The 144,179-nt window shown below is 48.1% G+C and overlaps 2 protein-coding genes and 1 non-coding gene across 5 annotated transcripts; 1 reads left to right on the top strand and 2 right to left on the bottom strand.

The window, feature by feature from the left end:
* Positions 1–14,477: 14,477 nt before the first annotated feature.
* trnae-uuc (transfer RNA glutamic acid (anticodon UUC)) lies at positions 14,478–14,549 on the bottom strand. Its single transcript has one exon. It is a non-coding gene; the product is annotated as a tRNA-Glu (tRNA).
* A 16,045-nt stretch (positions 14,550–30,594) lies between these two features.
* On the top strand, positions 30,595–127,698 carry gfm1 (G elongation factor, mitochondrial 1). Of its 3 annotated transcripts, XM_072474495.1 has the most exons (19): positions 30,639–30,770; positions 32,642–32,817; positions 36,698–36,850; positions 41,541–41,673; positions 51,291–51,495; positions 57,429–57,545; positions 71,613–71,763; positions 72,050–72,204; positions 74,851–74,935; positions 76,636–76,773; positions 77,797–77,898; positions 91,897–91,953; positions 93,035–93,172; positions 109,662–109,744; positions 121,620–121,782; positions 122,896–123,040; positions 123,986–124,146; positions 125,038–125,091; positions 125,392–127,698. In XM_072474495.1, the coding sequence occupies exons 2-19, from the start codon at positions 32,797–32,799 to the stop codon at positions 125,521–125,523; spliced, it is 2,193 nt and encodes a 730-aa protein (XP_072330596.1). In that variant the 5' UTR covers positions 30,639–30,770; positions 32,642–32,796; the 3' UTR covers positions 125,524–127,698. The 3 variants fall into 3 exon arrangements, with proteins under 3 accessions (XP_072330595.1, XP_072330597.1, XP_072330596.1); XM_072474494.1 differs by lacking the exon at positions 32,642–32,817 and having other exon boundaries at positions 30,595–30,770; XM_072474496.1 differs by lacking the exons at positions 32,642–32,817; positions 77,797–77,898 and having other exon boundaries at positions 30,595–30,770.
* Positions 111,168–117,585, bottom strand: lxn (latexin). The gene is made up of 6 exons (XM_072474498.1): positions 117,243–117,585; positions 112,970–113,038; positions 112,598–112,766; positions 112,316–112,452; positions 112,160–112,222; positions 111,168–112,052 (listed from the first exon to the last, which is right to left on the bottom strand). Exons 1-6 carry the CDS (start codon positions 117,465–117,467, stop codon positions 111,576–111,578), a joined length of 1,140 nt encoding a protein of 379 aa, XP_072330599.1. The 5' UTR covers positions 117,468–117,585; the 3' UTR covers positions 111,168–111,575.
* Positions 127,699–144,179: the final 16,481 nt, after the last annotated feature.

Genomic DNA, 144,179 nt, shown 5'->3' with positions numbered 1-144,179 from the left:
GAGGCACTAATTATGTATGTAGGTAAATAATTGATTAGCAAGCTTTTACATTTTTTACATCTAAACTAGTACCAGGGAGATATTAGTATTCTGTTAAATGTATAGGTTAACTAGTTAAACCACGTAATATAACTACAAATTATCAGTGAGTAGTATTTCTAAACTTGAAACACTAATTAATGAAACCAACTACGGGAAAGATGACAGGGCATGTGATATGTTGCAGCTGCAGTGTGTGGGTGCTAGTGGATTCTAGTGTGATCCATAGAAACCACGGGCAGGATTCTCTCCCACCCCCCACGCCGGGTGGGAGAATCGCCGGGGCGCCGCGCGAGTCCCGCCACGCCGCCCCGACACCCGCACGCAATTCTCCCACCCCCCTCCCAAATCAGCGCCGCGAGAATCACGCCCGGCCGCTCAGAGAATCGCCGCTCGGCGTTTGCAAAAGGCGAGCGGTGATTCTCCGGCCCGGATGGGCCAAGCTGCCGCCCACACCTGGTCGCTGCCGGCGGGAACTGCGTGGGAACGCTGGGGCGGCAGCCTGTGGGGGCGGGGTTCCTGCACCGGGGGGAGCGTCCGATGGGGTCTGGCCCGCGATCGGTGGGCCGGCCTCTCTAAAGGAGGACCTCCTTTCCTCCGCTGCCCCGCAAGATCCATCCGCCATCTTCTTGCAGGGCTGCTTTTTACGCGGCGCCAAGGCCCAGCGCACGTAAAATACGCGACACCACTCCTAGCCCCCCCCCCCCGGGGGCGGGAGAATAGGGGGCTGGGAGCGGGCTCCGACGCCGGAGTGAAACACTCCGGTTTTCACTTTAGGTTACATACTTCAGATCTGGTCGGTGGTCAGTGACACAGTGGTGTGTTAAATGAGGCAGTTATAGGGATCCAGAATATAGTACAGAAGGAGCCTCAACCTTTACTATTATCTAACAGATTTGAAGTTCTTGTAGCTTGTGTCGTCCAGATTCCTCGGCGCCAGCAGGAGCCAAGATAAAGGAAGGCCAACAGACACTTAGGGACCGCCCAGCGATCAGGGAACAGCTCCAGTATTGGAGAAATCGATCCAAGTGATCAGAACGTAGTCCAATCACTTGGAACCAGGTACGGGGTCCGCCCAAAGGGCGCGAAGCCCCTGGGGACTATAAAGTAGAGCCCCCAAGTTCAATTTGTCCTTCTTGGCAGGGTCTCTCAGCAGCTCGAAACAACCCTTGACCGTGACCTGCCTAGTAGCTGCATCAACCAAGTAAGTCTCCAGTCAACGCACGCTACGAGATCGGCGCCGGCGGGACAGGCATTCTAGCAGCGGGACTTCGGCCCATCCGGGCCGGAGAATTGCGGGGGTGGGGGGGGGGGCCAACCGGCGCGGCGCGTTTCCCGCCCCCGCTGAATCTCCGGTGCTGGAGAATTCGGCAACCGGCGGGGGCGGGATTCACGCCAGTCCCCGGCGATTCTCCGACCCGGCCGGGGGGATTTATCCCACTTTTCCTGGGGATGAATGAACACTGTACTTGTCCCTATAGCATTTTTTTTGTTTTGGTTTGCTGTGACACATCTGGAACTTTACATTTCAACAATGGAACCTTTGTTCCCTCTTGCTTCACACTTTTGGCCACTTTCTTTTGACGACTTTCTTCTTTTCCAGTTGTATTTTGAGCTCAGCATCTAATCTGGCAAGTTAAGTTGTTTTTGTGTCAGAGTTATCTGCAGAACTTGTGTGTAAGTTTATCTTTGCCTGGGCATTCAGTTCTTTCCAGAATTCTTCTTCCATGGTCACTGACTAGTCGTTAGACTGTTTCAGTCATTTGGTAGATCTTGAATCTGTTGCATAGAATTTACTCTTTCTGCTTTCAAAGTCTAAATTTTCTCTTCCATATCATGGGCGAAATTCTCCGTTATCGGCGCAAAGTCCGCCGATCGGCGCAAAAAACGGCGCAAATCTGACTTGCGTCACGCCGGAAAAATTGTTGCAAAGTCTCCGGCCCGAAATGGGCTAGCAGCGACGTGACGGGATCCGCGCTTGCGCACGGATCACGCCGTGCAGCGTCATACATGCTCCCCCCCACCCGACCGGAACACCCGACCGGAACACCCGACTGGATGGCTGGCCGCCGCTCAGCCCCGAGGTTCCAGTCACGGGATGTGGAGGCGCTCCTGGACGCAGTGGAGCAGAGGAGGGAGGCCATGTATCCTGGGCACGGCCGCAGAGTTGCCCCACGCCACAGCCGGCGTCTGTGGAGGGAGGTGGCAGAGGCCGTCACCGCTGCGGCCCTGACACCACGGACAGGCACCCAGTGAACGACCTCGTCAGAGCAGGCAGGGTGAGCCTCCCCCCCCCGCCCGATATCAATATCCCCCCACCCCCATATCCCCCCTCCCCCATATCCCCCCTCCCCATATCCCCCCTCCCCCATATCCCCCCTACTCCAGATCCCCCATATCCCCCCTCCCCATATCCCCCCTCCCCATATCCCCCTCCCCATATCCCCCCTCCCCCATATCCCCCCTCCCCATATCCCCCCTCCCCCATATCCCCCCTCCCCCATATCCCCCCTCCCCCATATCCCCCTCCCCATATCCCCCCTCCCCATAACATCCCTCCCCCATATCCCCCTCCCCCCATATCCTCCTCCCCCATATCCGCCCTCCCCATATCCCCCCTCCCCCATATCCCCCTCCCCATATCCCCCCTCCCCCATATCCATATCCCCCCTCCCCCATATCCCCCTCCCCATATCCCCCTCTCCCATATCCCCCCATATCCCCCTCCCCCATATCCCCCCTCCCCCATATCCCCCCTCCCCCATATCCCCCATATCCCTCCTCCCCATATCCCACCATATACCCCCTCCCCATATCCCCCATATCCCCCATAACCCCCCTCCCCCATATCCCCCTTCCCCATATCCCCAAGTGAATCCAGCCCTAACCTTAACCTCTGCAATACACGCGCAACCGATGGCGTGCATTCATATACCTGCCTAACACTGTTGCCTTTTACCCCTGCCACCCCCCCACCCCCCGCCACAGGAGAAACGCGCACACAACACCAGGGAGCATGTGAGGACTGGAGGAGGCCCCGCTGATGAGAGGCCACTGACCGAACACGAGGAAAGGGCCCTGGAACTGGCTGGCGGACCTGAGGACCGGGAGGTTGCTGATGCAGATGTCGGGGGCTTACTAGCAAGTGAGCCACCGACAGCCCGTCCCCATATCCCCCCCTCCCCTATATCCCCCTCCCCCATATCACCTGATCACTGCCTGCGTGTCTAACCATGCATGCTTCATTGTGTATCGCAGGAGCAAACGTCGAGGCACCCATCCCCGCAGATGCAGAACGCCCGCAGGATGCCCCTCGGAGGCCATGGGAGACGGAGAGACCCGGACCCTCCGGCATGCGACGCCCGCAGGATGCCCCTCGCACACCACGGGAGACGGAGAGACCCGGACTCTCCGGCATGTGACGCCCGCAGGATGCCCCTCGCACACCACGGGAGACAGAGAGACCCTGACCCTCCGGCATGCGACACCCGCAGGATGTCCCTTGGAGACCACGGGAGACGGAGAGACCTGGAGCAACAGGGAGACGACGCCCCCGTCACGTGCGGGTGCGACGACGCAGGCGTGTGCCACCCAGCGACGAGAGGGGCAGCCACAGGCCCCCATCACAGCTGAGCCAGGACACCACTACCCAGGACACCACTACCCAGGTCACCACTACCCAGGACACCACTACTCAGGACACCCCTACCCGGGACACCCCTACCTAGGACAGCACTCCCCAGGAAGACAAAATACCGGACAGTGACTCAGAGTGGATGGGTGGAGACGAACCCCCACCCCAAAGTGTCATGGACTCAGAGTGGGACGAAGAGCACGACACAACGCCACTGCTGTCACCAACACCCTCCACCATCGCAGAAACACTCACCTCGGTTGGGCACTTTAGTGATGAGGCGTCTGGTACACTCACTGGTGCGCACAACACAGCCGTCCCGGTACAGCAGGTGGAGGTAGGAGCAGCAGAGGGGCCGGGCGGTCGGAGGGCAGCCCAACCCAAGCGAACATCTGCCGCCCAGATGGATCCCGGGTTCCTGGAGTTACCACACCCACCCATAGATCCGATGCAACAGCGAATCGGAGACGAGCGAAGAGGGTGACGGCCGGCTTGCGGCGGCTGCAGTCGCAGGTGGAGGAGTCCACCTGCGTCCAGGAGCTGGGAGTGGTGCCAGTCATGCGTGCCACCCAGGCCGACACCGCACGGGTGGCGTCCGCGGTGGAGGTAATGGGTGCGACGGTGTCAGACATGGGGAACGGTTTGCGAGGCCTGGAGCTTTCCGTGCAGGCGGCGTCTGTGGCCCAGGACATGGCTTCCCTCTCACAGGAGGCCATGAGCCAGCGCCAGATGGCAGAGGCGCTCAACGCCATGGCCCAGTCTCAGCAGGCCATAGCCCAGTCTCAGCAGGCCATAGCCCAGTCTCTGCAGGCCATGGCCCAGTCTCTGCAGGCCATGGCCCAGTCTCAACAGGCCATCGCTGAGAGCATCGGCGCCAGTGGCCATGTGCGAGCCGGCGTCGCACAGTCACAGACAGGGTTTGCCAACCCCCTGGGCTCCATGGCTGCAAACCTGCAGACCCCTGTCGATATCAGCACGGGCCTCCAGGACTGGCAGCGCCAGATGTCGGGGGGGTGTCGGATGGCCAGTCCGTTCGCATCCCCCACCCATGTAGAGGCCTGGGGGCCATCGGGCACCCCGAAGGAGGAGGAGGTGGTGTGGTCCGTCCCGGCTCCCCCTGTAGGGGAGGTCCCGGAACACCGCGACACCTCGGACTCCCCCCCCCTTCTGTCCCAGGTGCATCGGGTGGGCAACGGGCAGGACAGGCTGGCAGCTCGCCATTCCAGTCGCCCGGGCCGCAGCCTGGCCCATCTAGGCCAGGACACCCCAGGAAACGGCCGCCAAAGGGATCCTGTGTCAGAGGGCAGGAATCACAGGAGTCCACCTCCAGTTCTGCTGTACCATCTGGGGAACTACGTAGACGTAGTCAAAGGGCCCGTAAGGCCAAACAATTAGACACTGAGTAAGTTGGCATGGGTGCAGGGCACAGATGAGTTTTAGGGGCTAGGGCACGTGTATGAACTCCTTTGGTTATTAAAGTCAATGTTACACCTACAGAAGCTGCCTTTGTGCTCTGTCCAAAGTGTGCGGGGGTGTGATGTACGTTGAGCGCAAGTGTGTGTGTGAGGGGTGGTCTTACCTCAGCCCCAGGTGAGTCTGCCCCCTTCCCCCTGGGCCGCCATCAACATCCCCCTGGGTAGAGGACGGGACCGTGCGCTGCAGTGTCACAGCCGCATGCAGGGATGGTCCGGGTGGATGGTGGTACTGTGGCCATGGGTCAGACATAGTCCAACGATGTGGAGCCAGGACCTCATCGCAGGGCGGGTTGTCATCATCCTCCATGGCCTGCAATAGACACGCGTCCACCCGCAACTGTGTGAGCCCGGCCATTGTGCCGCAGGTGGATCGGCAATGGGGGGGTGGTGTGCATGCGGGTGGGGTGGGTGGGGTTGGGGAGGGGGGTAAGGGTGCTGGGTGGGTGGATGGGTGGGGGGTGTGGGTGGTCTGCTGTTGCCATGGTGTGTGGTCTGTGGCCACACTACCCGATTCCCACGCCCATCTAGTCAGTGAAGCGGGCGGCTATCAGTCTGTCCCGTGCCCGCTGGGCCAGCCGGTAACGGTGGACAGCCACCTGCCTGTGTCTAGCCCGTCTGCCCTGACCACTGCCCCCATCCCCCTCATCTGGGGAGGACTGCGCCTCTTCCTGCTGCTCCTCCACTCCGCCCCCCTCTGCCTGCGGCACAATGCCCCTCTGTTGGGCTATGTTGTGCAGGACGCAGCACACCACAATGACGCGGCCGACCCTATCTGACCGATACAGGAGGGCGCCCCCAGAGAGGTCCAGACACCTGAAACGGATCTTCAGCACGCCAAAGCACCTCTCGATCACTCCCCTACATGGGCATCATTGTGGCGGTTCTCCGCCTCATTGCGTGGCCTCCGTATAGGCATCATCAGCCACGATCGCAATGGGTAGCCCCTGTCGCCCAGCAACCAGCCCCTCAGCCGGGGATGGCGTCCCTCGTACATGCCGGGGATGGATGACCGCGACAACACGTATGAGTCGTGTACACTGCCTGGGTAACGGGCGCAGACGTGCAGGATCATCATGCGGTTGTCGCAGACCACCTGTATGTTCATTGAATAGGTCCCCTTCCTATTGGTGAACACGGCCCTGTTATCTGCAGGTGGCCGCACGGCGACGTGCATCCCATCGATCGCGCCCTGGACCATGGGGAACCCGGCCACCACAGAGAAGCCCACGGCCCGGGCATCTTGGCTGGCCCGGTCCACAGGGAAGCGGATGTAGCGGTGCGCCATGGCATATAGGGCATCTGTCACTGCCCGGATGCACCGATGTCTGCGATATGCCGGACAGGTCCCCACTCGGTGCCTGGAATGACCCCGTTGCATAAAAGTTCAGGGCCACCGTAACCTTGACGGACACGGGGAGAGGGTGTCCCCCGCCAGTGCCACGCGGTGACAGGTGTGCCAGCAGGTGGCAGATGTGTGCCACGGTTTCCCGCCTCATCCGGAGTCTCCTCCTGCATTCCCGGTCCGTGAGGTCCTGGTATGACTGCCGGGGCCGGTACACACGGGGCGCCCTCGGGTGCCTCCGTTGCCGTGGGGCCGCGACGTCCTCCTCCCCCTCCTCGTCCTGTCGGTCAGGTGTCCGTCCAGCCTGGGCGGCTGCCGCCTGCCCCTCTGCGGCAGCCTGCGCCGCCTCTCTGGCACGCTCCTCCTCCTCCTCCTCCTCATCCAGGTCAACATAGACATTAGCGGCTGCCGCCACGGCGGCCGACATCGCTGGATGATCGGAAAACATGACGGCCTGGTGGGGGGGGGGGAGGGGGGGGGGGGGGGGGGGGGGGGAACGAACGACATGTCATCATTGCCCATATCCCCTCCTTCCCCCCAGCCAGGTGGCATGGACCGCATGGGTCCAACTGTTGGAGGCTGGTACCTGGCCAGGTGGACCAACTCACTTGCCCTTGCATCCCCCTCCCCGGCACGGCCCCGCCCCGTCCCCCTCCCTGGCACGGACCCCCCTCCCCCCATCCTCCTCCCCGGTACGGAGCCCCCCCCCCCCCATCCTCCTCCCCGGCACGGACCCCCCCCCCATCCCCCTCCCCGGTACGGAGCGCCCCCCCCCCCCATCCTCCTCCCCGGCACGGACCCCCCCCCCCCATCCCCCTCCCCGGCACGGATCCCCCTCCCCGGCACGGACCACCCCCCCATCCTCCTTCCCGGCACGGACCCCCCCCCATCCTCCTCCCTGGCACGGACCCCCCCCCCCGTCCCCCTCCCCAGCACGGACCCCCCCCATTCCCCTCCCCGGCACGGACCCTCCCCCATCCTCCTCCCCGGCACGGACCCCCCCCCCCCCCCCCATCCTCCTCCCCGGCACGGACCCCCCCATCCCCCTCCCCGGAACGGACCCCCCCCCCCCCATCCTCCTCCCCGGCACGGACCCCTCCCCCATCCTCCTCCCTGGCACGGAACCACCCCCCCCATCCTCCTCCCCGGCACGGACCCCCCCTCATCCCCCTCCCCGGCACGGACCCACCCCATCCCCCTCCCCGGCCCGGACCCCCCCATCCTCCTCCCCGGCATGGACCCCCCCCCCCATCCTCCTCCCCGGCATGGACACCCCCCATCCCCCTCGCCGGCACGGACCCCCCATCCCCCTCCCCGGCACGGACCCCCCCCCCCATCCTCCTCCCCGGCATGGACCCCCCCCCCATCCTCCTCCCCGGCACGGACCCCCCCCCCCCCCCCCCATCCTCCTCCCCGGCACGGACCCCCCCATCCCCCCTCCCCGGAACGGACACCCCCCCCCCATCCTCCTCCCCGGCACGGACCCCTCCCCCATCCTCCTCCCTGGCACGGAACCCCCCCCCCCCCCATCCTCCTCCCCGGCACGGACCTCACCCCATCCCCCCTCCCCGGCACGGACCCCCCCATCCCCCTCCCCGGCACAGACCCCCCCCATCCTCCTCCCCGGCACGGACCCCCCCCCCATCCTCCTCCTCCCCAGCACGGACACCCCCCCCCCCCCCCCATCCTCCTCCCCGGCACGGACCCCACCCCCCCCCCATCCTCCTCCCCGGCACGTACCCATCCTCCTCCCCGGCACGGACCCCCCCCATCCCCCTCCCCGGCACGGACCCCCTCATCCCCCTCCCTGGCACGGACCCCCCCCCATCCTCCTCCCCGGCACGGACCCCCCCCCCCATCCTCCCCGGCACGGACCCCCCTCCCGGCACTCCCCTTGGAACCCAGCCCACTCTAACCACCCCCCCCCCCTCCCCGCCGCACACACACACACAAAACCCTACACACACCTCTCCCCCACACGTTCAGACTGCGGCCACGCCATCGCCTGCCCAGCAGCCAACCCCCCAGGCCGTCACTCACCTCCACGCTGGTCGGCGTGAACCTGGAGCACAGGTTCACTCCGATGAAAAGGAGGTTTGATTTACGTCGACGTGACTGGTCATCACGTCGACAGGACTTCGGCCCATCCGAAAGGGAGAATATCGGCAGGCCCAAAATCGGCTGCCTTGCGCACACCCGTGCCATTCTCCGACGTCTGCGGCGCCATTAACGCCCCGCCGACTTTTCTCCCTTCGGAGACTTCGGCAACCGGCGGGGGCTGGATTCACGGCGGCCAACGGCCATTCTCCGACCCGCTGGGGGTCGGAGAATGACGCCCCTTATTTTTCATATTCAGGTGGGACCAAACTTCAAGAAGGTCATCGGTTTTTGGTTGTTAATTTAGCTTTCAAGTAACTGTTCTGATTCATCAGCAATTTATTCTCTTGTTCAGAATGATAACGAGAGATTTCCAATGTTTGATGTTAATTTGTCTTAAGTTTAAAATCCATTTTTGTTGAATTTGTTTCTCCAAGTTAATCATTTAAACATTTCAAGTACTCTTTCAAGTGTTTTACTTCTTATGAGCAACATTCCAATGTTCTTAATAGTTCTTGTTTATCCTTATCTTTTGTACATGAAAGTTGATTCTCTGCATGGATCAGTTTTTCCTTGGCTGAGTATAATTCCTCTGTGCTATTGTGTAAGCTCAATTCTGTAATCGTGCTTCTGCTAATTGCCCATTAAATGCCTCACACTCTTTTGTCAGAACTTCTAATTTCTCTTGCCATTCTAGTTTCTTGGTTTTCATCTCTTCATATATCTCCTTGGAAATGTAATATTTTCCAAGTTTTGTTTCAAACGTCCAACCATTTCCTTCAGCTCTATGGACTCTTTCTTTTATCTCTGTGGCATCTCAAAAATGTGTTTGTTCAGATCTTGGAACAGTTTGGTACACTGACGACTTTATTGTCTCAAGGGTATATGCCCAGCATGAATTTGAGTTGCCAATCTTCAGTTATGATATGAATATTGTTCAACAGCAAATTCACCAAACCAATAAAAAAATATATTAATCTGGACATTTTCTGACTTCTGTTACGCCACCCTGGGCTAGTGCGCAGGCAGTTCCAGCTCCAATTGACCCAGAGTCGCAATACAATTGAAATTAATAAACAACTCTTTAAAAATATCCTAAGTCTTTGGTCTATCGCTGCCCAATAACTACAGTCACCAGGGTTGTAAATAAAACCATTTTTATTAATAACAATAAATATAATTAAATATGCAGCACGTCAAATTGGCTGACTATTATCTAATTCCTACCCTCCCCTTTTAACTTGCCCCACCCTCTACACACACGTGAGACAGACAAATACAGCGAGGAATGAGGGGTACAAAATAATAATGCAAGTAAAAGGATACGAGTCTGTGTTTCAAATGGGCATCTTCCAGGACACCTTTCTTAAATCTAGGCTTTCAGTTGGAGATTTTTGTTTTCAGTCTTTAATGGTTTTCCCTGTAGATTCATCAGGTATCAAGACTTCTCTGCACGTTTAGAAAACAACAGATAGACAAGGGGTGAGATTCTCCACTCCAGCGCCGTTGGGAGAATCGCCTGGCCGCCAAAATTTCCCAGGACGCCGGTCTGACGCCCTCCCGCGATTCTCCCAAGCGGCGCGAACGGCCCGGTCGAGTTCCGCGGGCCGCAGGCCGGAGAATCGCCGGAGACACCCAAAATGGCGATTCTCCGGCACCCCTGCTATTCTCAGGCCGGATGGGCCCGAGCGGCCAGGCCAAAACGGCGGGTTCCCCCCGGCGCCGTCCACACCTGGTCGCTGCCGTCGGGAACAGTGCGCGAACGCTGGGGAGGGGGCGGCCTGCAGGGGGGGGATCCTGCACCGGGGGGTACCTCTGAAGGAGGACCTCCTTCCTTCCCCGCAAGATCCGTCTGCCATCTTCTTGCGGGGCGGACTTAGAGAGGACGGCAACCACGCATGCCACGCATGTAGATGACGCGGCCCCGATTCTAGCCCATTGTCGGCCTGAATCGGTCAGGATCGGGGCCGTTTCGTGCCGCCGTGAACCTCGACAGCGTTCACAACGGCGCGGCCACTTTGGCGCGGGAGTGGAGAATCCCACCCAGTATTTCTGGAGGGAGAGAGAGAGAGAGAGACAGGCAGACAGACACTCACAGCTGCCACTCTCAACATCCAGGATCTGATTGGCACTTACTGCCTCCTCTGAAAACCATCACACTCGGGTTGGGCACAATCACCACCTGCCGCCGAGCAGAAATAGGGCCTTTGGCCAATTAATTGGCCACCAGCCAGCCAATCGAACCCAACCCCTCCGATCCCTCGGTGCCAAAACGTCTGAGTTCTGCTCGGCGGCAGGTGGTGATTGCAATAGCACAGTGTACTCTCTGCACCTTTTCTGTTCCTCATTTCCTCTGCTCAATTTAAAGGTATATGTCCATAAAAATGATCACCATGAAGTAAAAGAAATCGGAAATAAGGGAATCAACAAGGAAGGCCCTTACACTTTTTACATGGATCAGAGATACTCCGATAGTTGAAAAATTCAATTGTTCAGGAAGGTCAATTTTCTCTTAGATGTGTCCAAACTGATCTGATAAGTTGGATTTTTGGTCCATGGATACAAATTAAGTGTAGGTTCAGCTTCAAGAAGTTGGCCGAAATTCAAGATAACACTATTGTTTGTTTGACAACAAAGGGTTTTCACGCATTTATCTGTTTTGGGGGGCTCCTGCTACAATGGGTCTCAGTCTTGAGAAACATTTGAACAATGGCTGCTTGAATAGATTAGCTGCAGCCTTCTCTGTTTCAGTGCTGTGCCCAGTGGCAGACCTACATTTTGGGGGCCTTGAAGTTTGAACTGTTATGGGGGCCCTTCGCAACCAGCAATGAGGTCTGGGTAACCACTGTTATCTTCTTCAATGGGGCTGTTCCACGACAGATCACCACAATTTTTTTTTTAATTTCACCACGTCTCAGATTTGATTAAAATTGCTGTACTGGATTATCTCACACGTCAAAGTCACTGGTGTGAATAAAAATTTCCTATGCCTTATAGTTTTCGAGTAATGGGGGATGAAAATTAGGGAAATGTTATGTACATGCATGATGCATCATAGAATGGTGAAATAAAACATAGAAAAGACCACATGCAATATAATCTTCTATTTTAGACACCTATGAGAATACATACTACATGAAGCACATTTACAAAATACTCTTTTTTCTGTTTTATCTGGCAACATATTCACGTAGTTTTGTCATATGAGAACTTCCTTGCAATGTCATTTTCTAGAGACAATATGCATAAAGAATTTAAGCGCTCTTCAGTCACGGTAGACTGAAATTTGTTCTTTATAAAGGATAGCTTTGAAAAATTCCTTTCTGCTTCACAGCTCGTGATAGGCTTGTCAAGTACAGCTTAAGCGCAGTAGTAATATTGGGGAACACTTCAATTAGGTGTTGTCACAAATAAGCTGAAGAACTTCTGCGCATTGCATTTTAGATGGCGTGTTTTCTTCTGTGTTCTGGGATTTCCTAAGGTGCAAATATTCTTTGAACTGATAACACTCGTTTACTAATTTGTGGTCAATATCATCTTTGTAATACGATATTATAAGTTTAATACTGTCCTCATCAATTTCAGAATTGTTCACCAATTCTGAAAGGAACTGAACCTTTTCGCAATCTGCTCATATGGGTCAATCCTCTTGTGTGACTGGATTATCAAGCAGTCATCGAGTTGATATAGAACTTCTATCCTCAATTTGTCAGCTCCTCTCAAAGAGCAATACCACTTGTTCCATCTGAAAATTTCCTTGTAACAATGCGTTTGGAAGCATCAGAATAACTTGAGGTGATATCTTCACACAAACCTTTTGCTTCTGATTCATAGTGTGCAATCCTATTGGCTGAATTTTCTCTGAGTTCTTTAACAAACGAAAGTAAAGATGATAGCAGAAGGTAACCTTCAAATACATGTCTATAATGAACATTGGTGCTGTGAGACCTGTATCACTGACTCTATAATGAACACTGGTACAGTGAGAACTGTATCTCTGACTCTATGATGAACATTGGTACAGTAAGACCTGTATCTTTGACTCTATAATGAACATTGGTACAGTGAGACCTGTATCTTTGACTCTATAATGAACATTGGTACAGTGAGACCTGTATCTCTGACTCTATAATGAGCACTGGTACAGTCAGACCTGTATCTCTGACTCTATAATGAGCACTGGTACAGTGAGACCTGTATCTCTGACTCGATAATGAACACTGGTACAGTCAGACCTGTATCTCTGACTCTATAATGAGCACTGGTACAGTAAGACCTGTATCTCTGACTCGATAATGAACACTGGTACAGTGAGATCTGTATCTCTGACTCTATAATGAACATTGGTACAGTGAGACATGTATCTTTGACTCTATAATGAACATTGGTACAGTGAGACCTTTATCTCTGACTCTATAATGAGCACTGGTACAGTGAGACCTGTATCTCTGACTCGATAATGAGCACTGGCACAATGAGACCTGTATCTCTGACTCTATAATGAACATTGGCACAGTGAGACCTGTATCTCTGACTCGATAATGAGCACTGGCACAGTGAGACCTGTATGTTTGACTATATTATAAACACTGATACAGTGAGACCTGAATCTCTGACTCTGTAATGAACTCTGGCACAGTGAGACCTGTATCTCTGACTGTATAATGAACATTGGTACAGCGAGACCTGTCTGTATAATGTTTCACCGGATACATTGTGGTTTGGTCTCACGCACAGGACTGCAAAGGTTTTTTTTCTTTTGTCTGTTTATCATTGATTGTCAAGTGCAGCAATCACAATATGTTCCGGCAAACCTGAGAACTCATGAAACAAAAGCAGAGGCTGCATGGGCCACCGTTCACACTCACAACATCCCAAGTGTCGGAGAACAAAATGAAATATGTGCATTGAAAAACATATCTAGGCATATTGGGGCTGACAGCACAGGACCAGGGTGTTAACACAGCACATCGCACTTGTGTACAAATTACACAGCAACAGATCGAGTTCTGCTGGTATAAACTGAGATGAAGGCTGGGATAGTGGAATAGCAAAGGGGGACAAATGAATTCACACCGCGAGTTCCCAGGCTAAGTGAGCTTTGCGTTTCAAAGAAGGCAGAGAAAGGGCCTTGGGACAGAATGTATCAACACTATGGCTAAAGACAAAACTAGCAAAGCAGGGCCCCAGTGTTTGTGCTGAGGTTTGGAGCCAGCTCTTTCTCATTCCTCCGATACAGCTGCAAAATATGTGACCCGAGTGAAACTGACCAAGTGAACAGTGCGTGAGGGCAGAGCAGTCCCGTGAGCCAGGCCACATCAGCATTCTTTGAATACCCAATCACACACACACTGGCATTAACACAAACACTTACGCGGGGTGATACTCTTCATCGAGACACATCTACATTAGGAAAAGGAGGTGAATTTTGATCCTCAGCATTTCCTGATCGCATTTTTGCAGCAGAATAATTTTAACACAGACATAGAATTTACAGTGCAGAAGGAGGCCATTTGGCCCATCGATACTGCACCACCTCTTGGAAAGAGCACCCTACCCAAGGTCAACACCTCCACCCGATCCCCATAACCCAGTAACCCCACCCAACACTAAGAGCAATTTTGGACACTAAGGGCAATTTATCATGGCCAATCCACCTAACCTGAACATCTTTGGACTGCGGGAGGAAACCGGAGCACCCGGCGGAAACCCACGCACATGGGGAGGATGTGCCGACTCCGCACAGACAGTGACCCAAGCCGGAATCGAACCTGGGACCCTGGAGCTGTGAAGCAATTGTGCTATCCACAATGCTACCCTGCTGCCCCAAAAATAATTCTCCAACGCCAGTTGTGATCTGAGTGATTACCTTTTTAAGAGAAACAGTTTCTTCCCTGACCGGGAATCGAACCCGGGCCGCGGCGGTGAAAGCGCCGAATCCTAACCACTAGACCACCAGGGAGAACATTTATTTTAATCACTTTCCTTTTAACCTGGGACCCAGCACTGACTTATCTGTTGTCAGTGAAGTCCTGCCAATTAATTTATGACTGCCTTGTAAAGTCGCTTCTGGGGCCCTCCGGGATTAGGGGCCCTGAAGCTTAAGCTTCATTAGTTTCACGGTAGATCCGCCCTGGCTGTACCCGAGGGTCAGGAAAGCTTCCGATCTTAACCTTCACTGGCTTTTAAAGCTGATTCTTTGTTAGCAAATAATTTTTTTCCTCTTCACAGAACAAGCTCAGGTGCCGACTGAGGAATTTGGTTTCAACAACTGAGCATTTTCTAAACACCAATTTGTGACCACTGATATTTAAAAGATTTTCAGAACTTGTTGTATCCTGAAATTTGAAAGTTTGAGCTCACCCTTGCTAGGTCTGATGACTTTGCACTCTGGGAATTGAAACTGGCCTTCCAAGAGGTTCAGTGAGGTTTTTTGCTGTCATAACAAATTTTAAATTCCTGCTTTCAGCTTCCAACCCTTTCTTTGGAGCTTTTCCCCAGCAACCACAGCATAGGAAACAGACAATTTTTCTCCATTTAATCCTGTGTTGAGGCAAACTCCCCAGTTGTTGCCACATATGGCCCTCAGCTTTCATCTCCTTTTCTTTGTTTCCTGCCTCCATGTGTTTCTTGGTGTGCCTTGCTTTCTATTTCCTTCCGGGTTCTATAGAACATTACAGCACAGTACAGGCCCTTCGGCCCTCGATGTTGCGCCGACCTGTGAAACCAATCTAAAGCCCATCTACACTATTCCATTATCATCCATATGTTTATCCAATGACCATTTAAATGCCCTTAATGTTGGTGAGTCTACTACTGTTGCAGGCAGGGCATTCCACGCCCTTACTACTCTCTGAGTAAAGAACCTACCTCTGAATCTGTCCTATATCTATCTCCCCTCAATTTAAAGCTATTTCCCCTCATGCTAGACATCACCATCCGAGGAAAAAGGCTCTCACTGTCCACCCTATCTAATCCTCTGATCATCTTGTATGCCTCTATTAAGTCACATCTTAACCTTCTCTCTAACGAAAACAGCCTCAAGTCCCTTAGCCTTTCCTCATAAGATCTTCCCTCCGTACCAGGCAACATCCTGGTAAATCTCCTCTGCACCCTTTCCAATACTTCCACATCCTTCCTATAATGCAGCGACCAGAACTGCACACAATACTCCAAATGCGGCCGCACCAGACTTTTGTACAGCTGCAACATGACCTCATGGCTCCGAAACTCAATTCCTCTATCAATAAATGCTAACACACCATACGCCTTCTTAACAACCCTACAAACCTGGGTGGCAACTTTCAGGGATCTATGGACATGGACACCGAGATCTCTGCTCATCCACACTACCAAGAATCTTACCATCAGCCCAGTAATCTGTATTCCTGTTACTCCTTCCAAAATGAATCACCTCACACTTTTCTGCATTATACTCCATTTGCCACTTCTCAGCCCAGCTCTGCAGCTTATCTATGTCTCTCTGTAACCTGCAACATCCTTCCGCACTGTCCACAACTCCACCGACTTTAATGTCATCTGCAAATTTACTCGTCCATCCTACGCCCTCCTCCAGGCCATTTATTAAAAATAACAAACAGCAGTGGCCCCAAAACAGATCCTTGTGGTACACCACTAGTAACTGAACTCCAGGCTGAACATTTCCCATCAACCATCACCCTCTGTCTTCTTACAGCTAGCCAATTTCTGATCCAAACCGCTAAATCACTCTCAATCCCATGCCACCATATTTTCTGCAATAGCCTACCGTGTGGAACTTTATCAAACGCTACTGAAATCCATATACACCACATCAACTGCTTTACCCTCGTCCACCTGTTTGGTCACCATCACAAAGAACTCAATAAGGTTTGTGAGGCACGACCTACCCTTCACAAAACTGTGTTGATTATCCCGAATCAAATTATTCCTTTCTAGATGATTAGAAATCCTGGGCGAGATTCTCCGACCCCCCGCCGGGTCGGAGAATCGCCGGAGGCTGACGTGAATCCCGCCCCCGCCGGTTGCCGAATTCTCCGGCACCGGAGATTCGGCGGGCGCAGGAATCGCGCCGTGCCGGTTGGCCTTCCGCCTTCGCCACGGTCTCCATCATGGCGGAGGCAGAAGAGACTCCCTCCACAGCGCATGCGCGGGGATGCCGTGAGCGGCCACTAATGCTCCCGCGCATGCGCCGCCCGGCAATGTCATTTCCGCGCCAGCTGGCGGGGCACCAAAGGCCTTTTCCGCCAACTGGCGGGGCGGAAATCAGTCCGGCGCGGGCCTAGCCCTGCAAGGTTAGGGCTCGGCCCCCCAAGATGCGGAGGATTCCGCACCTTTGGGGCGGCGCGATGCCGGACTGATTTGCGCCGTTTTTGGCGCCGGTCGGCGGACATCGCGCCAATACCGGTGAATTTCACCCCCAATCTCTTATAATCCTTTCCAAGACTTTGCCCACAACAGAGGTAAGGCTCACTGGTCTATAGTTACCGGGGTTGTCTCTACTCCCCTTCTTGAACAAGGGGACAACATTTGCGATCCTCCAGTCTTCTGGCACTATTCCTGTAGACAATGACGACATAAAGATTAAAGCCAAAGGCTCTGCAATCTCCTCCCTAGCTTCCCAGAGAATCCTAGGATAAATGCCATCCGGCCTAGGGGACTTATCTATTTTCACACTTTCCAGAATTGCTAACACCTCCTCCCTATGAACCTCAATCCCGTCAAGTCTAGTAGCCTGCATCTCCTCGACAACATTGTCTTTTTCCTGTGTGAATACTGACGAAAAATATTAATTTAACGCCTCTCCTAACTTCTCGGACTCGACGCACAACTTCCCACTGTGGTCCTTGACTGGCCCTACTCTTACCCTAGTCATTCTTTTATTCCTGACATACCTATACCTTTAGGGTTTTCCTTGATCCTACCTGCCACGGACATCTCATGTCCCCTCCTGGCTCTTCTTAGCTCTCTCTTTAGGTCCTTCCTGGCTAACTTGTAACTCTCAAGCGCCCTAACTGAACCTTCACGTCTCATCTTTACATAAGCCTTCTTCTTCCTCTTGACAAGTGATTCAACTACTTTAGTAAACCACGGTTCCCTCGCTCGACCACTTCCTTCCGGCCTGACAGGCACATACCTATCAAGGACACGCAGTAGCTGTTCCTTGAACAAGCTCCACATTTCAATTGTGCCCATCCCCTGCAGTTTCCTTCCCCATCCTATGCATCCTAAGTCTTGCCTAATCACATCATAATTGCCTTTCCCCCAGCTATAACTCTTGCCCTGCGGAATATACCTATCCCTTTCCATCGCTAAGGTAAACGTAACCGAATTGTGGTCACTATCACCAAAGTGCTCATCTACCTCCAAATCTAACACCTGGCCTGGTTCATTACCCAGTATCAAATCCAATGTGGCCTCGCCTCTTGTTGGCCTATCTACACACTGCGTCAGGAAACCCTCCTGCACACATTGGACAAAAACGGACCCATCTAAAGTACTCGAACTATAGCGTTTCCAGTCAATATTTGGAAAGTTAAAGTCCCCCATAACAATTACACTGTTGCTTTCGCTCCTATCCAGAATCATCTTTGCAATCCTTTCCTCTACATCTCTGGAACTTTTCAGAGGCCTATAGAAAACTCCAACAGGGTGACCTCTCCTTTCCTGTTTCTAACCTCAGCCCATACTACCTCAGTAGACGAGTCCTCATCAAATGTCCTTATGTGAGAACTTGATGTGTAATGTTGTTCTGTGGCAACCTCAATGCATGGCCTATCAAATTCCATTTTTGTCATTTGATTTGGAGGACAATTGGGTCTTATTTTGTCTCCTCGCATAGCCTAATATTCTTCTGAGACATCTGTTGAAGGCGTAGATTTTTTTTTCCAACATTGTTTTGGTGGTCCTCGCATGTTTCAGAGCCATAAAGGAGAACAGACTTTGTGTTGGAGTTGAAGATATCTGTGGCCTTGATGTTTTCTCTTGATTTCCAGTTGTTGAAGAGTGTGATGAATCTGGCCTTCCCAATTCTGGGGCGTCATTCTCCGACCCCCCAGAGGGTCGGAGAATGGCCGTTGGCCGCCGTGAATCCCGCCCCCGCAGGTTGCCGAAGTCTCCGAAGGGAGAAAAGTCGGCGGGGCGTTAATGGCGCCGCTGCCGTTGGAGAATGGCACGGGTCTGCGCAAGGCAGCCGATTTTCGGCCTGCCGATATTCTCCCTTCCGGATGGGCCGAAGTCCCGTCGACGTGTTGACCGTTCACGTCGACGTAAATTAAACCTCCTTTTCATCGGCGTGACCCTGTGCTCCAGGTTCACGCCGACCAGCGTGGAGGTGAGTGACGGCCTGGGGGGTTGGCTCTGGGCAGGCGATGGCGTGGCCGCAGTCTGAATGTGTGAGGAGAGGTGTGTCTCGGGTTGTGTGTGTGTGTGTGTGCGGCGGGGGGGGGGGGGGGGGGTGGTTAGAGTGGGCTGGGCTCCGGGGAAGCGCCGGGGAGGGGGGACCGTGCCGTGGAGGGGGATGGGGGGTCCGTGCCGGGGAGGAGGTTGGGGTCCGTGCCGGGGAGGAGGTTGGGGGTCCGTGCCGGGGAGGGGGATGGGGGGGTCCGTGACGGGGAGGAGGTTGGGGTCCGTGCCGGGGAGGAGGTTGGGGGGGGGTCCGTGCCGGGGAGGGGGATGGGGGATGGGGGGTCCGTGCCGGGGAGGAGGTTGGGGTCCGTGCCGGGGAGGAGGATGGGGGGGTCCGTGCCGGGGAGGAGGTTGGGGGGGGGTCCGTGCCAGGGAGGGGGATGGGGGGGGGGGTCCGTGCCGGGGAGGAGGTTGGGGGTCCGTGCCGGGGAGGAGGTTGGGGGGGGTCCGTGCCGGGGAGGGGGATGGGGGGTCCGTGCCGGGGAGGGGGATGCGAGGGCAAGTGAGTTTGTCCACCTGGCCAGGTGCCAGCCTCCAACAGTTGGACCCATGCGGTCCATGCCACCTGGCTGGGGGGAGGAGGGGATATGGGCAATGATGACATGTCGTCGTTCCCCCCCCCCCCACCAGGCCGTCATGTTTTCCGATCATCCAGCGATGTTGGCCGCCGTGGCGGCAGCCGCTAATGTCTATGTTGCCCTGGATGAGGAGAAGGAGGAGGAGCGTGCCAGAGAGGCGGCGCAGGCTGCCGCAGAGGGACAGGCGGCAGCCGCCCAGGCTGAAGGGACACATGACCGACAGGACGAGGAGGGGGAGGAGGACGTCGCGGCCCCACGGCAACGGAGGCACCCGAGGGCGCCCCGTGTGTACCGGCCCCGGCAGTCATACCAGGACCTCACGGACCGGGAATGCAGGAGGAGACTCCGGATGAGGCGGGAAACCGTGGCACACATCTGCCACCTGCTGGCACACCTGTCACCGCGTGGCACTGGCGGGGGACACCCTCTCCCCGTGTCCGTCAAGGTTACGGTGGCCCTGAACTTTTATGCAATGGGGTCATTCCAGACAACAAGTGGGGACCTGTCCGGCATATCGCAGACATCGGTGCATCCGGGCAGTGACAGATGCCCTATATGCCATGGTGCACCGCTACATCCGCTTCCCTGTGGACCGGGCCAGCCAAGATGCCCGGGCCGTGGGCTTCTCTGCCGTGGCCGGGTTCCCCATGGTCCAGGGCGCGATCGATGGGATGCACGTCGCCGTGCGGCCACCTGCAGATAACACGGCCGTGTTCACCAATAGGAAGGGGACCTATTCAATGAACATACAGGTGGTCTGCGACCACCGCATGATGATCCTGCACGTCTGCGCCCGTTACCCAGGCAGTGTACACGACTCATACGTGTTGTCGCGGTCATCCATCCCCGGCATGTACGAGGGACGCCATCCCCGGCTGAGGGGCTGTTTGCTGGGCGACAGGGGCTACCCATTGCGATCGTGGCTGATGACGCCTATACGGAGGCCACGCAATGAGGCGGAGAACCGCTACAATGATGCCCATATAGCGACAAGGGGAATGATAGAGAGGTGCTTTGGCGTGCTGAAGATGCGTTTCAGGTGCCTGGACCTCTCTGGGGGCGCCCTCCTGTATCGGTCAGATAGGGTCGGCCGCATCATTGTGGTGTGCTGCGTCCTGCACAACATAGCCCAGCAGAGGGGCGATGTGCCGCAGGCAGAGGAGGGCGGAGTGGAGGAGCAGCAGGAAGAGGCGCAGTCCTCCCCAAGTGAGGGGGATGGGGGTAATGGTCAGGGCAGACGGGGTAGACACAGGCGGGTGGCTGTCCCACCGTTACCGGCTGGCCCAGCGGGCACGGGACAGACTGATAGCCGCCCGCTTCGCTGACTAGATGGGCGTGGGAATCGGGTAGTATGGCCACAGACCGCACACCATGGCAACAGCCGACCACCCACACCCCCCACCCATCCACCCACCCAGCACCCTCACCCCGCTCCCCAACCCCACCCACCCCACCCGCATGCACACCACCCCCCCCCCCCATTGCCGATCCACCTGCGGCACAACGGGCCGGGCTCACACAGTTGCGGGTCGACGCGTGTCTATTGCAGGCCATGGAGGATGATGACAACCCGCCCTGCGGTGAGCTCCTGGCTCCACATCGTTGGACTATGTCTGACCCATGGCCACAGTACCACCATCCACCCGGACCATCCCTGCATGCAGCTGTGACACTGCAGCGCACGGTCCCGTCCTCTGCCCGGGGGGATGTTGATGGCGGCCCAGGGGGAAGGGGCAGACTCACCTGGGGCTGAGGTAAGACCACCCCTCACACACACACTTGCGCTCAACGTACATGACACCCCCACACGCTTTGGACAGAGCACAAAGGCAGCTTCTGTAGGTGTAACATTGACTTTAATAACCAAACGAGTTCATGCACGTGCCCTAGCCCCTAAAACTCATCTGTGCCCTGCACCCGTGCCAACTTACTCAGTGTCTAATTGTTTGGCCTTACGGGCCCTTTGACTACGTCTACATGGTTCCCCAGACGGTACAGCAGAACTGTAAGTGGACTCCTGTGATTCCTGCCCTCTGACACTGGATCCCTTTGGCGGCCGTTTCCTGGGGCGTCCTTGCCTAGATGGGCCAGGCTGCGGCCCGGGCGACTGGGATGGCGAGCTGCCAGCCTGTCCTGCCCTTTGCCCACCCGATGCACCTGGGACGGAAGGGGGGGGAGTCCGAGGTGTCGCGGTGTTCCGGGACCTCCCCTACATGGGGAGCCGGGACGGACCACATCACCTCCTCCTCCCTCGGGGTGCCCGATGGCCCCCAGGCCTCTACATGGGTGGGGGATGCGAACGGACTGGCCATCCGACGCCCCCCCGACATCTGGCGCTGCCAGTCCTGGAGGCCCGTGCTGGTATCGACAGGGGTCTGCAGGTTTGCAGCCATGGAGCCCAGGGGGTTGGCAAACCCTGTCTGTGACAGTGCGACGCCGGCTCGCACATGGCCACTGGCGCCGATGCCCTCAGCGATGGCCTGCAAAGACTGGGCCATGGCCTGCAGACACTGGGCCATGGCCTGCTGAGACTGGGCCATGGCCTGCTGAGACTGGGCTATGGCCTGCTGAGACTGGGCTATGGTGTTGAGCGCCTCTGCTATCTTGCGCTGGCACTGGCTCATGGCCTCCTGTGAGATGGCAGCCATGTCCTGGGCCACAGACGCCGCCTGCACGGAAAGCCCCAGGCCTCGCAAACCGTTCCCCATGTCTGACACCGTCGCACCCATTGCCTCCACCGCGGACGCCACCCGTGCGGTGTCGGCCTGGGTGGCACGCATGACTGGCACCACTCCCAGCTCCTGGACGCGGGTGGACTCCTCCACCTGCGACTGCAGCCGCCGCAAGCCGGCCGTCACCCTCTTCGCTCGTCTCCGGGTCGGTGGTTGCATCGGATCTATGTGTGGGTGTGGTAACTCCAGGAACCCGGGATCCATCTGGGCGGCAGGTGTTCGCTTGGGCTGGGCTGCCCTCCGACCGCCCGGCCCCTCTGCTGCTCCTACCTCCACCTGCTGTACCGGGACGGCTGTGTTGTGCGCACTAGTGAGTGTAGCAGACGCCTCATCACTAAAGTGCCCAACCGAGATGAGTGTTTCTGCGATGGTGGAGGGTGTTGGTGACAGCAGTGGCGTTGTGTCGTGCTCTTCGTCCCACTCTGAGTCCATGGCACTTTGGGGTGGGGGTTCGTCTCCACCCATCCACTCTGAGTCACTGTCTGGTATTTTGTCTTCCTGGGTAGTGCTGTCCCGGGTAGGGGTGTCCTGGACAGTGCTGTCCCGGGTAGTGGTGTCCTGGGTAGTGGTGTCCTGGGTAGTGGTGTCCTGGGTAGTGGTGTCCTGGCTCGGATGTGACGGGGGCCTGTGGCTGCCCCCCTCGTCGCTGGGTGGTCGCTCCCGCACGTGACGGGGGTGTCGTCTCCTTGTTGCTCCAGGTCTCTCTGTCTCCCGTGGCCTCCGAGGGGCATCCTGCGGGCGTCGCATGCTGGAGGGTCCGGGTCTCTCTGTCTCCCGTGGCCTCCGAGGGGCATCTTGCGGGCGTCGCATGCTGGAGGGTCCGGGTCTCTCTGTCTCCCGTGGCCTCCGAGGGGCATCCTGCGGGCGGTCTGCATCTGCGGGGATGGGTGCCTGGACGTTTGGTCCTGCGATACACAATGAAGCATGCATGGTTAGACATCAGGCAGTGATCAGGTGATATGGGGGAGGGGGATATAGGGGAGGGGGGATATGGGGACGGGCTGTCGGTGGCTCACTTGCTACTACGCCCCCGACCTCTGCATCAGCAGCCTCCCGGTCCTCAGGTCCGCCAGCCAGTTCCAGGGCCCTTTCCTCGTGTTCGGTCAGTGGCCTCTCATCAGCGGGGCCTCCTCCAGTCCTCACATGCTCCCTATTGTTGTGTGCGCGCTTCTCCTGTGGGGGTGGGGGGGTGGGGTAAAAGGCAACACTGTTAGACAGATATATGAATGCACGCCATCGGTTGCGCGTGCATTGCAGAGGTTAAGGTTAGGGCTGGATTCACTTGGGGATATGGTGGATATGGGGGAGGGGGGGTATGGGGGGAGGGGGGATATTGGGGAGGGGGGATATGGGGGAGGGGGATATTGGGGGAGGGGGGATATGGGGGAGGGGGGATATGGGGGAGGGGGGATATGGGGGAGGGGGGATATGGGGGAGGGGGGATATTGGGGAGGGGGGATATTGGAGAGGGGGGATATGGGGGGAGAGGGGATATGGGGGAGGGGGATATGGGGGAGGGGGGATATGGGGAGGGGGGATATGGGGGAGGGGGGATATGGGGGAGGGGGGATATGGGGAGGCTCACCCTGCCTGCTCTGACGAGGTCGTTCACCTTCTTGTGGCACTGGGTTCCTGTCCGTGGTGTCAGGGCCACAGCAGTGACGGCCTCTGCCACTTCCCTCCACAGACGCCGGCTGTGGCGTGGGGCAACTCTGCGGCCGTGCCCGGGATACAGGGCGTCCCTCCTCTGCTCCACTGCGTCCAGGAGCGCCTCCTCATCCCGTGACTCGAACCTCGGGGCTGAGCGGCGGCCAGCCATCCAGTCGGGTGTTCCGGTCGGGTGGGGGGGGAGCAGCGCGGCCTTATGAGCCGTCACGCCGTGCGGCGCGTATGACACTGCACGGCGTGAACCACGTGCGCAAGCGCGGATCCCGTTCCGTCACTGCTAGCCCATTTCGGGCCGGAGACTTTCGACCCATTTTTCCGACGTGACGCAAGTCGGATTTGCGCCGTTTTTTGCACCGATCGGCGGACTTTCCTCCGATAACGGAGAATTTCACCCCTGATCTTTATATTCTCATCTGTCCCGCTGGTAGTACTTACACCACCCAGATAGTAAAAGACATTACCTCATCCAGCTCAATGTTCTTTATCTTAATGAAGTTGTTAATTATTGTGTTTATTCGCATTATCTTTGTTTTCTCTATATTGATATCAAGGCCTGAGAATCAATCTAGCTCTACCTTAAAAAAATTAAAACTCTGCTTCCACTGCCTTTTGGGGAAGAGTCTGAAAGACACATGACCCTGAGAGAAAAAAAATTCTCTTCATCTCTGTCTTAAATGAGCAGATAATTATTTTTAAACAATGACTCCAAGATCTAGATTCTCCAACAAGAGGCAACAACATTCAATACCCTTCAGGATCTTATATGTTTCAATCTAGTCACCTCTTACTCTTCGAAACTCTAGTGGAAACAGATCAAAGTTCTCCAACCTTTCCTTAAAAGACAACCTGCTCATCCCGGGTATTAGTCTTGTAAGGGCGGCATGGTAACACAGTGGTTAGCAGTGTTGCTTCACAGCGCCAAGGTCCAAGGTTCATTTCCCGCTTGGGTCACTGTTTTTGCAGAGTCTGCACGTTCTCCCCGTGTCTGCTTGGTGTTTTGTTATGTTTCCTTTGTAACATAAGCGGCTTCCTTGTGTTGCATTTGTCAAGGAAGGTCGAGACGTGTAAATAACTTCAACTGATTTATTTACACTATGTACACTTTTATAACTTGAGTTCGACACTACTGCTAATCCTATTGTAGCTACCTAAACTGACTAACCAGCTGCTGTCTTCCACGTGGTGGGTGTGATAATGAATCAGCCCTGTGCCTCTCCTCACTGACTGTCTCCACTGGCCGAAGGGGGCTGATCATGTGTGTGGTGTCCTTTATGTATGGGTTGGTGTAATGCCCCCCCTGTGGTCGTGTCACCTCCTTGTGTATCGTGAATGTCCATTGGTCGCCTCCCATCTAACTTATCTATTGGTTGAGTGTGTGTGTGTGATGTTTCTGGTGCTCCCTCTAGTGTCTGTCTAGCTTACATGTATTTACAGTGATGCACATCACCACACTTGGGTTTTCTCTGGGTGTTCCAGTTTCCTGCCACAAGTCCCGAAAGATGTGCTTGTTAGGTGAATTGGAAATTCTCAATTCACCCTCAAGTGTACTCGAACAGGCGCCGGAGTGTGGCGACTAGGGGGTTTTCACAGTAACTTCATTGCAGTGTTAAGGGAGTGTGGCGACTAGGGGGTTTTCACAGTAACTTCATTGCAGTGTTAATGTAAATCTACTTGTGACAATAATAGATTGTTATTAAATCGTCTCTGAACTGCTTCTAATGCATTTACAACTTTCCTTAAATAAGACGACCAGTACTGCGCACAATACTCCAGCTTTGCTCTCACCAAAGCCTATGCCAATCACCAACAGAAGCATAACCTCCCTACTTTTGTAATCAATTCTCCTCACAGTTCCCCTTTTGAACCACATTTTGAAGTCTGAAAAAGGTAGCATAATCAGAACAGATGCAACTGAGGTGGAAAAACTAGAAGACGGAATTGAGCCTTTACAGGAACCAGCTGTGTGAATAAGTGGGCTAAAAATGTTGGGTGATTAACTATCCCCAGAAATGGAGACAGGAAAGTTAAGGAAAGGAAGTGAAGAATTTGAGATGGACCATGTGAAGATGAGAGAAGTGTCGACATTGGAAACAAAGTTTTTTTTAAAATATGTTTATTCAAAGTTTTTCAATAATTTTTTACAAAACACTCCAAACAGAAAGAAAAATAGAAAGGGCAATACACCAACAAAAAAAGCAACTTAATCCTCTAACCCTTAAACGATTTAACAAATTAAGAACAAAATGGGGCAAACGCCCCTTACATAAACCAAAACAAGAAAGTTGTTGCTGCTGCTATTTGACCTCCACCTAATATTCCGCGAGAAAGTCAAAGAACGGTTGCCACCGCCTGCAGAACCCCTGCACAGACCCTCCCAAGGCAAACTTTATCTTCTCCAACCTGAGAAACCCCACCATGTCATTGATCCAAGCCTCCACGCCTGGGGGCTTCGTGTCCCTCCACATTAACAAGAGCCTTCTCCGGGCTACCAAAGAGGCAAAGGCCAGAACTCCAGCCTCTATCGGCTCCTGCACTCCCGGCTCATCTGACACCCCAAATATTGCTATCCCCCAGCTCGGTTTTACCCGAGTATCCAAGACCTTGGACATAGCATTGGCGAAGCCCCTCCAAAACCCCGCATGCGCTGGACACACCCAGAACATATGGGCGCGATTTGCTGGGCTCCCCGAACACGTCACACACCTGTCCTCCACCCCAAAAGACTTACTCATCTTCGCCCCTGTCATATGCGCCCTGTGCACCACTTTAAACTGGATAAGGCTGAGCCTGGCGCAAACGAGGAGGAATTAACCCTGTCCAGGGCGTCAGCCCACAGGTCCTCATCCAGCTCCTCACCCAGCTCCTCCTCCCACTTGCCCTTCAGCTCCTCCACCAAGGCTTTCTCCGCCTCCTGCAGCTCCTGGTATATCGCCGAGACCTTACCCTCTCCGACCCACACGCCCAAGATCACCCTCTCCTGTATCCTCCGGGCAGGCAGCAGCGGGAATTCCCCTACCTGCCTCCTTACAAACTCCCTAACCTGCATATACCTGAAGGCATTTCCTGGGGGTAACCCAAATATCTCCTCCAGCGCCCTCAGACTGGAAATAGTCCCATCAATGAATAAGTCCCCCATCCTTTTAATTCCCGCCCGATGCCAACTTAGGAATCCGCCATCCATCCTGCCCGGTGCAAACCTATGGTTGTTCCATATCGGGGACCAGATTGAGGCCTCCACCTCCCCCCTGTGCCGTCTCCCACTGCCCCCAGATCCTCAATGTCGCCGCCATCACCGGGTTCGTGGTGTACCACGTCGGCGGTAGCGGCAACGGTGCCGTCACCAGTGCCCCCAGGCTAGTACCTACACATGACGTCGCCTCTAGTCTTTTCCATGCCGCCCCCTCTCCCTCCATTACCCATTTCCGAATCGTTGTCACATTAGCAGCCCAGTAATAGCTACACAAATTCAGCAGCGCCAGCCCCCCCCCCCCCCCCCCCCCCCGACCGCTCCAAGAACAGTCTCTTAACCCTCGGGGTCTTACTTGCCCATACAAACCCCATAATGCTCTTGCTCACTCGCTTGGAAAAGGCCTTTGGGATGAGAATAGGCAGGCACTGGAACACGAACAAGAACCTAGGGAGGACCGTCATCTTAACGGACTGCACCCTGCCCGCCAGGGAGAGTGACAACACGTCCCATCTCCTAAAGTCCTCCTCCATCTGGTCCACCAACCGCGCCAAGTTGAGCTTCTGCAGGATCCCCCAACCTTTGGCCACCTGGATACCCAAATACCGGAAACTCCTCTCCACCCTCTTGAGCGGCAGCTCCTCCAGCCTCTTCTCGTGACAGTGACACCTCGCATACACCACAAAGAGCTCGCTCTTCCCAACATTAAGCTTGTATCCCGAGAAGTCTCCAAACTCCCTAAGAGTCTGCATGACCTCTGCCATCCCCTCCACTGGATCCGCGATATACAAAAGCAGGTCATCCGCAGCTCCTCCCCTCCCCGGACCAACCCCCTCCAGTTTCTAGACTCCCTTAGTGCCATGGCCAGTGGCTCAATTGCCAGGGCAAACAGCAGGGGGGACAGGGGGCACCCCTGTCTCGTCCCACGTTACAGTCTGAAGAACTCTGACCTCAGCCGATTTGTCGATACGCTCGCCACCGGGGCCTGGTACAAAAATTTGACCCACCCTATGAACCCCTCCCCGAATCCAAACCTACCCCGCACTTCCCACAGGTACTCCCACTCCACCCGATCAAAGGCCTTCTCCGCGTCCATTGCCGCCACCACTTCCGCCTCCCCTCCCTCCGAGGGCATCATGATCACATTCAGGAGCCTCCGCACATTTGTATTCAATTGCCTGCCCTTCACAAACCCCGTCTGGTCCTCGTGTATCACTCCCGGGACACAATCCTAGTGGCCAGGACCTTCGCCAGCAACTTGGTATCTACGTTGAGCGAGATCGGCCTATACGAACCGCACTGCAGTGGATCCTTATCCCGCTTTAGAATCAGCGAGATCAGCGCCCAAGACATTGTCGGGGGCAGAGTCCCTTCCTCCCTCGCCTCATTGAAGGTTCTCACCAGCAACGGGCCCAACAGATCCACATACTTCCTATAAAATTCAGCCGGGAACCCATCCGGTCCGGAGCCTTGCCCGCCTGCATGCTCCCCAATCCCTTAACCAGCTCCTCTAGCCCCATCGGGGCCCCCAGGCCAGCAAAATGCTCTTCCTCCACCCTCGGGAACCTCAGTTGATCTAAGAACCGCCGCATCCCCTCTCCGGGGGCTCTGACTTGTACAGGTCCCCAGAGAAATCCCGTAAGTCAGCTGACTCCTGCTGACCCCGGCCACTCCCGCCTCTGCCGACGATCCCCCGACTGAATTCCCCCTCCAAGTCCCCCCCCCCAACCCCCCTTCCCCACTCCCCCTCCAAACCAGTGCGAGCTCCCGTCCGGTACCGCCCCCTGCGTTGGGCCACGCCCCCCCTTTTGCGTGGGAAAAAGCTTGCGTTCCCTGCCTGGGCCAGCCCCACCCACTGTGGCCCAGCTCCTTTCTCTTGCAGCCTCTCCCTGATCCCCAAAGGTCCAGGGCCTCTGGCCCCCACTCCCCCCCTTCAAATGCAGGGAACAGCCCCTCCCAAATCAATACACATACCCAGAAAACACACACATCAAATCAAATCGCCCCTCCCACTCCCCAGCATCCCCATAATCTGCCATTCATTTTGGATGAAGGTCCACTCCTCGTCCGGCGTATCAATATAGTGGTGTCGGTCCTGATGCGTGACCCACAGCCACGCCTGCTGCAACAGCCGAAACTTCACCCCCTTCGATGGAGAACTGCCTTGGCCCGGTTGAATCTTGCCCTCTTCTTGGCCAGCTCTGCACTCCAGTCCTGGTAGATGCGGATTTCAGCGCTCTCCCACCTGCTACTCCGCTCCTTCTTCGCCCACCTCAGGTCACACTCCCTGTCGGTGAAACCTCACCACCACAGCCCTCGGCTGCTCATTCGCCCTCGGCCTCCTTGCCTGGACTCCATCCAGCTCCAGGGGCCTCGGGATGGCTCCCGCAGCCATCAGCGTGTCCAGCATCATAGCCACGTACGCCCCGACATCCGACCCCTCCACGCCTTTGGGGAGACCCAGAATCCGCAGGTTCTTCCTCCTCGACCTGTTTTCCAGGTCCTCGAACTTCTGCCATTTTTTGTGCAGCGCCTCATGCGCCTCCACTTTCACCACCAGGCCCAGGATCTCATCGTTATCAGAGGCTTTCTGCTGCACCTCCTTAATCGTCGTCCCCTGCGCCCTCTGGGTCTCCACCAGCCTCTCGATCGACGCATTCATAGGGGCCAACATCTCCGCCTTCAACTCTGCAAAGCAGCTTTTCAGAAACTCCTGCTGCTCCCGAGACCACTGAGCCCACGCTGCCTGGTCTCCACCCGCTTTTCCCCACCCGCTCTCTTCTCTTTTCCAGTGCCGCTTTTTTGACCGCTCCGCTCCTGGTCCACTCCATACAGTGCTGGGGGAACCTCACTGCCTTCCCACACTGGGAATTGTCATCCAAGTGCCACTGGGTCTCCTTAAAAGGGCCCAACACTCCGTTCACGGCGGGAGCTGCCGAACGTGCGACCTACCCAGGCATAGTCGCAACCAGAAGTGATTGAAAACAAAGTTGATGACATTTTTCAGTTTGGGGGCAAGAACAAAAAAGCACCAAAACGTCATTCATCATTACTGGGAAAGTGGGATGGCACTGTGTGGAGACAGAGATACACCAGCCAGCAGGGGGCGCACTGTGTGGAGGCAGGGAGCTACTCCTGTCGGCAGGGGGCGCACTGTGCCGAGGCAGGGAGGTACTCAGACAGGCAGGGGCGCACTATGTGGAGAGAAAGAGGTACTCCGGGCGGCAGGGGGCGCATTGTGCTGAGACAGAGAGGTACTCGGACCAGCAGGGAGCGCAATGTGTGGACGCAGGGACATACTCCGGCCGGCAGAGGGCGCACTGTGCCGAGGCAGGGAGGTACTCGGGCCAACAGGGGGCGCACTGTGCCGAGGCAGGGAGGCACTCGGGCCAGCAGGTGGCGCACTATGCGGAGGCAGCGAGGTACTCCGGGCGGCAGGGGGCTGACTCTGATGTGGGGATCATCTTTCCGGTGCGGCCGCCAGTCTGACCTTCCCCGGCGCCAGGACCCGGCGAGTGCGGCAGGAAGCGGCCGCCATGTCTCTGCTCAAAGCGGCACGGATACTGGGTCAGAAGCCGGTGCGGGACGCCGGGTCCCGCAGCCTGGGACAGGTGGGATGAGCCGGCAGCTGCGTGCGGGGAAAGGGGCGAGCTCTGAATGATGTCCCGTCCACTCCGCCGGCAGCGGCCGGAGGGCCCCTCAGGGAGGCCTGAGCCCCCAGCTCAGTCCGCGCGGGTTCCCGGCCTCTCTGCCCTCGGGTTCAACCCGCTTTCCTTTCCTACGTTTTCTCGGCCACTTCCCTTCCTCTTCCCGGGGCAGTGGCCTGGACGTGGCCTCACAGGCGGAGCGTGGGAATTGCCCAAGTGGCTGTGATCGGCAGGAACTGAAGTTTCAAAAGACATTTTGGTCTTGGGGCAATTTCAAAGTTCGTGTTGAACATGTGCAGCATTTACACCTGGGGTTTATTCATTACTAACCAGGACAGGAATTACCCCCCCCCCCCCAATCCCCATCACTGGTCCCTGGTATTCAAAACTACAATAAATAATCGCATTTAAATTACATCAGGATGTCCCAAAACAAATGGAGTGATTTGAGGTCCAGTCTCTCTTCAGTGCAACAAGTCAGCACTGATTCACTGGGGACTGAATCTTGGGTTGAGATTGTGGGATGAAACTGGAGCACCCGGAGGAAAGCCACGCAGACACGGAGAGAACACACAACTCTACACAGGCAGTCACCCGAGATTGCGATCGAACCCGGTCCCTGCCGCTGTGAGACAGCCACAGTGCACCGTCCAAACCACTCACCGTCCTGACTATATCGCCATTCCTTCACTGTCACTGGGTCCAAATGCTGGAACTTCCTCCCTAACAGCACTGAGGGTGTAACTACACATGGGCCTGGATTCTCTGCCTCGCCACGCCACTTTTCAGCCTTGACCCGCCGACGGGATTCTCCATTACGCCGGCCGGTCAATGGGATTTCCCATTGTGGGGCAGCCCCACTTCGTCGGGAAACCCCCGGGTGCCGGCAAAACGGAGAATCTCGCCGGCAGAGAATCCCGCCCATGGAGTGCAGGGGTTCAAGAAGGCAGCTCACCACCACCTTAAAGGCAATTGGAGATGGGCAATGAATGCTGGTCTAGCCAGCAAAGTCCACATCCATTGAATGAATTTAAAAAAAATTTCAGATTGCTCTTTATAATTTAAGTTCCTCACTCAGGAACTATTCTTTTGAATCTTTTCTGCACTTCCATCCTTCCTAAATTGTGGTGCCCAGAACCTGATGCAATACTTCACCTGAGGCTGAAATAATGTCATATGCAAGTCCAGCCATAACCTCCTTGCTCTTGTATATTTTATTAACTACGCTCACAACCTGTCCATCTACTTTCATGCTTTATGCCCAAACATTTTCTGGTCTCTACTCTTGCATTTTGTTTTGAGTTATCCCCTCTATTGTTGCCTCTATGTTCTTTCTATCAAAATTAATAATTTCACATTTCTTTGCATTGAATTTCAGCTTCCACCTGTCTGCTCATTCCACCAACATGTCTGGCTTCTTTTGAAGTTTTGCTTTATCCTCCCCTCAGTTTGCACTCGTTCCAAGTTCTGTATCATTCACAGACTTTGAAATTATACCCTGTCCACCAAGATCTAGGTCATTAATATATATTAGAGAAGATGGCTGGTTTGTTACAGGGTTACCTTGTGTTGGAGCGATTGGGAAGCAAGGGATGTTAATATCACTGGCATGGCCAGAATGTGTTGCCCATGCCTAATTGTGCTTTAACTGAGTGGCTTGTTAAGCCGTGTCATGAGGCATTTACGTGTCAATCATGCTGCTGTGTGCCCAGAGTCACATGTAGACTACGTTGGGTAAGGATGACAGATTTCCCTCTGAAAAAGGTTGGAAATGAGATAGGTTTCGATCTATAATCGTTTCACCGTCACTGTTATTTAGCATTTTCATATTCCAGATTCGTTAGAAAAAGCAAATTACTGCGGATGTTGGACTCTGAAACCAAAGAGAAAATGCTGGAAAATCTCAGCAGGTCTGGCAGCATCTGTAGGGAGAGAAAAGAGCTAACTTTTCCAGTCCAGATGACCCTTTGCAAAGCTCAGCTGATTTAAAATGAGAAGTCTGATATCTGAGGTAAATCAGAAGTTTGGTGACATCTTAATACAGACTTTGAAGCAATAGTGTTCTGTTGGCTGGATATTTGAGAGATAGTCTGGAATCTTGAATACCTGTGGCATTCTAAGGCACTCAATCTCTCTGAAAGGCGAGATTGAAATCCTGTAAGTGGATCCTTGGTGAAGGCATCTGCGAGAAAGCGCTTGGGAGAAGATTCTAAGGTGTTTTTTTGAGAATGGAGTTTGGAAACACTTGTGTGGAAGTCAGAGGTCCAGTAAGACCAACTGGTTGACAGTGTGACAAACATTTGAGGGAAATTTGATGAGAAATCCTCACATGTTATATTGGGGGACATCTGCCACTTAGTTTGAGTGTGACCACATTTTGCCTATCGGCTTACATGGATTGTGCACTTGGAACACTAGAGTATAAAACGTAATTTGTAACTTGTGTTATCCTTACAAATCTTTATACATCTGTAAAGATATAGGTGGGGTGAAGGAGTGGTGTATCTTTTCATGTTTCATAAATGTTTTATTTTTTGATTTAAAGTTAATCTGCAGCCCTGCGACTCTTCATCTATGACTCAAAAACAAAAGTTACGGTCTATTGAACCTGCGTTCCATTCTGGGACCTGACTGTCCAGTAGCCGCATCAACTGGGATTGTAACAATATATATTTACATATTTAACATTAACCCTTTGCCACATAGCATGGGTTTCCTCTGGGTGCTCCGGTTTCCTCCCACAAGTCCCGAAAGAAGTGCTTGTTAGGTGAATTGGACATTCTGAATTTAATATAAGCCTACTTGTGACAATAATAAAGATTACTATTATAAGCTTTACAATCCTAACACCTCACTCAGACTTGGAGACTCATTGGTGTATAAAATTATGAGGGGAATAGATAGGGTGGATAGGAAGGCACTTTTTCCATTAGTACAGGGGACCAGTAACTAGGGAGCTTAGATTTAAGAAGGGGTAAAAGGCTAAGAGGGGAGTTGAGGAGAAATCTTTTTCACCCAGAATGTGGTGGAACTCACTGTCTGAAAGGGTGGTTGAGTCAGAAACTTGAGTAACATTTAAGTAATATTTGTATGTTCATTTGCGCTGCCACAACCTCCAGGGCTATGGGCTAAGTGCTGGAGAATGGGATTAGTGTAGTCAGATCAGCGTTGACTGGCATATTCACAATAGGCTGAATGACAGCCTCATGTGCTGTAAAAATCGATGAATCCTTCCTGGCCATACCTTTTAGAGTTTGAGATATGTTAACTGCAACTCAAACTTGGTAAGCACCAGTATTCTTTTTTGGGAATGTTTGAGCAGGCAATGAAACTGGCTTCTGTGACCTAACTCCTCATATGACTGTACCTTTAATTAGGAAAAAATGATCAATCTCTGATCTAAAGTTAACATTTGTCTAGCCTTTTTGTTTGCAGTAGACAGTTCCATATTTCTACCCTTTTCTGCATAGATGTTTCCTAATTTCACTCTGAAAGGTCTGGTTCTATTTTCTTTACTGTGCCTCCCAGTTCTGGATTCCCCAACCAAAGGAAATTGTTTATCACTATCTATTCCCCTTAATATCCTGAAAACTTTGATCAAATCATCCTTTAACTTTCTAATACCCAGGAAATAGAGCCCTAATTTGTGTTTTTTCTGCTCATCATTTAACCCTTGGACTCCAAGCATCATTCTGGTAAATCTGTGTTGCATAACCTCCAACTCCAAGATGGCCTTCCTCATATGTGATGCCCAGAATTACTCATAGTAAATCTGATAAATATAACAGTGGTCCATTGTACTTTATACATGTAAATCTTTACAGAATAACACTTATTGGAAAATTCTGTCATTCCAAAAGTGCTTGATAGCTCGCTCATTGTCCTGGTCTTATCCTGAAGATCGAAGACCCATCTCTGTAGGGACTCTCGGTTAAGGCACTTTAAAAAAAATCTTTATCTGGGGGATCAGATGATGTGAGCGTGGGAGCTGTATTTTCACGAACTCCGGCTCTCCTCATCTTTTAATCCATCTTTTCATGTCAATGGATATTTCTTTTTGTCTTTTTTTGGTGTACACGGTTTGTATTATTTCCGGAGAATTGTTGGCTGATGTTTCTGCATGATAGAGCCGAGACAGAATGTTTGAATCCTCGCTTGTTCATGGCGGCTGGAAGGAATCTAGGTGGGGGCCCTCTCTTTCGTGGTACAGTTGTCTATGAGTGGGCTCCCTCCCTGACAGTGCTGTGTGGACCAATAGATGATGGTTGCCAACGGAGATACTGTTTTTGCTGCAAGTCTTGGCTCCGCAGTACAGGTCATCAGTGCCCAGTTCCAACAGTTGCAGGATGTTTTTATGGAGGTGTACAAGGAGGTTCTTGCAGCGGAGAGAGCACTGTCCATTGTAGGAGCCTGCCTGAAGTCGGCGGAGCACATTTAATCTTGTTTTCAAGGCCTGGATCGGTTTGGCCTTCCGATCACTGATCCGGTATTGTCCTGTTCCGAATGTTATGGTGGAAATAATGATGTCTTGAGCTTCCATCATTGGAATCCTTGAGAGATCCTAAAGGAGGATCATTGATCTTGGTCCTACCTCATCCTTAATTTCTGCTTTCTTCGTATGCCAGTGAAGAAGTCTTTATCCTGAGGACTGCCCTGTATCCCCACTTTGCTCCCTGATGATCATGTTGCTGTCTGCTTGATGTTCTCAATTTTTTCCATTTTGCAAGGAAGTATGTTTAATGTGGATGAGATGGCCGGTCCGCTGATTATCCTGATTTAATGAGTTCAAAGAATAAATGTTGATAGACAGCCTTTATCCTAAATGTATAAAAGGAAGGTGAGCAGAGACGGAGCGAGGTGAGGGGTGGAAGGTTTGGATTGGAAGGGTTAGTTTGTCCTCGCTATGATCGCTGAAGGCCCCATTTAACTTTTAACTTTCTTTTTGAGCATCCGTGCTTGAATCCTTCTTGGGCCAAGGCAGACTGTATTTTATTCTGATGATGACCAGATTTATCTTGTCGGGTTGGACTTTTCTCCTGATATCGGTTTCCCTATTGGCTGTTTTACCCGATGGGTGGAGTCTGGTCATTTGGATCTTTATTTCTCTCACTTCTTGCTCTTTTCCTGATTCTTTATGGGAGACCCTGGGTCCAAAGATTGAGGTCTGAGTTTTACTTGGACGTGGAACCTCTCTATGAGTATTGTAGCCATATGATGGTTGTCTGTTCTGTCCTGGATCATGATAGGGGTTGGACTGCGCTGTGGGGTATCAATTGTAATGTAATTCTTCCTTCCCACTCCCCAGCACTCATGGCTTTTTTTCCTCTCTTGTTTTTCTTTGAAGTGATGGGTATATAGCTCTGTCTTGTTGACAGTATCCTGTCTTGATGCAGAGAGGTCTTGTATCCGTGAAGGGAACATGTTGGGGATGTTTGCAATGACTCCTGTTATGTACTGTACTTGCTTTGATACTAATGCCTTTTTTTTCTTGTTCCTTGTTTTGCTGCCACGCTATAAAAATTTGAAAATTAAAAGCAATATTTTGGGAAAAATCTCCATATCTGTTTGTTGTATTTAGTTGTTATGCCATTAATTGGGTTTTAGTAAAATAATACTTCACATTTCTCTTTGTTTTCCCCATCCTAAAATAGGATTGCATATCCTGCGAACGGCTGTAGCGGATGTATTTTACTCTGAAATCTTATTAACACATCATCAATAATGTTTTAATTTAGAAATTGGGCTTGCATATTTCTTTTTGAATTTCAAGCCATGCTCCCAGCACACAAGGCAACAACAATTGAACAGAGAACCAAAGTAATTCCGAGAAGATGCAAAATCGTCTCTCGCTATTCCGTAACAATCAATATTTCTTCAATCTTTTCTTTCAGATTCTTATCAACATCTGTCGACAATGTTCATCTGAAATCGTGCCCAACAAAATGATTCGGAATATAGGAATCTCTGCACACATTGATTCTGGGAAAACCACACTGACCGAAAGAGTTCTGTACTACACAGGGAGAATAGCAGAAATGCATGAGGTACTGTGAATTTTATTTTGAAGTGTTCCAATACATAAAATATTTTAAATTGATGAATAACCAAGTTCCAGACAGTTCGAAAAGAAAGTTGTAACTATTTTGGCATGACGGTTGAGCACAGAGTACATAAAGGTACCTTTGGCATGGAATTCCACCAGAAAAAGGATTAGATGTTTACTTATTAGATCTTTTACCAGACTAATTCTTGTGAATCAATTAAGTCTGTTTCTTCAATTACAAAGCCGTAAATAAACTCTAACGTTTGCTGCCCTCCCTATCTGTGACCTAATTTTAAAGCCTGGCAGGTATGACAAGTTTTTTGATTTCCAAATAAGTATGAAATAATCCTGGAACCTCACTTTGGGTTGTGAAAATAAATAATTGTATGGAGCATATTTTCTTTTTGATCAAAAGCATCAGGCTGGTGCTAAAGTGATCTCTGAAAAAATGGTATCCTGCAATTTGTTAATTTGTCTTGTAATGAATAATATTCACTCAATTATTACAAAATCAAATGTCTCTATTTTTACCATTGAACTTTATAATAATGCTTGGCATTAATATTTTTGTTAGGCTAACCACTTTCTGTTTGATAGTTTTTAGCTTAAACCCTATTGTCAGATCGGCCTTCATGAAAGTGAACCCTCGGAAAGCAACAGATCCTGACATGGTCCCTGGTCATGAACTTAGATCCTGCGCAGACCAACTGGCGGGTGTGTTCACGGACATCTTCAACCTCTCCCCATTCCGTTCCGAAGTTCCCACCTGCGTCAAGAAGACCACATCATACTGGTGCCAAAGAAGAACCAGGCAATGTGCCCGAACGACTACCATCTGGTGGCTGTGACATCTATCATTATGGAGTGCTTCAAGAGGTTGATCATGAGACACATCATGATCTAACTCCATACTCCAGAATGCCTAGATCCACTGCAATTCACATACTTCCACTACCGGTCCACAGCGGATGCCATCTCCTTGGTCCGACACTCATCCCTGGGGCATCTCGACAACAAGGACTCCTATGTTAGACTCCTATTCAACTATTCAACTCCGCCTTCAACACCATAATCCCAGCCAAGCTCATATCAAAACTCCAAAACCTAGGATTTGGCTCCTCCCTTTGCAACTGGATCCTCGACTTCCTGACCCATAGACCGCAATCAGTAAGGATAAACAACACCTCCTCTACGATAGTCCTCAATACCGGGGCCCTGCAAGGCTGTGTACTTGGCTCTTGGACCTTAGAAGCTATTGGTGTGGTGTAACGACAACAATCTCTCCCTCAACGTCAGCAAAACTAAAGAACTGGTCATTGACTTCAGGAAGCAAAGTATCGTACACACCCATGTCTGCATCAATGATGCCGAGGTGGAGATAGTTGACAGCTTCAATTTCCTAGGTGTGCACATCACCAATAATGTGTCTTCATCTACCCATGTGAACGCTACGACCAAGAAAACACAACAGCGCCTTTACTTCCTCAGGTAACTAAGGAATTTCGGCAGGTCCCACACTGACTCTTAACAATTTTTACAGATCCACCATAGACAGCATCCTATCTGGCTGCATCACTGCCTGGTTTGGGAACTGCCCGGCCCAAGACCGGAAGAAACTGCAGAGTTGTGAACACAGCCCAGTCTATCACTCAAACCCACCTCCCATCCATTGACTCTGTCTACACGTTCCGCTGCCTTGGGCAGGATAATCGAAGACCCCTCCCACCTGGATTATTCTGTCTTCCAACTTCTTCCATCGGGCAGGAGATACAAAAGTCTAAGAACAGGCACTAACAGATTCAAAAACAGCTTCTTCCCTGCTGTTATCAGACTCCTGAATGACCCTCTTATGGACTGAACTGATCGCTTCACACATCTTCTCTACTCAGTAGTACCACACTCCATATGCTCAACCGATGCCTGTACTAATGTATTTTCATTGTGTATTTTTTAAAATTCATTTACGGGATGTGAGCGTCGCTGGCCAGGCCAGCATTTATTGCCCATTCCTAGTTGCCCTTCAGAAGGTGGTGGTGAGTTGCCTTCTTTTTTTTTCTTCTTTTAAACGAAATTTAGAGTACCCAATTCATTTTTTCCAATTAATGGGCAATTTAGTGTGGCCAATCCACCTATCCTGCATATCTTTGAGTTGGGGGGCGAAACCCACGCAAACATGGGGAGAATGTGCAAACTCCACACGAACAGTGACCTAGAGCCGATTCGAACCTGGGACCTCGGTGCCGTGAGGCACCAGTGCTAACCACTGCACCATCATGCTGCCCTGTGAGTTGCCTTCTTGAACCGTTGCAGTCCTTGAGGTGTAGGTCCACCCACTGTGCTGTTAGGGAGGGAGTTCCAGGATTTTGTCCCAGCGACAGCGAAGGAACGACAATATATTTCCAAGTCGGGGTGGTGAGTGATTTGGAGGGGAGCCTCCAGGTGGTGGGGTTCCCAGGTCTCTGCTGTCCTTGTCCTTCTAAATGGTAGTGGTTGTGGGTTTGGAATGTGTTGCCTAAGGAACCTTGGTGAGTTACTGCAGTGCATCTTGTGGATGGTACACTCGGCTGCCACTGTTCGTCAGTGGTGGAGGCTTTGAATGTTTGTGGAAGGGGGGAGCAATCAAGCAGGGGCTGATTTGTTCTGGATGGTGTCGAGCTTTTTGAGTGTTGTTGGAGCTGCACTCATCCAGACAAGTAGAGAATATTCCATTACACTCCTAACTTGTGCCTTGTAGATGGTGGACAGGCTTTGGTGGTCGGGAGGTGAGTTACTTACCGTAGGTTCCCAGCCTTTGACTTGCCCTGGTAGTCATAGTATTAATGTGGCTAATCCAGTTCAGTTTCTGATCAATGGTAACTCCTAGAATGTTGGTTGTGGGGGATTCAGCGATGGTAATGCCATTGAATGTCAAGGGGCGGTGGTTAGATCCTCTCTTGTAGGAGATAGTCATTGCCTGGCACTTGTGTGGCATGAATGTAACTTGCTACTTATCAGGTATGATCTGACCAGAGGAGAGATTTCCCCCCAATTCCCATTGATTCCAGTTTAGCTAGGGCTCCTTGATGCCATACTCTGTCAAATGCTGCCTTGATGTCAAGGGCAGTCACTCACCTGTGGCATTGAGCTCGATTGTCCATGTTTGAACCAAGGCTCTAATGAGGCCAGGGACTGAGTGACACTGGCGGAATACAAACTGAGCATCTGTGAGCAGGTTATTGCCGAGTAAGTGCCACTTGATAGCGCTGTTGACGACTCCTTCCATCACTTTGCTGATGGTGGAGAGTAGACTGATAGGGTGGCAATTGGCTGGGTTGGATTTGTCCTGTTTCTTATGTACAGACACACCTGGGCAATTTTCCACATTGTCGGGTAGATGCCAGTGTTGTAGCTGTACTGGAACTGTAGCATGGCGAGGGGTGCGGAAAGTTCTGGAGCACCCCTCAGTACTATTGCCTGAATATTATCAGGACCCATAGCCTTTGCAATGTCCAGTATATTTATACATGTCCTATGTTTTTTCATGTATGGACAAACACAATTAGCATTTCAGAAATGACCTTTCATCCCTTTTTTTGAATTTGGGAAAAGATCGTCAACCTGAAACTTTAACTGTGTGTGTCTCTTGGCAAATTTTTCCTGCTTGCTGAGTATTTCCCACATTTTCTGTTTGTGTTGATGGTAATTCAAAGTTAACTTTTAAAGAGTTTTTCTTTGTGATAAGGAGGCTTGATCTGGTCACTACTTCTGATTGATAAGTTCAAAAGGTGCTGTGAGAGTCCCACATGCACTGTTCCATTATGACATTTTCCTTTTAATGGCCCGAGGTAGTAATGCTGTTGGATTGGCTTTATTCAGATTTGCTGCTGTTTGCACAACGACAATCACCAGATAATAGTGCCCTTCGTAAATAGCTACGGCAAGAAAACTCTCTGACATAGCATGATCAGTAATGGAGTATTTTCCCACTCACGTGAGCTCCAGCAAGTACCTCACGTAAAGTTGACACAGCAGCACTTTAATTTTCAGTTTTTTGAACTGTTATTTAATTAAATCTGAAAGAAGTCTAACCCTAAGATAGCAAGTTTTGTGAGTAGCTTTATTTTCCTCCTTGGAGTTTTTACTTTCCGACCAATCCTGGGTAATTGCTTTTTAAAAAATTATCAACAGCAGAGAATGACAATTTCTCACAGGCAGCAGTAAAAATACATGTAACTCCATATTTGTCTTCTGGGATGGAAATCTCTACTACCTAACTACTTACTCAATGCCTGGCTGCGCCTGTGACATTCTTGGTCAGGAGAGAACTCTATATATGCTTGCGCATGTGAACAGTTCCCCTGCTCACCGGTAAATTATGATTGCATTGATGATGTGCAAGAGAGCACCTACTTTGAACATTTCATGAGCTGTGCTTCATTTTGGAAAGAATCCTTGAAAAAAAACAATCGATCTTTTCAGTGCTTGATAAACCTTTGCTAAAGTCCAAAATGGTACTCCAGGAAACCTCTCACCACAGCATTAGAGTGTCTGATTGAAACCAAAACCATAATCAATTTGTGTAAGATCCAACTTTCTGGATTACAGTTGCAGGCAAAATCCAAGCATTAATTCAGAATTAAGGTATTTTTAAAATAATCTTTAATTCACTAACTTTTCTGTGTTAAAGGGATCATGTTGCTTCTATTTTGCAGGTGAAAGGAAAAGATGGTGTGGGTGCCATAATGGATTCTATGGAACTGGAACGACAGCGAGGAATCACAATCCAGTCTGCAGCTACATACACAGAATGGAAGAAAAGGAATATCAATATAATTGATACACCAGGTGATGTGTGAGATGAGGATTGATAGGTTGGAGCAGGTTTGAATAAATTAGAAGGCGGAAGAATGAAAGTAGAAATTAAATGATATGAGAAAACAATTGCGAAAAAGAAAGTAAAGACGGGCGAGAGATTATGCAGTGATTGCTCTGGTGCGTTCTGGAGAATATTACCCCCCCCCCCCCCCCCCCCTCTCCTTCCCCCACCCCCAACAAAACATGTTTTATGCTTTGGGCTTCAAAGGAAGGTATAGCCTTTCAGTTTAATAGAAAAATCAACTTGCTCGCCATTATACACTGTGGAAAATGTTGCTTAAAATTTCTTCCATTGCTCCTCTACTGAAGTCAGCGATAAAGGGATGCAGCTTCCCTCAAATGACATTCTTCATATGTGAGCTTCAGCGTCGGTGTGCATCAATTTCCACATGTGTATTATGACTGTTTCCCAGGTAAGGTTCCCCAAATTAGTTTCCCCGGGTGAGATCCATCAATTTCTGTTACCATCCGGGTGGGATACCAACAAATTATTTTCCCCGGGTGAGGAGGGATGAACTGACTCCCATTCTTTTTTTGAACCTTTGCTGGTAACAACAAAATCTATCTAAAAAGGATCCCTCCCTTCGTGGATACCTTTTCCCAATATTTATGTTTTAAGAGGAGCCAATTTAACTAGGATTTCTTGAGTTAAAGAAAGAGTGAGTATTAGCTATTAAAGACAAGAAAATGCTAAAACACATTCAAGTACATTCATACAGATTGGAAATGAGAATTATTGTGATCCCAGACCAGACTCTAACAGTGGCTCGGATATTGGACCGAAATCACAATATTTTAGTTTATTTGAAAGAATGATTTGTTCCAGGCGAGATTGCATGAAGAAATAGGGCTTAGTTATTTATTAAAACAAAACATTATTGTGACTACAATATCAAACTTCGTTAGGTTCACACCCAAAAAGTACAGCTTACAATTTACACCTTAAAAACTACGACACAATTTCCCATTAAACGGCAAGAAAAGAAACATAAAGCTCTCAATCTATCTTATTGTGAGAAAATTGTGGTGTCCACATCAGGTCGATCAGAATTCATTCTTCTCCACAAATTTCTCCTCCAACTTCCTCTCTAATGCTTTCAAAAATGTCTCTCCAAGCTGAAAACAAATTATCCCTGCAGGCTGCAAAGTACATTAACTCCCCAGGGACTTCCCCAGTCAACCCCCAGTCCAATAGCCTTTGTTTTGTTATGCTCTTGACGTAGCATAAGCTGCTTCCTTGTTGTACACTCTGACAAAGGAAGGTTCAGACTTGGAGATAGCTTAAACACATTTATTAAACTGTTAACGATTCTCCTACTTGGATTCGACTCTCCTGTTAATCCTGCTATATATAGCTACTCAGACTAACTAACCAGTCTGCTACAATCCACGTGGTGGGTGTGATGTGTTTCAATCAACCCTGTCTGTATTCACTAAGTGTCTCCATGGAAAGAGACTGAGCATGTGTGCTGTGTCCTTTTCTATGGGTTGGTGTAATGCTCCCCTGTGGTAGTGTCACGTCTGTATGTGTCTTGAATGCCCTTTGGTCGTGTCCTATCTTACTGACCTATTGGTTGAATGTCTGTGTGTCATGATGTCTCTGGTGCTCCCTCTAGTGTTTATCTAGTCTTAGTGTATTTGCATTAACCCCCTGTGTATTTACAGTGATGCATATCACCACAGCCTTGACTGAAAAACACATCCCTTGGTCAATTTCACCGTATGACTGCTAACGGGATATTTCTTGATGAGAAGATACTCATCACCCATTATATCCCATTGTTTCCACTGGAGCTGGCAATTACTTTCCCGATGCTTTAGAAGTATCTCGTCTCCAGGGGCGGCACGTGGCGCAGTGGCTAGCACTGGGGCCACCGCGCTGAACATAGAACATTACAGCGCAGTACAGGCCCTTCGGCCCTCGATGTTGCGCCGACCTGTGAAACCACTCTAAAGCCTATCTACACTATTCCCTTATCATCCATATGTCTATCCAATGACCATTTGAATGCCCTTAGTGTTGGCGAGTTCACTACTGTTGCGGGCAGGGCATTCCACGCCCTTGCTACTCTCTGAGTAAAGAACCTACCTCTGACATCTGTCTTATATCTATCTCCCCTCAATTTAAAGCTATGTCCCCTCGTGCTAGACATCACCATCCGAGGAAAAAGGCTCTCACTGTCCACCCTATCCAATCCTCTGATCATCTTGTATGCCTCAATTAAGTCACCTCTTAACCTTCTCTCTAACGAAAACAACCTCAAGTCCCTCGGCCTTTCCTCATAAGATCTTCCCTCCATACCAGGCAACATTCTGGTAAATCTCCTCTGCACCCTTTCCAATGCTTACACATCCTTCCTATAATTCGGCGACCAGAATTGCACGCAATACTCCAAATGCGGCCGCACCAGAGTTTTGTACAGCTGCAACATGACCTCATGGCTCCGAAACTCAATCCCTCTACCAATAAAAGCTAACACACCGTACGCCTTCTTAACAACCCTCTCAACCTGGGTGGCAACTTTCAGGGATCTATGTACATGGACACCGAGGTCTTGCTGCTCATCCACACTGCCAAGAATCTTACCATTAGCCCAGTACTCTGTCTTCCTGTTATTCCTTCCAAAATGAATCACCTTACACTTTTCGGCATTAAACTCCATTTGCCACCTCTCAGCCCAGCGCTGCAGCTTATCTATGTCACTCTGTAACTTGTAACATCCTTCCACACTATCCACAACTCCACTGACTTTAGTGTCATCTGCAAATTTACTCACCCATCCATCTACGCCCTCCTCTCAGTCATTTATAAAAATGACAAACAGCAGTGGCCCCAAAACAGATCCTTGTGGTACACCACTAGTAACTGGACTTCTGTCTGAACATTTCCCATCAACCACCACCCTTTGTCTTCTTCCAACTAGCCAATTTCTGATCCAAACTTCTAAATCACCCTGAATCCCATGCCTCCGTATTTTCTGCAGTAGCCTACCATGGGGAACCTTATCAAACGCTTTACTGAAATCCATATACACCACATCAACTGCTTTACCCTCATCCACCTGTTTGGTCACCTTCTCAAAGAACTCAATAAGGTTTGTGAGGCACGACCTACCCTTCACAAAACCGTGTTGACTATCTCTAATTCAATTATTCCTTTCCAGATGATTATACATACCTTTCCAAGATTTTGCCCACAACAGACGTAAGGCTCACTGGTCTGTAGTTACCGGGGTTGTCTCTATTCCCCTTCTTGAACAAGGGGACAACATTTGCTATCCTCCAGTCTTCTGGCACTATTCCTGTAGACAAAGATGACTTAAAGATCAAAGCCAAATGCTCAGCAATCTCCTCCCTAGCTTTGCAGAGAATTCTAGGATAAATCCCATCTGGCCCAGGGGATTTATCTATTTTCACACTTTCCAGAATTGCTAACACCTCCTCCTTATGAACCTCAAGCCCTTCTCGTCTCGTAGCCTGAATCTCAGTATTCTCCTCGACAACATTGTCTTTTTCCTGTGTGAATACTGATGAAAAATATTCATTTAGCACCTCTCCTAACTCCTCGGACTCCAAGCACAACTTCCCACTACTGTCCTTGACTGGCCCTACTCTTACCCTAGTCATTCGTTTATTCCTGACATATCTATAGAAAGCTTTAGGGTTATCCTTGATCCTACCTGCCAAAGACTTCTCATGTCCCCTCTTGGCTCTTCTTAGCTCTCTCTTTAGGTCCTTCCTAGCTAACTTGTAACTCTCGAGCGCCCTAACTGAACCTTCATGTCTCATCTTTACATAAGCCTCCTCCTTCCTCTTGACAAGTGTTTCGACTGCTTTAGTAAACCACGGTTCTCTTGCTCGACCACTTCCTCCCTGCCTGACAGGTACATACTTATCAAAGACACGCAGTAGATGTTCCTTGAACAAGCTCCACATTTCCATTGTGCCCATCCCCTGCAGTTTTCCTCTCCAACCGATGCATCCTAAGTCTTGCCTCATCACATCATAATTGCCTTTCCCCCAGATATAACTCTTGCTCTGCGGTATATGCCTATCCCTTTCCATCACTAAAGTAAACGTAATCGAATTGTGGTCACTATCACCAAAGTGCTCACCTACCTCCAAATCTAACACCTGTCCTGGTTCATTACCCAGTTCCAAATCCAATATGGCCTCTCCTCTCGTTGGCCTATCTACATACTGTGTCAGGAAACCCTCCTGCACACATTGGACAAAAACGGACCCATCTAAAGTACTCGAACTATAGCGTTTCCAGTCAATATTTGGAAAGTTAAAGTCCCCCATAACAACTACCCTGTTGCTTTTGCTCCTATCCAGAATCGTCTTTGCAATCCTTTCCTCTACATCTCTGGAACTGAGGACCCGGGTTAGAATCCTGGCCCTGGGTCACTGTCCATCTGGAGTTTGCACATTCTCCCCGTGTCTGCGTGTGTTTTACCCCCACAACCCAAAGATGTGCAGATTAGGTGGATTGGCCACGCTAAATTGCCCCTTAATTGGAAAAAAATTTAATTGGATACTCTAAATTTATTTTATAAAAAAAAGAAATATCTTGTCTGGAAACAGGGTGGGATTTCAGCCAGTGACTGACTGAACATCCTCTGTCATCTTTGGCTTGTATGTCCATTTTAAACAGTTCCATACTTCTGGAGGTATTTCGATGTTTTTCCTTTATTATTGTGACAGCTGACAACATACAACTCTAGTCACCACTACTTCTCTCAACCCCTTCACTGCCTCTAAGTTATCACATTTTTATGACATCCAGTACTGGGTGAGCAAAAATTTCCTCTAATTAAATCATGGGAAGACCAAAGCCACTGTGATTATTCCCCATTACAAACTCCGTTCCCTAGCCACTCATTCTATTCCACTCCCTGGCAACTGCCTGAGGCAGAATCAGACTGTTGCACAACCTTGGTGTATTATTGATCCTGAGATGAGCTTCTGACCACACATCTGTGCCATCACTAAGACTGCCCATCTCCACCTTGTTAATGTTGTCTGACTCTGCTCTTGGAGCAGTCCATCTGCTGACACCTTTCTACCTCTGCACCAGCCTTAACCAAACTTTTCTCTTGGGGGGTGGACAATTGGAATTTGTTTTCCACTCGAGGCTGGTGAGGGCATTTTGGTAAGGTAATATTTGACATTGGAATAAACGGAAGAAAATACAGACGAAAACTGAAGTGTTACGAAAGAAAACAATTTCTGAGTAGATGCTAAGCAATGCTGAAACATTAGTTTGATAAATTAAACACTGTACCTCGGTACAAGTGACCATAAACAAATCTAATCCAAAACTACTAATGAAAATGACCCAGAATTGCATATGTGTCTCCCCAACCCATTTACTCAGTCAAAGGTGTTTTGGTGGGTTGGTGAGCGAGTGAACCCTGTGACGAGGAGTAAGGCACACCATCTGATTCACACACACATTCTGTCATTGCGCCCCCCCCCCACCGGCAACTCACACACACAAACTCTCTCACTGCCCCTTACGAGCACACAAACACACACTTGCTGGCCCCCCCCCACACATAAACACGCACTCACTGCCTCCCATGCACATACACAATCGCTCACTGCCCCCCCCCCCCCCCACACACGCACACTCACTGACCCCCACATACACACATAAGCACTCTGCCACCCCACATACCAACACGCACTGACTACTGACTGCCACCTTCTTGGGAAGTCACTCAGGTTTATAAATCACTACAGTACAGGAGGAGGCCATACGGCCAATCATGTCTGCACCGACCCTCTGAAAGAGCACCCTATCTATACTCACGCCCCTGCCTTGTCCCAGTAACCCCATCCAACCTCACTGAGGGGCAATTTTATTATGGCCAATCCACCTAACCTGTACACCTTTGGATTGTGGGAGGAAACTGGAGCACCCGGAGGAAACCCACACAGTCACAGGGAGAACTTGCAAACTCAACAAACAGTCACCCAAGTAATTGAACCCGGGTCCCTGACACTGTAGGCAACAGTGATAACCACTATGCCACCGTGCCGGCCAGTCAAGGACTACTTGCTTCCACTCCGGGGAGGTGGCTGAATAGTCCAATCCTGGATCCGCAGACCCTGCCACAGGTTTGGCAGGTAGTGTTTGATGAGGTGGGTGGATGGCAAGCTCTGGATTCTCTGCTGTCTTTCCGCTAATTACGCTTGACCTCCGTGTGCACCACCATGCGATGCTCGAGGTGATTGGTGCCTTCGGGGGATGCTTTTCCAGTCTCCATTCTGAGACAAGCGATTCCCACATGTCGATGGGGTGTTGCATTTGTTTAGGCAGGCTTTTAGACTGCCCTTGTAGAATTTCCTCTTGTCTAGTGATCGCTTCGCATTGCTGAGTTTGGAGTAGGGCATTTGTTTCGGGCAATGTGGCCATCCCATCGCAGCTGGTCATGCATGACCAGTGCTTCTATACTGGGGATATTGGCCTGGGAGAGGACACTCATGTTGGTATGCCTCTCCTGCCAGTGGATTTACAGGATTTTACAGAGGCAACATTGGTGATATCTCTCCAGGGATTTGAGGTGTCTGCTGTATATTGTCTGTATGTTCCTGATGCATACAGGAGGGTGGGAACCTCAGCTGCTCTGTAGGCCATGAGCTTGATGCTGGGTTTGAGATCTTTGTCTTCGGGTATCTGAAGACTGCACTGGCGTATTGGAGTCAATGTCGGATTTCAATGTCTTCTCGTGCCGAGAGGAGGCTCCCGAGGTATGGGACATGATCCACATTGTCCAGGGCTCACCATGGATCTTAATGGTCGGGGAGCAGTTTTGTGAGGCAGGAGCAGGCTGCTGTAAGACCTTTGTTTTCTGGATGTTTAGTCTAAGGCCCGTTCTCTCATGTGCCTCGGTGAATGTGTCAACGATGGTTTGTAGCTCGGCCTCTTGAGTGTGCACACACTTTTTAAAATAAATAAATAAATACAATTTTAGAGTACCCAATTTATTTTCCAATTAAGAGGCAATTCAGCACAGTCAGTCCACCTAGCCTGCATATCTTTGGGTTGTAGGAATGAGACCCGCACACCACATGGCCAGTGACCCAGAGCCGGGATTGAACCTGGGTCCTCAGCGCTTTGAGGCAGCAGTGCTAACCACTGGGCCACCTTGCGCCCTGAGTGTGTGCGCACACAGGCGTCAGCTGCGTACTTCAGCTCGATGAAGTTGGGGTGGTCTTTGTTCTGGCCTGGAGGCATTGAAGGCTGTACAGTTTCCTGTTTGTCCAGTAGGTTAGCTCCATTCCAGCAGGGAGCTTCAGAGTGATGGGATAGAGCGTTGCTGCAAGAAAGGTGGAGAAGAGATTTGGTGTGATGACGCAACCCTGTTTGATCCCAGTTTGCACATGTATTGGTCTGTGGTGGTGTCATTGGTGAGGATCACGGCACGCATGCCGTCGTGGAGCAGGCAGAGAATGATGATGTATTTCTACAGGCAGCCGAATTTGAAGATGACGTTCCGCAGTCCCTCACGGTTGACAGAGTCAAAGGCCTTTGCGAGATTGAAGAAGGCCATGTGCAGATGTTGATGCTGCTCTCTGCACTTTTCCTGGATTTGTCGTGCACTGAAGATTATTTCTATTGAGTCTCTTGATGGATGGAAGCCACACTGAGACTCGGGAGGAGCTCTGCAGCCACTGGGAGGAGGCGGTTGAGGAATATTCTTGCAATGACATTTCCCCTGACGGAAAGTAGGGAAAATCCCGCTGTAATTTCCGCAGTCAGGCCTGTTTCCTTTCTTGAAGATCGTCACAATTGAGGCATCTCTGAGATCACCAAGCATGCTCTCTCCCTTCCAGAGCTGGGGTTGCGCTGAGATGGTGGTGGGTAGAGTGTTGCGGGATGGTGTCCCCCTCTTTGCATGCTTGCTGTCCCAAACCCGCCCATGCATGCTCGCTCCCCTTGCTGCAACAGATAATTCAAACGTTCCGGGCAACTGACTACATTTGTCTTGTCCAATCATAGGCTGGTTCCTCCCTGCATTAGCTGATCATTGGCTCACCCGAGAGCCCATCAACAACTGAAAGCATGGAGAAAAGATTGGAGGATCAGACTCTCAGCATTTTTCAAAATTATCTCCATGAGATCTTCAACAGCTGTGTCCAAAAACATGATAGGCCACATGAAGGTGCCTCGGGGGCTGCATCCGGCCAGAGGTTGACGAGCCTGCTCTAGACTTTACAATTGCCGTGCACACCTGACTCATCTTTCACATTGTACACAGAGTTTCATTCCTCCATCACCCCTATGCTTGCTGACCTAAACTGGCTCTCAGTTCAGGAACACATTGATTTTAAAATTCTCACCCTTTTCAAACTCCTCCATGACCTCACCTTTTCCTATCTCTCTAATCCCTTCCAGCTACACAATGCTCCAAGGCACCTTCTATTCCTGGCTTCATGAACATCCTCAATTTGAATTACCGTTGGTGGCTGTGCTCTGAAATTTCACCTCTAAATCTCTACCTCTGCCTCCTCTTTTAAGATGCTTTTTAAAGCTTAGTTATTTGACAACTTTTGGTCATCTGTCTTAATATCTCTGTTTAAGGTTATTTTATAATGTCCCTGTGAAGCATCTCGCACATTTCATTATGTTTGATGTGCTAAAAACGACATCATTATTTTACTATGGCAGTGTTTTACAGGCGAGATTAATTTAATTCTCTCACATCCACGTACATATCGTTCCAACAAATATCATTGGAGATGGAAACCTATTTTATTTTCTACCTAGGAGTTGAAGAGAAATTATGCAGTTCAGCATAAGTCTTTTATTTGAGACAAATTAATTCACTATAGGATAGAGATTGAATTTGGGACCTACCTTGGTGGAAGGAAGGACAGCATGCTGTGTATTTACATATAGAGGTTTCAAGGCAGTGTTAAAAGTCTTTTCAAAATACTGGCATTAAGTCATTATTGATGTATCTGCACAAATAATTGTTTTCTTGTAGACATTTTTACCTCCTGTTATTCATTGAACATTGGAGATTGAAGCAAATCAGCAAAAACTTCTATTTATGTAGCACCTTTTGACATAGCGAAAGAAGCCAAGGAGCTTTCTAGGGGCGTTATTAAACAAAATTTGGCATCGAACCACAGCAGGAGATATTAGGAAAGATGACCAAAATCTTGTCCAAAAGAAATAGGTTTAATGGAGCGTTTTCATGGTGGAGTGAGAGATGGGGAGTGAATCCAGAGTAGAGGGCCTTGGGATTGAAGGCCACCCACCAGTGGAATAAAATCAGAGCTCCACAAGAGACCAGAATTGGAGGAGCAGTGAGATCAGGTTGTGGGGCTGTAGGTGCTTACAGTGATGGGGATGGGAAACATCATGGAGGGATTTGATCGCACGCATCTTCAGAAATTGAGTTTGTATTCCTATATTTCTAAATCTTTCTAGAAATTATTAATTTACTTGCATTTTTAATTTTATCCTTCACAGCACAGAATGCCAAAGGAGTGTGCTCGAGGCATTCTTGTACCATACCAAGTCAGATATTAATCTTCATTAATCACACTTTGTTTTGCTGCGTTTACAGGTCATGTTGATTTTACGATAGAGGTGGAGCGTGCACTAAGAGTCTTGGATGGAGCAGTTCTGGTTTTGTGTTCTGTTGGAGGAGTTCAGTGCCAGACAATGACTGTAAACAGACAGATGAAGCGTTACAATGTTCCATTTTTAACGTTCATAAATAAGTTGGACAGGTTGGGAGCTAATCCTAATCGAGCTCTTCAACAAATAAGGTTTGTTCTATAATGTGAGAAACTTTAGCAAACTGGCTATTTTAATTTGTTATATTCTGATATTTCACATGAATGCTAGTATTTTCAAATTTCTGCCACTTGCTCCGACAATAGTTCATTCGGTGTCAGGCCAATATTTAAATTGGGAAGTAGGTGTATTGGTGGGTATGTGGGGGAGAGGGGAAGATGACTTGCAGTTTAGTGTGGCATTTGATGCACACGGTCAGGCAGCAGGCTTGAACACTCAGTTCATCATCATTTGACTGATACAGAGATGTATAGTCAACTAAGTTTGTGCTTTATGGAGATGAGATATATATTGCTCAGACTTAGAAACTGTCCATTTAGGGGGTCATAAGAAGCCGCCAAGCTACTGGCACCCACAGAATTGTAAGTGTAAGGGGAAAAAAACAATGAATGAGAGACAATGGATAGATGGACACCCATTATTTAGTTAACATGGTATATTCATGTTTGAATACAGTGCAGGGCATGTGTACCATCTACAAGATAGATGTAGGGAGACGAGATACAATCTACAGGGAATTTGTACCATCTCCACACTGGCAACAGTGTACTATATACAAGATGGACTGTGACAACTCAACAAGGCTTCTTCAACAGCACCTTCCACACCTGTGATCTCTACCATCTAGAAAGACCAGGACAGCAGGCACATGGGAACACTGCCACCTGGAAGTCCCCATCCAAGCCATACACTATCCTGACTTGGAACTTTATTGCAGTTCCTTCACTGTCATGGGGACAAAATCCTGGAACCATCTTTCTAACAGCAGTGGGTGTACCTACACCACATGGAATTCAGCGGTTCAAGAAGGCAGCTTACGAGTACCTTCTTAGGACAATAAGAAATGAACAATAAATGCTGACCTCGCTAGTGATGTCCATACCCATGAAAGAATAATGAACAAGGGGTAGGATATAGTTTTAAAACTGCAGTTTTGCATAAATGAATCACCAGTTTGCAAGGGAAGTGCGGAGTATAAGCGTGGTGTATTTCCCACGACAAAGACCAGATGATCCACAAAGAAACTAATATGTGATACCATATCAAAGTAAGACTCACCTTATTTTGTTGGTGGGGTGGCGACATGAAATAGTTTAAACATTTATGAAATTTTGTAGCATTTATGACATTGTCTTCAATAAATCGCAAGATTGAAATGAGGCAACCCATCTGATCTCACCCTTGTGATGAGATATTTGGACAGTGGAAAGGGAATAGCAAAGATTAACTAAATAGTATCAGAAATGGTACATTCTGATGAGCTTTTGTTAATGGCCATATCAACTTGAGGTGCTGCCTTTAATGTTATGTGAACCTGTATTAAGTTCTGCTCTTCCATGGAATTGAGCCTGCTTTCCACTTACTGTGTAGTTCTGCTGCTGTTTGTTTTGCATCACCTCACAGCTTATTCCCTATCATATAACTGTTCATTTGCAGTTTAATTTGGTACTTCAACACCACTCCCTCTTGGCCTATATCCAAATAATTGGTAGACACAGTGAACTATCCCAGAATAGAACCCTAAGGAACAGCAACCACTTATAAAAGACTGTCTGTTACTCCTAGCTCTGTTTTCTCCCTTCTGACCAATTTTGAATCCAGTTTGCTAGCCTCGCATGTTTTCGTTCATCATACACTTCTCTAGCAATCTTTCACTTTGTCAGAGGATTTATTAAAGTCCATGAATGCTTCATTGACTGTGAATCCCACATTTTCTATATCTGTTATCTACAGAAAGATTTCCGTAAGGTTTGTCAAGCCAAATTGTTCCTTTGAAATTTGTGCTGGCTACTTACACTATTTTCCCTTTATCCAGATATGTGGTAACCTCATCTTTAAGTGTGGACTAAACATTTTCCATGCCACAGATGTTAAACTAACGATTATTCAATTAGCTCCATCTCCTTTTTAAAAATGGGCGCTAGATTTGGCTCTTTGAAGGCCTCCGACACCCATCCATCCACACTGGGTGGAGCCCTGAAATATTAATTTAGGCCCTCTATCATACCTTAATCTCTCAGCTCTTCATGATGTATCCTATCGCGCTCGCACTTTATCTTCCATTCATTTACAAGAATGTACATTTTCCCTCTTTTCCATTGAAATATCAGTCATCTCATAACCAGCAACTTCAAAGTTCATTTCGTCGCTAATATCCTCTTTGATATAGATCAATGCAATTTTTTTGATAATCCTCTATAAAGTGACAATCCTCTTCTCTTAAGGGTTTGGGGGTGGGTGGGGGAGGCGGGGGAGTGAAATCTCACCTCACTTTTAATGAGGAAGGAGTCCTGCAAACATTTTGAGAATTCCATTTCCTTTTCTCCATTTACTCACTCTTTGTCCCAATCGATATGGGTCTCTCCCAGAATAATGTTATTTTCTTTCTGCTTATTTCTCTCATCAGCCTGCAGATTTAAAATCTTCGATTTCCTTTCCACAATTCGGAGATGTGAATACACCTCCACAATACAACAAGTCCTTTTTCTTATTTTTGAACTCCAACCTTGGTGGCTCTTGTATCCTTTCCTTGTCCACATCAATCCTCACTGGAGCATTTAATGTTTCTTAAAACAATATTTCCACCCCATTTCCTTCATTTTTTCTATTGGTCCTAAACAATGTTCTCTCCAGATATGCTTATTTTCCATTCTTGTCCAGTTTGCAACCAAATTGCTGTTGATGCTGTTCATCTAAATTACTACCACTAGGTGTCAGGTTGAGACATAGCAAAAGGTGCAGCTGACATAAGGCTATGCAATACTTTACAGAGCTGAAAGTTGTATGCCAGTTAATTATTAGGAGGGCATAATTTGATAGCTCTGTAGTACTTGAGGGTCTTGTCTTCGAGAGGCATGTCAACAGAATACGTTTTCATTGTTTCTTTTGCCTTTCTTTGAAGGATGTAACTTCACATTTATGTATTATGATAGCGTCTGTCATTGGGCTGTTCGAACCTTTGGATTGTTGCAGTTAAGCCTTGTCCTTCCAGCAGAATTCTCGAGTAAGCAGTCAGAAGCAGGCATTCTGATCCTATTTCTTTTATTTTCCTTCTGCCTCTTTTGGGCCAACCTTCCATCAGAATACCATTAAGTCATCGCCTATCTCATCTCAAACCCAGGACCAGTTTGTATGGAGACAGCGTGCTGCCGTGACCTGCCAAACCATGAGGGCTATCAAACATTTATAGACCTTTTTTGAACAGTTTTTCTGAAAATCTGGTGTCTGCATTGGCGACCAAATGGACTTCCTGTGCTTTGCTTTTGCTGTTCAATTTTCACTTAATATTACTGTTTGAAACTGTTGCAAAAAATATGAATTACTGAACATTGGAAATACATACATAGAAAATAGAAGCAGGAGGAGGCCATTCAGCCCTTCGAGCCTGCTATGCCAATCATTATGATCATGGCTGATCATCAAGTTCAATACCCTGATCCCGCCTTTCCCCCCCATATCTTTTGATCCCTTTAGCCCCAAGAGCTATATTCAATTCCTTCCTGAAACTAGTTTTGACCTCAATTACTTTCTGTGGTAGTGAATTCCACAGATTCACCACTCTCTGAGTGAAGAAATTTCTCCTCAACTCAGTCTTCAAAGGTCACTTATCCTCAAACTATGACCCCGAGTTCTGGACTCCCCCATCATCGGAAACATTCTTTCTGAATCTACCCTGTCTAATCCTCTTAAAATGTTGTAAGTTTCTATGAGATCCCTTCTCACTCTTCTAAACTACAATGAATATAATCCTAACCGACTTAGTCTCAAAATTATTCACAATGAATGGGCAAACTGACCATGGTACAAAAAGCCATTCGAAGTGGAGAGAATGTAAAAGAGTGCGGTAGCAATGGATGAGATTGTAGTCAGGTGAATAGATGCTGTTCGCTCCAGCTGTCAGTGAGAATTCTGATAGTTTTGTTGTCTGCAGAGGGTCAGGGCTAGAGATATCTCATTGCAGCTAGAGTGGGAAGGGAGGACCCAATTGCTGTGGTCTACATAGGAACAGTTAAATTCTAAATGAAACTTGAAAGTAAGACACTCGTCCAAAACAAAAATCTTAAACTTAATCATTGTTAATTATGTAGGTCTAAGGGGTTTGCTGGCTAAAAAGTGGGCTAATGGCTGTAAATGAACAGTGGGAAACCTAAATGACTCCCAATTTTAATCTAAAATACATTCCAATTTAAACAAAACTGAATGAGAAAGATTTGCCCTTAGTCTGCGAGGCAAGTTAGGATAGTATTAAATTAAAAGAAGAGGTTTATAATGTTGCAAAAGATAACAGTACGCCTGAAGATTTGGGAGAATTTTAGAAGCCAGCAAAGGGCAACCAAGAAGCTGGAAAGGGGTGAAACTGACCAGGTGTAGTTCTGCAATCGAGTGCAGCCTCAACCGGGACCTGGGATTCATGTCGCATTACATTCATCCGCCACCATCTGGCCTGCGAAATCCTACCAACTGTCCTGGCTTGACACAATTCACACGTCTTTCACCTGGGGTTACCCCATCTCTGGATCTGTAAATATTTAATCACCTGCTGATGCTCGTATTCCAAGCATTGTCTGGCATCTTTGAATTTGTCTATATATATGTTTCTGGAACATACCTCTTCATTCACCTGAGGAAGGAGCAGCGCTCCGAAAGCTAGTGACATCGAAACAGACCTGTTGGACTTTAACCTGGGGTTGTAAGACTTCTTACTGAACTAAAATGACATGATTGCAAGAGGACTGGAAGCACAAGAACAAGGACCCATAACATCCTGGTTCCCCAGCGTCACACTTTGGGAGTACCTCAATGATCCACTGGGGAATCCCTCTGGGAAGTTTCCACTTAAGGATTTATCCGACAATTGTCGAGAAGTCTAACCTCCCCTGAACAATTCCGCTGGGATGGGAAACATCCGACAGAAACGATTTAAATCACTAACTTCAGATAGTTCTGTCAGATTTACACTGACCGTTATCCTGAAAGAGTTGGAAGAAAAAACATTATTTCTAACTCCAGAGCAACTAATTAAACCCCGCACACACAACCACCCAGCGGACCACCTCTGACCCGACAACACCCCCCCCCCCCCCCCCCCCCCCCCCCCCCCCGGCCCCCATATTCTCCCAACCCGACTGATAACCACCTGACTTCTCCACTCCCTCGCTGTAAAAAGAGACATTCCTTTCTCCCCTGTGTCCCAGTTACTCCTCGCCAGCCAGGGCGTGCTTCACTGCTCCAGTCTCACCTAGCCTGAGAGGATTGATGGTTGGGCAAGACAAGAGGCTTCAGAATTTCAGCGAGGGTAAGTCCGTCCAAAGTGGCAATCCGCTGGAGATTGCCACTCTGAGGAAGTTACGCGTCAAGGAATCTTTGTTACAAATCTACTGGGTTTTATTGAGGCACCTTGAATATTGCAGTTTTGGTCTCCATATTTAAGAAAGGATACACATGTCTTAGAGACTGTGCAGAAAAAGTTCACTAGATTTGTTCCTCTGATGACGCACCAAGTAAATTGGACCTCCTCTCTCGATTTTAGTAAAATGAGAGGTCTCATTGAAACGTACAAAATATTGAAGGGGCTTGACAGGATAAACACTGAGGTTATTTCTCCTGGCCAGGAAATCGAAAGCACAGGGGCACAGCCTCGGCATTAGGAATCAATCATTTAGGACTGAGATGATAAATTTCTTCACTTAGGTTTGTGAATCTTTGTAATTCTCTCCTCCAGAGTGTTGTGAATGCACCAACATTGAGTTTATTCAAGGCTGAAATAAATAGATTTTTGACCTGTTATGGAATCAAAGGTAAGTGAAGTTGAGGCAGAAGATCAGCCATGGTTACTGAATGGTAAAGCAAACTTGGGGGCAATATGTTTTCCTGCTCCTCCAATAAATCTATTTTTGAATTGCAGATCAAAACTCAACCATAATACAGCATTTATTCAAATTCCGATTGGCCTGGAAGGAAATCTTAAGGGAATTATTGACCTCATAGAGGAGCGTGCAGTTTACTTTGATGGTCCATTTGGGTAAGAATATTTCTTTTTAATATTCTGACAAACCTGACAGTTTAGATATATTTTAGACATGTAATCTCTGGTGATGTGTATGTGAAATATTTGTGTGAGTAAATCTAACCCTACAAAAATACAGGAATGGAAGTAAAAATATTTAGTTTGTAAAATTAAATTCTCAGAATGAACGCCTTCATTTTCAAGTCCATTGGGAATTTTGCAGCCTTCTTGACTACATAGGTTAAAATGGTGTAGCTGTTTTAACCTCCGTATTTGGTTTGGTTTCTGTTCCTTGAAGAAGAAGCTCGAATGAAGATTGAATTGAGTGTCCAAAATTAAGTGATTTGAATGAAAATGAAATGAAAATCGCTTATTGTCACAAGTAGGCTTCAAATGAAGTTACTGTGAAAAGCCCCTTGAGCTTGGCTAACGGACTCCTGCAGTCTAACCATTGACTTGCATATGTTTGCCATGCCCATTTTGCGATTCTATTGTGTGCTCTATTTTAAAAAGCAAGGGTCCCATAAATCTAACTGCCTTTCTGCTCCAATTTGAAATTATACCATCTATCACCAATTTTGGGTTGAGTATTTATTCTCCTGGGTTCCACTTCAAAATTCCTCGCATGCACAAATCTTGAATCTATTATATGCCGTTTACTCCTACTACTCAATATCTAGTCATCTGTCTACATGATGTGCGGTAATGATGAAAACTCCTTTATATGTGAACTAGCTAATGTGATCTTGGATGTACCACATCAGCCATTTCCCCTACATTCTGAAAGATTGACTGATGGACGTTTTAGTGTGCAAGGTTAAATATAAATCAATTTATCTATTTTTCATATGTAAATGAACAATGTAACGATTAGCGTTTTGAAACATACTTCATGTTGAAAAATGGTGTCTCACGATTCCTGTCATCTTGCTTATTACAATTAAAGAATAAGAAAGCACAAGTTTTTCTTCCCACAGCACTCCCATGTTGAAGAGCTGGTGAAGTGACCTGCCAATGAAGAATTCTAGGAATTAATTACAGTCAGGCAACCCCACATTAAGTACACATAAAGGCAACCCCTACCAATATACTATATATTGTGATGAAACTCAATTACTTACATTAATTTGAAGTTTGGCGATCGGGAATTTCTTTTTTTTAATATAAATTAAGTGCCCAATTCTTTTTTTTCCAATTGAGGGACAATTTAGTGTGGCCAATCCACCTACTCTGCACACCTTTGGGTTGTGGGGGTGAGACCCACGCAGACACGGGGAGAATGGGCAAACTCCACACGATCGATGATCCAGGGCCGGCATCGAACCCGGGTCCTCAGCGCGTGAGGCACCAGTGCTAACCAATGCACCACCCAAAGATTGGGAATTTCAATTCCCCATGAACCTTGGGCCTCTTGAACATGCTCTGACTGGGACATTGCAGCACTTCAGTTCTACATTTTGGGGCCAGGGGCCTATGTAGAAGAAAGAAAAACAGAACAGCGGGAAAAACAAATCATTTTACCTGATGCCGAGAGCCATTACCTTGAGGGGAGCCAGATAGGGAAGGTGGACAGTGAGAAGGTCCCAAACCAGGAAGGGGAACTCGGAGAGGCCCTAAAAGGCAGTCCCAGTTAAGGGATGACGATAGGAGACAGGAAGATGTCCTGTTAAGTGAAATTAAAGAAACGGGCAGAGTAATGGACTCCAAATTCCAGAAAGAGCTTCAGGGAGCAGATTTTAAGCGAGATGGATACGAGGAGCCCTGAAGATCTGTGAAGGCAGCCGAAGGTTGGCGACTCCATGCTGCTGGCAATTGGGATAAAACTATCCATTTGAAGCAGTGGTGTTTTGCCTGGCATGGCAAAAGACCTGAAATTGTACTTGGAAGGCGAAGCTCAGATATCCTGGGGAAAAGAATCTTGGAAGGTGAGATCGAAACCCTGTGAGGTGGATCATTGAAGATGTCCGAGTGGGGGTGATTTTTGAAGAGAATTCTAGAGCGAGATCTTCAAATGTGGAGATTAGAAATAGTGGTGAGAAAGACAAAGTTTCATTGAGGTTGGTTGGCCCGCACTGTGACAAGAGTCTGGGTGGGTTGTTGAGAAATCCATGGAACCTGTTTTCGTCTGTCCGACTATGGTTTGCATGATAATTCACGTGTATGTCATTATTGCCCTGAATGCTGGAGTTATAGAATAGGTATGAAAATTGATTTACCTTTCTGAACTTGTATAATAGAGTTTATTTTTGTTTGTTCAACATGTCCGGGATCTTGTGCCTTTAATCACTCGGTAAGCGTCTTGAAACTCGAATGTTACCCACTTTAAACAAAGCGTTAGTGGTCTCGAACTGGATCTTCTCCCACATCCAGGATCATAATGGTATAGTGCTTGGAGGGAATTGGGCGGCACGGTAGCACACAGGTTAGCACTGTTGCTTCACGGCATCAGGGTCCCAGGTTTGATTTCCGGTTTGGGTCACTGTCTGTGTGGAGTCTGCACGTTTTCCCTGTGTGCGTGGGTTTCCTCCGAGTGCTCCGGTTTCCTCCCATAAATCCCGAAAGACATGCTGTTAGGTGAATTGGATATTCTAAATTCTCCCTCCGTGTACCCGAACAGGCGCTGGAATGTGGCAACTCGGAGCTTTTTACAGTAACTTCATTGCAGTGTTAATGTAAGTCTACTTGTGACAATAAAGATTATTATAATTCCAACAATTACCTACACTCCCAAACCTTTTACGATATAACTTTCAATGGCTAACTAATTATCTTTTGCAAGAGCATGTGAAGGCACACAGTCATCTTACTGTCTCAACATCTCCAGCTTTTTTTTTAGTTTATTAAATAAAGACACTAATTTTTTTAAATTAAACCACAAAAGTTTGAATCGTGACTTTGTGTTGAGGTCATGTCCTAACTAAACCAAGGATTAATTCTATCCAAAGAATGGAAATGGAAAATCTCAAAAGTATGAATCTTTCCTTCCTTTATTCGTTCTCCCAAAGTTTATTATGTCACAGTTTTCCATGATATATTTCACTCAGTGAAAGGCTAGCCTATCTTTTATGCTCCTGCCTACCACACTTAATCAAGCTCCCTATTTTCTGGCTGTCTCCAGATCAATGTTTTTGATTTTGATATAGAATCATAGGTGACAGCACAAAAGGAGATAATTCGGCCCACCTTGTCCATGCCAGCCCGAGGACACCAAGGTGCCCTTTCTAGCCTGCCTTCCTGCACCTGGTCCATAGAGCCCTGTAGCTTGCAGCACTTAAGGTGCAAATCCAGGTACTTTTTACAACAGTTTAGGGTCTCTGCCTCCACCACCAACTTGGCAGTGATTTCCAGACTCCCAGTGCCCTCTGCGTGAAAAAAAATGTTCTTCCTCATGTCCCCCCTACGCCTTCTGCCACTTATCCTGAATCTATCTACCCTGGTTATAGAATTTCTCTACCAAGGGAAACAATGTTATCCTGTCTCTTCCTGTCATAATTTTGTACACCTCAATTAAATGTGACTAGTCACCCCTCAGTCGCCTTTGTTCCAAGGAAAATCACCCCAACCTATCCAATCTCTCCTCATAGCTACACTATTCTAACCCTGGCAACATTCTTGTAAACCTCCTCTGCACTCTGTCCAGAGCAATTGCACCCTTCCACATGGGGCTGTTTAGCACAGGGCTAAATCGCTGGTTTTGAAAGCAGACCCAGGCAGGCCAGCAGCACGGTTCGATTCCCGTAACAGCCTCCCCGAACAGGTGCCGGAATGTGGCGACTAGGGGCTTTTCACAGTAACTTCATTTGAAGCCTACTTGTGACAAGCGATTTTCATTTCATTTCATTTCATTTTTTAATTTCCTGTAATGTGGAGACCAGAACTGCACACAATATTCCAGTTGTGGCCTCACCAGTGTTTTATACAATTCCAACATTATATCCTTATACTTTTACATTCTATACCTCTGCCAATGAAGCAGAACATTCCATATGCTTTCTTATTATCTACTTGAACTGCTGCCTTTGGGGACCTGTGTACTTGTCTGCCAGGATCTTTCACTTCATTTGCCCCTCTTAGTATATTCCCATTTATTGCGTACTCCCTATAATTGTTTGACCTCCCTAAATGCATGACATCCCACTTCTCTGTGTTAAATTCCATCTGCCACTTTATCACCCACTCCCCCAATCTATATTGTTGTGGAGATTATAGCTAACCGTTACACTGTCCACCACTCAGCGAAACTTTGTGTTATCTGAAAATTTCTCAATCATGCTCCCCATGTTCACGTCCAAATCGTTAATATATAACATAGCCAGTAAGGGTCCCAACACCGAGCCCTGTGGACCACAACTTGAAACAACTTCCCAATTGCAAGGGCAGCCATCGACCATTACCCTTTATTTCCTTTTACGAAGCCAACTTTAGATCTAGTTTGCCACATTGCCCTGTATCACATGGGCTTTCAATTTCTTGACCATATGTTCCTGTGAAGTGCCTTGGATGTTTTACAGGATTAAATCTGATATATAAATGAAAGTGTTTTATTCTGGACTTCCGGTGGCGGCCATGGAGTAGGAGGTCGCGGATTTGGTAGCTCCCGCTCATGATGGACTTTTTGGACCTTTTCTCCCAGCTTTATTGGAATTTTATTGAAAAACATGAGGAGGAATCCCCCACCAGTATATGGTGATGTGGACCAGAAGTGGCCTTATAGAAGAAATAGCCGAACAAAGAAGGCGCGTGCAGAACCTACATGGCAGGAAAACATGGTGGAGGTGTAGGATCCTGGCTTGCGGCCCAGTGGTCAACGGTACAGTTGGCGAAATTCATTCAGGAGAGTTTCGGCAAGCAAACAGCCTCCTCCCGTAACAGCCTCCCCGAACAGGCGCCGGAATGTGGCGACTAGGCTTTTCACAGTAACTTCATTTGAAGCCTACTTGTGACAATAAGTGATTTTCATTTCATTTTCAAAAGAAGGAAGGTTTAGACCCGATCACGGCATCGATCGATTGGGTGAAACAGGGTCTGGAAGCCCAGGGACTAGCGATCCAGAAGGTGGCCCAGCAAGAGGACCAGCTAACCGCCGCAGGAGGCGAAGGTGGGGCTGATGAGGGACCACCAGAAAAGGCTGCAGGACAAGGTGGGGGACCTGGAGGATAGGTCCCATCGGCAGAACGTGAGGATCGTCGGCCTCCCGGAGTGCAGGGAGGGATCGGACGCAAGGGCTAATGTGGCAAGTATGCTTGAAAGGTTAATGGGTGATGGGGCGTTTGCTCAACCCTTGGAAGTGGATAGAGCGCTGACGAGGAAGCCGCGTGTGAATGAGCCGCAGAGGGCGATGCTGGTGCGAATGCACCGGTTCCTGGATAAGGAACAGATTTTGCGGTGGGCCAAGCAGACACTGAGCTGCAAGTGGTAAAATAGCGAGCTGCGCATCTACCAGGACCTGGTTGCGGAACTGGCCAAAAGAAGAGCGGGATTTAATAGAGTAAAATTGGACCTCTTCAAGAAGGGGGTGAAGTTTGGAATGCAACATCCAGCTCATTTGTGGGTCACCTATGAGGGCCAGGAGCATTATTTTGGATCGCCGGATGAGGCGATGGACTTTGTTAAAGATAAAAGGTTGGCAGATGACGGAAGACACTAAACTCTGGGGGCAGGTAATGCTGTAAAGATTCTGTAAAAGTAATTTCTGTTTTGAACTGTACATGGAGTGCTTTCTGTATCAATCTTTGGGCCGTTGCTCAGTTCTGTAAGTCAACTGTGTTCTTGTGGGGGGGGGGGGGGGGGGGGGGGGGGGCTGTTGTCGTTTGAGACGGAATATAGTTGCGGATGCGGGGGGTTTGGTATATCATGGTGCGCGGGAAGCTGGAGGGGATGGCGGTGGTGTTCGTGAATATTTACGCACCAAACTGGGACAATACGTAGTTTATGAGACAGGTGTTAGGGAAGATCCTGGACCTGGACTCGCATAAGCTGATTATGGGTGGGGGGGGACTTTAATACGGTCATTGATCCAAGGTTGGACCGGTTGAGGTCAATGACAGGGAGGGTGCCAGCAGTGGCGAAGGAACTTAAGGGGGTTCATGGAGCAGATGGGTGGGGTAGACCCATGGAGGTTCGGTCGGCCAAGAGCGAAGGAGTTTTCTTTCTTTTCCCATGTGCACAAAGTATACTCCCGTATCAATTTTTAAAATCTTGAACAGGGCTTTACTGGTGGGGGTGGTTGATACCGAGTATTCGGCGATTGCTGTGTCGGACCATGCCCCACATTCAGTGGATTTACGGGTGAGCAAGGATGGTGGTCATCGCCTGCAATGGAGATTGGACATAGGACTGTTAGCGGACGAGGGTGTGTGCGCGGGGGCGTGTGAGGGAGTCCATCCAGAACTATCTGGAAATAAATGACACGGGGGAAGTTTCGGCAGCAACGATTTGGAAAGCACTGAAGGCAGTGGTTAGGGGAGAGCTAATTTCTATACGGGCCCATAGGGAGAAGGTGGAGCGAGCAGAGATAGATAGGTTGGTTGGGGAAATACTCCAGGTAGACAGGAGATATTCGGAGGCCCCGGAGGCAGGGTTATTGAAGGACCGGCAGAAGCTACAGATGGAGTTTGGTCTGTTGTCTACAGGGAAGGCGGCGGAGCGGTTGAGGAAGGCGAGGGGGTGATATACGAGTATGGAGAGAAGGCCAGTAGGATGCTAGCACACCAGCTAAGGAAAAGGGAGGCGGCCAGGGAGATAGGAAGCGTGAAGGACAGAGGAGGGAACACTGCCTTCGACCCAGCAGGGGTGAATGGGGTGTTTAAGGAGTTTTGTAGTCAGCTATATGAGACGGATCCCCCAGCTGGGATTGAGGGGATGAGGCAGTTTTTGGGAGGGTAGAGGTTTCCAAAGGTGGAGGAAGGGTTGGTGGAGGGGTTGGGAGCCCCAATCGAGTTTGAAGAAATAGCAGAGGGGCTGGAGGCCATGCATTTGGGTAAGGCCCCGGGACCGGACGGCTACCCAGTGGAATTTTACAAAAGGTTCTCTGAGATGCTGGGTCCGCTGCTGATGAGGGCATTTAATGAGGCAAGGGAGCGTAGTGTTCTTCCCCCAACAGCGTCACATGGCCTCGATCTCACTGATGCTGAAGCGGGAGAAGGACCCAAGAGCTATGCAGGTCATACAGGCCAATCTCACTATTGAATGTCGATGCCAAACTATTGGCTAAAATCTTGGCCTCAAGGATAGAAGATTGTGACCCGGAGGTGATAGGGGAAGACCAGTCAGGGTTTGTTAAGGGCAGGCAGCTAACGGCCAATGTTATAAGGCTCTTAAATGTGATCATGATGCCCTCAGAGGGAAGGGAGGTGGAGGTAGTGGTCGCGATGGACACAGAAAAGGCCTTCGACTGGGTGGAGTGGAACTATTTGTGGGAGGTGTTAGGGCGGTTCGGGTTTGGGCGGGGCTTCATTGACTGGGTTCGGTGGCACCAGTGGCGAGTGTACGAATGAATCGGCTGAGGTCGGGCTATTTTAAACTGCACCGAGGGACAAGGCAAGGATGTCCCCTCTCCCCGCTGCTATTTGATTTGGCCGTAGAGCCGCTGGCGCTAAGAGCATCAAGGGACTGGAAGGGGTTGGTCCGGGGGGTGGGGTGGAAAGAACACAGTGTCTCGCTATACGCTGGCGACCTGCTCCTGCATATTTCCGACCCGTTAGGGGAGAAGGGGGAGATTATGCGGATCTTCGGGGAATTTGGCCGGTTTTCGGGGTACAAATTGAATATGGTAAAAAGTGAGAAGTTTGCGATCCAGGCAAGGGGGCAGGAGAGGAGACTGGGAGAGCTGCCATTCAGAGTGGTGGGAGGGAGCTTTCGCTATTTGGGAATCCAGGTGGCACGGGAATGGGAGCTGTTATGTAAACTAAATTTGACCCGGCTAGTGGAACAAATGAAGGAGAACTTTTGAAGGTGGGACATGCTCCCGCTGTCACTGGCGGGGAGGGTACAGACTGTGAAAATGACGATCCTCCCGAGATTTCTGTTTGTTTTCCAGTCCCTCCCCATCTTTATCCCAAATGCCTTTTTTAAACGGGTAAATAAGGTGATTTCTGGTTTTGTGTGGCCGGATAAAACCCCACGAGTGAAGAAATTGCTGTTCGAGCGTAGTCGGGGGAAGGGTGGGTTGGCACTGCTGAACTTCAACTATTACTGGGCGGCAAACAAAGCCATGATTAGGAAGTGGGGGAGGGGGTGTCGGTATGGGAGCGAGTAGAGGCGGTATCGTGTACAGACTCAAGCCCGGGGCACCTGCAGACACGGGATTTTTTGCGAAGGCAGGTTTCGACCTTTCCGCTCCTCCATCCACGGGGGATACAGGACAGGGTAGTTTGTAGAACGGGGGTGGGGAAAGGTGGGGGGAGAGGGGAAGGTCTCGGATGCCTATAAAGAACTCATGGAGTCGGAGGTAACTCAGATAGAGGAGCTAAAGTCCAAATGGGTAGATGAGCTAGGGGGGTAAATAGAGGCGGGTCTGTGGGCAGGTGCTTTGAGCAGAGTCAGCACGTCCTCATCATGTGCCAGGCTGAGCCTGATTCAATTCAAGGTTGTACACCGGGCACACATGACGGTGGCCCGGATGAGCAAGTTTTTTGGGACAGAGGACAGGTGTGCAGGAGGGCCAGCAAACCATGTCCATATGTTTTGGGCATGTCCGAAGCTTAGGGGATTCTGGCAGGGATTTGCAGAGGTCATGTCCATGGTGCTAAAAACAAGGGTGGTGCCGATTTTTGGAGTGTCGGAAGATCCGAGAGTCCAGGGGGCGAGAGAGGCCGACGTCTTGGCCTTTGCCTCCTTGGTAGCCCGGAGACGGATATTGCGAGCTTGGAGGGATTCAAAGCCCCCAAAATCAGAGGTCTGGGTTAGCGACATGGCCGGGTTTGTCAAACTTGAGAAAATTAAGTTCGCCCGAAGAGGGTCAATGCTGGGGTTCGTCCGGAGGTGGCAGCCGTTTGTCGACTTCTTCGGGGAAAACTAACTGTCAGAAGAGGCAATAAGAAAAGGGGGGGGAAGTTAGGCTATTTTCTGTTTCAGGTAGGTGGGATTTGTTAGGGATGGAGATGGTTTATGGGCTATGTTTATATTTGTATTTGTGCTGTTTACTGTTATTATTATAAAATTATAAATACCTTAATAAGATGTTTTACAAATAAAACAAAGTGTTTTATTCTATGCTGTATGACCAAATCCATATGATTCATATAAAAATAATATGTATTGAAAAGAGAAGTGGTTCTAATATTGATTTCTGGGAGATGCCACTGTTTACATCCCTCCATTTTAAAGTTATGAGTTATTGCCTTCTGTCTTTAAATAACATCCCCTGCAATGCTTCTGTTTAATGGCATATCTAGTTTTGCCACACTTCACCAGACATCTTTTGAAAATCCATGCACATGATATTCACTGCATTTGTTTTATCAACACTCCATTTTTTCCTGCATTGCATTTGTAAGACATGACTTGTTCTTTTACATGGCCATTTGTGAGTATTAATTTTGTCCCATTTTATGACCTGTAGACATTTACACACTACTGATATTGGACAGAGTGGTATTTAGTCACCCAGTGTGTCCTCCTGAAATGCTGGTATTATATCATTAACCCTCAATCCTCAAGTATAACATCCATAACCAAGATCATTGTTGTGGTGTTCGGAAATAGAGATAGTTTAAATAATTTCTATTTGTATTGTGGGTATTAGAAATGAGGCATAAGTTTAGGTTTAAGCTTAATTCATGTTTCTGTGTTTGTGTGCTGAGAAAGGGTTACAATGGGGGGAGCAAGGGGGCTAGACGGTGGTCTAGCTGGGGGGGGGGGGAGGTGGGGGGGGGTGGGTGGACCACGGGGAAGGCAGAGGCTCAGTGGAGGAAAATGCAGGGGGCAGTATAAGTAAGGGGAGAAGGCGAGTCGGATGCTGGTGCATCAGCTACGTAAGAGGGAGGCGGCGAGGGAGATTGGAGGAATCAGGGATTTGGGGGGGGGGGGGGGGAATACGGTGCGGAGTGCGGTTAAAATAAATGAGGTATTTAGGGATTTCTCTGGGGACCTGTACAAGTCAGAGCCCCCGGAGAGGGGATGCGGCGGTTCTTAGATCAACTGAGGTTCCCGAGGGTGGAGGAAGAGCAGGTTGCTGGCCTGGGGGCCCCGATGGGGCTAGAGGAGCTGGTTAAGGGATTGGGGAGCATGCAGGCGGGCAAGGCCCCGGACCGGATGGGTTCCCTCCCGGCTGAATTTTATAGGAAGTATGTGGATCTGTTGGGCCCGTTGCTGGTGAGAACCTTCAATGAGGCGAGGGAGGAAGGGACTCTGCCCCTGACAATGTCTCGGGCACTGATCTCGCTGATTCTAAAGTGGGATAAGGACCCACTGCAGTGCGGTTCGTATAGGCTGATCTCACTCCTTAACGTAGATGCCAAGTTGCTGGCGAAGGTCTTCGCTACGGGGATTGAGGATTGTGTCCCGGAAGTGATACATGAGGACCAGACGGGGTGCGTGAAGGGCAGGCAGTTAAATGCGAATGTGCGGAGGCTCCTGAACGTGATTATGATGCCCTCGGTGGGAGGGGAAGCGGAGGTGGTGGCGGCTATGGACGCGGAGAAGGCCTTTGATTGGGTGGAGTGGGAGTACCTATGGGAAGTGCTTAGCAGGTTTGGGTTCGGGGAAGAGTTCATAGGGTGGGTCAGGTTGTTATACAGGGCCCCGGTGGCGAGCGTGTCTACGAACCGGAATATTTCGGATTGTACCGGGGGACGAGACAGGGGTGTCCCCTGTCCCCTTTGCTGTTCGCGCTGACAATTGAGCCGCTGGCCATGGCATTAAGGGAGCCTAGGAACTGGAGGGGGTTGGCCCGTGCAGGGGAGGAACACCGGGTGTCGTATGCTGTTATCCTGTTATATATTGCAGATCCAGTGGAGGGGATGGCGGAGGTCATGCGGATCCTTAGGGAGTTTGGAGACTTCTCAGGCTACAAGTTCAACGTGGGGAAGAGTGAGCTCTTTTTAGTGCATGCGGGGGGTCAGGAAAGGGGGCTAGAGGAGCTGCCATTGAAGAGGGCAGAGAGGAGCTTTCGATACCTGGGTATCCAGGTAGCTAGGAGCTGTGGGGCCCTGCTTAAGCTTAATTTGACATGGTTGGTGGACCAGATGGAGGAAGACTTTAGGAGATGGGATGTGTTGCCACTTTCCCTGGCGGGTAGCGTGCAGTCGGTCAAGATGATGGCCTCCCGAGGTTCTTGTTCGTGTTGCAGTGTCTGCCCATCCTAATCCCCAAGGCTTTTTTCAAGCGGGTAAGCAGGAGTATTATGGGGTTTGTATGGGCGAGCAAGACCCCGAGGGTGAAGAGGGTGTTTCTGGAGCGCAGTCGGGACAGGGGTGGGCTGGCGCTGCCGAATCTGTGTGGTTATTATTGGGCAGCTAATGTGCTGATGATCCGTAAATGGGTAATGGAGGGAGAGGGGCCGGCGTGGAAGAGGCTAGAGGTGGCGTCTTGTGTGGGTACTAGCTTGGGGGCTAGTACCGACGCGGTACACCACGAGCCCGGTGGTGGCGACGACATTGAAGATCTGGGGGCAGTGGAGGCGACATAGGGGTGAAGTGGAGGCCTCAATTTGGTCCCCGATATGGGATAATCATAGGTTTGTGCCGGGCAGGATGGATGGGGGGTTCCTAAGTTGGCATCGGGCAGGAATTAAAAGGATGCGGGACCTGTTCATAGATGGGACTTTTGCTAGCCTGGGGGCGCTAGAGGAGAAATTTGGGTTGCCTCCCGGAAATGCTTTTAGATATATGCAAGTGAGGGCGTTTGTGAGACGGCAGGTGAGGGAATTTCCGCTACTTCCAGCACGAAGGATTCAGCACAGGGTGATTTCGGGTGTATGGGTTGGAGAAGGCAAGGTCTCGGCGATTTATCAGGACCTGCAGGAAGCGGAGGAGGCCTCGGTGGAGGAGTTGAAGGGCAAGTGTGAGGAGGAGCTCGGGGGGGCGGGAGCTGAATGAGGGTCTGTGGGCTGATGCCCTGGGTAGGGTCAATTCCTCCTCATACGCCAGGCTCAGTCTAATACAGTTCAAAGTAGTACATATGACAGGGGCAAGGTTGAGTAGGTTTTTTGGGGTGGTGGACAGATGTGTGAGATGTTCGGGGAGCCTAGCGAATCACGCCCATATGTTCTGGACGTGCCCGGCGCTGGAGGGGTTCTGGAGGGGCTTTGCGAGGGCTATGTCCAAAGTTGTGAACACCTGGGTCAAGCCGAGCTGGGGGATAGCACTATTTGGGGTATCGGACGAGCCGGGAGTGCAGGAGCAGAAAGAGACCAGAGTTCTGGCCTTTGCGTCCCTGGTAGCCCGGTGGAGGATCCTACGTACAATTTTGTTTTTCTTTCTTTCCTTCTGGAGTGTTTGGTTGAAAATTTTGAATAAACATATATTTTTTTTTTAAAAAGAGAAAGGGTTACAACTTTAGCATCATGTTAAACATGGGTGCCTGCATGTCCATGGTTTTTGTTTCACTTAAACTTTGTCTGCATTTTAATTAAGGGTTTACAATAGGAAAGCAAATTTAGGCTTTAAAAGAAAAATTAAGCTGTTGCTTATCAACCATAGGCCCACACTGAAAAACTGAAGCACTTGGGGTTCAGTTTGGAACTAGGTAACCCAGAAATAAGAAGCCTTCCACAGAGTCTTCCAGTAGGGGCAGAAAGCAAGTCCCAGATGCTAAAGAACAGAAATTTCCAGAAACGAGAGAATGAAAAGAGGAATGTCCCAGGAAGACTCCAGTGAAAGCAACAAAGCGCAGCACAGTAGCATAGTGGTTAGCACAGTTGCTTCACAGCTCCAGGGTCCCAGGTTCGATTTCTGGCTTGGGTCACTGTCTGTGCGGAGTCTGCACGTTCTCCCCGTGTGTGCGTGGGTTTCCTCCGGGTGCTCCGGTTTCTTCCCACAGTCCAAAGATGTGCGGGTTAGGTGGATTGGCCATGATAAATTGTCCTTGGTGTCCAAAAAAGGTTAAGTGGGGTTCCTGGGTTACGGGGATAGGGTGGAGGTGTGTGCTTGGGTAGGGTGCTCTTTCCAAGGGCATTGCAGACTCAATGGGCCAAATGGCCTCCTTCAGCACTGTAAATTCTATGATTCTATAAAGAACTGGAATCTGAAAAAGGTATTGTTCACTGAAGTTAAAGGAGTAGAGGGGGCTCACAGTTAAAGAGAGAGCTGCCAGGTTCAGAAGCCAGACATCCGAAGTAATTCGAAGGCTGACAACACCTTAATACAGCCTGTGAAGCAGTCATGTTATGTTGGCATGGCTGGGTAACTGATAGATTATGTGAAAGTTAGGATGCACAAGGTGAGCCTGGGCAGAGGAATACTGAAAGGAAAGGTTGCAAGCCCTGGATGTGGATCCTTGGCGAAGACATCTGAGGAGATTCCAAAGTGTGTCCTTCAAGAGTGCTTATTGGAAACTCAGGTGTGGAAGCCAGAGTTCCAATTAGACCAATTAGTTGGCTTACAGTGTGACAATCTTCTGGGGGGTTTAATGAGAAGCCCGCAGAGGCTGTATTTGGTGGTATCTGTCACTTGGTTTCAGAGTGTAGCGAGTCTGACCACAGTTCTCCCATTGGGCTGTGCACTTATTGGAGTATAAGATTAATTGTAACTTGTGTTATCCGTACAAATCTGTGTATATCTGTAAAGATATGACTATGATGAAGATTGTACAGTATTATAGATAATCTTTAATAAATGTTTTCTTCTTTTGTTAAAAGTTAATTAGCAGTCCTGTGACCCTGTTCATCCACGTCTCTAAACAAAAAATGAAAGTTACAATCTACCAAGCTGGGACTGTAACAGTGGTCGGAGTTTGTGCGTTTTTTGAACAGTGTACTGATCTTACAGATTTTTGAAAAACTATTTGCTTAAACTTAAGTGGAATATTTTTTGGGTAATTATGTTCAGCCTGTTCACTCAACCTTTGCAACTGATAATGATAGATAGTGAGTGTACTTTAAAGGATTTGCTACTTAAATGATTATCTTTCTCATTTGCTTAGTCAGAATGTTAAATATGATGACATTCCTGCTGAGCAACGTGCGGAAGCTGCAGATAGACGCCAGGAGCTGGTTGAGTGCGTCTCCAATGTGGATGAACTGCTGGGTGAAATGTTTCTGGAAGAGAACGTCCCTACAGTTGCTGACTTAAAGGTGAGTTTTTTTTGTTGAAAAAGACAGAATTCAGGGAATGCAAACTTCAACTTCTTGGAGGTTTCATATTTCTGGTACTGCATCAGTGTTTAAGAAGGAAATTGGGGAATGTCTCTGGTAAAGGACTTCACTTTCAACATATTTAGATGTTTTATTTCATAGAGCCTTTTATATCTTGCAGATTGTTAGAAAAAATATGGAACTAACATAGGGAAAATTTTATCCACAGGTGGCTATATTATTTGATCTGAATACTATTTTTTAAATTTCCCCCACCCATTTGTAGGCTGCTATTAGGAGAACGACTATCAGCAGGTTATTCTCACCTGTATTAGTGGGAAGTGCTCTGAAAAATAAAGGTGTGCAACCACTCCTGGATGCTATTGTCGACTATCTCCCAGACCCTAGTGAAGTACCGAATTATGCCATTACTAATCAAGAGTGAGTGCTATATATTCATTATTTATTGATTGTACGTTTACTGTGCAGCATGCTCTTGTAACATCTGAATCAATAATCATGTTTTATTTGATATTTGTCCTTATCAAGTAGTAAAGGAAGATATCAACAGATATTAAATATCAGAGCGATCACATGCATGTGCTACTCTATAATTCTGTTCTCCCAGCAAGCAGTAGGAAGTATAGAAAACATGGTTACCTCTGACCTTCAAACTTGGATTCCTACTCAAGAATTTTTATTTCTTGTTGGGCTTCTGTGATGATTGTGTGATGGATAGTGGCTTATTTCTCTGATACCATTAATGAGCTTTTAAAGAGAGCTTGAGGGCTACTTTGAAAATGAAGTAAATATTTTAATGACAACCTGCATGTGTATAGCACCTTTAACATAGAAAAATATCCCCAAATACTTCATGGGGTGATAATCACAAAATGGACCCTGAACCTAAATGGGAGATTTGCGAGTGATGGCCAAAGAATCATAGAATTTGACAGACTGAAACTTTCTCCGACAGACTGAAACTTTCTCCTGTCTCCAACATCTGGGAGTAAAACACTTTCATTTTTCCCCCTTTCCATTTCTTTTCTCTTTCTGACCTTCAATTGGTCACTTGCAGCAACTGAAGGGAAATGAAGTGAATCCAGGGAGGGTGCAGACTCTGCAAAGGTTGGGCCTGGCCTCTTTCTCTCGCTCTTAAAGCCATTGACATCCTTTACTCCCTCAGCTTGACACATTTATTTGTCTGGCTAAAAGGATGGTCTCTTTCCTAATGTTGACAATTAAAGGGCTGCTTTCCCCAGGAGATGTCTGACAATTGAGGGGACAATAAATTAATATCAGAGATAGGTCTAGTGTTATATGGTACATTTTGGGCAACACGGTAGCATAGTGGTTAGCACAGTTGCTTCACAGCTCCAGGGTCCCAAGGTTCGATTCCCGGCTGGGTCACTGTCTGTGCGGAGTCTGCACGTTCTCCCCATGTCTGCGTGGGTTTCCTCCGGATGCTCTGGTTTCCTCCCACAGTCCAAAGATGTGCGGGTTAGGTGGATTGGCCATGCTAAATTGCCCTTAGTGTCCAAAAAGGTTAAGTGGGAGTTACTGGGTTACAGGGATAGGGTGGATATGTGGGCTTGAGTAGGGTGCTCTTTGTAGGGCCCGGTGCAGACTCGATGGGCCAGGTGGCCTCCTTCTGCACTGTAAATTCTATGATCTATGATATTAGGTATATTATTGATGGTTCAGTGAGAAAATTTGTTTGTTATTATTTCTAGTTTTGTAATATAGTTGTGTATCTATGTTATATTTTTCATCACAAAGTGATTATAGCACAGAAGGAGTCCATTCATTAACTCAAAACCATACCGTATCTGTTGAGCAAACCAGTCAGTACAATTACCCCTCTATATCTACGTTATCCTGCAAGTTTAGTTCCTTCATGGGCCCATGCTATTTCATTTTGAAATCAGTGATCATCGCAGCTTCCACCAACCTCATAGGCAGGAAGTTAGAAATCCTGACAACTTGCTCCTAAATAAAGTTCTTCCCGCACCCCCCATCTCTAATCAAGCAATACAGTTTGGCGGCACAGCTGCTCACAGCACCAGAGACACAGGTTCGATTCCGGCCTTGGGTGACTGTATGTCAGCGTGGGTTTCCTCCAGGTGCTCCAATTTCCTCCCCAAAGTCCGAAGACGTGAAAGTATGTGGATTGGCCATGCTAAATTGTCCCGTAGTGTCTAAAGGTGTCCAGGTTACGTGAATTGACCATGATCAATGCACAGGGTTATGGGGATTCAGCAGGGAGTGAGCCTAGGTAGAAAAAAAAGAGAAAAAAAAAGAATCATAGAATTTACAGTGCAGAAGGAGGCCATTCGGCCCATCGAGTCTGCACTGGCCCTCTGGAAAGAACACCCTACTTAAGCCCATACCTCCACCCTATCCCAGTAACCCCACCTACCCTTTTTTGGACAATAGGGACAAATTAGCTGGCCAATCCACCTAACCTGAACATCTTTTGGACTGTGGGAGGAAACCGGAGCACCCGGAGGAAACAAATGCAGACACAGGGAGAATGTGCAGACTCCACACAGACCCCGACCCAAGCCGGGAATCGAATATGGGACCCAGGAGCTGTGAAGCAACAATGCTACCCACTGTTCCACCGAGGATTTTGAAGTTTTTCTTCAGAAAGCGAGGAGAATCTAAGTGAGGAGTTTGAGAGTGGATTTCTAAATGTAGGACTTAGACAGCTGAAGTCATGGCTTCCAGTGGTGAAAGGAAGTTTTAGGGGAGGCGGCACAGTAGGCCAGAGTCAGGGGAACAGAAGGTGGTGGGAGAGGTGGTTGGTTGTACGGCCGGAGGAGGCTACTGAAATGGGGAGCAGAGGCCATGGAGGAATTTAAATACAGATTAAAATCTTAAATTTAGAAAATTGAGTACGAAAACCAATTTTGGTCAATGTGGACAGCAGCAAGACTTATATATGAACATACAAATCAATTGGTCAGGAATAGAATGTGGGCAGCGGCGTTTTGGATGCACTGATGTTTATATAAATATACTCAATAGTAAATCTGAGGTCCTAATGACATATTATTTAAGATTTAAGTGCTTTGTTTCCTTCAGGAATTCTGAGGACAGAGTTAAAGTTCAGATGGACCCCAAAAGAGACCCTTCTCAACCATTTGTTGGCTTGGCCTTTAAACTGGAGGTATTTCTGTAATTTGTAGTTGATTCATTTATGTATCCAAATCCAGAAGTGTTAGAAGATTGGCACTCTTGCTTATGAATTACTCCTCAACCTAAAAGGGGTCAAAAGCATTTTTGAAAAATCATATAAATTAAACATACGCTGTTAACCATAATTGACAATAATGATACATATATTGAAGAAGACACTTACCGCGACACCTTGTGAGTTCGCCCAAAGAATTCCAAGCATGTTCTCGTTCTTGAGCTTGAGGATTTTTCAAAGCTGAAGTAACCTCATCAAATTCTGGTGTATCTTTGCTGACAACAAATCCAGTCCTGCTTTGTGAGAATCCATATGTTCTAGAGATTTATCTCATCCAATTAACTGTTGTCCCATATTAATAACTGCAGTTGCAACAAGGATAACTCCCCAAACTTTGTTCTAGCTTCACCTTGACTGAAATATCAGTTAAATCATTCAACTGGAGACTGTTGCAGAACAATTACAGAACAAAGGTGACCGACAGCGATTTTATCACTTGGCCACATTCCTTACATGGCTGCGTCCTTGGAGGAGTTCATATCCCAGCTATTGAATTATAACTTCTTGAATTGATGTCAAAACATATATTTAACTGCCATAAAAATGTCCGTTTGCATGAAAAGTTGAAAGATATATGGTGGCTCTCAAAAGACAAGCAAACAAAGGAACCTGCACTGAATCCCTTACCCACTAAATGTCTGGTAGAAATTTTAATTTCCATTCCTGAACATTGCTAAAACGCACATTTATCCAAAATAAAGCCAAGACGTATTACATTTTTATTCTTTAACAAATACTCACTCAACAGGCAAAAGTTTAATATCAATAAAATTAATATTAAAAGAACTTCCTCCTTACAGAAGGAGCTCAGGTTTCCTGGTCCTGGAGGATTGTCCTTTTCACTGGATTCTGGTTGATGTAGGGAAAAGTACCAGTTGTTTAAAGAGAAAGATAAGTTTGATTTGTAGTATTACTCGTCTTTTGAAAGTGATGCTAACTTTGTTCGAGTTTACCCATCTCCTGTCATGATGTCAGATGAAACCTTGGAGCCAATTTTTGCGAACTAGTGTAAGTCAGTTGTGCGTGAAATGTCGCCAGAATAGTAAGCTGATACCACCAGTTTTCTGTGTTCAGCCACTCTTCATAATTATCCACATCTCCAAGTACAGATTTAAATGGGTGAGGATCACATGTGATAACAGTGCAAAATGTAATTAACTGCAACCCAAGTTCAAGGATTGCAGACAATTAAAGTGAGGAAAATGGGTTGGAAGTTGCACAAGTCAGGAAAGATTTATGCCATCAATTTCGAGGTATGCTTAAGTAGAACTTGAATTATCTGAAGTTTAGAAATGTGAAAGGACGAGATTTTAACTCAAAATCCATCTATTTTAGAGTTAAGCATGAGCCTATTGTGAGAGATATCACTGAACCATCACAAAGATTATAATTCAATTTTCATTATTTCTGAAGCTGAAATTGTAACCTAAGCATTTCATGTAATATTGGACTGACCTAAACTTGAATGAAAAACGATATTTGCCTCGATCTTTAATAACGATAACATAATTTAACCTTTCTGATAATCACACTACTACAGTTCGTTTTATTGAGGAGTGAACCTCGTGCAAAGATGTGCTAGTATCAGTGTAATTAGTTTTCCTTTAACTTCTCAGGCAGGCCGATTTGGGCAGTTAACATACATTCGAGTTTATCAGGGTATGCTGAAAAAGAGTGAAAACATCTACAACACGCGAACTGGCAAGAAGATTAGAGTGCAGCGCTTAGTCCGAATGCATGCCGATCAGATGGAGGTATGTATTCTAACCTAATGTATTTTATGTTCTGTCCACTTCCTGTCCATTCTGCAGTGAAATTTATGGACAGACCTTTTTGCACCCAAGGTTTGTCTAGTCGTTCATATCAATTATTTTTGATACAAATGATAGCATGATAGAAATGGGGGGATTCTCTGTCCCGCCAGACACATTTTCTGGCACAGCGCACCCCCGCCGGCAGCAGAATCCTCTGTCCCGGCAGCCGTCCAATGGTGTTTCGCATTGTGGCCACCCCCACGGTGTCGGTAAATCCACGGACGTGAGTGCACTGCCGGCGAAGCGGAGGATCTCACTAACGGAGAATCCCGCCCATGATCTCTTATTCAGAAAGGTGACTAAAACTTAATGCAGTGTTTGATCTTGGGATTTAGCCTGATGAAGTTATATAGGTGTCACATTTTATGAAGTCAGGTGATTTTTGTTTTTGAGTACGAACTCCTTGATAATGATAGGTTATATTTGGTTTTAATGCTCAACATCCATCTTGTACCTATGCAAACTGAAGTTGGCCAATCGATCCTCATATGTTCAGTATAGTACGTGCAGATATTGCTATTTGGTTACCTCCAAACCGATGATGGCAATAAAGACCTATATAATCATTCTTTAAAGTTCGTTTGGCACTATTTCTGCATGTGTTGGTAATATTTCTTTGTCTCTTTACACGTTATTGAATTAGGGGAAACCCAATAAAGTTAATGCTAGGTAGAACTGCTTCATTTTTGTCACAACTGATATTTCCAACCATGCAGCATTTTCTCAGTGCGACATAGTATTCAGTGAAATTATATGCCTGTGCCCATGATGGGGCTTAAATACAACCTTCCAAATCAGCGCTGAAAGTGCTGCCACTGAACCAAAATTTGATGATTATGAAGATTTTGATTGAAGTGGATGGATAAGCATTTCACCCAGCTTTATTTGAGAGGAAGGGAATAAGGTGACCAATTTTTGAGAAACTATTTCAACTTGCATGATACTTTTGTTTGTTTTCCACAGGATGTTGAAGAAGTTTATTCTGGTGATATTTGTGCTTTGTTTGGCATTGATTGTGCCAGTGGTGATACATTTACTGCAAGAACAAGCTGCAGCCTTTCAATGGTAGGGAAGAAACATGTAACAAAATCTTCAAGCATTCATTATTAACCCATTACCCCATAAGTGGGGTTTCCTGGGTTACAGGGATAGGGTAGATACGTGGGCTTGAGTAGGGTGCTCTTTGTAAGGGCCGGTGCAGACTCGATGGGCCGAATGGCTTCCTTCACTGTAAATTCTATGATTTTCTCCCACAGTGATCAAATAACTTCCTCCTCCCCAAGAGAATCACTCATCTTTGAAACCCCATTACAACCAAGCAACGTGGGAAACTTAAGTGTCCCTGTGAAAGTGTTGGAGTATGAGCCATCTGTAAGATCAAATATCTTTCATCATGGATTTCTCAGTCACTGAATCTAAATCACCCATTGGAGTCCAATTGGCTGACATAGATAATTCCAAATGGGAGTAAATCGCACATTCAGGTTGTTCTCATCCAACATGAGCGCCACACTGTTCTTTATATATTCTATCTCCCTTTTCCCCAATAACTCCCTGATAATGATTGTCTGTCACTCAGCAATCTCCTCCCCTGTTTCTCTAAGTATCCTTCCTTGATGAGTAATTTGTTTTGAGTCGTTGTAGTTCATTTAGGAAGTAACCTCATTCATGTTGGTCATGTCTTTTTCCTTCGTGAATATTTAGTAATATTTTGGCGTATTTTCAGATTTGCTATCCTCATCCTCAGTTTCTACTCCGCCGTTCATTATGATCATGGCTGATCATCCAACTCAGTAGTCTGTTCCCACTACCCCCCCGCATATCACTTTAGCCCCAAGAGCTATATCTAACTCCTTGAAAACACAATGTGTTGGCCTAAGCTGCTTTCTGTGGTAGTGAATTCCACAGGCTCACCACTCGCTGAATGAAGAAATCTCTCCTCATTTCAGTCCTAAGTGGTTTACCCCGTATCCACAGACCGTAACCCTGGTTCTGGATTACCCCGCCATCGGGAACATTCTTCCTGCATCAACCCTGTCTAGCCCTGTTAGAATTCTTTTTTTTTAAATGTGTTTATTCAAGTTTTCCAACAAAATTTTTGACAAACCCCCCCCCCCCCCAATAACAGAAGATAAAACGTAAACACAACAGTTAAACATTGTACAAAACATTCACATTGGGTTTCCCCATGTACAGTAGCCCCCACATATGACATTTAAAGGTACTCGTAGAGAAACCCCCCACCCACCCACCCCCATTCCCCCCCCCCCAACAGAAACCCCTCCCCACCACCCCCACCCTAGGGTTGCTGCTGCTGCTGACCTTCTAACGCTCTGCGAGATAGTCTAGGAATGGTTGCCACCACCTGAAGAACCCCTGCACAGACCCTCGTAAGGCAAACATTATCCTCTCCAGCTTAATGAACTCTGCCATATCATTTATCCAGGCTTCCACACTGGGGGGCTTTGCGTCCTTCCATAATAACAAGATCCTCCGCCGGGCTACCAGGGACGCAAAGGCCAGGATACTGGCCTCTTTCGCCTCCTGCACTCCCGGCTCGTCTGTTACCCCAAATATTGCCAACCCCCAACTCGGCTTGACCTGTACTTTCACCACCTTGGACATAGTCCTCGCAAGACCCCTCCAGTGCCGGGCACGACCAGAACATGTGGACGTGATTTGCCGGACTCCCCGAGCACCTCCCACACCTGTCCTCCACCCCAAAGAACCTACTCATCCTCGCCCCTGTCATATGCGCTCTGTGAACAACCTTGAATTGTATTAGGCTAAGCATGGCGCAAGAGGAGGAAGAATTAACCCTACTCGGCATCAGCCCACAGACCCTCATCTATCTCCTCCCCAAGCTCCTCCTCCCACTTGCCCTTTAGCTCCTCTACCGCGGCCTCCTCCTCCTCTTTCAGCTGCTGGTAGATCGCCGAGACCCTGCCCCCTCCAACCCATACACCCGAAATCACCCTGTCCTGAATCCTCTGTGCCGGGAGCAACGGGAATTCCCTCACCTGCTGTCTCACAAATGCCCTCACTTGCATATACCTGAAAGCATTCCCCGGGGGTAACCCAAACTTCTCCTCCAGCGCCTCTATGAACATGTCCCCTATTCTCCTAATCCCTGCCCGATGCCAGCTCCGAAATCCCCCATCCATCCTTCCCGGGACAAAACGATGATTCTCCCGAATCGGGGACCCAACCGAGGCTCCCACCTCGCCCCTGTGTTCTGTGTTGCCTCCACTGCCCCCAGATCTTCAGCGTTGTCGGTACCACCGGACTCGTGGTGTACCTTGTCGGCGAGAGCGGCAGTGGTGCCGTCACCAGCGCCCTCAGGCTCGTGTCCACACAGGACGCCATCTCCAACCTCTTCCACGCTGCCCCCTCTCCCTCCATTACCCACTTACGGATCATCGCCACATTGGCTGCCCAATAGTATCCGCACAAATTCGGCTGTCCCTACCCCGCTCCAGAAACACCCTCTTTACTCTCGGGATCTTATTTGCCCACACGAAACCCATGATGCTCCTGCTTACCCGTTTGATAAAGGCCTTGGGAATCATAATGGGAAGGCACTGGAACACAAATAGAAACCTCGGGAGGACCACCATTTTAACCGACTGCACCCTGCCCGCCAGCGAGAGTGGCAGCACATCCCATCTTTTAAAATCCTCCTCCATCTGCTCCACCAATCGCGTCAAATTGAGTTTGTGCAGGGTCCCCCAACTCCCAGCCACCTGGATCCCTAAGTACCGAAAGCTCCTTTCCGCCCTTTTCAGCGGCAGGTCGTCTATCCCCCTTCTCTGGTCCCCTGGATGCACCACAAAGAGCTCACTTTTCCCTACATTCAACTTATACTCCGAGAAGTCCCCAAACTCCCTTAGGATCCGCATGACCTCCGCCATCCCCTCCACTGGGTCTGCCACATACAGCAACAGGTCGTCTGCATATAGCGACACCCGATGTTCCTCTCCCCCACGGACCAGTCCCCTCCATTTCCTGGGCTCCCTTAGTGCCATGGCCAAGGGCTCAATTGCCAGTGCAAACAGCAAGGGGGACAGGGGGCACCCCTGCCTCGTCCCTCGGTACAGCCGAAAGTACTCCGCCGATTCGTAGCCACGCTTGCCACCAGGGCTCTGTATAACAATCTGACCCAGCCAATAAACCCCTCCCCGAACCCAAACCTCCGCAACACTTCCCAAAGATACACCCACTCCACCCGGTCGAAAGCCTTCTCCGCGTCCATAGCTGCCACTACCTCCGCTTCTCCCTCCACCGAGGGCATCATAATCACGTTGAGGAGCCTCCGCACGTTAGTATTTAGCTGCCTGCCCTTTACGAACCCCGTCTGGTCCTCATGGATTACCCCCGGGACACAGTCCTCAATTCTCGTAGCCAGCACTTTTGCCAGCAACTTAGCATCCACATTAAGGAGTGAGATCGGTCTATGTGACCCACACTGCAGTGGGTCTTTGTCCCGCTTCAGGATCAGAGAGATCAGCGCCCCGGACATTGTCGGGGGCAAGGTTCCCCCCCCCCCCAGCCTTATTGAAAGTCCTCACTAGCAACGGGCCTAGCAGATCCGCGTACTTCCTATAAAAATCGACCGGGAACCCGTCCGGCCCTGGGGCCTTCCCCGCCTGCATGCTCCCCAATCCTTTAACCAGCTCCTCCAGCCCTATTGGCACCCTTTAACCAGCCACCTCTTGCTCCTCCACCCTCGGGAACCTCAGCTGATCCAAGAATCGTCGCATCCCCTCTTCCCCCGCTGGGGGCTCAGATCTGTACAAATCCCCATTAAAGTCCCTAAATACCTCATTTACTCTCACCGCACTCCGCACCGTAATCCCCCCTCTATTCTTAATTCCACCTATCTCCCTCGCTGCCTCTCTCTTACGAAGCTGGTGTACCAGCATCCGACTCGCCTTCTCCCCATACTCATACACCGCTCCCTGCGCTTTCCTCCAGTGTGCCTCTGCTTTCCCTATGGTCAACAGGTCGAACTCCGTCTGGAGATTCCGTCGCTCCCTGAGTCGCCCCTCCTCGGGGGCCTCTGCATATCTCCTATCCACCCTTAAAATCTCCCCCACCAACCCTCCCTCTCCCTCCCCTCTCTCTTCTCCCTATGGGCCCTAATGGAGATTAGCTCTCCCCGAACCACCGCCTTCAGCGTCTCCCAGACTACCCCCACCTGCATCTCCCTGTTGTCGTTGGCCTCCAAATATTTTTCAATGCACCCCCGCACCCGCCCACACACCTCCTCATCCGCCAACAGTCCCACATCCAGGCTCCACAACGGGCGCTGGTCCCTCTCCTCCCCCAACTCCAGCTCCACCCAGTGCGGGGCGTGGTCTGAGGTGGCTATGGCCGAGTACTCCGTTCCCTCCACTTTCGGGATTAGCGCCCTGCTCAGAACAAAAAATTCTATCCGGGAGTAGGCTCTATAGACGTGGGAAAAGAATGAAAATTCCCTGGCCTGGGGCCTGACAAACCTCCATGGGTCCACTCCTCCTATCTGGTCCATAAATCCCCTAAGTACCTTGGCCGCAGCCGGCCTCTTACCCGTCCTGGACCTAGAGCGATCCAATGCTGGGTCCAGCACCGTGTTTAATTCCCCCCCCATTATCAAGCTTCCTACCTCCAGGTCCGGAATCCGACCCAGCATGCGCTTCATAAACCCGGCATCATCCCAATTGGGAGCATATACATTTAAAAAATATATATATATATATTTATTAAAGTTTTTTAACACAATTTTTCTCCCTCACAAACAATAACCCCCCCCCCCCCCCCCCCCCCGTAACAAAAAAAAACGAGAAATCGCGCAGAGCAAGATGTATACATGGCAAAATTATATATTTACACAGCTTTGTACACTGGCCCTCTCCCATACGTGCCAGTTTCCCCCACCCTTCATGTTATCTCTTGCTCGTCCACCCTCCCAGGCAGTCCCCCCCCCCTCCCCCGTTCCCAGGACGTCCCCTCCCCCAAGGTTGCTGCTGCTGTTGACCGACCTTCCTCTAACGCTCCGCGAGATAGTCTAGGAACGGTTGCCACCGCCTGTAGAACCCCTGTTCAGACCCTCTCAAGGTGAACTTGATCCTCTCCAACTTTATGAACCCAGCCATATCATTTATCCAGGCCTCCAGGCTGGGGGGCTTCGCCTCCTTCCACATCAGCAAGATCCTTCGCCGGGCTACTAGGGACGCAAAGGCCAGAATGCCGGCCTCTTTCGCCTCCTGCACTCCCGGTTCGTCCACTACTCCAAATATTGCTAGCCCCCAGCTTGACTTGGCCCGGACTTTCACCACCTGAGTTATTGCTCCCACCACTCCTCTCCAGAACCCCTCCAGTGCCGGGCATGACAAAAACATGTGGACATGGTTCGCCGGGCTCCCTGGGCACCTTCCACATCTGTCCTCTACCCCAAAGAACCTACTCAACCTCGCCCCCGTCAAGTGCGCTCTGTGGACCACCTTAAATTGTATCAGGCTGAGCCTGGCACACGAGGAGGAGGAATTAACCCTACCTATGGCATCAGCCCACAGACCTTCCTCGATCTCCCTCCCCCAGCTCCTCCTCCCATTTACCCTTCAACTCTTCTACCAGCGCTTCCCCCTCTTCTTTCAACTCCTAGTGTATTTCCGACACCTTGCCCTCCCCGACCCATACCCCCGAGATCACCCTATCTTGAACTTCTTGTGTCGGGAGCAACGGGAATTCCCTCACCTGTCGCCTCACAAAAGCCCTCACCTGCATCTATCTAAAGGCATTTCCCGGGGGTAACTCGAACTTCTCCTCCAGTGCCCCGAGGCTCGCAAACGTCCCGTCGATGAACAGGTCCCCCATTCTTCCAATCCCCACCCGATGCCAGCTCTGGAACCCCCCGTCCATCTTCCCCGGGACAAACCGGTGGTTACCCCTGATCGGGGACCACACCGATGCTCCCATTGCACCCCGGTGCCGTCTCCACTGGCCCCAGATCCTTAGCGTTGCCGCCACCACCGGGCTCGTGGTATACTTTGTCGGCGAGAGCGGCAGCGGTGCCGTCACCAATGCCCCCAGGCTCGTTCCTTTACAGGACGCCATCTCCATCCTCTTCCATGCCGCCCCCTCTCCCTCCATAACCCACTTGCGGATCATCGCCACATTTGCTGCCCAGTAGTAGCTCCCCAGGTTTGGCAGTGCCAACCCTCCTCGGTCCCTACTGCGTTCCAGGAACCCTCTCCATACTCTCGGGGTCTTATTTGCCCACACAAACCCCATAATACTCCTGCCTACTCTCTTAAAAAGGCCTTAGTGATCACGATGGGAAGGCACTGAAACACAAACTGAAGCCTCGGAAGGACCACCATTTTGACCGACTGCACTCTACCCGCCAGCGAGAGCGGTAGCATGTCCCATCTTTTGAAATCCTCCTCCATTTGCTCCACCAACCTCGTCAGATTCGGTTTATGTAGGGTCCCCCAACTCCTGGCTATCTGGATCCCCAGATACCGAAAGCTCCCCTCTGCCCTCCTCAGCGGTAGGTCCCCTATCCCTCTTTCTTGGTCCCCCGCCTGCAATACAAAGAGCTCACTCTTCCCTACATTGAGCTTATAGCCCGAAAACTCCCCAAACTCCCTTAGAGTCTGCATGACCTCCACCATCCCCTCCATTGGATCCGCCACGTACAGCAACAGGTCATCCGCATATAGCGACACCCGATGCTCTTCTCCCCCTCGGACCACCCCCCTCCATTTATCACCCTCAATGACATGGCCAATGGTTCGATCGCCAATGCGAACAACAGGGGGGACAGGGAGCACCCCTGCCTCGTCCCTCGGTACAGTCGAAAGTACTCCGACCTCCGCCGGTTCGTCACTACACTCGCCATCGGGGCTCTGTAAAGGAGCTTTACCCAACTGATAAACCCTCCCCCGAAACCAAACCTTCGCAGCACCTCCCAGAGGTACTCCCACTCTACTCGGTCAAAGGCCTTCTCCGCGTCCATAGCTGCCAGTATCTCCGCCTCTCCCTCCTCCAATGGGATCATTATCACTTTTAAGAGCCGCCGCACATTGGTGTTTAGTTGCCTGCCCTTTACAAATCCCGTCTGGTCCTCGTGGATTAACCCCGGGACACAGTCCTCGATCCTCGTGGCCAGCACTTTTGCCAGCAACTTTGCATCCACATTGAGGAGCGAGATCGGCCTGTACGATCCACATTGCAGTGGGTCCTTGTCCCGCTTTAGGATCAAAGAAATTGTCGCTTCCGACGTTGTCGGGGCCAGTGTCCCCTCCTCTCTTGCCTCATTAAAGGTCCTCACCAGTAGCGGGGCCAGCAGGTCTACGTACTTCCTGTAAAACTCCACCGGGAATCCATCCGGTCCCGGGGCCTTCCCCGCCTGCATGCTCCCCTTGCTCAGCTCCTCCAACCCAATTGGTGCCCCCAAACCAGCCACCTCTTGCTCCTCCACCCTCGGAAATCTCAGTTGATCTAGGAATCGTCTCATCCCCGCCGGGGGCTGGGATCTGTGGAGCTCTTCATAAAAGGCCTTAAATACCTCGTTTATTTTTGTCGCACTCCAAACCGTGGCTCCCCTTCCATCTTTGACTCCCCCTATTTCCCTCGCTGCCATCCTCTTACGGAGCTGGTGTGCCAGCATCCGACTAGCCTTTTCCCCATACTCGTAGGTCGCCCCCTGCGCTTTCCTCCACTGTGCCTCCACCTTCCCTGTGGTCAACAGGTCAAACTCCATCTGGAGCCGTCGTCTTTCCCCAAGTAATCTTTCCTCTGGGGCCTCTGCGTATCTCCTGTCCACTCTCAAAATCTCCCCCACTAACCTCTCCCTTTCCGTACCCTCTGTCTTCTCCCTATGAGCCCTAATGGAGATTAGCTCTCCCCTGATCACCGCCTTCAACGCCTCCCATACCACCCCCACCCGCACCTCCCTGTTGTCGTTGGCCTCCAAGTACCTTTCGATACACCCCCTCACCTTCCCACACACCACCTCGTCCGCCAGCAGTCCCACATCCAGCCGCCACAACGGGCGTTGGTCCCTCTCCTCTCCCAGCTCCAGTTCCACCCAGTGCGGGGCATGGTCCGAAACGGCTATGGCCGAATACTCCGCCCCCTCCACCCTCGGGATGAGCGCCCTACCCAGAACAAAGAAATCTATCCGGGAATAGGCCTTGTGTACATGGGAGAAGAAAGAAAATTCCCTGGCCTGCGGCCTTACAAACCGCCATGGGTCCACTCCCCCCATCTGATCCATAAACCCCCTATGTACCTTGGCTGCCGCCGGCCTCTTTCCGGTCCTTGATTTGGAGCGGTCCAGTGCTGGATCCAACACTGTATTGAAGTCCCCTCCCATTATCAGGCCTCCTATCTCCAGGTCCGGAATGTGCCCCAACATGCGCTTCATGAATCCTGCATCATCCCAGTTCGGGGCGTATACGTTTACCAACACCACCCACGTCCCTTGCAGCTTACCGCTCACCATTACATATCGCCCACCATTGTCCGCTACAATAGTCTTGGCCTCCAGTGACACCCGCTTTGCCACCAATATTGCCACCCCTCTATTCTTCGTGTCCAGTCCCGAGTGGAATACCTGTCCTACCCATCCCTTTCTTAACCTGACCTGGTCTGCCACCTTCAGGTGTGTCTCTTGGAGCATGACCACGTCCGCCTTCAGTCCCTTTAAGTGCGCGAACACTCGAACCCTCTTCACCGGCCCATTCAGGCCCCTCACATTCCACGTTATCAGCCGGATTGGAAGGGCTCTCACCACCCCCCACCCCCCCCTGCCGACTAGCCATCTCCTTTTCTGGGCCAGTCCCGTGTCCACGCCTCCCTCACCCTCCAGTCCCCCAGATGGGGAACCCCCGTCCCGACCACCTCTTCTATGTCGCATTCCCTTTTGGCCAGTGCAGCAGCAACTCCCCCCCCCCCCCCCCCCCCCCGCTAGACCCCTGTCTAGCTTTTTTGCTCCCCACATGTCACTCCCGTAAGTCAGCTGACGCCTGCTGACCCCGGCTTCCCCCGCCATCCCATTGACCTCCCTGTGTGGGAGTCCCCCAATCAATATGCATTCCTTCGTTCCCCTTCCCGCACGTGGGAAAAAAAAAACCCCGCGCTTTCCAAAGCCCGCTCCGCCCCCTCTGGCGCAGCTCCTGTCGCGGCCTTGTCTCTCTCTGTCCCCCAGCCATGTAACATTTCCTGCGCGTGATTGACCCCCTATGTACAACAACCATCACACATCAAACCTCAAACATCCCCCCCACCCTCACAAACCCTCAGTTAGAGTCCAACATTTCGGTTTGTACAAAGGTCCACGCCTCTTCAGGCGTTTCAAAGTAATAGTGTTGGCCCTTGTATGTGACCCACAGTCGCACTGGCTGCAGCATTCCGAATTTCACTTCTTTCCGGTACAACGCCGCTTTGGCCCGGTTGAAACCCGCTCTCTGCTTTGCAACCTCCGTGCTCCAGTCTGGGTATATTCGGATCTCTGCATTGTCCCACTTACTGCTCCACTCCTTCTTGGCCCATCTCAGGACCCACTCTCTGTCCGTGAACCGGTGGAACCTCACCACCATCGCCCTTGGCGGCTCATTTGCCTGGGGCTTCTTCGCCAGCACCCGATGTGCCCCGTCCAACTCCAGCGGCCTCGAAGGGGCCTTCGTGCCCATCATCGCCTCGCGCATCGTGCTCGCGTATGCCCGGCATCGGCCCCCTCCACTCCCTCAGGTTCTTTCTCCTCGACCTGTTCTCCAGGTCTTCGAGTCTTCCCACCCACCTCTTGTGTAGCGCCTCGTTCTGCTCCACTCTCACCGCCAGGCCCACGAGCTCGTCCTCGTTCTGACTGACTCTTTTCTGTACCTCCTGGATCTTAACTTCGTGGGCCTTCTGGGTGATCCAGAGTCCTTCAATTGCCGAAAGCATAGGTGCCAGCATCTCCTTGCGCTGCTCCTCGAAGCAGCGCTTGATGAACTCCTGCAGCTCCCCTTTGTCCCTGGCTGCCGCCATTTTGTTTTCTTTCCTTCGCTTCTCCTGTTGCTCCAGTGCCGCTCCTTTGGTCGTTACACTTCTGGTCCGTTTCATAGAAGTTGGAGGGGGACCTCTCTCTTCCCTTCCCCACGGGTTGCGTCAAAAAAAAGTTCCGTTGGGGCTCCTCTAACGAGCCCGAAAGTCCGTGGTAGTGGGAGCTGACGAATCGTGCGGCTTAGCTCCGCATAGCCGCAACCGGAAGTCTGGAGCATATACATTTACCAGTACCACCCGCACCCCCTGCAGCCTACCGCTCACCATCACATATCGACCTCCACTATCCACTACAATTGCCTCAAACGACACCCGCTTCCCCACTAGTATTGCAACCCCTCTGTTCTTCGCATCCAGTCCCGAATGGAACACCTGTCCTACCCATCCCTTTCTCAGCCTAACCTGATCTGCCACCTTCAAATGCGTCTCCTGAAGCATAACCACGTCTGCCTTCAGTCCCTTTAAGTGCGCGAACACCCGGACCCTCTTGACCGGCCCGTTCAGGCCCCTCACATTCCAAGTTATCAGCCAGATTGGGGGGCTGCTGCCCCCACCCCCCCTCGCCCCCCTCACTAGCCATCTCCTTTTCTAGGCCAGTCACGTGCCCGCGCCTCCCGCATCCTCCAGTCCCCCAGACGGCGGACCCCCGCCCCAACCTGCTCTCCTACATCCAGCTCCCCTTTGGCCAATGCAGCAGCAACCCTCCCGCCCTCTCTGGTGCAGCTCCTTTTGCAGCCTTACCCCAATTCCCCTCCCCCTCTTCCCTCGTGGGGGTCTGCCCCTCCAGCACCGACGCACACACTCTCCCACAGTCTCCCCATCAAATCCCTTCACCCATCCCCACCCAGCACCCTAACAAAAAGAACATTCCCCAAACATCCCCCATACCAAACCCTCAATCTGAGTCCAACTTTTCAGTCCGTATGAAGCTCCATGCCTCATCAGGCGTTTCGAAGTAGTGGTGTCGATCCTGGAACGTGACCCACATTCGCGCTGGCTGCGGCATACCAAACTTCACCCCCTTTCAATGGAGCACCGCCCTGGCCTGATTAAAACCAGTTCTTTCCTTAGCCACCTCTGCACTCCAGTCCTGGTAGATTCGGATCTCCGTATTCTCCCACCTACTGCTCCGCTCCTTCTTGGACCATCTCAGGACACACTCTCTGTCCATAAAGCGGTGAAACCTCACCACTACAGCCCTTGGCGGCTCATTGGCCTTGGGTCTCCTTGGGACCCGGTGAGCCCCATCTAGCTCCAGAGGCCTCGGGAAGGCTCCCGCGCCCATCAGCGAATTGAGCATCGTGCTCACATATGCCCCGACGTCGGGCCCCTCCACTCCCTCAGGAAGACCCAGAATCCGAAGATTCTTCCTCCTCGACCTATTCTCCAGCTCCTCAAATCTTTCCGCCCACCTCTTGTGCAGCGCCTTGTGCGCCTCCACCTTCACTGCCAGGCCCAAGATCTCGTCCTCGTTCTCCGAGGCTTTTTGCCGCACCTCTCGAATCGCCGCCCCTTGGACCTTCTGGGTCTCCACTAGCTTCTCAATCGCCGCCTTCATTGGTGGCAGCATTTCGGTCTTATACAACTGACCCTGCTGGTGCTGGACGGGATTTACTTTGCAGCTCAAATCGGCTGTGCAGAGAGAAAGGCCTTTACTCTGGACCTTCAGAAAGAATCCATCATGTGAGAGAGAGAAATCAGAGCTGTGACCTTCCAGCTTCTGTTCAAAACAAAACTAAAAGCAAAATACAGTCCACTGAGGAAGGAGCATTCCAGAACAGTCAGCACCATTCAAAATTGAATATCAGCTAAGGCCCGGCATTGTAAAACCGCTCATTGGCCACCAGTCAAGTCCATCAAGAGGTGTTCTCACTGATGTCAGACCAAACAGCACATCCTACTGAGTGCCCTGTTTCAAAATTAATGGGACAGTTCATCTTAAAGGCATAGGCCTCATTAATTGTCCAGGTACAAAAATTGAAATAGCCAAAAGAACAGAAATTAAAAGGAAAAACAAGGGAGAGACAAGGACTAACAGGAGGAACCTTACAGCATCTTTGCATCCTCACAGCTCACCCTCCCATCCAGTTTTGTGCCATCTGCAAATTTGGAGATATTAGTTAGTTCCCTCATCTAAATCATTAATGTGTGTTGTGAATAGCTGGGTTCTTAGCACTGTTCCCTGCGTTACCCCACTAGTCACTGCCTGCCATTTGGAAAAAGACCCATTTATGCCTACTCTTCATTACCTGTCTGTCAACCAGTTACCTATCCATCTCAATACATTACCCCAATACCATTCGCTTTAATTTTATATATCTTGTGTGGGACTTTGTCCAAAGCCTTCTGAAAATCCAAATAAACCACATCCACTGCTCCCCCTTGTCAACTCTGCTAGTTACATCCACAAAGAATCCCAGTAGATTTGTCAAGTATGAGTTCCCTTTCGTAAATTCACGCTGACTCTATCCGATTCTGCCACTGTTTTCCAAGTGCTCTGCTATTAAATCTTTTATAATGGACTCTAGCATTTTCACTACTGCAGACAGCAGGCTGACTGGCTTATAATTCCCTGTTTTCTCTCTACCTACCTTTTTGAACAGTGGGGCTACATTAACTACACTCCATCTGTAAGAATTGTTCCAGAGTCTATAGAATCTGAGAAGTTGCCCACCAATGCATTCACTATTTCTTGGGCAACTCTGGGATGTAAATTATCAGGCCCTGGGGATTTATTGGCCCTCAATCCCATCAATATCCCCAACACTGTTCCCCCACTAATGCTGCTTTCCTTCAGTTCCTCCCTCTCACTAAACCCTGTGTTCCCCAACATTTCTGGTAGTTTATTTGTGTCCTCCTTTGTGAGCCGGGTTCGATCCCAGCCCTGGGTCACTGTCAGTGTGCAGTTTGTACATTCTCCCCGTGACTGTGTGGGTCTCACCCCCACAACCCATAAAGATGTGCAGGCTTGGTGAATTGGCCACGTTAAATTGCCCCTTAATTGGAAAAAAAAGAATTGGTTTGCAGATAGGGTAAGGCCCAACTGAGAGCTGATTAATTTTTAGCAAAGATGCAGATCTGGTTCCTGGGATTTCTTTAAAAGATTCGGATCCATTTATTAAAAATGGGAGATGAGGCAAATTGACCTTTTTGTTTTAGAATGCTATGGGCTGTTTGATTTAGAATGTTGTTGATTGTTTTAGAATGTTGTGGATAGCCTCGGCTGCTGTGACGCAAATTATCGCAGCTGTCAAAAGATGAGCAGAGTTTTCAGAGCAGGTTGTTGGATGTGGATTGGCCTGAGCCTTCTCAGTGAGAAGGAAGCTCTCAGTAAAGCAATTTCTTTTTTCAGCTTTATAGTTCTAAAGCATCAACCAGGCAGGGAAAGGCTTCAAGGAAGTGCTGGGTAATTGTAAAAACGTTGAATTAACACAGCGTGGCAAAAGTATGCAGTCTACTGAGTACCCTCTTCACTTGATTGTTAAATATGCAAGTGGTTGTACATCAATTTAGTTTTGACTGAAAGCTTCATTTGGGGAAATTGGAAAACTTGCGTTACAGAAATGTTAATTTGTAGTCTTTTAGCATCAAACAATTTGTACACATTTAATTGAAATTTATAGTTACACCTAATACGTAATGATCACCAGATGGATAATTGCTCACATTGTTGGGTGATAAAATCTGACAACAATAAGAAATGTGTCTCTCCACAGCTGTTCAATCTTCGAACTGGAAGAAAATTATTTTTACTGTCAGAGCACAATACTGTATTGAGAAGTGCATTTTATATTTTTTCTGACCTTGAAATTTGTACATTTTAGGAAGGAAGGGGCTGTGGGAGTAAAACCAAGTTTGACATTTATAAGTCATGGTATTTTGAAATGTCATCTCTTATGGGCAAAACAACATTGAAATAATAAAAATATTCAATGTAATTGCAGCAATGTAATTAAGTACGCAAATATAAGAATCTCAGATGTGAAATAGTTTATATTGATAGTAATTGTTCTATTTTTAAATTCAATACAGGAATCTATTCATGTCCCTGAGCCGGTGATATCAGTAGCAATAAAACCTGTCGACAAGGTATGTAACCTTGGGGAGGCAATTATACAATTTAGGTTTTGTGTTTAATATTTTTATGCAGTGCTCTTCGGCATACATTTGGAAAATCAGGTTTCAGTCTGTGCCTTGCATATTTTTTGAAAGTTGAGAGACTCTTTCCTCACCCTTTGTGCCTTTGCTGAGGAATGCATTTTTCAAAGGAATGGCGATGTACCTTAAATTGTTGCAAGAAAAACATAACAAGCGTGCAGAATCTGTATTTAAATGAACAATTGGTTGCCTGAAGAATTTGAAGGCAGGTTTTGGTACCAAACTGATCTGAAATTTGAGCTGTGATGTAAAAATCATGGGAAAATATAATATGGATTTGGGTCCTGTTTTATTGAGCAATGAGTTGATGAACTCCAGTGATATATTTATTGAAGATTTCACTCTTTTGGGTAACATATCCATAGAATCCCTACAGGGCAGAAGGAGGCCATTCAGTCCATCGAGTGCACTGACCCTCTGAAAGAGCACCCTAATAGGCCCACTCCCCAGCTCTATCCGTAACTCCCCCGCTCTATCCGTAACCCCCCCCGCTCTATCCGTAACCCCACCTAACCTTGCCCATCTTTGGACTTGGAAGAAACTGGAGCACTCGGAGTCAATGGGAGAAAGTGCAAACACACAGACAGTCACCTAAGGCCGTAATCGGATCTAGGTGCCTGATGCTGTATGGCAGCAGAGCTAACTACTGTACCGCCCATCTGCTATGTATGTGAACATGTACATACTTGTTTCAGATATTTCAGTCGCTCAAAGTTGTTTTGTATCAAAAAAAGATAATTATCATTAGATGTTGGACATGTTCACAACAGGATTTTCATTGTTTTTTTATTTTTAGGAAGTCACATAAAATTCATCGATACTTTCTTAAGTTCATGAACTCAAACACTTGGATATTTTGCTGCATCTCACTAGTGGGAATTGGAGTATCTCATTTTGCTTTCCAAATGTAGCAGATATGTTGAAACTACAAATGCACTGTTTAGGCCAAGAAAGGTATTTTTTGAATGTAACATGATAAGGAAAACACTTTGTGTCTTATATTCTGTTTCAGAACGATCTGGATAAATTTTCCAAAGGAATTGGCAGATTTACACGAGAGGACCCCACGTTTAGGGTTGCTTACGACACTGAAAGCAGAGAAACCGTTGTATCTGGAATGGGAGAATTACACTTAGAAATTTATGCACAGGTATTTAACCCATTGTAACTTAATTTTAAGTTGAGGGTTTGAATTTTAGTGCAGTTCATTAAGTGTTTTCTGAACATTAGGATTCAGTGGCTGTATATAGAGAGAGAATTTACAGTGCAGAAGGAGGCCATTCGGCCCATTGAGTCTGCACCGGCTCTTGGAAAGAGCACCCCACCCAAGCCCACACTCCCACCCCATACTCATAACCCAGTAACCCCACCCAACACTAAGGGCAATTTTGGACACTAAGGGCAACTTTAGCATGGCCAATCCACCTAACGTGCACATCTTTGGACTGTGGGAGGAAACCGGAGCACCCAGAGAAAACCCACGTACACACGGGGAGAACGTGCAGACTCCGTACAGTCAGTGACCCAGTGGGGAATCGAACCTGGGACCCCGGAGCTGTGAAGCAATTGTGCTAACGACTATGCTACCATGCTGCCGGTGTTCCAATACCTCTCAAATTCAATTAATTCAAGCATTGATAAAACATTCAAATGGCAGGAAGGACAATTCAATCTATGTGATAAGGTGAGGGAAAACTCTAGATTAAAACAACATTTAATGTACAAAATTCCCAATAACTGCATGTGCTATGAATAGTGTATTTTCTGTAGTCCTGTTAAAACTTTGTAAATGCCATCCCCTCTGTGTGCAATACATCTTTAAGGCAGGGTTTCCCAAACTTTTCAAGCCGCAAAACCCCTAGAGACCACCCAACAGTATTTTTTGAACCCCAAACATTCTGATAATGTTAATGACCCTTTTCTTGCCGCGAAATTGGTGCAAACACACAACTCAAACACAAGCTAGTCTTTTTTAGCTGTATCTATGCATATATTAGGAAGAGGCACACAATCACAAGTACATTCACCAGCTACATGGCTCCTTCACATTAATCCCAGGTCAGGCCACCTTCTCGTAGCCCCTTAACATTAACCCATGAAAGTACTACCCACTTTAGGAGTTGTTAATAATCAAAAAGGTCTCTTCGTTAAAGAAATTAAGTCTTTTTGCCATTTTTAATGTGAGGAATGATGCTGGAAAGCTGATACTCATATCAGACGCACGCATCTCTCACTTACACTAATACACACATTCACCTCGCTCACACACAAACGTGTCTCTTTTTCTCTCTCACTCTCTCTCTGATTCACGAACAAACACACACCTCTCTCTCGCCACTCTCACACATACTTGCCACTCCAACTCCCACACTCACTCCTTTCTCTCACACTCGCCCCATTGTCTCACACTCTTCCCTTTGTCTCTCACACTCTTCCCTTTGTCTCTCACACTCGCCCCTTTGTCTCTCACACTCGCCTCTTTGTCTCACACTCGCCCCATTGTCTCTCACACTCACCCCTTTGTTTCACTCGCCCCTTTGTCTCTCACACTCGCCCCTTTGTCTCTCACACTCGCCCCTTTGTCTCTCACACTCGCCCCATTGTCTCTCACACTCGCCCCATTGTCTCTCACACTCGCCCCTGTGTCTCTCACACTCGCCCCATTGTCTCTCGCCCCTTTGTTTCTCTCACTCGCCCCTTGGTCTCACACTCGCCCCTTTGTCTCTCACACTCGCCCCTTTGTTTCTCTCACTCGCCCCTTTGTCTCTCACACTCGCCCCATTGTCTCTCACACTCGCCCCTGTGTCTCTCACACTCGCCCCATTGTCTCTCGCCCCTTTGTTTCTCTCACTCGCCCCTTGGTCTCACACTCGCCCCTTTGTCTCTCACACTCGCCCTTTGTTTCTCTCACACTCGCCCCTTTGTTTCTCTCACTTGCCCCTTTGTCTCACACTCGCCCTTTTGTCTCTCACACTCGCCCCTTTTTTCTCTCACACTCGCCCCTTTGTCTCACACTCGCCCCTTTGTTTCTCTCACACTCGCCCCTTTGTTTCTCTCACTCGCCCCTTTGTCTCTCACACTCGCCCCTTTGTTTCTCTCACACTCGCCCCTTTGTCTCTCACGCTCGCCCCTTTGTCTCACTCTCGCCCCTTTGTCTCACACTCGCCCCTTTGTTTCTCTCACTCGCCCCTTTGTCTCTCACAATCACCCCTTTGTCTCTCACGCTCGCCCCTTTGTCTCACTCTCGCCCCTTTGTCTCACTCTCGCCCCTTTGTCTCACGCTCGCCCCTTTGTCTCTCACACTCGCCCCTTTGTCTCTCACAATCACCCCTTTGTCTCTCACGCTCGCCCCTTTGTCTCACTCTCGCCCCTTTGTCTCACTCTCGCCCCTTTGTCTCACGCTCGCCCCTTTGTCTCTCACACTCGCCCCTTTGTCTCTCACACTCGCCGCTTTGTCTCTCACGCTCGCCCCTTTGTCTCACACACTCGCCCCTTTGTCTCACACACTCGCCCCTTTGCCTCACTCACTCGCCCCATTGTCTCTCACACTCGCCCCTTTGTCTCTCACACTCGCCCCTTTGTCTCTCACACTCGCCCCTTTGTTTCTCACACTCGCCCTTTGTTTCTCTCACACTCGCCCCTTTGTTTCTCTCACACTAGCCCCTTTGTCTCACACTCGCCCCTTTGTTTCTCTCACACTCGCCCCTTTGTCTCACACTCGCCCCTTTGTTTCTCTCACACTCGCCCCTTTGTTTCTCTCACTCGCCCCTTTGTCTCTCACAATCACCCCTTTGTCTCTCTCACTCGCCCCTTTGTCTCACTCTCGCCCCTTTGTCTCACTCTCGCCCCTTTGTCTCACACTAGCCCCTTTGTCTCTCACAATCACCCCTTTGTCTCTCACGCTCGCCCCTTTGTCTCACTCTCGCCCCTTTCTCTCACACTAGCCCCTTTGTCTCTCACACTCGCCCCTTTGTTTCTCTCGCACTCACCCCTTTGTCTCACACTCGCCCCTTTGTTTCTCTCACACTCGCCCCTTTGTTTCTCTCACTCGCCCCTTTGTCTCTCACAATCACCCCTTTGTCTCTCATGCTCGCCCCTTTGTCTCACACTAGCCCCTTTGTCTCTCACACTCGCCCCTTTGTTTCTCTCACTCGCCCCTTTGTCTCACTCTCGCCCCTTTGTCTCACTCTCGCCCCTTTGTCTCACACTCGCCCCTTTGTTTCTCTCACTCGCCCCTTTGTCTCACTCTCGCCCCTTTGTCTCACACACTCGCCCCTTTGTCTCTCACACTCGCCCCTTTGTCTCTCACTCGCCCCTTTGTCTCTCACACGCGCCCCTTTGTCTCTCACACTCGCCCCTTTGTCTCTCACACTCGCCCCATTGTCTCACACTCACCCCTTTGTCTCACACTCACCCCTTTGTCCCTCACACTCACCCCATTGTCTCTCACACTCGCCCCTTTGTCTCACACTCGCCCCTTTGTCTCTCTTACACTCACCCCTCTCTCACTAACCCCTCTCTCTCACACACCCCTCTCTCTCACACACGAGGCCCCCCATCTCACATACGCACCCCTCCCTCTCACACACACTCCTCCCCCTCTCACACGCTCGCCACTCCCTCTCTCACACGCACGCCCCTCCCTCCCTCTTACGCGCGCCACTCCCTTCCTCTTACGCGCGCCACTCCCTCCCTCTTACGCGCGCCACTCCCTCCCTCTTAAGCGCGCCACTCCCTCCCTCTTACGTGCGCCCCTCCCTCCCTCTTACGTGCGCCCCTCCCTCCCTCTTACGCGCGCCCCTCCTTCCCTCTTACATGCGCCCCTCCTTCCCTCTTACATGCGCCCCTCCCTCCCTCTTACGTGCCCCTCCCCCTCTCACACGTGTGCCCCTCCCTCTCTCACACGCGTGCCCCTCCCTCTCTCACACGTGTGCCCCTCCCTCACACGCGTGCCCCTCCCTCTCTCACGTGTGCCCCTCCCTCTCTCACATGCGTGCCCCTCCCCCTCTCACACGCGTGCCCCTCCCTCTTACATGCGCGCCCCTCCCTCTCTTACATGCGTGCCCCTCCCTCTCACATGCGTGCTCCTCCGTGTCTCACACGCGTGCCCCTCCCTCTCTCACACGTGTGCCCCTCCCTCTCTCACACGTGTGCCCCTCCCTCTCTCATACGCGTGCCCCTCCCTCTCTCATACGCGTGCCCCTCCCTCTCTCATACGCGTGCCCCTCCCCCTCTCACACGCGTGCCCCACTCTCTCACACGCATGCCCCACTCTCTCTCACACGCATGCCCCTCTCTCACATGCATGCCCCTCCCACTCTCACACGCGTGCCCCTCCCCCTCTCACACACACGTGCCCCTCCCTCTCTCTCACGCGTGCCCCTCCCTCCCTCACACGCGTGCCCCTCCCTCCCTCACACGCGTGCCCCTCTCTCTCACACGTGCCCCTCCCTCTCTCTCTCACGTCCCCCTCCCTCTCTCACACACGTGCCCCTCCCTCTCTCACACACGTGCCCCTCCCTCTCTCACACGCGTGCCCCATCCCCTCTCTCACACGTGCCCCTCCCTCTCATGCGTGCCCCTCCCTCTCACATGCAAGCCCCTCCCCCTCACAATGTGCCCCTCCCTCTCTCACGGTGCTCCTCCCTCTCTTACATGCGTGCCCCTCCCACTCTTACACGCATGCCCCTCCCTCTCACACGTGCCCCTCCCTCTCTCACGCCTGCCCCTCCCTCAGACGCACGTCCCTCCCTTTCACACACGCGCGCCCCTCCCTTTCTCGCACGCGCGCCCCTCCCTTTCTCGCACGCGCGCCCCTCCCTTTCTCGCACGCGCGCCCCTCCCTTTCTCGCACGCGCGCCCCTCCCTTTCTCGCACGCGCGCCCCTCCCTTTCTCGCACGCGCGCCCCTCCCTTTCTCGCACGCGCGCCCCTCCCTTTCTCGCACGCGCGCCCCTCCCTTTCTCGCACGCGCTCCCCTCCCTTTCTCGCACGCGCGCCCCTCCCTTTCTCGCACGCGCGCCCCTCCCTTTCTCGCACGCGCGCCCCTCCCTTTCTCGCACGCGCGCCCTCCCTTTCTCGCACGCGCGCCCCTCCCTTTCTCGCACGCGCGCCCCTCCCTTTCTCGCACGCGCGCCCCTCCCTTTCTCGCACGCGCGCCCCTCCCTTTCTCGCACGCGCGCCCCTCCCTTTCTCGCACGCGCGCCCCTCCCTTTCTCGCACGCGCTCCCCTCCCTTTCTCGCACGCGCGCCCCTCCCTTTCTCGCACGCGCGCCCCTCCCTTTCTCGCACGCGCGCCCCTCCCTTTCTCGCACGCGCGCCCCTCCCTTTCTCGCACGCGCGCCCCTCCCTTTCTCGCACGCGCGCCCCTCCCTTTCTCGCACGCGCGCCCCTCCCTTTCTCGCACGCGCGCCCCTCCCTTTCTCGCACGCGCGCCCCTCCCATTCTCGCACGCGCGCCCCTCCCTTTCTCGCACGCGCGCCCCTCCCTTTCTCGCACGCGCGCCCCTCCCTTTCTCGCACGCGCGCCCCTCCCTTTCTCGCACTCGCGCCCCTCCCTTTTTTGCAAGCGCGCCCCTCCCATTCACGCACGTGAGCCCCTCCCTTTCTCGCACGCGAGCCCCTCCCTGTCTCGCATGCGAGCCCCTCCCTTTCTCGCACACGCACCCCTCCCTTTCTCGCACGCGCGCCCCTCCCTTTCTCGCACGCGTGCCCCTCCCTTTCTCGCACTCGTGCCCCTCCCTTTCTCGCACGCGCGCCCCTCCCTTTCTCGCACGCGCTCCCCTCCCTTTCTCGCACGCGCGCCCCTCCCTTTCTCGCACGCGCGCCCCTCCCTTTCTCGCACGCGCGCCCCTCCCTTTCTCGCACGCGCGCCCCTCCCTTTCTCGCACGCGAGCCCCTCCCTTTCTCGCACGCGCACCCCTCCCTTTCTCGCACGCGCGCCCCTCCCTTTCTCGCACGCGTGCCCCTCCCTTTCTCGCACACGTGCCCCTCCCTTTCTCGCACACGTGCCCCTCCCTTTCTCGCACGCGCGCCCCTCCCTTTCTCGCACGCGCTCCCCTCCCTTTCTCGCACGCGCGCCCCTCCCTTTCTCGCACACGCGCCCCTCCCTTTCTCGCACGCGCGCCCCTCCCTTTCTCGCACGCGCGCCCCTCCCTTTCTCGCACGCGCGCCCCTCCCTTTCTCGCACGCGCGCCCCTCCCTTTCTCGCACGCGCGCCCCTCCCTTTCTCGCACGCGCGCCCCTCCCTTTCTCGCACGCGCGCCCCTCCCTTTCTCGCACGCGCGCCCCTCCCTTTCTCGCACGCGCGCCCCTCCCTTTCTCGCACAAGCGCCCCCCCTTTCTCGCACGCGCGCCCCTCCCTTTCTCGCACGCGCGCCCCTCCCTTTCTCGCACGCGCGCCCCTCCCTTTCTCGCACGCGTGCCCCTCCCTTTCTCGCACTCGTACCCCTCCCTTTTTTGCAAGCGCGCCCCTCCCATTCACGCACGTGAGCCCCTCCCTTTCTCGCACGCGAGCCCCTCCCTTTCTCGCATGCGAGCCCCTCCCTTTCTCGCACACGCGCCCCTCCCTTTCTCGCACGCGTGCCCCTCCCTTTCTCGCACGCGTGCCCCTCCCTTTCTCGCACGCGAGCCCCTCCCTTTCTCGCACGCGAGCCCCTCCCTTTCTCGCACGCGAGCCCCTCCCTTTCTCGCACGCGAGCCCCTCCCTTTCTCGCACACGCGCCCCTCCCTTTCTCGCACCCGTGCCCCTCCCTTTCTCGCACCCGCGACCCTCCCTTTCTCGCACGCGCACCGCTCCCTTTCTCACACGCGCCCCTTCCTTTCTCGCATGTGCGCCCCTCCCCTTCTCGCACGCGCGCCCCTCCCTTTCTCGCACGCGCGCCCCTCCCTTTCTCGCACGCGCGCCCCTCCCTTTCTCGCACGCGCGCCCCTCCCTTTCTCGCACGCGCGCCCCTCCCTTTCTCGCACGCGCGCCCCTCCCTTTCTCGCACGCGCGCCCCTCCCTTTCTCGCACGCGCGCCCCTCCCTTTCTCGCACGCGCTCCCCTCCCTTTATCGCACGCGCGCCCCTCCCTTTCTCGCACGCGCGCCCCTCCCTTTCTCGCACGCGCGCCCCTCCCTTTCTCGCACGCGCGCCCCTCCCTTTCTCGCACGCGCGCCCCTCCCTTTCTCGCACGCGCGCCCCTCCCTTTCTCGCACACGCGCCCCTCCCTTTCTCGCACACGCGCCCCTCCCTTTCTCGCACGCGCGCCCCTCCCTTTCTCGCACGCGCGCCCCTCCCTTTCTCGCACGCGCGCCCCTCCCTTTCTCGCACGCGCGCCCCTCCCTTTCTCGCACACGCGCCCCTCCCTTTCTCGCACTCGCGCCCCTCCCTTTTTTGCAAGCGCGCCCCTCCCATTCACGCACGTGAGCCCCTCCCTTTCTCGCACGCGAGCCCCTCCCTGTCTCGCACGCGAGCCCCTCCCTTTCTCGCACACGCACCCCTCCCTTTCTCGCACGCGCGCCCCTCCCTTTCTCGCACGCGTGCCCCTCCCTTTCTCGCACGCGTGCCCCTCCCTTTCTCGCACGCGTGCCCCTCGCTTTCTCGCACGCGCGCCCCTCCCTTTCTCGCACGCGCTCCCCTCCCTTTCTCGCACGCGCTCCCCTCCCTTTCTCGCACGCGCACCCCTCCCTTTCTCGCACGCGCTCCCCTCCCTTTCTCGCACGCGCACCCCTCCCTTTCTCGCACGCGCGCCCCTCCCTTTCTCGCACGCGAGCCCCTCCCTTTCTCGCACACGCACCCCTCCCTTTCTCGCACGCGCGCCCCTCCCTTTCTCGCACGCGCGCCCCTCCCTTTCTCGCACGCGCGCCCCTCCCTTTCTCGCACGCGCGCCCCTCCCTTTCTCGCACGCGCTCCCCTCCCTTTCTCGCACGCGCTCCCCTCCCTTTCTCGCACGCGCGCCCCTCCCTTTCTCGCACGCGCGCCCCTCCCTTTCTCGCACGCGCGCCCCTCCCTTTCTCGCACGCGCGCCCCTCCCTTTCTCGCACGCGCGCCCCTCCCTTTCTCGCACGCGCGCCCCTCCCTTTCTCCCGCGCGCCCCTCCCTTTCTCCCGCGCGCCCCTCCCTTCCTCCCGCGCGCCCCTCCCTTTCTCCCGCGCGCCCCTCCCTTCCTCCCGCGCGCCCCTCCCTTCCTCCCGCGCGCCCCTCCCTTCCTCCCGCGCGCCCCTCCCTTCCTCCCGCGCGCCCCTCCCTTCCTCCCGCGCGCCCCTCCCTTCCTCCCGCGCGCCCCTCCCTTCCTCCCGCGCGCCCCTCCCTTCCTCCCGCGCGCCCCTCCCTTCCTCCCGCGCGCCCCTCCCTTCCTCCCGCGCGCCCCTCCCTTCCTCCCGCGCGCCCCTCCCTTCCTCCCGCGCGCCCCTCCCTTCCTCCCGCGCGCCCCTCCCTTCCTCCCGCGCGCCCCTCCCTTCCTCCCGCGCGCCCCTCCCTTCCTCCCGCGCGCCCCCTCCCTTCCTCCCGCGCGCCCCTCCCTTCCTCCCGCGCGCCCCTCCCTTCCTCCCGCGCGCCCCTCCCTTCCTCCCGCGCGCCCCTCCCTTCCTCCCGCGCGCCCCTCCCTTCCTCCCGCGCGCCCCTCCCTTCCTCCCGCGCGCCCCTCCCTTCCTCCCGCGCGCCCCTCCCTTCCTCCCGCGCGCCCCTCCCTTCCTCCCGCGCGCCCCTCCCTTCCTCCCGCGCGCCCCTCCCTTCCTCCCGCGCGCCCCTCCCTTCCTCCCGCGCGCCCCCTCCCTTCCTCCCGCGCGCCCCTCCCTTCCTCCCGCGCGCCCCTCCCTTCCTCCCGCGCGCCCCTCCCTTCCTCCCGCGCGCCCCTCCCTTCCTCCCGCGCGCCCCTCCCTTCCTCCCGCGCGCCCCTCCCTTCCTCCCGCGCGCCCCTCCCTTCCTCCCGCGCGCCCCTCCCTTCCTGCCGCGCGCCCCTCCCTTCCTCCCGCGCGCCCCTATCTTCCTCCCGCGCGCCCCTCCCTTCCTCCCGCGCGCCCCCTCCCTTCCTCCCGCGCGCCCCTCCCTCCCGCGCGCCCCTCCCTCCCGCGCGCCCCTCCCTCCCTCCCGCGCGCCCCTCCCTTCCTCCCGCGCGCCCCTCCCTTCCTCCCGCGCGCCCCTCCCTTCCTCCCGCGCGCCCCTCCCTTCCTCCCGCGCGCCCCTCCCTTCCTCCCGCGCGCCCCTCCCTTCCTCCCGCGCGCCCCTCCCTTCCTCCCGCGCGCCCCTCCCTTCCTCCCGCGCGCCCCTCCCTTCCTCCCGCGCGCCCCTCCCTTCCTCCCGCGCGCCCCTCCCTTCCTCCCGCGCGCCCCTCCCTTCCTCCCGCGCGCCCCTCCCTTCCTCCCGCGCGCCCCTCCCTTCCTCCCGCGCGCCCCTCCCTTCCTCCCGCGCGCCCCTCCCTTCCTCCCGCGCGCCCCTCCCTTCCTCCCGCGCGCCCCTCCCTTCCTCCCGCGCGCCCCTCCCTTCCTCCCGCGCGCCCCTCCCTTCCTCCCGCGCGCCCCTCCCTTCCTCCCGCGCGCCCCTCCCTTCCTCCCGCGCGCCCCTCCCTTCCTCCCGCGCGCCCCTCCCTTCCTCCCGCGCGCCCCTCCCTTCCTCCCGCGCGCCCCTCCCCTCCTCCCGCGCGCCCCTCCCTTCTGCGCCCATCCCTTCCTCCCCGGCGCGCCCCTCCCTTTCTCCCGCGCGCCCCTCCCTTTCTCGCACGCGCGCCGCTCCCTTTCTCGCACGCGCGCCACTCCCTTTCTCGCACGCGCGCCCCTCCCTTTCTCGCACGCGCGCCCCTCCCTTTCTCGCACGCGCGCCCCTCCCTTTCACACGCGCGCCCCTCCCGCGCGTGTCGAGAGGGTCGCTGAGCGATCAGCGGTGTTCCCATAGTTGTCCCTATAACGGAGAAGCGCCCAACGGCGCCTGGCTACATTTTTATTGAGAATGGCGGCCATTGCCGCCTTTTGAATAAGAAGGAAATGAGGCTGTGTACAGTCTTCCAGTCAGAAGGGTCAGCAGTGAGCAGATCAGGAGCCATGCACGTACACTTGATGTCAAGCGCCCTGTATGTACATGCTTTTGGTGCCAAGTCACAGAGGAGGGCTTCTTCCATTTTCCAGTTGCTGGCAAGCAAGGCATGAAAACTGTGAAGACGAATCATTTTCTTACCAGTAAGAGACGGCCAGAGACACAAATAGTCAGTGTACCTCCTGGCCATAATCTCACAATTGAATCCGCTGGAAAGAGCAGCACAGGAGAGTCTAGGACAGAACAGTGCTAGTGTTAGCTCTGTACAAAACGCCAGTCCTCCGGTTAACAGCCTGTAAAGAGGAAACTTAACTCTGGAACAAAGCAGTATAATGATTTCTTAGTATGGATTTGTCAATTGTGCCATTGCAAATAAGGATGCAAAGCCCATGTGTGTTATATGCAGGGAAGTACTGGCAAATGAGTAGAGAAGTTTGACATTTGAGATTTTGAAAGAGAAGTGGTGGGTGAAAAATGTATTTTTAGGCTGAGACCCCAAAGTCAGTTATGAATTTACAGCTGACTCCAAATGAACAGATTGCGCTGCTGTACCTGACCTGTGATAGCACATGAAAAACGTGCCAATGTCAGCATTCTGGAGGAACATCTCCGAGGAGTATCCAGTACTGAGTAAAACAAGCCCATCACGACAACCTACATGTGCACGGTTGCATTTTCTGTTCTCACAAAGATGAAGACTGCACAAAGGAACTGGCTGAAGTCTGCACTACATTGTGCATTGCATTTTGTGAATTGACCCCGAAAAAAGAGTTGCATGTAATCAAAGTTCTTGATATAAATCATACCTAGATTCTTTCTGCAGTAAATCATCAGTATTCCCAAAATGGAAAATCATAATTAGAGTATGCTACCTTGATAACGGACAGCATGTGGGATTTGAAGCTCACCTCAAGATAAGATACTGATTTTGTGCACTGTCTAGTTCAGCCTGTGTGAAATGTCTTGGAGAGAAATAGAGTCAGGATCAAGGTTGGCATTCTAATAAGGAAGCTTCAGCTTTCCCCATATTCAATTAGAGGAAGTTCTGGCATGTTTGTGACTTAGTGTCTGTTTGAGCACTCTGCCAAAATAGAAGGGAGTGTGGAATTGAGAGTAGTGATCAATTAGCGTTGGGTGTGTTCCGAAGTATAGACTCTGATCCCTATTCTGCATGTAATGTTTCCTAGGCACAGCATTTAGACGAGAAATAAGAGGGAACTCAGGAAATCTCTGCATTTTAATTTGATCAGGGGATTGGTGGAGAACCATTGGTGAAAATTGGTGTTGGAAAAAGTAGGAATGAATCTGTTTCAGGGATGTTTTCCCAAAGGTAGAATGCAAATGAAATGGTGGAGAAAAATGGAGTGATCAACTGCATTGAATGCTGCGGAACATTTGAGGAGGAATAGGAGTCACACTGGGTGCTACCAGCGACAGACTAATGCTGTCTTTGTGTAACTGGTCGGGTAAAAACAGGATTATGTGGATTAAAACAAGAGACTTTGAGAATGAGCACAAAAGTGTCATGAAACAATTCAAGGATATTGGGAGAAAAAGAGCTTATAAATTTGAAAATCTCATGCTTTCACTTCAACATAGTAGAGTTTTGTGATCAAATGAGCAGGCTGCTAACTACGGTCTATATAAGTTGTTAATGTGAAGGTCCTGTTGAATTTGAGTAATGTGAATAACTTCTTTTATATGGTTTCAAACAGATTCCATTTCCCCAGAAGCTTTCGTTTCCACACTCTGTTTCAGTCTGAGCTTCCTTAGGAACTGGGATGGACCATTTCCTTTCTTAATTTCCCATTTCAATTAGGGTCTGTCTCAAAATGTACAAGCTTTGAAACCATTTTGATTCAATAGATAACAGATATTTTGGAGGTTTTTTTGTTAAAAGTAAGTTTATTGGTCTCAACAGAGATCGTAACAAGAATCATACCTCAACAAAGTTCAGATGAACAAGAAGGGAATAAATTGGTTAAAAAAAGCTTCAAAGATTTCTGATAGCCCAATTTAAGTGTAAGCGAATTCATCCAGAGCATTTTGCTGTAATAGGGCAGTATAATTGCCAATCTTTTTGAGGAAAAAATACCTCGAGGGAAGCCCTGTCATAGTTTCTAATGACAAAGTGAAAAGTAACTTGTAGTGCATAGTTTTGTGTTTGTATATAAAAGCAAAGATATGGAGGAAGGACTTTGATGACGTAGGTACTTTGTTACTAAGTTCTAAATGGACAATATAATAAGCTGAAGTTAGGGCCTGCTGCTGTGTCCTTTGTTTGTCCTGCAATTTAAATTTCTAATATGTGTTATTGATCTGGAATTCTAGCAGTTTCAATGTAGAGAAGGCAAGTTGGCTTGCCATGCCTATGCTGATGTTCCATTCCCCACCAAAAACTATTTTGTGTAATCCTTTTAGCCAGAATCTTTTTGATATTTTCTTTTTCCAATTTTCTCCCTGGGTCTGCATGGGTTTCCTCCAGGTGCTCCGGTTTCCTCCCATAAGTCCCGAAAGACGTGCTGTTAGGTAATTTGGACATTCTGAATTCTCCCTCTGTGGATCCGGAGTATGGCGACTAGGGTTTTTTTATCCCAGGTATTAGACTTGCTTTTGATCTTTCTTACACTTCCTGGGTAACTATTCAGCAGGTATGTACTGCATAGCAGTTCAAAGTCTTGTTCCCCAAGTCGGTGAGATTCCTGGAGAGCAGGGAATTGCTCATCGGAAGTTGAAATATCCCATGCAATTCCCAAGGAGGTCCGTGATTCAGGACTTCCACAGGGTCCCAACATGCGCCTTTAATACCTCCAGAAACCGGAATATTTGGCCCTTTGTTATTGAAAGTCTATTAAATAATAACAAGTTGCAATGATACAAATTAACAATTATAATGCACTTCACCTTCCATGACTATACATACCCTATTTTCCTCTGCCTATCCTTCTGGGTTTTGCTTTAGATGCCCTTTCTACAGCCTTGTCCTATAGGATCATCCAAACTGTAAAACCTGGTGTTTTATAAAAACCTACTTGTGCAGGTTAGGCTGCCGCACTGCCATTGGTGTTAGTGGAAAAGCTATGAGAAAGCTGCAAATTCCAGGAACTGAACCATTTTATATCTTTTTTTTGAGGCTTGTGCTGGCCATTGAAATTGCCTCAAAATTCCAACACTTCTTGTTACAAAATAAGGCTCACTGCAAATTGGGCGCCTTAGCTTTTGCAGCTGATTTTGTGAAATACACTCCAGCATTCAGGTCTACCAGCAGGGACTTGTAATATCAATTTTCTGTTATCAAGACGCGATTGAAGCAGAGTGGTAAAATGAAAAATGAATCACCTTCAAACTTTTTGTCAATAATGTGCCCTCAGCCCCAATGTCAGATGTACTTAATGCATATTGGAGAAATTCCAAAGCCATCATTATAGTCGGTCAGGGCCTTATTTGTTCTGTGGACCAAGGCCCTGCAGGAATCAGTACTAGAAACCAAGAGCACTAAAGCTGATACTTTTAAAAATTAAATGTGCTCTCTCAGTTGAGCTTTAACAGCTCAATGGATAACAAAAATCATATCTAAACTTTTTTTGAAGAGCCTTTGTTCTTTCAAAAAGCATAAGCCAGCACTTGTTGTATAAGAGCAAATCTAAACTAAGCAAAGAAGCTTGTTAGAGCTTAAGCTGTTGCCATAGTGATATAGTTGGCTGTGCAATTCCCAAGATGGCAACAGAACACTGGTTGGTGCACAACAGCCCACACCACTTCTGATTTGCAAGTGATTTGTATCTATGCTCCTGCAGTGCTTCACTTGATTGTAAATTCATATGTGTTGTGTTGTTTATGGTGGCCCATAACTTCATCTTTGGAAGGTGCCAATAATAGGAAGTTTATTTGGCAAACCTATTACGTTATTATCTCTGTTACAAATTAACATAGAACAGTACAGCACAGAACAGGCCTTTCGGCCCTCGATGTTGTGCCGAGCATTGTCCGAAACCAAGATCAAGTTATCCCACTCCCTGTCATTCTGGTGTGCTCCATGTGCCTATCCAATTAGCGGCTGAAAGTCCTAAAGTGTCCGACTCCACTATCACAGCAGGCGGTCCATTCCACACCCTAACCACTCTGTGAGTAAAGAACCTACCTCGGACATCCCTCCTATGTCTCCCACCCTGAACCTTATAGTTATGCCCCCTTGTAACAGCTACATCCACCTGAGGAAATAGTCTCTGAACGTCCACTCTATCTATCCCCCTCATCATCTTATAAACCCCTATTAAGTCGCCTCTCATCCTCCTCCGCTCCAAAGAGAAAAGCCCTAGCTCCCTCAACCTTTCCTCATAAGACCTATCCTGCAAACCAGGCAGCATCCTGGTAAATCTGCTTTGCACCCTTTCCAATGCTTCCACATCTTTCCTATAGTGAGGTGACCAGAACTGCACACAATACTCTAAATGTGGTCTCACCAGGGTCATGTACAGTTGCAGCATAACCCCGCAGCTCTTAAACTCAAGCCCCCTGTTAATAAACGCTAACACACTATAGGCCTTCTTCACGGCTCTATCCACTTGAGTGGCAACCTTCAGAGATCTGTGGACATGAACCCCAAGATCTTTCTGTTCCTCCACATTCCTCAGAACCTTGCAGTTGACCCTGTAATCCGCATTCAAATTTTTTCTACCACAATGAATCACCTCACACTTATGAGGGTTAAACTCCATCTGCCATTTTTTGGCCCAGCTCTTGTTACATTGCTAAGAATTGACTTGACTCCTGTAAAGAGGAATCTTGACAAACTGTGACAACGTGCTGAATTGGGTCAGTTTGCTGTCACTAGGTATTGCTAACTAGCATATAGTTCAAGCATAAAGTTTTAATTCTGAACATCAATGAAAAGCATCTATTTGTTTTGCAGGACACTTCCAAGCAGGTTTGCTGTTGATTTGTTATGAGCGCAACTCTGCCTTACTGGTTGAGAAAATTAGCTGAGGCTTATTAACCTTGGCTGTACACACCTCGACGTGTAAAATATTTTATAAGCTGCTTTTATACTGCTGACGAGGGGGTTCAGCGATGATACCTCTTAAAACTGAATAGTTAGCATGCCACTAGAGTAGTTTTACGTGAGTTATTTTATTAAGGATTGAGATGAATTTTAGGACTGAGTAATCATTATTAACCATTAAACAGTATTTTTTAGGACATAACAGTAATAAGTAATCAAATGGGATTTAGGATAGCTAACTTGACCAAAAGGACATTACTTCTGACATCTTGGGCGGGATTCTCCGACCCCCCCGCCGGGTCGGAGAATCCCCGGGGGGAGGGGGGGGCAGCGGCGTGAGTCCCGCCGCGCCGTATTCTCCGGCGTCGGTTTTCAAGCGGGGTCGGGGATCATGCCACGCCGGTCGGGGGCCATTGGCAGCGGCCCCTGGCATTTCTCCGGGCTACGATGGGCCGAGCGGCCATCGGTATCTGGTCAGTCCCGCTGGCGTAAAATGGACATGGTCCCACGCTTCGGGACCTGGCTGGTAGGCCGGCTGGTGCGGTCCTCGGGGGTGGGGTGGGGGGGGGGGGGGGTGGCCTGGCCCGTGGTTGAGGCCCACCGATCTGCGGGCGGGCCTGTGCCGTGGGTGCACGTCTTCCGCGCCGGCCTCTGTAGGGCTCCGCCATGGCCAGCGCGGAGAAGACACTCCCCGCGCATGCACATGAATATGCCGGCCAGTCTGCGCATGCACGGAACCATGTCGGCGGTTATGCGTTTGCACTAACTCGTGCCAGCCCTTCGGCGGCGGTTGGCGCGGCACCAATTCCTCCGACGCCGTCCTATCCCCCGGAAGTGCGGAGGATTCCGCAACTTACGGTTTGCCCAACGCCGGAGTGGTTTCGCGCCATTTTGTTACGCCGGCATCGGGTGATTCGGGAGATTCCCGCCCCTTGTCTTTGTGAAACAATTCAGGGTGCTGGTTCTGTTCTGTTTCTCACAAACAGTCAGCACAGGCTGCTGGGATTGTGCACAGCTGCCAGATGAGGATCAATCATGCAATGCTTGTGATTCTATTGGGTGAAGTTTAAACACTGCTTGCAATTCTATTGGATAAGTTTAAAAGTAGCAGCTTCAGGGATTGGATTGCATCCAACTGGAGTGGGCTATTGATTTTTGAACGTTGTATAAGTACTGTGTTCTGGTCTTTGTTTGGCAGAACAGGTCTTGGCAGATATCCAGTCTGTTCTCCGTGTACACGTAACAAGCTTGATTAGATAAGCCACCTTGTCCAGATTGCCGTGTTTGTTCCTCTCTGTACTGAGTTGAGCCACAGGGAATAACTCCACATGGAAGCTGACTCAATACACAGGTCTTGAAACCGCTCCTACATCACTGGTACGACTCTGAAAGAATGGCATCTCAAGAACCTTTCAAATTGAGCTGTTGAATCTACTCCCATGACGTATTATCTGTCTGAAGTCATGTAAATATTGGGAACTAATTTATGAGCACCGGTATCCCAAACTTGCAGTTAAAACAGCATCAGTATAAAAGAGGCTATCAAGTACTCATGGTAGTCCCTTTGTTTTGCCTTAAATGAACCCTCTAATGGTGTTTAATAATTTTATCTTCGTGTTCAATATTCAGAGACTAGCAAGAGAATACAATTGTCCCTGTGTAACGGGAAAACCTAAAGTTGCCTTCAGAGAAACCATCTCTACCTATGTCCCGTAAGTAGTTTCATAAACTGTCATTTTACTGGACTTATTTTTCATTAACTATTTTGGCATATAAATTGTATTTCATTTTTGTCATAATTGAAGTTCGAGAGATTGATGTCCACATCTCGCATGAGTTCCACATTCAGCGCTTAACATTTTTACTTGAAGTTCTGTTAAATTGAGAGAAATTTTACTTTTTATAATCAAAATCTTCCTGAGGCACTGAAAAGCTGTGGAACTTAACAGGAGCAGGCATTCAGCCCTCAGCAAGAAACGCTATTAAACAAGCATATCTCAATACCTCCAGCTGACAAAAACCTATTAAAACATATGGCAAATTATTAATTGATCTGGAATGAACTGATTTTTCGGAGAGTTCTCCACACCTGTATCACCCTTTGCACAAAGAAACGTTTCCTAACTTCTCTCCTGAAAAGCCTAGTTCTGATTTTAAGGTTATATCCACTTTGTTGGATTCCCCCCACCAGTGGAAAAAGTTTCCATCAACCCTGTCAAGTTATTTCAAAATTCTAAAAGCCTCAATAAGATTACTCCTTAGCAATGTTTCTTCCAGAGATTATAGATCTCGAGTCTGTAATCCCTTCTCATCTAAGCCTTGGAGTCCTGCTAACATGCAAGTGAATCTGTGCTGCACTCCTTCTAAGGCCAGCATATCCTTTCTTAGGTCATCGTCCAGGATTCGGCAAAGTATTCCACATGCAATTTAACCAGGGTTTTGTATAGCTACAGCAAAACACCTTTCTATTCCAGCCCTTCAGTTATAAAATTCCAGAATTCAATTTGCGCTGTCCCATATTTGCATATTGATATTTTAAAATCATAATCATGATTTGTTCCGTTGGTGGGAAAAATGGATCTTGATGTTAGGAAATATAGAGATTAAACATATCAGTGACATTTTACTTTGAAAAAATGTCCATTAAGTGGCAGTGCAATGGTACTGTGCATTTGAATACCAACACATAATGCCACAGATAGAAAGATGCAAGTTTGATGTTGCCACACTGATGAGTTGTAGTTGTGCTGTGTGTGAGGATGTGCTGAATGAAGATTGCAATACATCGAGCAGGTACACCATGAATAATGCTGAAGTAACCAAAAATAAAGGAAATCCATTTGTTATACTGGATTAATAAGAAAGAGCATTCAACTTGGCAAGTAGATTTAATTAGTTAACTAAAGTAGTGGATTGAATTATAAAATTAAATCATTCGAAAACAAAAATTGGAAGATATGATTATTGAATGGGGGAAAATGTTTTGAGGTGACAGGGTATTGAGTACCAGTTTTGAATATCTTGATTCACTGAAAATTATACATCCTCATACCAAGAATGATGGAACTCTATCAAAGTTAGATAATTCAATCTTCCAGTTTGTGTGCAGTTTTTAAAAAATCTGCTCACAAAGCGTTTTTCAGTAAATATTCTTTATTAATAACAGTGATGGAGTGAACTATTGAGATTAACAGTGGTTTTATTATCTGACATTAAGGTAGTTTACTGGCTTGAATGCAGGTTCAATATCTTGTGCCATTTAAATATGTTTTTTATTCAATAATGGAAATGCAATAAAAAAAATTTGAAGACAACATTTGAGCGGCATTCATTTTAGTTACAAGTATGAATTCAATTAATTTGGATGCAGTGTTAGTAATATCTCCTTTTTCACATTGTCCGTACTTTATATACCACAAGTACAAATGGAAAACCATCATTTTGAATAAATGTAACTCATCCCACATGAGTGGTTACCATTCAGTTCATGAGAAAACCTTCCATTGCTGGCCTTCCAAATCTCTCTGATTCTGACTCTTCGAATCACTCGGATCCTGACCCTTCAAAACCCTTTGATCCTGATTTTTCAAATCTCTCTGATCCCGACCCTTCAGATCTCTCTGCTCCTGACCCTTCGGATCTCTCTGCTTCTGACCATTCTGATCTGTCTGATCCCGACCATTCGGATCTCTCTGATCCCGACCCTCCGGATCTCTCTGATCCCGACCCTCCGGATCTCTCTGATCCCGACCCTCCGGATCTCTCTGATCCCGACCCTTCGGATCTCTCTGCTTCTGACCCTTCGGATCTCTCTAATCCCGACCCTTCGGATCTCTCTGATCCCGACCCTTCGGATCTGTCTGATCCCGACCCTTCGGATTGCTCTGGTCCCGACCTTCCAAATCTCTCCAATCTTGACTCTTCAGGAAAACTTTCATATGGAGGAGTCGAGCAAAAGTATTTCACAGTCGGGGGGTGTTTGGGGTGCCACAACACCCACATGGAGCAAGTGAGTATATCCTGTTCAGACCAGAGAAAATAGCATGTAATTAATGTGCTAGCAGTGATCATTGAAAGGGATTTTGGTGAGCTCTATAGAGATAATCAATTTTTATTCATTAATTTACCTGGGTTGGCAACTCATGGAGAAGAATTATGTAGACAAACTGAAGAAATGTGTCTGGCCTTCGCTGGAAAAGAGTTGTTTAGTTACTAAAACATTTGATGGAAATGCCACAATACATATATTCAAAGGCAAGAAAATATTTATTTTAATTTCTTACCAATTGGTTAACTTTCTGGATTTGAACCATGTTATACTTCATGACTTCAGTTGATTTTTTCCAGATTATATAACTGGCACTAACTTTTGCCAAGAGCCAGATTGGCATCATTTTAGGATCTACAAATCCAAAATTGTCTAATATGCAGGAAGAAAATGAAACCAGTGGTTGGGGAAAAAAACTTGGAAATCAGATCAAGTATTCTTCAATATTTTTGAATCTCAAAAATCAGCTTGATAACTAATTAAACCGTTAAGTGACTGGGTGACTGAAACTCCATACCTGGGATATTGTAACCAACCAAAGGGTACTTCTGTTCCTGTAAATTGAGGTAAAGTCTATTATCTTTCTCGAAGCTGTCCTTCATCTCATCTTTCAGGTTGCACTTTAGCGCTGTGCCTGGATTTTTTTTCTTATGGAAGAATACGTTAGCTGTACAGATGGTAATTACCTGTGATGAGAAACAATTCTTGTAATCTTGAATTAGTTCTTTCAGGAGAACTTGTATTACATGAATTGTGTTTATTTATATGAGGCAACTACTTATTTTAGTTCAGTTACTAAATTGTGTTACAAATAAATTAGTTAAGTTTATTTGTGAGTCATTTAGACAATGAATGTGAGACATAACCATATTTTTGCTGTTCTACTTACATTTGAAGGGTTTTCTTGATTTTTCACTTCAAATTCTAGGTAGTACTTGTGTCCTATATTCAAAATCATCTGTTGAGAAAAATAATTTATTTGGTTGGGTTTATGTTAAATCAAACTTGAGACTAACAGAAATGTACACAATTCAATTTGCATTAACCAAGAAATATTTGAGGGCACAATGGTTAGAGGGGGCCTTGCCGGAAACGATGGGTCAAGCATCCATTTTGTTGCTTAAAAAGGATAAGGATCCAGTGGAATGTGGGTCATCTAGGCCCACATCTCTTGAATGTGGATGCCAAGGTACTGGAGAAGGTGTTGGCATTGTGGTTGGAGGAACGCCTTCCGAAGGTGATTGTGGAGGATCAAGCGGGGTTTGTTAAGGGTAGTCAGTTGTCGTTGAATGTGCGGCGACTGCTGAGTGTGGTGCTTTCTCCGGCAGAAGAAAGGGAGTTGGAGGTGGTAGTGGCATTGGTTGTGGAGAGGCGTTTGATCGGGTGGAGTGGAGCCATCTGTTTGCAGTGTTGGAGAATTGGGCCTAAGTTTGTGCCATGAGTGGAATTGGCGTGTGTGCGAACGAATGATATGAATTCAGGGTACTTTCTGCTGCATCAGAGAATAAGGCAGGGATGCCACAAGTTCCCCCTTCTGTTTGTGCTGGTGAGAGAGCCATTGGCCATTGCGCTAGGGTGCTCGGATTTATGGAAGGGGATTGTGAGGGGGCGGGGGTGGAGCACAAGGTGTCTCTGTATGCGGATGATCTGTTATATATTTTGGACCCGAGCACTTCGGTGGGGGACATAATGGGTCTGCTTCGGAGATTTGGGGCATTTTGGGGACTTTACTCAAAATATTTTTCAGAACTTTCTGATAGCGCCTGACTCCTTGTTGTGGGAGGCGGTGCTGTTTGTAATGGGGTTGGAGGGTGGGATTGTCTTGGCAAATTATGGGAAGATTTTGGAGGAGGATAAGGTGCCCATGGAGGGGGTTAAGGCCAAGTGGGAAGAGGAGTTGCGGATGACGCTGGAGGAGGGGAGGGACTGTGGTGTGAGGTGCTGCAGAGGGTGAATGCCTCACCCTCTTATGCGAGGCTGGGGTTGATACAGTTGAAGGTGGTGCATAGGGTGCATTTGACAAACTTGGCTGTTTGAGGGGGTAGTTGCGGACGGTGTGGGAGGGGCCTGGATAATCATGTTCACATGTTCTGCTCCTGCCTGAAGTTGGAGAAAATTTGAGGGTTTTTCAGCACCACGTCAGTGATCCTGCATGTGGATTTGAAGCCGGGTGCCCTGGTGCCATATTTGGGTGTCAGACCTGCCGGAGTTGTGGACGGGAGTGAGGGGGTGGATGTTTTAGTCTTCACCTCATTGATCGCTCGTAGGTGGGTTCTTTTGGGGTGGAGGTCAGCTTCTCCACCCTGTGCCTCAGCGTGGCTGTGTGATCTAACGGAGTTCTTCCATCTTGAGACGGTGAAATTTGCCCAAAGGGAGAGGTTGGGGGGGGGGGGGGGGGCGGGGGGCAGATGAGGGATTTCTCAAGGGATGGGATCTGTTTATTTTGCATTTTGGAGAGCTAGTTAACATCAAGTGTTGGGGGGGATGTAATGTTTTTGCCTTTTGTTTAGTATTAAATGTTAAACTGCTAAAAATTTGAAGAAAAATACTTTTCAAAAAAAAAAAATTGCATTGATCAAAACATTTATGTACACTTGAAAATCTGTGCAAAAGTTAGAATTACGGCTATAGACCCCATTGATGTATTGGGGATTGCAGTCAAAATGTTGTATTGAACTCTGCACAAAGTACTTTAAATTGGATGTTCAGGTAGAATTGGTGAAAAAAATCCATCACTAAAGCTCAAGGTACATTTTTCAAAATACTCCAGTTGAAGTTCCTCCATGATTTTATTGTGGTGGTTCAGCATCTGTGTGTTGTCCATCACGGTTTATATTCATGGGTACAAAAATGATTGGTTCAAAACAACATTTTTCCAAGTGCCTCAATTGAATATTGGAAATATGTAAAACCAGTGTGTTCAAGTGACATTCCAATCCATGACACCAATGATATTGCCAAACCAACCAAGCTTTTCCTTTCATGATTTATCCTCCCATACACTCTTTAATACAATGATTGGTAATGCCTTTTAAGATGAGAGAGGAAGGGTATCAACTGAAAGACTGGACGTTTCAGAATCTGAGGCTTTTGAAGGAAATAGAATTAACTCAAAAAAATCTATAACAGCATGTATTGTATTCCTTTATTGGAATTAAGCAGCCCAAGGTGCTTCACAGGAGCATTACAAAGCAAAATGGTAACACTTTGATACTGGGGCTGATGGTACATGATTTGGCCAGAGAGTTAGATTTTAAAAAGTGTTTTAATGGAGGAGAGAGCCTTTTAGAGTGGGAGCTCCAGAACTTAGGGTCTTGACAGCTAAAGGCACAGCCACAAATGATTAAGATCAGGAATGCTCATGAGGTGTATAATTCAGTTGATTGATTACTGTGAAATATGGAACCATTTATGATTCAAACCCTACAATGACAATCAGCAGCAACTACAAGTTTTAAAATGTGAGTGAATCAAATCACTCAATTGTGTGAGAATCCTCTAGCTACATTTTACACTTCTCAACTAAACAATGCTTACTACTATAAATTAGGCTTATGACATGTATAGGCACTTAAAATTAAAACATTTAAAGTGAAATGACAAAGCATGCTTGTGCAATATCATTTCTATATTAGAAATGCCTTTAAAGAAACCCTGAAACTCTAGTTCAAGGAGGCCGCCAAAGCTAGCATCTAAAAATACAAAATTGGGTATTTGACACTGACCCAAATGCATCTTATTGATGGTGAAATTGGCAATCTTTGAAATTGTGAGTAAGGTGATTAAAATTGTCAGAACTGTCTGGTAAAGGTGGTAGAAGGGATCAGCAGTGCAGAGAGAGCAAGCTCTGGAAATCTGAGTATCAGACCAGGAAACCGAAGAAGATCATAGTGAATTTTTGAGAGTTCTGGTCTCAAGAGAAGCGGAAGAGCCCTGAAGATCCTTGGAAGTTTTGTGGAAATATCGGGTGGAATGAAAAACTGAAGGGGCGTGGTCTGTTATTTTTGAGTTGGAAGTATACTGTTGGTCCTTCTTTCCGCTGGCTTAAATCCTGGAACTGAGAGAATACTTTGAACATACGGACTACAGTGGTTCAAGGAAATGGCTTAGCATCACCTCCTCAAGGGAAAAATAGGATGACAAATACCAGTCTTGTCAGTGCACATCCTATGAATTAATAAAAAATATAATCTGTTCCAATTTCCTGGTTCCAGTTGATCACATGAATGGTTGCCTATTAATTTGAAGAACAAGGGAGAACTGACTAATTGATACTTGTATGTCTTGTTGAAAGGCTGTTAGTAAAATTTGTGCAATGTTTGAGCTGAGAGAATGGATAAATACTTCAACCTTTGGTTTCATTATTTAGACTTCTAAAATGGGACTTTAAACACTTAAGTGTTTAAAGATTGAAAATATGTGAGAAAGTTCTTAGTTGCTAAGTGCCATGGATTGAATACAAAATTGTTTTTGTACTGGTAAATAGCGCAGCCCACTCTGACCTTTGCACGATTGAAGAGTTTCGGGTTTCCCTGAGTTACTAGTATCAGCACAATTTTTCATATGAGCCTTGATTCTTTTCAAACTGATTTTGTTTATTATTGTTTAGAATAGAATAACTTGAAGTGGTTGAAATTTGAAAGCATTATTCTGTTCCAAATCCTCCACCTATCCTTCATAAATGCATTGAAACTATCAAGTTTAATATCAAACTGAAAATTGTATCAGCTCAAGTCACTGATATAAACTAGTGGGCATATTGTACGTTTGTTTTGCTGAAAAGTGATTTTGGGAAATCGGATATGGTCTTCTGCTGAGTGTCCCATGTTATTGAAATCAATGTACCTAGTTTCTTGCATTCAGGTTCCAATTCAGCAACTTTTCCAATAAACAAAGGCATTTGCCATCTCCCTGTTCATGTGCTTTGCATTTTAATTCTGTCTTTCCAGTTTTAACAGTTGTATGAAACATTTAAATAATACTTGTGTTTTTAATTTGGCAGCAGCAGCACATTTAAATTTGTTTGCTATTTATTTTTTATCGCATATATCAAGAAACAAAATGTATTATGGATACTAAATTGTATTCTTACAATTATACATTCAGAAAGCAAACGGTTTAAATTTGTTACTTGTACTGTTTGTATTTTTAAAAAATCTTACCTCAGTATAGGCTTTCTTCAGTTTATGTAATTCATAAATTCTGTTTGGGGATCCATAACGATAATTTAAATAATGGACGGCCACACTTGCAGCTTGTTGAGAAATGTGGGCTTTTGTAGACATTTCAACAGCAGTAACTGGAAGGTCTAAACGATTGGTTATTATTTTTGGCATTCCATATAATAATGGTAAGAAACAAACGATGGAGCAAAGAAATAAGTACATGTTTGAGCAAACCCAGTTGTGAACTAAACTCAGTTGTGAACTGAGCTCTTACTGTGTGGAAGATATAGCTTCAGCAGTTGCGTCACAGCAGCACCCTCGCAACCTGAATGGTTATGTATTCAAGTAATAAAATGCTTATGTTTCATGGACTTTGTTACGGTCTCCAACGTCTGCTTCCAACACACTTGCATTTCTGCCTTTAATCTGGACTTCTTTACTGCATTTGATTAATATACTCTGGAATGTAATGCTGACATCATTCTGTTAATCTTGCTTGCAACAAAAAAAAAAATTCCCCTCACTCTTGAACTTGAGCCAAAGTTCATGTTCAGAGTTTAAATGTTTTTGAAGTGCTTTTCCCCATTTAATTCATCAGCAGTGAGAGCAAGAAAAATAATTTTGTGATCATGTTAATTTTCACAACCTTTTGCTTTATTAATTACACGGATGAGTGTAATTCTGTTGCAATTTAACTTCCCCCTCATTGACCTTTTGTAATACATGTTCAGTATAGTGATTAAAGTGGACCATTTTAAAATTGTCAAGAATTAAACTAATGCAGTGTGCCTGTCTAGTATTATTATTTTGTTCTAGTTTAGAAATCCAAAACTAATTTCAGAAATCATTTCACTTAATCTTAACCCTTACATTTATTGGAATGTTTAGCTTTGTGTGGGTCAGTTTGACTGCTGGCTGCATCCTTATGTGGATATTAGTGGGGTAATGCGCTTCAAATCAGTGAGCGATCGGCAGCCACACGGAAGAATTAAATTTTATTTAATCACTGAATATTGATCAAGAGATTTGCTGTTGACTATTGTAAAATTTGTGTTCTCATGCTTTAAATTGCTCACCAGATAAATTAAAATATACACACATGAGTTATTAAGATTTTCAGAAGCTATACTGTTGGACTTAATACCATGATATGCCTCTAGTTATGCAGCAGAGCGCTATGCTTTTGATTTGGAGTTTTGAATTTGATTGGTCACATTGGGACTTGAATTCAGATATTTGCTTATCTGATCCAGCTGCATTGCTAAGAAATAAACAGGAAAAGACTATCTAGGACTTATTGTGGAAACTACTTTAAAATGGGAATTTCCAGCCTTTATCCTAACCATGATTCTAAATCAACCATGATGTAATAGAGATCTTTGTTTTTAGTTGTTATTCCCTCTTGAACAACTTGCATTTCTTTCTGCTGTCTTTACCTGGCTTGCGTGGCGTGTTGGATATGGTCTTATCAGAGAAAGGGAATTTATTTTAATAAAACATCAGGTTAGCATGAAAGTGTGAACAATTCCCTAGGTTGGAAACCACCCATGCTAAACGTTTTGTTGATTATGATTGACAGAAATTAATATTGGAAGACAGTTCCTGATATTCTCACTGCATTTTTCCCAAATGTCAACCAGGCTTTCATTTTATTGCTTGTAACTGATAGTGAAAAACATTCCAGAAGTTACACTGGTTACTCAAATCTCTGAGCCCTGTCAAACCATTAGCTGTGATGTTATTGAATGGTGGTTCAAGCTCGAGGAGAAGAATAGTCTTCTTGAGTTATCTGTCCAAAGACTAGTCCAACACCAAGCACCGCAATCTCCATCATGGATAGTGGGGCAAGGAGGCATGTCCTGAAACAATACCAGCTGGAAATGAGGATTGAATCCGGTGCTACTAGAAGCAATCTGATTCTCATCCGCCATTCATTAACTGAGCCAACTGACCCAAAGATTGAGTTGCTGTGGCAACATACACTTTTTTACATGCATGTTGTAGCCTGGACCTTATGCATAGTGATGGAGGCTGCAATTTCTTTCCATCACATGGCTGACCAGGAATCTATCCTGCTGTTATTACTGACCATTGGCATATGTAGGAGGATTTACAAGTTGATACTCAGCCTGTTTGGCTACATTATGACGCATCTTCCTTGGCCATCAAGTCCTGGAGTGGGGACTTGAACCTGGAGCTTCTGGCTCAGAAGTAGGGAAGTTACCCACTGCACCAAAAAACCTCCACCGAATGGTGGTCTCCATTACACCCATTTAAGATGCCGGTATTTTATGACCGCTCTGTAGAAATATTAGGTTTACAGGAAGGGTAAACTATAAAAATCATACTATTTTAAAATGGTTAATTATGATAAAAATAAATGTTTTTAAAACAGCATTGTTACAGTGGAGCCATTCCATTGGATGCCTACCTGGAATTAACTCCCAAGCACTATCTCTACTATTAAATACATTTATATATAGCTGCCTCACACTCCCAGGATCTGACTGCAGCATAAAAGCAAACCGAGATATGCTTCATCTTAAAGATCAAATAATACCACTGTATAATCTGCAATCAAAGGCAACTCCAATATTTGTGCTAGTGAGTCCAGTGTGGCTATGGGTACCTATTTGCCTGTCTCTTTATGGGGTATGTGGGACATTGCTTGTTCCAGTCTTATTCCGACCCCCTCCCACAACTTTTTTTATCTGTACATTAATGACTATTTCGGGGCCGCTTTATGTTATTGTCTGGACATGGACAAATTAATCAATTTTGCTTCCAATTTCCACCCCTTTATCACCTTCATGTGGTCCATCTCAGACACATCCCTTCCTTGACCTTTCTATCTCCATTTCTGGAGATACACTGTCCACTAGTATCCATTACAAGCCCACAGCCACCTCGACTACAGCTCTTCACACTCCTCCATCCCATCTCTCAGTTCCTTTGCCTTGGTCACATCTGTTCCGATTATGTCACTTTCCATAACGGTGCTGCTAATTTGTCTTCATTCTTCCTTAATTGTGGTTTTCCACCCACTGGTTGACAGGGCTCTCAACTGTGTCTGCCCAACCCATCTCCTGCACCTCTTCCCTCACCCCTTCCCCTGACTCGTAGAACCAGGATAGGGTTCCCCTTGTCTTCACTTTTCACCTCATCAGTTTCCATATTCAAAGCGTCATCCTCTGCCATTCTGCCAACTACAGAATGATGACACCACCAAACACATCTTCCTTCACTCCCCCTCTCAGCATTCTGTAGGGACCTTTCCTTCCGGGATACCCTGGCACACTCCTCCATCACGCCGACCACCTCACTCCCTTCCCATGGCACATTCCCATGCAATCATAAAAGGTGCAACACCTGCCCCTTTACCTCCTCCTGCTAACCGTTCAAGGGCCTAAACACTCTATTGAGGTGAAATAGCGCTTCACGTTTATCCCCTTCAGTCTTGTCTATTGCATTCGCTGCTCCTAATGCGGTATACTCTACGTTGGAAAGACTAAACACAGAATGGGTAGCCGCTTTGTAAGAGCATCTTCAGTCCGTCCACAAGCAGGATCTAGACCTTCCTGTTGTTTGCCATTTGAACACACCATCCTGCTCTCATGTCCACATGTACATCCTTGGCCTGCTGCAATGTTCCAGTGAAGCCCAATCCAAATTGGAAGAACAACACCTCATCTTCTGATTAGGCACGTTACAGCCTTTTTCCAGTTCTCTCTAGCTCTGACGAAGAGTTATCCAGACTCTTAAGTGTTAGTTCTGTTTCTCTCCACCGATGCTGTCAGACTTGCTAAGATTTTATGCTTTTGTTCCATTATTTGCACCTATCTCATAAAACCGAACAAAGCAGTCTGCTTGATTTGCACCAAACCACTACCTTCTACATTCATTCCCTCCACCACCATTGCACAATGGCAGCAGTGTATAACATGTACAAGATGCACTGCAGCAACTCACCAAGACTCTTTAGATGGCATCTTCCAAGCCCATGACCTCTCACACCTAGAAGAACAAGAGCAGCAGATGCATGGGAACACCATGACCACCTCCAAGCCACATACCATGCTGACTTGGGACTAATATTGCACTTCACTCCACTGGGTCAAAATCCTGGAACAAGCTTTAACACTACCTACACCACATGAACTGCGGCTTCAAGAAGGCGGCTAACCACCATTACCACGTCTCGAGGGCAATTAATGTTGGGCAATAAATGTTGGCTTGGCCAGTGATGCCTACATCCCGTGAATGAATAATAGAATGTGTTACATCTTTTTTAAATGAAAAGAAAAGCATGGTTTTACTTGTACAGATTATGTACCAAATTATTTTTCAAGTTAAGTTTTTTGTTTATTTTTCCAGCTTCGAATTTACTCACAAGAAGCAGTCTGGTGGGGCGGGCCAGTACGGCAAAGTTATCGGCATATTAGAACCTCTGGACCCTGAAAACTACACCAAGTTAGAATTTGCTGACAGAACTATTGGAACAAATATACCAAAGCAGTTTATACCAGCAATTGAGAAGGTAATGGATCTGATTATCTCCTCAGCTCACTTCCTTCTGCATCTTAGATTGGCTTCTGCTTGCCTTCAGCAATTACCAAATACCCTAAATTGTTGTGCTGGGAAACCTTTGCTTCTAGTGGGGGAATTAAACATTTTGGAAATTTTTTCAAGAGAAATTGTATCAGAATAATTGCTAGCCATTTGGTATTGTCACCAAACTAAATTAATGAAGTTTGCCAATAACATATAGAGGCAGCCTGTCAACTGAATCATACTTGACAGGAAAATGGAGACTGTATCTAAATCTGGGACAGAACTCATGAAATTTATGGCAATAATTATATAAGCAGCACGGTGGCACATTGGTTAGCACTGATGTCTCACAGCGCCAAGGACTCGGGTTCAGATCCAGCCTTGGGTGAGTGAATGGAGTTTGCGCACCCCCCCCCCCCCCCCCCCCCGGTGTCTGTGTGGCTTTCTCTGGGTGCTCTGCTTTCCTCCCACAGTCCAAAGATGTGCAGGTTAGGTGTATTGGCCACGCTGAAATTGCTCCTTAGTGTCCCGGGATGTGCAGGTTAGGTGGAGCTGCGGGGAGAGAGTGGAGGAGTGTCAGAGGTAGGGTGCTCTTTTAGATGGTTGGTGCAGACTTGATGAGCTAAATGGCCTCCTGCATTGTCAGGATTCTACGGTAGGGTTTGGGTTAAACCAAAACAATAAACCATGTTCAGTTTTATTTTAGTCTAGGTGTCGCTGTAATCTAGAGATCAGCTATGGGGACATGGTTTTGCAATCAATTGTCAACCTCTTTTCCTGACTAAGTGATCAAATCCACCCAGGCTGATCGAATGAGAATCATCTCCACAGTAATAAAGGTGTTGCGTGTAATTAATGTGGATATTGGCAAGATATCTAATGAAAACACAAACCAAACCTTTTAGTTTATTAATAAATGGGCATTTTGTTCAGACCACAAGGATGTGACTGATGAGGGAAATAGAAAAATTTCAAACTGGTAGAGATGGACTTGGTCCTCCTCAAACGATTGTTACATCAATGGCACATTATGGAGGGAACATGACTCTTCAGCTAATGGGACCAGAGTGAGCTAAAGTGCTATATATTGTTTTGGCAGGGATTTCTTGAAGCTTGTGAAAAGGGTCCTCTTACAGCTCATAAGGTTTCTGGAATGCGGTTTGTACTGGAAGATGGTGCCCATCACATGGTGGATTCCAATGAAATCTCTTTCATCAGAGCTGGAGAGGGTGCTGTCAGACAAGGTGTGTGAAGCCAATAGAAACCCAAAATGCTAATAATAAATGGTCTCAATGTTCTTCCCACTTCCTTCGAAGTGGGAGTTTTTCGTTCAAATTTACTGATGTTTGTGAAAAGCAGGTATCAGTTAACACAAAAATGCAAATGATTTTCTTTCAACAAACACCAGTTTAGTTTTATAGATTTTCGGACTTGACATGTATGTCTTTAAGTCTGTAAATTAATAATTCACATTCCAATTCCAAAACTATGCATTGGAAATTCTATTAAGCGAATGGCACAAATTACTTCTCTAAATTATTTTCGCAATGAGAACTATATGTGCATCTATAGATGGAAATTCTTTGCAAGAAAAAGGCAATTATATTGCAGACATAATTTTGTTGTAATTTCCTATGTTTTTCATTTTACTTTCACTCCAATTCCATGTTGTAATGTATTTGTACAAGCCTTTACAGTGTCGTACCTCCTGTGCGTCAGTTTTAATAATAACACCAGAATATTTAATAGTGTCATTGGATGCTGCCTGAGCCTTTATGCAAATCAGGAGGCTTGACTGCACGTGAATTCTTCAGCATTTACTTTTATCAGACAGCCAGCATATTCTCTGTGCTTAGCTAATCTGATCAGCTAATGTCTAAACATAATGGGAATACAATTATTTTGCAGGTGAATCAATCCAGATAAGTGTTATAAACATATCTAATGCAAACCTTCATATACATTTTCGAGAATAGATGGAATATGTGAACATATAAAATTGACAGACAGGCATAGAGCAGCTGGTCCATCAAATTTACCTGGAACTCATGATGTCGAGAGCATCTGGACTAGACCTTTCCCAGTTGCCTGCAAGTGTGTTAAGATGCTGGGGGAAACAAAATTCCCCTGCCTTTATGATTGTTATCTGTGAAATAATTGCTTGCTTTCTGTTTGTTTCGATTGCTCAGCTATGGAGAAGACCAGTGTGGTTATTCTGGAGCCCATTATGTCAGTGGAGGTTGTAGCACCAATTGAGTTTCAGGGAACGGTAATTGCTGGAGTTAATCGTCGACATGGTGTTATCACTGGCCAGGATGGAGCAGAGGGATACTTTACACTTTATGCCGATGTATGTATAATACATTGCCTGATTTTATTTCATGGGAAATTGCTGAAAGCACTATTGAATAACCATGGCCACATTTTGCTTTATGTCGATATTTATGTTTCATTAAACTATTCACTGTACATTTGTGATTGTGTGACTACAAACCTATTTCAAGAAAATTATGGTTCAGTAAAATATACTACCTTTGGAGAATGTCATGAAATTTAGAATAGTGTGGAAACATTGCTTTTTGCAATGGTAATATGGGATTCCCTGATCATGTGACACTTTTGGCCCTTAAAAGTATTGACGCCCTCCTTTCCAGAAAAAAAAATTATTTGAAAGTGACGTCCTGTAAACTTTAGGATTTTTTAATCACACTTGAAAGATTTTCTTTTTTCATTCCATGCTTGTTTTTATTTCTATCTAAGGGAAATTTACTTTTTTGAGTCATAATTGAACATGGCAGCATAGAATCATTTTAGGTATATTTAATTTTACAGAAATCTCCTAATGGTGTTACATAAAGAGCTACAAAGCATGGGAAGCTAGTCTTTGTTTTTGTTTCAGTAATATGTTCTAGTGGGAATATTATCTTGGTATTGTTAGTAGAATGCAACTTAATTCTACTCCTAAGATTCTAGTGTTAAGTTCTATAATCTACACAGGATGTCTTTATGATCATGTTATCAAAAATATCTGTTAAGTAGCCAAAGCTCACTTCATCTTCAGAATTGTTCATTTCTCCAGTTTGAGAGGTTTATTTTAGTTGTTTTGTCAAGTTATACAATAGTGCATCCTCAGCTAAATGTGAGTTAACAGCTAGACATGAAGGGCTAGCTTCTGTCAATATTGTCAACATACAATATTTGTCAACATACAAGACTTGAAAATGTTTTACTTGTTTTACAGGTACCACTAAATGACATGTTTGGATATGCTACAGAACTGCGATCTTGCACAGAGGTATATCATCAAGCATTTAAACATGCCTTCTTTACATGGCTTTCAGTTTAATCTCTTGCTCTCTTGAGGCTACTAATTCTTCAAATAAATGCTTGTAACATTTGTTCATGATAAGTACGGTTTCTTATTAGTGAAAAAGCTTTACTCTTCATTTGTAATTAATATCGTGAAAAATAAGTACTGATCAAGTGTTGAATTGATTGAACTGATTATAATTACGATAAGTAAAGAGGTGAACATTTTCAAAGGTTTGTTTGAACAAAGGTAAGCTTTATTATAACCTTTTAAACTATTTTCCAGGGTAAAGGTGAATACACTATGGACTACAGCAGATACCAGCCATGCCTACCCATTGTACAGGAAGAGCTGGTCAATAAATACCTAGAGGCAACTGGTCAACTACCAGTTAAAAAGGGAAAAGCCAAGAACTAAAAGCTATCGATTTTTCAACAATGTTGACGTCACTTTGCACAGCTGGATAACTATTTCAAGAACGTAAATTCACAGTTGGAAGTGTTTTGTTGGTGACACCTATTGATAGGAATTCCTTAATATTATTCATTTGGTAAGACTTGCAGCAAATGCAACATCTCATGAACTGACCTTTATCAAACCATTGTCTAGTTTTGAAGGAGACGCATTTATCAGAAGGTTGCACACTGACATTTATTTCTCCACATTGTAACTCTGAAAGCAGCAATTATTTTTTTATTATCACAGGTGGAAATTAGCTGATGCCTTTTTGAAAAGGGTGTGTTATCTGTGACTTCAAGAATTGTTGATTAACTGAAAGAAAATTGCAAGTGATTTTTATTTTCTTTCTTGGGATGAGCCATTCCTGTTCCCATTAATCCCCACCCTATATTTTTCCGACTGCAGCCATCATATTTTGCAATTTAAAATTTAGATCCAAAGCATAAACTATCCTCCAATTAGAATTTATATTTTAGAGTACAGAAATTGTCAGTTAAATTTCACTTGGAACCAGCAATTTTTTGAGAACTCTGATCATTCTTTATTTATATTGCTGTTAATTTAAAGGAGTACTACATTCATCAAAAAAAGTTTGGGAAACTGAACCATTTCTGAGAAGGGGAAGAACCATGTTTTCATTACATTGATCTCATGCCAGTTAGGCATGCATATGTTATTTATTTATTCAGATTATACCACATTCTTTTAATCTATCAAAAAAAGGTTCCTCCAGAGGTATGTCATAAAGACTCTGCTCTTTTAAAAATGCTGTTATATAAAAGTGGGAAATTTTTATCTGGAGTTGTGAATTCAAGCTTCTCAAAATTAGTGTCTCTACTTTTGAAAACTGGGATAATATTTATTTAGTACAGATTTTTAAAATCTTTTGAATTTACTGAAAGCAGAGATCCAATGATGAAATTAAAAGGAAGAATGATGCAGATGGTGAACTTTGTTGAATAAAAAGTTTATTTTGTTTGTGATTATTCCCTTTGGTTATCAAAATGTCTTTTGTTTCTTTTTTTCCCCTCTATGTGTTACGTCCACACGAGCTGTGAAATGCACACGTGGCCTAGTTTCCAATCTTCTGCTACTGCTATTCTGTGCCTGCTGATTGGAAATATATGAAAGTGGATCTCTGGCACCTAGTTTTAAAATTTTTCTATCACTCACTATGGCAATGCTTCCCAAACTATTCTCCAGTACAGCCCCATTTTGACACTTGACTTTAGATGCCCACAATAGCAAAACAGCAATAAAGCAGCACTGTAACATTCAGTACATAATCTCTCACATTATAAATCACTAATGCATCATATAAATACAAAATTCTGTGTTTTAAAAGTGCTTTGTAAAAATATTATTTTTATCTGAGCCACTCCTTGTCATGGACCTTGGCCAGGAAGCAAATTAAGTGCAGGCTGCGGGCCTTGAAGTGGCTGATTTTGGACCCCTGGTCATCGTCAGTGATGGTGTTGGGCTCAGATAGGTTGCAGCTCAGCAGTAGAAACATTGCTGCTAGATTCATGGTCGGGGCCAAGCTTTGAGACTTGAGTGAAATGGTCACGGGTAGAGAGGGACCAGGAGGCAGGTCCGTACACTGCCTGGATCTCTGTGCTGAAGGAGGGGGAGCTCAGCCTTGGCCTCATATATGCACGATATGTTCAATCACTTTGAAGTAAAGTAGCATTGTGATTTGCTTCGGGATTTTATCTTTCTGAAAGCATACACTCACCTTGAATTCTTGCAAATTCCATGGAAAATTGAACACCATCTGCTGTTGCCACATCATGGGAATTGTTGCACCCACCCTGTATTCCCTAGGCTGCAACTGGGCTTTCAACAAACAAGAAAACATTAATGTGGCATATTGGTGCATCAGGGCACACTGCATTATGCCTTGATGGCTTCAGCTGATTAGTAAATTGTCCATCCTGTCATATCTACAGGGATATGTTAGTCTCTATTTGTACAGTTGAATTCCACAAGAGAGAAGGAAAAAGACCAAAACTGTTTTTTAGGGTAACATGGCAAGAAAGCTAAAACAAAACATTTTTTAAACTTTTCTGTTGAATCTTTGTGTCTGTTCTAAAATATTTGAAGCTCAACATATTAAACATTGCTTTATTTGAACCACAGCTTGCTTTTATTGGATTATAGTGTTAGTTTCTCTTGTATTTACAGCATTCTTTTAGCAGTTCAAAAATGAATATTTTGTCTGCTTGTGCTTATGTTCTCAGCAGGTACTTTATATTTCTCAGATTAAAACCTTAAATATTTCTGTTAAAAAATTCATATTGTTCCTGTGGAACAACAAAATGTAACACCGATGGCAGACTTTTTGTTTAGATTCAGCCCGGAAGAAAAGCAGGGGACATGTTGGGAGGAAAATTGGAGCATTGCACAGAGATAAAACAGTTGTATTTGGTCAAATACAACACATCTATTTTTGTTTGTTTTAATTTGCTGCAATAGTCCACTTTCACGCAGTGGTAATACCCAGATTTACAATGGTAACTCTCACAAGGATTTTGATTGCTGTTGGGCTGCAATGCAGAGGCCACAGTGAGCAATTGGAGAGCAAATTAATTCCAATCTGCATTATATTCATTAATGTCAGCTTCGAATCAGCTGTAGCACTCTTTCCTTGGAGTCAGAAGATCGTGTTCAAGCCTCAATCACGAGACTACAGTACATACTCCATACTAGCGCTTTAGTGCTGTATTGAGGGAGTCGGGTGGTACGGTAGCACAGTGGTTAGCACTGTTGCTTCACAGCGCCAGGGTCCCGGGTTCAATTCCTGCTTGGGTCACTGTCTGTGCAGAGTCTGCACGTTCTCCCCGTGTCTGCGTGGGTTACCTCCAGGTGCTCTGGTTTCCTCCTACAAGTCCCGAAAGACCTACTTGTTAGGTGAATTGGACATTCTGAATTCTCCCTCAGTGGTACACTGAACTTGAACAGGTGCCGGAGTGTTAACGACTGGGCGATTTTCACAGTAACTTCATTGCAGTGTTAATGTAAGCCTACTCGTGGCAATAATAAAGAGTATTATTATTATACATTATTGGAGGTGCTGTCTTTTGGGTGAGGTATTAAATGGAGACTCTGTCTCGAATATAAATGGACCACGATACTTTTCAATGAAGAGCAAAGGAGAACTGCCAGAAAAACAACCATTTGGTGTAAAGTGTCTGTTGATGGGTAGTTCCTTGAGGGGGAAAACTGCTGGTAGCAGAGATGAGAAGCGGGAGGTGAACATTTTGCGTTGGGGCAAGTGACACCAGCAGGTCAAGTAGCATCTGTGAAGAGGGAAACACAGAGTTAATGTTTCAGCCCTATTGTACGACCTGTGACTTCTAAATGAATGAAAAATTATTCATTGGTTCAGCACACTTTAATGTGACATGGTCTGTTTTCACACCCTCTTATCTCCAAGTGATCCTTTGCCTATCACATTGAAATCTTGTTAGATCACATATAAGAAATAGATTTCTAGAAATGAGCGGGAACTCAGAATATTTGCAAATATGATTTAAAATTGTGTTTGTTATATTTCAAAAACGTAAATTTGTAAAACTCGATATAATTTACTATAAAATATAGTCCTGGATAATCCTGCAATATATTTAAGATACTGTGGTAAGGAATGGAATGTTTTCATTCATTTCATGATTAAATTGTATCATTTCGTTGTTGCAATTCGTACCAGCTCGAAGTATTTCATCTACCTTCAATGGATTGAATACCTGACTAAGTACTCGAGGAACAAACCTAAATTGATGTAATCGCTGATCAAGCCTTCAGGCTACCTCGAGAAGTTTTACAGTAAGGCATTGACAGTAATCTTTGTATCCTCATTGACTACAGATGAAGTTCCAGAGGACTGGAGAGTAGCCAATGTTGTTCCATTGTTTAAGAAGGGCAGCAGGGATAATCCAGGAAATTATAGGCCGATGAGCTTTACGTCAGTGGTAGGAAAATATTGGAAAAGATTCTTAGAGACAGGATTTACTCACATTTGGAAACAAATGGACTAATTAGTGATGGACAGCATGGTTTTGTGAAGGGGAGGTCGTACCTCACTAATTTGATTGAGTTTTTCGAGGAAGTGACAAAGATGATAGATGAGGGAATGGCAGTAGATGTATACATGGACTTCAGTAAAGCCATTGACAAGGTACCTCATAGTAGACTGGTACAAAAGGTGAAGTCACATGGGATCAGAGGAGAACTGGCAAGTTGGATACAGAACTGGCTTGGGCACAGAAGCTTAACTTTGGTAGTAGGGAAGATGCTGGAATCTATCATCAAGGAAGAAATAGCAAGGCATCTGGATGGAAATTGTCCTATTGGGCAGACGCAGCATGGGTTCATAAGCAGGTTGTGCCTAACTAATTTAGTGGAATTTTTTGAGGACATTACCAGTGGATGTGGTATATCTGGATTTCCAGAAAGCCTTTGACGAGGTGCCACACAAAAGGTTGCTGCATAAGATAAAGATGTATGGCATTACAGGTAAAGTAGTAACATGGATCGAGGATTGGTTAATTAATAGAAAGCAAAGAGTGGGGGTTAATGGGTATTTCTCTGGTTGGCAATCAGTAGCTAGTGGTGTCCCTCCGGGATCAGTGTTGGGCCCACAATTGTTCACAATTTACATCAATGATTTGGAGTTGGGGACCAAGGGCAATGTGTCCAAGTTTACAGATGACACTTAAGATAAGTGGGAAAGCAAAAAGTGCAGAGGTTACCAGAAGTCTGCAGAGGGATTTGGATAGGCTGAGTGAATGGGCTAGGGTCTGGCAGATGGAATACAATGTTGACAAATGTGAGGTTATCCATTTTGGTCGGAATAACAGCAAAAGGGATTATTATTTAAATGATAAAATATTAAAACATGCTGCTGTGCAGAGAGACCTGGGTGTGCTAGTGCATGAGTCGCAAAAAGTTGCAACAGGTGATTAAGAAGGCAAATGGAATTTTGTCCTTCGTTGCTAGAGGGGCGGAGTTTAAGACTAGGGAGGTTATGCTGCAATTGTATAAGGTGGTTAGTGAGGCCACATCTGGAGTATTGTGTTCAGTTTTGGTCTGACTTGAGAAAGGACGTACTGGCGCTGGAGGGTGTGCAGAGGAGATTCACTAGGTTAATCCCAGAGCTGAAGGAGTTGGGTTACGAGGAGAGGTTGAGTAGACTGAGACTACTTGTTGGAATTTAGAAGGATGAGGGGGGATCTTATAGAAACATATAAAATTATGAAGGGAATAGATAGGATAGATGCGGGCCCGTTGTTTCCACTGGCAGGTGAAAGCAGAACTAGAAGGCATAGCCTCAAAATAAGGGGAAGTAGATTTAGGACTGAGTTTAGGAGGAACTTCTTCACCCAAAGGGTTGTGAATCGATGGAATTCTTTACCCAGTGAAGCAGTTGAGGCTCCTTCATTAAATGTTTTTAAGATAAAGATAGTTTTTTGAAGAATAAAGGGATCAAGGGTGATGGTGTTCAGGCTGTAAAGTGGAGCTGAGTCCACAAAAGATCAGCCATGATCTCATTGAATGGCAGAGCAGGCTCGAGGGGCCAGATGGTCTACTTCTGCTCCTAGTTTATATGTTCTTATAAGACAGGGTAGCAGTAGAAGGGTGCTTTTCTCAATGGAAGGCTGTGACTAGCGGCGTTCCACAGTGATCGGTTGTGCGACCTTAGTTGTTCATAGTGTATATAAATGATTTGTAAGAAAATGTAGCTGGACTGATTAGTAAGTTCGCAGACGACACAAAAATTGGTGGAGTTGCGGGTAGTGAAGAGGATTGTCAGAGGATACAGCAAGATATAAACTGGTTGGAGTCTTGGGTGGAGAAATGGCAGATGGAGTTTAATCCGGACGACAAGTGTGAGGTAAAGCACTTTGGAAGGTCCATGTAGGAATTACACAATAAATGGTAGAACTCTTGCGAGTATTGACAGGCAGAGATACCTGGGTGTGCATTTCCACCGATCACTGAAAGTGGCAACGCATGTGGATAAGGTGGTCAAGAAGGCATACGGCATGCTGGCCTTCATCGGTTGGGGCATTGAATATAATTGGCAGGTCATGTTGCAGCTGTACAAGACCTTGGTTATGTCTCATTTGGAATATTGTGTACAATTCTGGTCGCCACACTACCAGAAGGATGTGGATGCTTTGGAGAGGGTACTGGTTATGAGGAGAGATAAACTCGGTCTGTTCTCATTGGAACGACGGAGATTGAGAGATGACCTGATAGAGGTCTACAAGATTGAGTGGCATGGACAGAGTGGATAGTCAGATGCTCTTTCCTAGGGTAGGAGAGTCAAGTACTAGGGAACATAGATTTAAAGTGTGTGGGGAAAAGTTTAGAACAGATGTGCGAGGCAAGTTTTTTTTACACAGAGGGTGGTAAATATATGGAATGCGCTGCCTGGGGAGGTCATGGGAGCAGGTACGATAGCGGTATTTAAGGGGCATCTAGACAAATATATGAATAGGGTGGGAATGGAAGGATACGGACTCCGTAAGTGCATAAGGTTTTAGTTTAGGCGGGTACCATGGTCGGCGCAGGCTTGGAGGGCCGAAGAACCTGTTCCTGTGCGTTTTTATTTTTTGTACAGCTAATGAATTGCATTTTGAGGACCAGGCATTGATACGTCGGCAGATGTGGCTATCAATGTCAATGGTACACAATGAGTACAACAAATAAAAGAGGAAAATGTATAAATACCATTAATAACTATTTGGTGAGGCGAGTCTTTGGGGGAATGTGATTTGAATATTGGGATAACTAATATTCAGCAGGGGCAGACAGGATGTTGGTGTAAAGCCACATCCAAGGAACGCAATGTTGCTTCTGTACTGCAGTGAATATTAGAATCCTTTACGCTTGTAATGTCGTCCAGTTAAAATTAGTGAGTAGCAAACACTTTTTTCCAAAGCTTAGATCCATTTTATTTTGTGCCACTTAAGTGATTAAGTTAATCTACATTAAAATCTTAGCATAAATATAAACCTGAAAGGATCACAGTGGTTAACAATCTAAAAACCATATACAAACATTCTTTATCATCCAGTCATACCTCCTATATCATCTGGTTCTGATGAAGTTCAGGCTTTATTTTGTTCTGATGCCACTAAAATTGCCCAGTATAAATTCACAAGACCTGTGTGCTAGCTCACTTTTTTACCACTGGTTTTAAGGACGTTCGCTAAGCCCCCAGCACCACTTTTACTTAATTTTCAGAGCCAAACTATATGGTATTAAAGGACCAGATTTTGATGTATAAGTAATTGAGTTAATGGTGCCTATGATTGTTAACTTGTAAATCAGACAGCCACTTATGCCTCATGTGAAAATCAGAAAGTTGCTGTTCAAATAACCCTGCTTCTCCAGCAGCTTTGCTGTATTGATATTTTACTAAAAACTCAGAATTGAAACACATGAAATAGTGTGAAGTTGCTTTACTTGCGAGATATATAACCACTAAACTTGGCAGTAAAAGTTAGGGCTTTTATTCAGTGATGAATCATAATTACTTTCGAACTTTCTGTCATTGAACAGAAACTTTTACAAATTCAGAGTTTTATTCCTTCAGATTCTAATTATTGGATTTTTAAAAAATGTTTTAAAATCTGTTACCCCTCTCTCATCCTACTTTTCTTTTTGTACCTGATTTTGACATTGAATTTCAAAGTCTGACACTTCCTGGATCAGACTGCACCACTTACATAGTTATTTTCACTGTTCACATAGGTCACGGACCCCTTCCCCTGTAGGAAGTGCTGCATTCTTTCAGCTGTTTAATTTACAGTAAGTTCCTGTGCAAAATCCCAAAGTTGTTTGCCATTAGCAAAATCTGGCCTCCTATTTTAACAACAGAATAGTTTGTCATTATTTCATATTCTTTGCTGTTGTGCTCATTTTAGTTTAAGCTTCAGAGAAATTCTATTCTCATACGTCTCCCTTGGTTTTAATGAGGATTTTAATACATTCATACTGCCATGATCTGAAATTGTCAAATGTGTGATTTTAAATGCTCGACTTGGGAAGACAACATTGAGTAACTTGAGTCTAGCTCATAGGAATGGTGATCAGCAAGCTTTAGTTGTCGGTCACATGGCCTCATTATTTTATTTAGGGCAAGAAAATGTACAACTATTTTATCTACCTTCACTGCAATTAGATGAGAATCAGAGATTTTAATGGGCGCTGAGCGATTTTTTAATGTTCACTTACTGCACTTGCAATTTTAGGACACTACTTTAGATCATTTGGTGATGAAGCACAGGACAGCAAAATTAGTAATAAAGATATTCTCCCATGTACCATTTAACTGGTAAATTGTTCCACATGTCAAGGTCCATAGATACTTATCCTTCACTTAGGTTTTCATTGATAGTGTCTAATGCAGCCATGTCGAGTGCTTCACATTTGTTATTTATTTATTTGTAGGATGTGGGCATTGATGGCAAGCTAGGCATTTACTGCCCATCGCAAATTCCTTTGCAGTCTGTCTGGGTTCCCTTGTACACCAGTCACTGAAATCAAAAGTTCAGGTACATCAAGCAGTTAAGAAGGCAAATTGCATGTTGCCATTCATTGCAAGAGGACTTGAATACATGGGCAAGGATGCCTTATTACTGCTGATGTACAAGGCCTTGGTGGGGCCACACTTGGAGTATTATTTGCAGTTTTGGGGCACGGTCCCATAGCATGATTAGCCGGGTGTTTCCCTGCATTTGGAGCGCCATTCGGTTAGATCGGGGGCCTCTGCAGGGAACGCGCAGCCCGAGGCCGTACTTCGTCCCGAAATTCTGCACTGAGGAGCTCCGCTCGCCAGCTTCCGGTGCAGGGAGAGATCGGGACATAATTTTTAAATGGCGTCCTGATCTCTTGACCCCCTCCGATGCAACCCCCACCCCAAGAGCCCCGCCTCACCGAGAAGGGGGTCCTCAGCGCGCAAATGTAGGGCACCCCCAGGCCCGATCCCTGTCACGTGAAAAATGCCATCTGGGCAGCGCCACCTTGGCAGTGCCAGATTGGCGCCCAGGTGTAGTGCCAGGGTACACCCTCCTGCCCAGAGGGCAAGCACCTGGGGGCCTCCAATCCCCTGGGAGTGCTGTTCCATCTGGTCCCAGTTTGGAGAGACTAGCACTGATTGGTACTCACCCAAGGTCTCCAAGACATGATGTGGAGGTATGGCGTTGAACTGGGGTGGGCACAGTAAGAAGTCTTACAACACCAGGTTAAAGTCCAACAGGTTTGTTTTGAATCACTAGCTTTCGGAGCACAGCTCCTTCATCAGGTGAATGAAGTGGGTTCCAGAAACACATTTTTTTTCTCTTTAAATTTAGAGTACCCAATCCATGTTTTCCAATTAGGGGGCAATTTAGCATGGCCAATCCACCTAACCTGCACATATTTGGGTTGTGGGGGCGAAACCCATGCAAACACGGAGAATGTGCAAACTCCACGCGGACAGTCACCCAGGGCTGGGATTGAACCTGGGACCTCGGCACCGTGAGGCAGCAGGGCTAACCCACTGCGCTACCGAGCTGCCCTCCAGAAACACATATAGACAAAGTCAATGATGCAAGACTTTGAATGCGAGTCTTTGCAGGTAATTAAGTCTTTACAGGGCCAGATGGAGCGACTGGAGAGAGGGATAATCACAGGTTAAAGAGGTGTGAATTGTCGCAAGCCAGAACAGTTAGTAGGATTTCACAAGCCCAGGCCAGGTGGTGGGGGGTGAATGTAATGCAACATGAATTAGGCTGTACTCGGGTACGGAACTTGGCGATCAGTTTCTGCTGAAAGCTAGTGATTCAAAACAAACCTGTTGGACTTTAACCTGGTGTTGTAAGACTTCTTACTGTGTCCAAGGTAAGAGGGTTAAATCCCACGCCTTAGTTAGATCTTGGGAATGCATATTAGAGTGAAACTAGCTGTCTCATGCTAAAATGCAGATTTGCCAGAAAGTGATCCTGCCCACAATGGGTGGGATTCGCATTGTGTCTCGCGAGATCATGTTCGATATCGCGAGGCTTGGTGAGCCAGGTCGATCCCAGAAGAGGGATCTCTCCGCATCTACTGGCCACACTGCCTTTCGTGGTTGGTAGACCTCGCCCTTGGCCATCTTATTGAAGAAAGGATATACTTGCCATAGAGGGAGAGCAGTGAAAGTTCCCCAGATTGATTTCTGGGATAGCAGGATTATCATGAGGAGCGATTGAGTCGAATGAGCCGCAATTAATGAGAATTTGGAAGAATGAGAGGGAATCTAATCATGGCTGATCTGCTTGTGTTCAGTTCCATATTCTCCATCTACCCGAATAACATTCGAGTCCCTTGCCCAACAAGAATCTATCTACCTTTGCCTTTAAAATATTGTGATCCCGCTTCCACTTCCTTCTGAGGTGGAGAGTTTAAAACTCTCACAAACTTCTGACAAAAAAATTCTCATCTCTGCCTGACCAGGGCGACCCCTAATTTTAAAATAATGCCCCTAGTTCTGGACACAGCCACAAGAGAAAACATCCTTTTGTTAATAACCCTACTGATGTATAATGTGAGGGTAATGCCCAGAAGGGTGACTTGGAACTATGGTCTTGGTCTATATTTTCAATTTGGTATACTGTGAGAAAAGATATGTGAATCAGGGAGGAATAGTCCAGTCTTTGTGTGATCAATTAAAGACAATTTATTAACTGGATTTCAGCAAAGCCTTTGACAAGAGCCCACATGGGAGACTTATAAAGGCAAATGCACATGGGATACAGGGTAACTTGATCAGGTGGATTCAAAATTGGCTTGGCTGTAGGAGACGGGGTGATGACAGACGGCTGCTTTACTGACTGGAAGCCAGTGGCATGCAACAGCGATCTGTGCTGGGTCCCCTCTTGTTTGTCATTTATAGAAACAACATGTGAAGGGGTAGGATCAGTACGTTTGCGGATGACACGAAGGTTGACCCTCTGGTTAAGTGAGGTTCAGTGTCTTGGGTTCCAGGAAGATGTAGACGGGGTGTTCAAATGGGCAGAAAAGTGGCAGATGGAATTTAACCCTGACGTGAGGGGTGAGGTAATTTTGTTTAAGGCCAGGGTGGACAAAGAGGAGAGGTTGGAGCGGCAGAGGGTAATAGGTGAGATGTTGGAGGTAGATAGGAGTTAGGCAGCAGATGGGGACCCAGCGAAGCTGGAAAAGAGGAAGGAACTGCAGGCGAGCTTCGACCGACTGTCTACCAGGAAGGTGGTGTGGCAACTGAGACGAGCAAGGGGTGCAGTTTATGAACATGGAGATAAGGCTGATGATTATTCATCATGTTAGCAGGCCTGTTCCGGAGAGAAGCAACGGCAAGGGAAATTGTTCAGGTGAGGGATAGGGCAGGGAAGCTGGTGGTGGCTCCGGAGCTGATTAACAAGGTTTTTGAGGAGTTTTATGAGAGGTTGTACAGGTCAGAGCCACCCGGGGGAGACCGTGAGATGCAGGAATTTCTAGATGGGCTGGAGTACCCAAGTCTAGGGGAGGGGGACAGGGCTACATTAGAAGGAGTAATAGTGGAGCAGGAGTTAAAGGATGCGATTAGGAGGATGCAGTCGGGGAAGGTGGCAGGGCCGGATGGGTTCCAGTGGAATATTATTAAAAATTCAAGGATAAGCTGGCACCCCTGATGGTGGGGATGTTTGAAGAAGCAATAGGGAAGGGGGTGTTGCCACAAACCTTGGGGCAGGCATCAATTTCATTGTTGCTAAAAAAAGATAAGGATCCGACGGAGTGTGGGTTGTATAGGCCCATATCACTTCTGAATGTGGACGGAAAAGTTTTGGCGAAGGTACTGGTGGGTAGGCTGGAGGAGTGCCTCCTGAAGGTGAGAGGTGATGATCAGACTGGGTTCGTTAGAGCGAGCAGCTCTTTTCGAACATTAGTATGGTTTTGAACGTCGTTATGGCACCGGCAGAATGGAAGGAAACCGAGGTGGTTGTGGCATTGGATGCCGAAAAGGCGTTTGACCAGGTAGAATGGGGGTACTTGATGGCAGTTCTGGAGCGGTTTGGGATTGGACCAAGATTTGTGAACTGGGTAAAGCTACTATATAAGGAGGCAAAGGAGAGTGTCCGCACAAACAACATCAGCTCGAGATACTTTTCTCTCCACCATGGGACGAGGCAGGGATGTCCTATGTCCCCCTACTGTTTGCACTTGCGATTGAGCCATTGGCCATCGCATTAAGAAGTTCGGGAGCATGGGAAGGAATATTACGGGGGGGGATAGACCATTGGGTGTCCTTATATGCCGACGACTTGCTGTTTTATGTGTCGGAACCGAGTGTGTCGATAGGGGAAATATTGGAGCTGCTGCGGGTATTTGGGTCTTTCTCGGGGTACAAGCTGAACCTAGGCAAGAGTGAGTATTTTGTGGTGTCTCGGACGGGGGGGGGGGGGAGGGGGGGATGCTGCCATTCCATCGGGCAGGGACTGACTTTAGGTATCTGGGGGTGCAGGTTGCCCGGGAGTGGGGGAGGCTTCGCAGGTACAACATCTCTAGTTTGGTGGGGAGAGTGAAAGCCAATCTGGCAAGGTGGGATGGTCTCTCTCTGTCACTGGCGGGTGGGGTACAGGCGGTTAAAATGAATGTGTTGCCGCGATTCCTGTTTATTTTTCAATGCCTGCCGATTTTCCTGCCTAAGTCTTTTTTCAGGGAGATTGAGGGAAGGATTACCTCATTCATATGGGGAGGGAAGGTGGCCAGATTGAGAAAGGTGCTGCTACAGAGGGGAAGGCAGGCAGGGGGTTTGGATCTCCCGAACCTGTTGTACTACTACTGGGCGGTGAATGTGGAGAAGGTGCGGAGCTGGGTCAGAGGGGTTGATTCCCAGTGGGTCAGAATGGAGGAGAGTTTGTGCAGGGTGTCGGGACTGAAAGCACCAGCAACAACACCGCTCCCGATAGCTCTGGGGAAATACTCAGGGAGTCCGGTAATAATAGCTTCATTGAAAATCTGGAGGCAGTTTCGCCAACATTTCAGGTTGGGGGCAGGGTCGAGGGAAATGCCGATTCGGGGGAACCACAGATTTGAGCCAGGGAGGTGGGATGGAAATGTCCAGAAATGGGAAGAGAAGGGGATTAAGTCGTTAAAAGATTTGTTTCTTAGGGGTCGGTTTGCAGGATTGAAAGCACTGGAAGCGAACTATGGGCTGGAGCAGGGAGAAATGTTTAGACACATGTAGGTTCGAGATTTTGCCAGAAAGGAGATACAGAGCTTCCCGGAGGAACTGGCCTCCACATTCCAGAAGACTTTAAGAGATATAATTAAACTTTGTAGCGTACAAACAAATTGAACTTTCAAAAATACAGTAATGGTTTCTTGCTCAAAGCAAAACAGCTTGCGCAGACTTTAGAGTTAGAGTGGAAATACGAAAATACGAAATAAGGTAGTAGATCGTCAAGCAAGTATAGTGTGATACGAGAATGAAAATGACTGCCCGGACCTCTATCTTTAAGGGAAATGTTATCAATCTGAATCCTTCTGTTCCTACCTTTGTAATGTGCTGATTGGCTTGGATGAGTCTCAAATGCTTTTGATTGGATGGTTAGTTGTCAATCATCAATGTGCAACATAGATATGATTAAGTTGCATCTTTGGGTGTTTTCTGGTGTTGGAATGTAAACTTACACTTATTATCAGGTCTGGTATTTGCTGACTGCTATACTATTCACATTCTGAACAATGGTAGATTCATGTTAACTATGGTGCTCATTTTGACCTTCAGTAGAAATTCTTGCATTTGCTTCTGGTTAGGCTGTAAATGTTTCACATGAATTCTGTATGCTTTGCAGATTTCTCTGTAAGCTATGTGTTTTTTTTAAATTGGAATTGGAATTGATTCAACTCTGTGGTTTAGGACAAAACCCGTTTTAAAAATGGTTTTTAAACTGTTGTATTTAAAACAAAATGGCTGAATCAATGGTCCTTTTACTTATCCGAAATAGCTGGTTTCCTTCAGAGGCATAGATTACAAAAGCAGGGAGGTCATGTTGGAGTTGTATAGAACTTTGGTGAGGCTACAGCTGGAGTAGTGTGCAATTCTGGTCGCCACATTAGAAAGGATGTGATTGTACTGGAGGGGGTGCAGAGGCGACCAGGATGTTGCCTGGAATGGAATATTTAAGTTATGAAGAGAGGTTGCAGAGGCTTGGGTTGTTTTCGCTAGAGCAGAAATGACTGAGGGGCGACTTGATCAAGGTGTACAAGATTGAGGGGCATGGACAGGGTGGATAGGGAGCAGCTGTTCCCCTTAGTTGAAGGGTCAGTTATGAGGGGACACGAGTTCAAGGTGAGGGGCAGGAGGTTTAGGGGGATTTGAGGAAAAACGTTTTTACGCCAAGGGTGGTGACGATCTGGAATTCACTGCCTGAGAGGGTGGTAGAGGCGAGTTGCCTCACATCCTTTAAAAAGTACCTGGATAGGCACTTGGCACGTCATAACTGTCAAGGCTGTGGGCCAAGTGCTGGCAAATGGGATTAGGTAGGCGGGTCAGGTGTTTTTCATGCAGTGGTGCAGACTCAATAGGCCAAAGGGCCTCTTCTGTACTGTATTATTCTGTGACCTTAAAAGAAAAAAAACACGACATTACAACATTAAATTACACTGATGGCTATATAGACACCGTATTACATGAAGTTACCCTTGATTCCCAACTACCTACGTTTCCAGAACTGATGCCCCATTGTTCCCAAACAACATCCAATATTATATATAACTAGAAGCTAAATCTAGCAGATAATTACCACACATTGGTTATTTGATCATGTTTGCAAAAATCATCTTCAGTTTCAGCAAAGGCAAAATCTCGTTTGAGTTTTGGATCTTAACTGGCTGCCCATTTAGCAATAACTTGTTTTTGGGAGACTCTATCTGTAGCTGGGTGTTTTTATGATGGTAGCTGCTACTGTGTCTCTTTCTCCAGTTATTGTGCTCTGGATATATCATTATTTTCCTTTTGATGTTACCCATGCTGTGGGTAACGTTTAGCATATAGCATATACATGTCAGTTTCCTTATCTCTCCCCTTTGAAGTTACCTCTTCTATACCGCATTGTTCACCTCAAGCCACATAGGTAAATCAGTGCTTTTCTCACTGATATGCTAATTTGCATATCAGAATCCCTTCAGATAGCTGCCCTTATCAACTCCCTATTTTAATCTTAATTTCCCCAATTCTTAACATTTTCAACATTCACTTTGCCAATACAGTTTTTGATCTCATATACTTGAATAAAATCACCCCGCGCTCTTCTAAACGCCAGTGGAAACAACAGCTTGTCCAACCTATCCTCATACTACAAAGTATCATTCTAGGCATCAATCTTGTAAACCTCCTCTGAACTGCCTCCAAAGCATTTGCAACCTTCCGTAAATAAGGAGACTCAACTGCACACACCAGTCAAGATGTGGTCTCACCAATACCCTGTATGACTTAAATATAACATCTTTAATTTTATATTTAATTCCCCTCATAATAAAGGATAACTTTCCATTAGCCTTCTTGATAATATGCTGCACTTGCATGCTAATGTTTTGTGACTCATGCACAAGACCCCCTCAATCCCTTTACACCAGAATTCTGCAGTCAGTCTCCATTTACATAATACTCTTGCTTTTTTATTCTTCCTGCCGAAATAAAGAACTTCACTTTCCCACATTATACTTCATCTGCCAGATTTTTGCCCACTCACTCAACCTATATATATCCATTTGCAACCTTCATATGTCTTCTTCACAACATGCTTTCCTACCTAAATTTAGCTACCATGTCTTTTCTTCCCCAAGCCCCACCCCCCCCCCCAACCTTCTAAGTCATTGATGTAAATTGTAAAACGTTGTTAAAATTTTGTTAAAGGGAAATCATGTTTCACCAATTTATTGAAGTTCTTTGAAAGAGTAATGTGAGCTGTGTATAAAGGGGAGCATGGAGATATGCTGCACTTGGATTTCCAAAAGGCATTGGTATGATTGGCAGGATGTGATGAGTGGAGTGAAACAGAGATTTGTGCTGGAGCCAAATCATGCTTGACAAATCTGCTGGAATTCTTCGAAAATGCAACTGGTATAGCTTACCAGGGAAACCGGTGGATGTGGTTTATTTAGATTTACAGAAGGCAAGGTCTCACATAGCATATTACTATGTAAAGTTAAAGCGCATGGGATTGTGGGTAGTGTCTTGAGATGAATAGAAAGCTGGTTCGCAGACAGGAAGCATAAATGTGGAATAAATGTGTCTTGTTCCGATGGGCAGTGACCAGTGGGGTACCGCTAGGACCCCAAATGTTCACATTATATATTAATGATTGATGAAGGAACTAAATGTATTATCTCCAAATTTGCAGATGATACAAAGTTGGGTGGGAGGATTTGTGAGAAGGATGCAGAGATGCTTCAGTGGGATTTGGACAGGCTGAGTGAATGGGCCTATGCATAGCAGATGCAGTATAAATCTGAGGTTATCCACCTCAGTGGCAAAAAATAGGAAGCCACGTTATTTGAATGGGTGTAAATTAAGAGGGGTGGATACTAAGCGAGACCTTGTTGTCCCCGTGCATCAGTCGCTGAAAGTAAGTGAGCAGGTACAGCAGGCAGTAAGGAAGGCAAATAGTATGTTGGCTTTCATAGCGAGAGGATCTGCGTATAGGAATAGAGTATTTCACTGCAATTGTATTGGGCATTGGTGAGGCCACACCTGGAGTATTATGTGCAGTTTTGGTGTCCTTATCTGAGGAAGGATGTTCTTGCTGTGGAGAAAGTGCAACAAAGGTTTACCAGGCTGATTTCTGGGATGGCGGGTCTGTCATATGAGGAGCGACTAAGTCGGTTAGGATTATGTTCATTGGAGTTTACAAGAATGAGAGGGAATCTCATAGAAACTTGTAAAATTCTAACAGGATTAAACAGGGTAGATTCAGAAAGAATGGCCCTGATGGTGGGGGAGTTCAGAACTAGGGGCCATAGTTTGAGAATGCCATCGTTTGAGGATAATAGGTAAACCCTTTATGACTGAGGTGAGGAGACATTTCCTCACTCAGAGAGTGGTGAATCAGTGGAATTCACTACCACAGAAAGTAGTTGAGGCCAAAATGTTGTGTAATTTCAAGAAGGAATGAGATATAGCTCTTGGGGGCTAAAGGGATATGGGGGAGGGGGGAGAGGTGGATCAGGGGATTGAACTTGATAATCAACTAGGATCATAATGAATAGTGGAGCAGGCTCGAAGGGCCAAATGGGCTCCTTCTGCTTCTATTTTCTATGTATATTTCTATGTATTCTGTAGAGTACCACCACTCATTTTATTTGTTGCCTTTTTAAACACCTGTAGAAACTCTTGCTATCCATTTTTACATTTCTAGCTAGCTTCCTCTCACACTTTAATTTCTTTCTCCCGATTAACCTTTTAGTCATTCTCTGCCATTCTTTATATTCTGACCAATCATCTGACCTACTACTAATCTATCCACAGTTGCATGCTTTTTCTATAAGTTTGATGCTTTCCTTAATTTCTTTAGTTTGCCATGGATGGTGGGTCCCCCTTCTTTATAGTAAAAATATACTTAGTCTGAGTATTCTGAAATATCCTCTTAAATGTCTGCAAGTCATTCTCTATTGATGTATCCACCAGCCTGGTGTCTCAGTTCACTACACCGAGCTCAGTTTCCATGCTCACTTAGTTGCCCCTATTTAACTTTAAAGTACTAGTTTTAGACTCGCTCTTTTTCCTCTCAAACTGGGTGTAAAATTTAATCGTGTTATGGTTGCTGCTATCTACAGATGCCTTCACTCTGAGGTCATTAATTAATTCTGCCACATTATGCAATAGCAAGTCTAATATAATCGGTTCTCTGGTTGGTTCCAGAATGTGCTGTTCTAAGAAACTCTCTCAGTAGCACGGTAGCACAAGTTGATAGCACTGTGGCTTCACAGAGCCAGGGTCCCAGGTTCGATTCTTCGCTGGGTCACTGTCCGTGCGGAGTCTGCACGTTCTCCACGTGTCTGCGTGGGCTTCCTCCGGGTGCTCCGGTTTCCTCCCACAGACCAAAGACGTGCAGGTTAAGTGGATTGGCCATAATAAATTGCCCTTAGTGACCAAAAAAAAGGTCAGGAGGGGTTATTGGGTTACGGGGATAGGATGGAAGTGAGGGCTTAAGTGGGTCCGTGCAGACTTGATGGGCCGAATGGCCTCCTTCTGCACTGTGTGTTCTATGTTCTCTCAAAGCATTCTATGAACTCTCCATCCAGGGTATTACTGCCAACCTTATTTTTCTGCTTTATATGTCGATTAAAATTATGCCATCAAAACCCTTCATAACTTTAATGGCCTCTATTAGGTCAGCCCCACTGACCTACGATCTCGTGAACTGAGCCTTAGCCTGCTCAGTCTTACCCGATGGTTATAGACTCTCATTTTTAATTTCATCCTTTCATCTTTCTGAATGTTCTGCAGTGTCAGAATTCTTTTTGTAATATGCAGTCGTATGCAGTACCACAAATGTGGACTACACAAGGTTCTTTACAATAAACGTAGCTTGCCTGCTTTCAATTCTATTCCTCTAGAAATA

Source organism: Scyliorhinus torazame, chromosome 14 (genome assembly GCF_047496885.1).
Source record: "Scyliorhinus torazame isolate Kashiwa2021f chromosome 14, sScyTor2.1, whole genome shotgun sequence".
Taxonomy (NCBI): domain Eukaryota; kingdom Metazoa; phylum Chordata; class Chondrichthyes; order Carcharhiniformes; family Scyliorhinidae; genus Scyliorhinus; species Scyliorhinus torazame.
Note: the sequence above shows the minus strand (reverse complement) of the source record. Positions and strands in the feature narration are given on the sequence as shown.

Bases quoted from the DNA above. Each gene is read 5' to 3' on its own strand.
- lxn (XM_072474498.1), bottom strand. From the start codon at position 117,467: ATGTACTTATTTCTTTGCTCCATCGTTTGTTTCTTACCATTATTATAT. The intron at 112,767-112,969 runs GTAAGTAGAACA...TTCTCATCACAG, and splicing joins ATCAAGAAAACCCTTCAAAT to GTAATTACCATCTGTACAGC. The intron at 112,223-112,315 runs GTAAGAAATTAA...ACTCTTTTCCAG, and splicing joins TCCAGAAAGTTAACCAATTG to CGAAGGCCAGACACATTTCT.
- gfm1 (XM_072474494.1), top strand. From the start codon at position 30,696: ATGTCTCTGCTCAAAGCGGCACGGATACTGGGTCAGAAGCCGGTGCGG. The intron at 57,546-71,612 runs GTAAGAATATTT...TCATTTGCTTAG, and splicing joins TACTTTGATGGTCCATTTGG to TCAGAATGTTAAATATGATG. The intron at 109,745-121,619 runs GTAAGTAGTTTC...TTATTTTTCCAG, and splicing joins ACCATCTCTACCTATGTCCC to CTTCGAATTTACTCACAAGA.